General features: G+C 35.7%; 10 protein-coding genes and 1 pseudogene across 10 annotated transcripts; 6 read left to right on the top strand and 5 right to left on the bottom strand.

Annotated features, from left to right (window-relative positions):
- Positions 1 to 7,242: 7,242 nt before the first annotated feature.
- LOC133851595 (transcription factor MYB78-like) lies at positions 7,243 to 8,521 on the bottom strand. Its single transcript, XM_062288076.1, has 3 exons — positions 8,250 to 8,521; positions 8,012 to 8,141; positions 7,243 to 7,905 (listed from the first exon to the last, which is right to left on the bottom strand). Exons 1-3 carry the CDS (start codon positions 8,416 to 8,418, stop codon positions 7,344 to 7,346), a joined length of 861 nt encoding a protein of 286 aa, XP_062144060.1. The 5' UTR covers positions 8,419 to 8,521; the 3' UTR covers positions 7,243 to 7,343.
- Positions 8,522 to 20,743: 12,222 nt separating this feature from the next.
- Positions 20,744 to 31,553, bottom strand: LOC133851707 (Golgi apparatus membrane protein-like protein ECHIDNA). The gene is made up of 6 exons (XM_062288254.1): positions 31,395 to 31,553; positions 30,737 to 30,793; positions 30,045 to 30,248; positions 29,841 to 29,900; positions 22,733 to 22,859; positions 20,744 to 21,306 (listed from the first exon to the last, which is right to left on the bottom strand). Exons 1-6 carry the CDS (start codon positions 31,407 to 31,409, stop codon positions 21,218 to 21,220), a joined length of 552 nt encoding a protein of 183 aa, XP_062144238.1. The 5' UTR covers positions 31,410 to 31,553; the 3' UTR covers positions 20,744 to 21,217.
- Positions 31,554 to 34,284: 2,731 nt separating this feature from the next.
- LOC133851891 (DEAD-box ATP-dependent RNA helicase 36) lies at positions 34,285 to 51,217 on the bottom strand. The gene is made up of 6 exons (XM_062288515.1): positions 49,801 to 51,217; positions 48,545 to 48,867; positions 44,767 to 44,970; positions 44,601 to 44,682; positions 36,415 to 36,513; positions 34,285 to 34,758 (listed from the first exon to the last, which is right to left on the bottom strand). Exons 1-6 carry the CDS (start codon positions 50,404 to 50,406, stop codon positions 34,600 to 34,602), a joined length of 1,473 nt encoding a protein of 490 aa, XP_062144499.1. The 5' UTR covers positions 50,407 to 51,217; the 3' UTR covers positions 34,285 to 34,599.
- Positions 51,218 to 53,125: 1,908 nt separating this feature from the next.
- LOC133851473 (monolignol oxidoreductase AtBBE-like 15) lies at positions 53,126 to 53,708 on the top strand (annotated as a pseudogene).
- A 12,760-nt stretch (positions 53,709 to 66,468) lies between these two features.
- Positions 66,469 to 68,739, top strand: LOC133851852 (galactinol synthase 1). Its single transcript, XM_062288446.1, has 4 exons — positions 66,469 to 66,878; positions 67,409 to 67,729; positions 67,998 to 68,132; positions 68,239 to 68,739. Exons 1-4 carry the CDS (start codon positions 66,555 to 66,557, stop codon positions 68,464 to 68,466), a joined length of 1,008 nt encoding a protein of 335 aa, XP_062144430.1. The 5' UTR covers positions 66,469 to 66,554; the 3' UTR covers positions 68,467 to 68,739.
- A 6,344-nt stretch (positions 68,740 to 75,083) lies between these two features.
- On the bottom strand, positions 75,084 to 76,253 carry LOC133851472 (uncharacterized mitochondrial protein AtMg00810-like). The gene has a single exon (XM_062287908.1). The coding sequence runs from the start codon at positions 76,251 to 76,253 to the stop codon at positions 75,084 to 75,086; it is 1,170 nt and encodes a 389-aa protein (XP_062143892.1).
- A 13,018-nt stretch (positions 76,254 to 89,271) lies between these two features.
- LOC133851391 (NAC domain-containing protein 2-like) lies at positions 89,272 to 91,070 on the top strand. Its single transcript, XM_062287796.1, has 3 exons — positions 89,272 to 89,552; positions 89,943 to 90,217; positions 90,314 to 91,070. The coding sequence occupies exons 1-3, from the start codon at positions 89,393 to 89,395 to the stop codon at positions 90,725 to 90,727; spliced, it is 849 nt and encodes a 282-aa protein (XP_062143780.1). The 5' UTR covers positions 89,272 to 89,392; the 3' UTR covers positions 90,728 to 91,070.
- Positions 89,393 to 90,727, top strand: LOC133851470 (NAC domain-containing protein 2-like). Its single transcript, XM_062287907.1, has 3 exons — positions 89,393 to 89,552; positions 89,943 to 90,217; positions 90,314 to 90,727. Exons 1-3 carry the CDS (start codon positions 89,393 to 89,395, stop codon positions 90,725 to 90,727), a joined length of 849 nt encoding a protein of 282 aa, XP_062143891.1.
- LOC133851392 (paired amphipathic helix protein Sin3-like 3) lies at positions 90,853 to 94,548 on the bottom strand. The gene is made up of 4 exons (XM_062287797.1): positions 94,258 to 94,548; positions 92,294 to 92,526; positions 91,970 to 92,097; positions 90,853 to 91,867 (listed from the first exon to the last, which is right to left on the bottom strand). The coding sequence occupies exons 2-4, from the start codon at positions 92,518 to 92,520 to the stop codon at positions 91,734 to 91,736; spliced, it is 489 nt and encodes a 162-aa protein (XP_062143781.1). The 5' UTR covers positions 92,521 to 92,526; positions 94,258 to 94,548; the 3' UTR covers positions 90,853 to 91,733.
- Positions 94,549 to 95,545: 997 nt separating this feature from the next.
- LOC133883132 (putative pentatricopeptide repeat-containing protein At1g02420) lies at positions 95,546 to 98,046 on the top strand. Its single transcript, XM_062322351.1, has one exon. It carries the CDS (start codon positions 95,786 to 95,788, stop codon positions 97,331 to 97,333), a length of 1,548 nt encoding a protein of 515 aa, XP_062178335.1. The 5' UTR covers positions 95,546 to 95,785; the 3' UTR covers positions 97,334 to 98,046.
- A 1,630-nt stretch (positions 98,047 to 99,676) lies between these two features.
- LOC133851469 (heavy metal-associated isoprenylated plant protein 42-like) lies at positions 99,677 to 100,522 on the top strand. The gene is made up of 3 exons (XM_062287906.1): positions 99,677 to 99,706; positions 99,802 to 99,880; positions 100,002 to 100,522. The coding sequence occupies exons 1-3, from the start codon at positions 99,677 to 99,679 to the stop codon at positions 100,520 to 100,522; spliced, it is 630 nt and encodes a 209-aa protein (XP_062143890.1).
- Positions 100,523 to 101,699: the final 1,177 nt, after the last annotated feature.

The following is a 101,699-nucleotide window of genomic DNA, read 5'->3' as shown; positions in this document are numbered from 1 at the left end:
TTCAATCTATTAAATTGACATCTGTTCTTAGAACATGTGATTCTCACGTATATTTTTAGTAGACGTATGTCAATATAAATTCTTTCAACTCAATTTAGAGGACAACTTTTTTTTTTAATATTTATTTTATTTTTTTGTTTGCGGGGGGGAGGCTTGGTGTGTTAATAACATAAAATTAACAATCTTCAAGCCTTGTCTCAAGATATTATCAACTTCGTACTTGTTCATAGAGGGTCTATTTGGGGTTGCGATATTTAAAAACGTAGTTAAGCGTTTGATAAAATTGTAGCTTGGCATTTAAATTGTATATTTTTAAAAACGTACTTCCTTATATGCAATTTGAAAATATAGATTTGTCCACATTTTCAAACCTCCATCTTTTTAAAAAAAAAAATAAAAATAAAAAATAAAAATGTACTCCCAAATCCTTTTATAAATTTGACTTACTCTATTGGCATTATACTCATACTCGACAAATCCTGGTGCAGATAGTGAGATAACAATATGCTGCATGGGGGGTGGTTAGTGGTAGGCCTTAGACCCCGGTCTAGTGCGTTGCAAATGCAACAATATGAAATGCAAGTTGCAATTCTGAACAGAACACATGAAGATGCTTTGGCTCTTTTTTTTTTCTCTTGTCTTTTGTTCTTTTCTAAAGATACATATATATTTTTTTTTCTCTTACAGCCGGCCCTAGAGAGAGCAACGCTTGAGAGGTTTGTTTCCTCTTGGGGGAAGGGGGGGGAGGTTTTCACGCCTCCCTCCCCTAGTGGTGTTTCCTCCCTCGCCTTATTAGAGTGGGGGATGGTTTTTTTTCTCATCCCTGGCTATTGCTAGTAGAGTTTTTTTGTGTCCCAAAGCCATTAGAGCTTTGGATTTTTTGTTCTCCCGGATTAGATCCGTTGGTGGTCGATGTCCCCCGACAGAAGACTTCACGGGATTTGGGTTGGGGAGCTACTTTCTGGTGTGTTTTCCGGCAGAGTTTCTAACCTGGTTTTTCTTTGTTTGGTTTTCTTTCTGTGGAGTCAGATCTGCTCACTTCGGTTGGTTTTCTTAAGACATGCGCCTCTCCACGGTAGTCGTCGGTTTCTTCCGGTTCAACAGCCTCCAGCCATGGCTGTGCCGGTTCTTCACGCTAGGTGCGTGGCCTACACGCGCCAAGGGAGTCTCTCCCTGAACCGACGCGTGTGGGTCACGGCTTGTCTTTTAGGGTATGGTTGAGGGTTTTTCAATGATTCCGAGATCTTCTGACGAGTTTCTGCTGCAAAGGAGGTCTCCGGTGGCGATGCGTGGTCTACACGGCGACGGCGCCACCCAACGCCGGTCTCGATGTTGGCTTTTGTTTTAGGGTGTAAATTTTTATTTTTATTTTTATTTTTATTTTTTATTTTTTATTTTTTTCTCTCTAGTGTGTTCACAGTTTGCCTCTGTAATGCTTAAATGTTATTGGATTATTTGTTGGCTTAAGTACTAGATCTGCCTTATTTTATTTATTGAGTGTGCTTTATTGTAAATAGGGGCTCATTGTTTATCCCGTAATAATTATGTATTGTTTAGGTTGCTGTACAAGTCAGATTTATTTCGCTTAGGGTATGGGGCTTTTCGATTCAATGAAGAAGGTCTATTCTATTTAAAAAAAAAAAAATTATGATAAACTTCACTTAATCTAAATAAATTTTCATCATATTTGTAATTACATTTCTAAACTTTTAAAACTCTCAATTTAGTGTATCCATCTTTTTATTTTATTTTATTATTTTTTTAATTTCACCTTCAGTTAGGATGAGTGTCAATTCTCAAAATACCCCTATTTTTTTCGAAGAAAAAAAATACAAGGATTTAGGCGTTGGTTATTATTTAACAGAATTTGCAAAAATATCCAAGCATAAATATTTGAATTTTATATATATATATATATTTTAAAATGGGTATTTTAGAAATTTTGACAGAATTTAATAAAAAATTCTAACAGATAGGTGAAATTGAAAAAGTAAATTGAAATATGGATACACCAACTTAAGAGTTTTTTAAGTTTGAGAAAATAATTGTAAAAGCGGCACTAATTGATGAGAGCTAAGTGAAGGAGACTCCCTGACTGTTGTTTCTGCTTTGCGCAAGGAAATTCCTTGTTGGAGTAGCTTCGGCCAATTGATTGAAAATACCAAGATACGGCTCCATAGTTTACAATTTCATGTTGTTAGGCGTATTCAAAGGGATGCTAGCTAACAAAGTAGCCCATCGAATGGCCAAGTTAGCCTTGTTGTAGTTGTTAGGCCAAGTTTGGCCGGAGGAATGCCCTTCCTCTATTCAGACTATTATGCTTGCACAGCATAAGGTTTAACCTTGATTTTTGATATTATTATCATTTCTTAAAAAAAAAAAAAAAAAAAAAAAAAAAAAAAAAAAAAAGGTGAAGTTTCCCTTAAATATTAACAAAAAACCAATATGCAAAACACTACTAAAAAAGTAAATTAATTAATTACTATTATTAAAAAAAAAAAAAAACCATTTTGACATTTATTTTGCACCGAAATACTTTTTCAAAAAACAAAAACACTCCAAAATACGTTAACAAATAGAGAATCTTTTTTATTTTTATTTTGTTGGTCAAATGATTATGCTTATTTTCTTCGACCTTTTTTTTAACTCGTACACTTGAAAAGTCTTCAACGAGGGAAACGTTAATGTTGACAGCAATTATATCTAGGCAAAAAGTCTCTCTTTTTCTTTCGTCTCGGCTGCTCTGGCTTGAAAATTAGTGTAAAAGGGCTCTCAAAGAGTCAGACCCAGGGTCCTCTGGCTGCTATACATTTTCTAATCTTTTGTTCGCATTCAAGAATTTTGTAATCAAAAAAAGTGTCCAATTTCAATGCTTCCATCCCCTCTCTTCCATCTCTTTTTTCCTCCCTCTTTGATACCAATTCACACTCTTAATCATTTTACTAGGGACCACCCGTGAACATGACTCAAATTCAATTCAAAATTAGCGAGTTAGAGTTAATGGGTCCGACTTGTTTAATTAAATGGTTCGGATTAAAGTTGACATACAAAACCTTATATTCACGCTTCGACCCGAATCCCGACGGGCAACATTTAGGACTAATAATTTTTAACACGACCTGCAAACTCAATATAGACGGCCACATCAATTTATAAAAGAATAATAATAAAAACTGAAATACTCTAAATATTTTTCAATAATTAATGTCGAAGCGTTAACCTTTTCGTCAAGATTATAGGCTTTCCTGTGCAAGAATATATTGTATATACAAATGAAATGAATGTGATGGGACATTTGAGAAATTTTTTAGCAAAGAAACGTGGGTCATGTAGATTTGAATGAAGAGATGAGGTTGATGTCCATATCTTTCATTTCATATATATATTATTATTATATAGTGAATTCCTCATTAATTAATTTAGAATTGAAAGAAGAGAGAGAAGAGGTTCATGTATGTCATTACTTGCTAAGCATGCATACAAAAAAATAGGATTAATTTAAGTAAATATGGTTTAATTAACTTGCCGAATCATGAATTAGGACCATTATTATATTAGTCCTAGATTGTTCAAATTGGGTTGACTGCCCAATTAGTCAACGGCAAATTGCCCCATGGTATGCTTAGAAGAGTTGTTTCAAGGATTGCGGCAGCTAGTGCTTCAATAGTGAAGTTGAGGAACCCGTTGAATGCCCTGTATTTTTTTATTTTTTTTTCTTGTTTAATTAATAATGTCAAAGCTCCGATCCATCACGTTTAACATTTTTCTGAAGCCCTTGTTTAGACGAGAGAATCCAAAGGAGAATAAACTGTGAGCCATTTGGATCTCTCAATGTCAATCAATTAAAAATAAATAAAAGTTTAAGCCACTTAAATTGTAGACTGATATGGCTGTGGCGAAACACGTTGATATTTGAGGGTACATTTCTACACCCAAATACCCTTATGATTGAAGCTATTAATGCCCAAGATGAGTATAGAAGATGCATGTCAACTGAGTGTAGAACTGAAGAAGGCCGAACCTCTTGTTGTGATCGACGAAGTAGGTGGACCTATCCTCCGGAAGGGATTTTTAAATGTAATTGGGATGCGTCTGTTAATGTCACAAAAGGTTGGGTTTGTTTGGGCATAGTGGTCAGAGACTGCTATGGTTTGATTTTGGGAGCAAAATGTATTACGATGGAGATGGTGGCAGATTCCAGTATGGCGAAGGCAGTGAGTGCGTTATATGAGGTGCAATTTTGCAAAGAGAATGATTTTTTTTTTTTTTGTGTTTTGTTTGAAGGGGATGCCAATATAGTAGTAAAAGAAATTAATTCGGCTCCCCCCTTTTTATTTAAAATCGGCCAATTCATTGAAAATATTCATGATGAGTTGCAAAGCTTCAGATTGGCGAAATTCTCTTTTACATCTACAGAATGTAATATGACGGCGCACACTTTAGCAAACGAGGCAACCCGTAATAAGTTCGAGCAGATTTGGTTAGAAGATTTTCCTTTGAATATTTTATCTATTGTAACTAGGGAATAGGGATGTAAATAAACCAGTCTGTTTGACAACCTGCTCGGTTTAGCCCGATCCGAACTCGAGCTCGATACTGTAGAAAGTCGATCGTTACTATAGAAAGTTAGAAACCCGCTCGATTAATAAGTAATATATACCCGACTCGCTCGACAAAACTCGATAGGGGCTCGCGAGCTCAGTTCGTTTAAAGCTTGATTGAATCGCTCGCCCGGCTTGTTAGTCCGACTCGTTAGCTCGTTCATATCTTACATATATATTAGTAAATATAGTATAATATATATATAGTATTACATATTAATTATAATACTTTGATAACAATATTTAGTATGTTAAATTAACATATTAAGTTATTAATAGTTAGTATATAATAATATAACAAGATTATATATATATTACATCACACATGGTTAACAATAGTTATATATTATAATGACTTAGTTTTATAGAATATATTAGACTTCCAATTTGTTCACATTATACATGTACCATAGTTTATACTCTCTACTTATATATAATAACATATTGTTAATTTGTTACTTATAAACTATAGTTATGTACTATATTTTATAATATACATTATATAGTTACATATCATATATTTATATTATTAATAAATGCATAGAGGTTGTTCATAAACTTGGGTTTGAATTCTGCTTTGATCACTTATTGAAAAATTTAATAGTCTACCTGGAGCTCTAGTTGAGCCGAGCTTGTCGAGTAATCCGACTCGGCTCGAATGTCATTTTCAACAAACTCAAACTTACCCGAATTTTAAACGAGTCGAGCTTGAACATGCAATTTATAACTCGGCTCGAATTCAAGCTCGACTATTTAGGCTCGACTCATAAACGAGCCAGTCTTGAAATTTTCAAACTCGACTCAGCTCGGCTCAATTACTCCCTACTAGGGAACAACACTGTCCTTAGATCCTCTTTGTGGGATCAATTGTTTTTTCTGAGTATTGATTTATGTGATATTAGAATTTTCGTTCAAAAAAAAAAAAATCATATCAACCGATGTGACACGGGTATAATAAATGGTTGTGAAGTACAACATTACTCGAAAAAACCCTTAGTTGCGAAGAGCACTTACGTGAAGTTTGGTTTGCCCGACAAGTGGCATTCACAACTCCAGCAATGTGATACCTGAAAATCTAGATTGATATGTTGGTTCTAGTCTAACGCTAATGAAGAATATCATTGGTTCGACCATCAATGGAATTGGTGCTAAGCCCTATAGGCAATAGACAGAATGTTTTTTTCTTCAAAAAAAAAAAAAAAAGAAATATTGATCGGATGAGGATTTACTTAAATTCAAGCCGCCTAAGAGAGAGGACTATAGGACTACTCTAGACTGTCCGAGGCAAGTGGCCGAGCTCCACCGTCTCCTTTTTTGGGTGCTCAAATTTCTTTAAGATTCAGACAATCTAATATGAGAGGATCCCAATTCGGATGGATAAAGTTTTTATTTCTTCCCAGTATTTTATAAACTCTCTCAAACACACTAGTAGTCTTGTATGTCATCTACTATTGTTTTCTTGAGAATTTCCAATTCGTTTTCTATGTTTTTTAATGGACTTCTAGAGAACTTAATTTTAATCCACAGACTGCAGACACAATTAAGAACAATGTGGAAGAACAACCTAATATTAATAGAAGTCGATCGTCCACATGGGCTAGCTGTTTTCTTTTCGCAATCTCCATCTTCTTCATGTGCTGTATATCTAAATATATATATAGAAATATAGAATCATAGATTATTATTGTTAAATGTTAATGCCCCAAAAGAAGCTCACACCTTTTTGGTCTCCCTCATTGTACTGTACATCGTACAACAACAATAGCCTGCTTCTCCAATAAGAACATATGAAAAAGATATGTCAGTAATTACGTACAAGCAACGGCAACCACCCATGCCTATTGCCGACTGATAATGGGAGCAGCACTACTAAAATTCAATCTCAAAGAAATGCCCCCTTTTGCTTAAAAGGCAAAGGAAAGAGACGGGATTATTATATAAGTTTGGCTCACCTCCCGTCAAAAATAATTGATCGAGAAACTGTTAGAGTGTGTTTGGTAAATGATTGTGTTGTGTTTGAATAGTAATAAGAAGTGATTGATGTGATATAAAGTATTAAAAAATTTGAAATTATTTTATTAAAAAGTAAAAAAAAGAAATATTGTTTTCTATTAGGGTTTTTTTTTATTTGAATAATAATAAAAAAAAAATTATTGATAAATGTTAGAATGTTTTGAATTTTTTGACTTTTTTGAAAAAAGTGAAAAAAAAAAAAAAGAAAGAAAGTGCGAGATGAGACATGGTTGCCAAACAAGCCCTTAGACTATAGTCAAACTTCACTGTTAAATTTTTATTTTTATATTTTTGGTGACTATCTCTAATGATTTTTTTACTAGAGGTTAGCCAAACCCTACAATATCTTGGTTTTTTTTCTTTTCCCGTTTGTTATATAGATATATAGAGATACAATTGAATGTCATACCAGCATTGTAAAATAGTTAAGCGATAAAAGTGTAGTTTATAACATTACTCATATGAGAAATGATACATATTACACTCTCCCCCATCACACACGGTTGCTAGCTCATCAGCTCTTGATTTTTTTTTTTTTTTAATAATGATTGGTCTTTAAGACTATTCGACCCTGTCATATCAGCTTAATAAGATGAAGATGAAAGGTTGGTGTAGTATGTAAGATTAGTTGGTCCACAATTTGTCTCATTAATGCTACTAATTGTGTCTCATGGAATAAATAACAAATGGTTGAATGCCTGAATGCGTGACGGAAGAGAATTCTATTATTTAGACTACATCACAAAGCTGCTGTTGCAAAAACCACATATTTTCGTCGCTCCACAAGCCATCCCACGATGAGTCCCCACCATCAAACCATCCATTACTATGCTCAAATGCTTGGATATCCAAGCCCGGCTGGCATGAAAACGACCTGTTTTGTGGATTATCCGGGTAATTGCCACCCGACAAATCGCAACATTCGGTTAGATCCGAAACTGCTTGGGCCTCCGATGAATCCGATGAAGTAACCGATATTGCGGGCATTAAATGCGGGTCAACCGGGTCTGTCCCAAAGGCGTGGGCTTGACTTGGGGTGACCCCAGCCGTGCGGTTATTGGGGCAGTGATCAGCGCTATATGCGGCAGCGGGTTGATCTGAGTAGGGGTCGGATGCAGCCCGGATTCGCTCCATCATCCGGGGGATCCATACGTAACGCATGGCGTCTCTAAACTGTTTGCTATTGACGTCACATTTGAGCTGCTTAGCCTGCTTTTGGACCCTTGTTCTCCAATAGTTTTTTATCTCATTGTCTGTTCTTCCAGGCAAAAATTGTGCTATTTTGGACCACCTATAATGTTTCAAAACAATAACCCAATTAGATTTGACCCATTAATTAATTATGTATATGATCAAGATATGAACAATGATGACCAAAAGTATATATATATATATACCTATTTCCCCAGCGAGAATGGAGCTCAAGAATCAATAGCTGTTCTTTGAGGCTGATATTTCCACGCCTAACATCAGGCCGCAAGTAGTTCAACCATCTTAATCTGCAGCTTTTTCCGGTTCGCTTCAGACCTGCAAAAATCAGTGACAGTTTTTGGTTATGGGTTCTAAACTGGCAATAAAATTGAACTCTTTCTTCGTTTTTCGATAACCGGAGCATAATTCGCCGTCGTTAATTACCTGCGCAGCGAGCGACGGAATTCCAGCGACCCTCGCCGTGGATGGTGACATAAGTGTTGAGCATGGAGTCCTCTTCAGCTGTCCACGGACCTCTCCGGATCATGTCCGTGCCGTCGTCATGAGTCAGCTGCTCGGCAGACCCACAACCTGTTTTCACGTGACCCGCCATGGATGGTGAGAGAAGATGTCTGGATTTTGGACTATGGATATAGAGAGATCGAAGATAGATATGGGTTTATTTGGATTAAAAGTTGAGAGATAAGAAGGGATTATATATAGAAGTATAGAAAGACTAAATCACTAATAAAGAAGAAAAAGTGGCACATATACGTGAAAGAACACGCCACACAAAGTTGATTAATATTATATATTGCTAAGTGAATATTAGCAAAGACTGGCTTACTTCTTTGGGTTTGACCCTTTGAATTTTGGATTTGTCCCTCACACACGCGCAGACACGAATGGAGACCATCTCCATTTTTATTTTTTTTTTTGTTTTTTTTTTTTTTTTATTATTATTATATTGTTAGAGCTTATATATATATATATATATATATATAGATGTTTTGGTCTTACTATGTTTTATATACCATGTGAAGTTGATGGGAGACTAAGGTTTCAATGAGGAGGATTATATAATTCTCGACCGACCACTACTAATTAAGCTTAATTCTCGTGGTCTAAACTCTAAACTAATGTGCTAGGTTTGGCTAGGCTCCACATATAGATAGCCATGAACATTTTAGCTAGCCCATAGTTTGTTGCCACTTGTGAGAATTAGGGCATGTATTGACTATATGGAATTAGAAGAAAATTTGTTCTCGATCTTGGGCTATTAGTATTAGATTTCTGAGTGTTCATTAATTTCTTTGAATTTTAGGCTTTTGACATGTTATATAGTAATTATAAAGTTTTTCTATGAATTAAGTAGGAGGAAATTCCTCTAATTCAGTCTGTTAAACCGATATATGTTCTTAGAGCGTGTGAGTGATTATCACATATTTTTTTTTAATAGAATTAACAAAGCATGTATGTGATTTTCATATGTATTATTAAAAATGTATGTGAGAATCATGTGTTAGAATATTAATTAAGTGATAAAAATTTACTATTTATTAATTTAAGCTTTTGGGACAAATATTGATGATCATTTAATATAGTATCAAAGCAAAGGTCATCAGTTCGAACCTTGCTTTCATAATTCATCTCATATTTTAAGCGGAGAGTTTGACCTATTTTCAGGAGTAGACTTACCTTAAGCTTTGTGAAGTCATTGGCAATCCCGAGAAATTTTAAAGTCCTTACAAAAATATGAGTTATAACAAACTAGAAAAATTTTCTAGAACCGTAACTTTCATATAATGTTATGACTTATGATTTGCTATGAAATTAAATTTAAGATAATTATTTTATATAAACGTGTGTACGCACACACATAGACGGATTGTATCTATATATTTATTTATTTGCATACGTTCGGACCCAAGCAAAATATTCTGATTCCGCTCGTGTCTATCACTTTAATTTCTATCAACTTAAGTTTTGTAATATAATAACAATTAATGTTAATTTTAAACAGTGAGTCAACGCAATTTATAGAAAAAATTTATTCTTACTTAGAATAACTCTTTTTTCTTCCCCACAATTCCATACATGCGTTAGGTGATGAAAGGAGACTCCAAAGAAATTTTATCCATATAACAAGGAAAGTCAATTTATGTATATCAAGTGGTACCCTACAACTTCTCCCCTTTTTTTCTTTTTTCTTTTTTTCTTTTTTTTTCATTTTTTTTTTTTCTATTTTTTTGAAGTGGCCTGTAGACTTTCAAGTAAACTTTTGAGTGATTAATGGGGGGCTGAAATAGAGGAACCCAATTTATTCTCCCACCTGTCGACAAAAAAGAATAGATTTTCGTCAACTTAATTAGAAAATCTATCTGGATACAGTGATGCTGATGAGGCACTATGAAATTAACAAAATATATATATATATATATATATATATATATATAACTTTTTTAAACTATTATCTCATTATTAATGTCTCTTCAAATTATTAATTGTGTTATTGTCTTTCCCTAAACTACCAAAACATATAAATGTTCTCTAATAATAAAAATACCTTCATAAAATTATTAAATTTAAAAAAAAAAAAAAAACGAAAAAATTAAAAAAAAAATAAATCTAAAATGACAAAAAGTTATACAAAAAAACAAAAAACTGGTTTTTCTTCTTTTTTTAATTTTTTTTTTTTTTTATAATTTTCAGTTTTGTTTTTTTGGTTAATTTTTTTTCCCTTTTTTTATTTATCTTTTTCGTTTTTTTTTAAAAAAATTTATAAGGACAATTTTGTCTTATTGAAAAAAAAATTATGATGATTTTTGTTTTTTTATTAGTTTTAGGAAAAATATTGATATTTTTTGATAGTTTGAGAGGAGACATAAACATAATTGGCAGTTTGAGGAGAACATTAACAATTGAGTGGTAATCGAGGAGGATATGGGTATTTTTCCAAAAAATAAAAAGAAAAAAACAAATTATTTCAAATATCTCCAAAATTTTAAATTATATGCCTACTTGTTTTTCTAAAGGAAAACAATACTTTATGTTAGATTACGTCTCGCAAGTCACATGCCATGCCACTTGCCAGAATGACTTCCTCATATTATTTTATGTTAGATATTTTCTCTAAAAATAATAAATAAATAAATAAATAAATTAGGTTAGATATTTTCCCCATATTATTACGTGGCATATTAAGAAATTTTAGTGAGATGGGGGCAAAGCTTGAAAAAACAATTTGAGGGGGAAAATTAATTTATGAGGATCTACCTCATATGAAATATATAGTTTTAAGAGATTTTTAAAAATTTTAGAAAATTAGTTTTCGGCTGGGGCTGCCCTTGCCTATTATACATATATGCCACTTAAAATAAAAATAAAAATCCCTCTCGTAGTTAAATTCAATCATTTTAAATTTAGAGTATTGTCAAAGGGTATTATGGTTTTTATTATAATTTTTTTTATAAATTGACGTGATAATTCTATAATTTGTAAAATAATTGAGCAAATCATCTTATTTGTTAATTTAATTAGTTAATTAATGATTGACTTGTTAATTATATAAACCGTCACGTCAATAAATTAGGGTCACAAAATTGTACTTGCCGTGTGCCACAATTTTTTTTTTGAGGCTGGGTCAATTGAGCATCTAATGACGAAAAGTGAATTAACCACATAAATAGTGTCTGGCCTCTTAATTTATGCTACAATTAGACCCTCTAGGCTGCTTAAATCAGGAGATTCTGGTTGATCTGATTTAGCCCTAGGGGTCCTCCATCTCTATTTTAGACCAACAAAAGTTCAAAGAGGATCAATTTACTTTAGACTTGATCGATGAATTTCCTTCCCTTTTCTATTGAGACTTGAAAACCAAGATAATTTTGAAACTTTAGAAAAATACAGTTAAATAATATTAATTAAGGAATTAATTAAGTCCATCAAGAATGATCCTATTATTATGCAAAGTTTGATTCCTTATGGCTCCCTTAAGGGGGGCTAGAACTAGAAGGAAAGGAAGAAAGACCAACAAAGTCTCTCCTTCTAGACACTATCTTTTCTTTAGTGTTTCCAAGCACTAATTCCCACCAAAAGAAAATTCCTTCCATATGTATATATAATCAACAAGAGATAGAATTATTCCCTATATATATAATTATAATTAATTCCCTCTTTGGAAATTAAAGTTCTTATTGATCGAGTTTATGCTTCAATATATATTAGCCCCTAAGTTTTTATCTATTTGAATTTAGTTATTGGGTTTCTTGTTTCAAGAATATAGTTCTAGGTTTTGCTCAAATTTTAAATAGGTCGTTCTATCATTTTTCCGTCAAAATGAACAGGTTGTCATACATCACGTGTATTTCAATTGATATACTAGTGTTCATATCAACACCTAATATCAATGTCATATCATTAACCACCAAATCATAAAAAAAGAAGAAAAAAAAAAAAAAAAAAAAAAAAAAAAAAAGAACACAACTCCAAAATATATATATATATATCTTCTTTGTCATTTTAATCTTCTAGATTTGTAGTGTTAAAAAAAGAAAAAATACTATTAATTTTGACGCTGAGATAGACCATAACGTGTCAAATGAAACACACAAAACAAATAAAAAATTGTTAACTTTGATTGTAAAGTGATAAAGTGACCGATTTAAAACTTGAGTAAAATTTAAGGACCTTATTCTTAAAATTTAAAACTCAATAACTAAATTCAAATAAGAAGAAAACTTAAGGGTTAAATATGATTTTTTTTTTTTCCCTATATATTGCATGCGCATAAGTGATGGAAGAAATTTCAGATTGTATCTGTGATACTGTTTTGTTAGAAACTTAGAGCAATTTGCTCTATTTTATTGATTGAGTAATAAGAGTATTACAACTTCATTAAAAATAATAATAATAAAATTAAATTAAAAAAAAAAAAAAAAAGAAAAAAAAAAAGAAAAGAAAGAGAATTTAATTATTCAACAAAATACAAAAGATCAGTCAAAAGTTTATAGTAAATAGATGATCATTTACCTCTTTAAAGATAAGGTATAAGTTCCCTTATAAAGAATAGTGGACGTACGGTGTGGGAATTAAAGTCAGGAATAAATCCACACTAATTAGTGGGTTGGTTAGTAGTAATCTTCTATTTCCTTTTGGTCAAAAAGGGGATGGTCCAAAGTAGGGCTTAATTCAGATTCGTGACATTGCTAGCATCCTTGCCAACAAAATCAATTAATTAGTTGAAGTGGCAAATTAAAGGAGTCCATACAAGCAATACGGATGAAGCCAATCCAAATCTTATTTTTCGATTGAGGATAAAATATAAGAGTAAAGCTTGCCTTATGAGTAATTGCGTGTTAGAATATTAATTAAAAGGAAAAATTTCACTAATATTTCTCTTGATGTTTCATCGCTTTTATAATCACGCTCCTAAAGTCTAAAAACTTTAGAACGGCGGATATCCAAATTTAAAAAATTTGCAATGACACTTTTTTGTTAGGATTTTCTATTAATTCTAAAAGGGGTGTGAAAATTCTCAAAATACCTGATTTTTTTATTTTTTATTTTTTAAAAAAAATTTGACCATATGCTCGACGGAGGAGTAAGAGTGACATTGCAAATTTCTAAGCTTTGTCATGGGTCTAGTTTTTTTTAAAACAAAATAATTTTTAATCATTTAATTCGGGTAATCTTGTAATTTTAAAATTTTTATAGTAGTATAAGTGACATTTCACCTCTTTATCGTCTGATTTAACCCAAAACTCGATATGGATGACATTAATTGCAAAGTTTTTAAACTTTTGGAGTGTGATTGCAAAAACGATTAAACATTAGAGCGTAAATAAATTCTACCTTAATTAAAATGATTACGATTATCCATTCGTATCAGTTTAAGCTTTTAGGTTAAGTAATGATTTAATATGGTATCATAGCAAAAATTATGAGTTTGAACATTGCCTCTGTTATTCGATTACTTCTCATTTCAATTAAATATTCCACGTGTTAGTCATTACTTATTAAAGTAAAATTTGAGACCACACGTGAGAGGGTGTCAGAATATTAATTAAATTTTTAATTTTCTATTGGCTAAAACTTTAAAATCAAGTGATGATTTAATAATGTGCACACAGGAGATGAACCAAAGCCAAAATACCATAACCTATCATATATAAGGTTCATAGATACCCCTAAGGATGTCTCTTCTTATTTGGGATATTACAATAACCTCCCTTAGTTTTCCATAATAAATGAATTAAACAGGAGGAGGGACTGTACGTTCATTGCTGAAGCCAAGTCCAGTTCTATATATTGCACTTCATATTCTATTTTAGGGCATGATTATGAGTAATTTTAAATGTCTCTTTAAAATTAATGTGGTTTTTAGAAGCATCATTGGATCAAATGGTGATTTATTACAAATTTAATGGTGATTTTAAAAGCCACGAAAAATTTTTAGAGAATACAAATGAGATATGGGATGGCATGCAGCATTAGTCCATAATTATATAATGAAGACCTCATGAGGCTTAATGCAAAATATTAGAAAAGCATTTCTTATTTGAGATATTACAACAATTTCCGCTATTAAAAACATCGCTCCTGTGGTTGATGAAGCTTTAGCAGTTTTTCATTATGTGAAGCTATGTAATGAGATAGGCTTTGTTGATATCATTTTGGAAGGAGACGCTCAACATATCGTAAATGTAGTTAAAACAATTAGGCAACAACTGGAGTAAGTTTGGACACATTGTAACTGTGTTGAGCCAAATAAGATCTTAGAGAATCGAACATGCCAAGCAGAATGCGAATTTAACCGCTAATACCATAACCAAATAAGCTATTTTGTGTGTCATAGATAGAGTTTGGGTCAAAAAAACTTCAAATTATATCTGTGGTATTATTTATAAGGAGCTCTATGCCTCTAGGTGATTGATGTTTATTCAATAAAGATTGATTTACCTTAGAGGGTGGAAATTTATGAGGAAAATAAAGAAAAAAAAAAAAAGTCAAAGAATTAACTGCAGAATTTGTTTTTCGAACTTTAGCATCATCATCTCAAGTAATTTCAAGGTTTAAAAATCACAAGATCTTGATGATATATAATATATATATATATTAATTGCCAAATAGTTGAGGTACTTCGTAATCACTCAAAGCACAACCGTACGCGAATTAATTATATATATATATCTTCGAATCACAATACAAAATTCCTATGCAAAGGAGCTTTCTTGAATTCCGTTGAAAACTAAAAGGAAGTAAATTATTTTTGGGGTAATTACCTTTTTCCCCCATTAACTATTAGCCATTGTCAACATGCCCCCATGAATTGACACATCGACCAAAAGAGAGCATCCAACTACCATCATTACCCACTTTGCCCCCATCCGTCAGTCTAATTCACACAAAGACCAAAATGCCCTCTACAGTAATTAATAAAAAAAATATTAAAATTAATATTTAAAAAAAAAAACTGAAAAAGGGCGCCACCCTTAGATTAATTTTTATTTTTGTTTTTTTTTTTTAAAACAAAAAAATATATTAATTTTAATTTTTTTTATTAATTACTGTAGAGGGCATTTTGGTCTTTAAACAAAAATTAACATCCAAAAATGGAATATTCCATCTAAGTTAACAGAATCTTCTGACGGATGGGGGCAAAGTGGGTAACGATGGTAGTTGGTTGCTCTCTTTTGGTCGAGGTGTCAGTTCATGGGGGCATGTTGACAATGGCTGGTAGTTGATGGGGGGAAAAGGTAATTACCCCATTATTTTTCTTAGACATTGTTATCATGCCCCATTAATCATAAAAAGCAATTTTAATATTTCCATATATTCTTAGCTAGGGCCTAGCTAGTAGGTGAAGAGTGTTAAATCACTATTTGTTTAAAAAGTTTAATTTAATAAGAAGATGTAAATTTAATCATTTAATCAATACTCTAATACACTCTCTTTCACGTGTGGGTTCAAACTTCCTTTCAATATGTGAGGCCCAATACGTGCAATATTTAGTTAAAATATAAGCTAAATAAAGATGACAGAGTTCGAATTTAGGATTTCTGCTCTGATACCATTACTTGTCTCAAAAAGTTAAGCTAATAGAAAGTTATAAATTTGATCGTTTAATTAATACTCTAACAAAAATACACTAATGGTAGCATCTATTAATTCTCCGATGCTACTTCTAGAACGTCAAGAACACTTTATGCAAAAATCATGTCATGATATAATACAAATATTCCACCTTTCAGACAAAAGCAATATTCTTGTATATAGACGGCATTAATGCAACACATTCGTAAACAAATAAATAGGGTTGAAATTCGTACACGTGTGTCGAGATATAAGTTAATTCTAACATGACCTATTTAATTAAACAAATTAAATCTCTTAATCCTAACACACTATAACTTTATGTTGCGCGTTCATGTTGAATTTGCAGTTCGTATAAAAAATTAACAACCTTAAATACCTCTGCCTAACTTGTTTTTTACAAGGGCTAACAAGTCTTGTTGGTTATGTGATTGCCATTCTTTTGCATGAATTCTTTTCCTAAAATAAGGCAAGAAAAATAAATAATATATTTGTCGAATATCTTGTTTGTTGGTTTTTTTTTTTTTTTCTTCTCTAATTAATATCTTGTTGGTTTGAATGCTGTATACATATGCTGGTGGTGTCGCACCCATTTCAGTTTCCTTTTCAATTAAAAACTCTTCATCACAAAGGGCCCGACCATATGGTACAACTGCTGCCATTTGGTGGGTTGCCGACATGGATTTGCCCACGTGTTAAACAACTAATTGAGAATTTAGAAGTTGATCCTCTTATTGTCAGACCGAGATTGTAGCGTTTAAAGTATTAATTTAATAATTAAAATTTTAAAATAAATGATAATTCAATATGATATCAGAGTATATGTTATGAGTTCGAACCTTAATCATATAATTTACTCTATTTTAATTAAATATTTCACGTATTAAACCTCACTTGTTAAGAATAATAAATAATAATTTGACGGAAACTTCTTCAAAAAATTAAGAATTCTCTAATTGTTTGGCTCTTACAATCAAGGTAGGCAATTACAAGAGACCTTTGATTATAATTGTTTGGCTCTTGCAATTAAGTAGGCAATTACGAAAGACTTTTAATAAAGTTTACTTGCCATGTTCAAATAACTGAACACTTATTTGGACAAATAAACTCATTTGGATAAACTTTACCTGTCATGTTCGAATAACCCGAACACTCATTTGGACAAATAAACCCATTGATTAGATAATCTTTTCATCGGACCACCTGATTAGACATGTAAATCTTATCGAAAACTCATTACAATCCAAACGATAGTCAATAAGATCCCTTAGATAGAGGGTTTGTTTGTTAAGCTCAGGGACAATACAGAATAGTGCTGGTCGCGATTCACATTTTTTTAATTTTATTTTTACATATTTTAATAATAATCAACATCAAAACATTTCAAAACTACAATACAAAACTTTTTCACTTTTTTATACAAATTCTTTTTATTTTATATCATATCATCACTTTTTACTAATTTCAAAACTAACAACTCACTACTTTGTTCTGTTCTGTTCTTTGCCGAACAAGTCCGGAGAAGTGTCATTATATTATTACCGGCTTAAAGTGGAGCATCAGAAAAGGACTCAAATTCGTTATCACCGGTGATTGATGAATAATGAAAAGAGGTAGGGATTAATGGGGTAGCGTTAGGTCTAGGAGTTAGGGTTATGAAGGGAGATGTCAAATCGGATTAAGAGGAGGAAGTATATGGACAGAATGGAAATCTCAACAGTAGTTAACCAAATCTCTTTACAAAACTGACAAGAATTGCACATGCTTGTTGGCTGTTAATGCTAAATGCCACTTGGAACTGTCTAATTCAACATCACGTTCCAATCACATCCTGAGAAGACTTCTCATTCACAAAACGTGAAGGAAAAAACATCTGACTATGGATAATAAAATAATGCAACATTTCTTGTCCTACATGTACTCTCCTTCTTCTTCTTTTTCTTCTTTCCTTTTTTTCTTTCTTTTTTTTTTTTAATTTTTTATTGAGTCCAAATCTCAAGTAATTTGTTATCTAAATTCAAATAATAACTATAAAAACACTTATAAAATTCATTTGTTCGAACAAATGAATGGATTATCTAAACAAGTGGATCCGAATCTCAAACAATTTGATGTACAAATTCAAACACTAAATACCAAAAAAACACTTACAAAATTCACTTATCCAAACAAGTAAATGGACTGTCCAAAATTTAGTTGAACGAATAGGTCCATAAAAATTGAGTAATTTTATTAATAAATTAAGTATCCATAAAAAAATGAGGTGACTTTTAAAATCATAATTTGATTAATCCGACACTCAATGATGATTTTAAAAGCCGCCTCATTTTTTTATGGACACTTAATAGAATTACTTGTAAAAACTCTCTTATATTCTAACAATTTAAACAGCGGAATAATTGATAATTATTTTTTTATTTTTTGTCATTAAATATATATCCAACTAATATAAGAGACTTATGTTGTTCCTTTCTTCACCCTTCTTTCCATTGGCATTGGGCACCTACGGGATTATTAGTTTATTACCAAAATAAATTCAATAAGTCTTACTTCCAAGTGATTCTTGTCCATTACATGATTTTTTTTTTCTCACCCATTGTGTACGTAATATTGTGAGGAATAAAGAGTCAATGTTTAAAACTCATGACTTTTTCTAACCCATTAACCAAGTTAAATAATTATTTATTTCAAAAGTTTAAGCTAATAAAAAAATATAAATGTATTATTTAATCAATTCATTGTTAATCAACAACTATTTTAAAAAACTTCTACTCTTATTCTTGAGATTGGTAAGAAATAAGACTTGAAAAGAAAAAAAAAATCATATATATTTTGTGATTTTTATGGTGTCATTGGTGGATTTCGTTTTATTTTTTTAAAATTAAAATAAAATAAAAAATGAGCTTGCCTAGAATATGGAAGATAGAAAATAAAATAAATAGGAAAATGTTAAAAAAAAATTGGTTCATTGAGAAAAAGGAGATGGGTGGGGCCCGAATCCGGCCCTTTTTTGCATGCTTGAGAAATAGTTTTATTATATCATGTATTGACCCGCCCCATGACGAAGATGTTGATGATAACGATGACGACGACGACGACAAGGCGGCTGAGCTGACATAGTCGACGGGACTGTTGACACAGTGGCTGTGAAAAAGAAGAGCAAATGTTTGTTTCAACGCTTTGAAAGGATGAGGACCCCAAAATGGAATTAAAGAAATGAGAAATTTGTGGCAAACAATCTACATTCAGTGTCACCTCTTCTACTCATGGAGACCCACATCCATCTCCTTTCTTCTGTCGTTTCTTTCATCGTCAAATTTAGGGGTCAATTGAGCTTAATCAATGCAGACTATTAACTTAGCAACCCTAGACTATCACTCCAACAGACATATTTGGCTGTTTTCTTTTCTTCTTTTCACTTGAAAATGATCAATCTAGATAAACGCAACAACATATAAAACAGATAAGAAATGACTTGCATTGCATGCAAGCTACTGGAGTGGTCGAACCACCTTTTGGTTGAAAGGATGGTTTGGCCACTCCGAACGCGGGTTGAGGGTGATCGAACTGTTCTATAGGCCAACATGGGTGGTTCAGTCACTCCTGTGGCTTGAACACAATACAAGCCACCCTAAACGGATTAGACTAAAATATAAACGGTTCAAATTTAAGCTATTGCACCCCGTACAATATCTTAGATATTGCATGAAATCTCAATCCTAGCTTAAAAGTTCTTTTTCGAGCAATTATTAACCTAGCAACCCTCATGTCAATCAGGTTTACTGAATTTAGTTTTCATATTATTTTCGAATTTGCAAAAAAGACCATAAACAATTTTTGTATTGACATTTAGTTGAATACAACATTATGCCTTGTGTACGCACTATAATCATGTAATTAAGTGTACATTTAGGTGTGTAACAACTCGAGTGCTTAGGGTTTACTCATTTGTTAGTACGGTATAATCCAGTAATTAATAGTGTATACAAAGTTTCTCCTCTTTAAAAAAAAAATAAAAAAAACAAAAATTAATTCTAGTTTTTGTATTTAGTGTAGCTAGGAAGGCTAGAATTGAAAAGGGGGAAACAGACAAGCAAGAACGAGGGACCCTCATGAATGTGTATAAAAAAGTTAGTTTAACCCCATTTGCTAAACCAGTAATCCCACTGAGCTTGCTTTTGGCTTTCTTTTTCCATCTAAAGAGAGATTTAAAACGTAATTGTCTAAGCAAGTTTCTTTCATGCGCTTCTTCAACTGATGGTGAAGGAGTTTTCTAGTCAAAATGGAAGCTTCTCGCACTAAAATATTATATATGAAACTCTTGTAACGAGTCTTTTAAGTCACAAAATCAATAGTGGACATTCATCATGATTGGTAGTATTATAATGCAGATGTATCCCACTTTTGACATTAGAGAGATCAACTTAGAAAATTTCTTTAAAGATTTTACCCTATAGCAGCAGCATCTTATATTGCAGACAACTCAACCCAAGGATATGCTAAACCGGACGAGAATCCACTACAATTAAGCTATCCGAATTACACACAAATTCATACAAATTGTGAGAGCAGGCTGTGCGGCCCACCTACCCCGAGCAATCTAGGGTGTTGAGAGTCCGATAACCCCTCTCTCTTAAGCTGTCCGAATTTCTATGAAATTTGTGCTGATACCATGATACCCCCCTAAAAGGAGCTATTTTATGCTAAAGGTGAAACTAACAAACTGTAGTAAACAGGAGTCAATTTGCAAGCAAGATATTAAAACTTGGTACACAATGCAGGTGTAGACTGTCAAAGGGAATTTCCAGGCCACATTCTCACATTCCAAAAACACAAAAAGGGAGTTAACATAAGGTGCAAAATGGATTAAATATAGAACAAGCAATGCTGATTCTTTTTCCTGCTCACAGTGCACACAACCCAGACCTCTAAATTACATCTCTATGAAGAGAAGCAAGCTGATTTTTTCAATAACTGATGACAGTCACAGAAATTTCAACTTGGTTTTCCTACCCCACATGCACAAACAAAAGTACAAAGTACAGTATTAAAAACTTATTATGGGTATTATCTTGAATACAATTCGATGAAACAAGAAGTTGGAAGAAATTTTAGCTTTATATATTCTTCATTCTTTTTTGGGGCAAGGGAGCTCTTTACATTCACGTTTAGAAAAGGCATTTCTGCATAAGCCTATTGAAAAGCAAAGAAGTCCAGTTCATGATAAGTAGGATATGGGATCAACTCATTCACTTCTTAAATCTTGGTTAAGCAGTCTAAGGGATATGTCATCATAAGCTCCTTTCTCTTCGAACAACTTATACCACACTAAATGCTGACTGTATTGTAGATGAGAAGTGAGATGTAATAGTCTGGGAGGCAAATGTTTGAATCTGCTTCTTGGCATCTGAAATAGAAAAGGCACTCGTCAAAATAAAAAGAACAGAATAAAGAGGCATAGTGAAGCTTGGAAGTGACAGTCGAAAATGTTAGCACCTTTATCCCACAATACATAACTACGTAAAATAAAGGATATATGAAAGGAATTAGTTCCCGTAATTCATTACTAAAGATAAAAGAGATAAAGTAGCAATCTATTTCTAAACAGGAGGCTGAATCTTTCGAAATGATGTAAAGCATTGTCATAGTAACACATAACATGGTATTTCAGACCAAGATGAATATAGCGAGCCTACTTTCCAACCAACAGCCCATAGGAAAAGGCTGATCACCTTCCATGGTTGGAGAATAATAGAATTTTTTTTTACGAAAGTATCTACTTGTGTTTCATAAGACAAATTAGTGAGTTCCTAACTACTTTTCATGAAGACAGATACAAGGTTTGTCCCACCAATTGGGGTGCTGGGCTATGGGCTAGATTGCCACATAACCCTTAGCTAGAATATTATACTAGATGAGATTCAGCTTTACGCATGCACCTGTCTACCATGCTCTAAGTGCAGATTGAATGACACCTGATTTGAATTTTTTGATTCTGAACCCACCAACAACTTTTGGGGGATTCAGTTTTCATCAAGCCCACCGTTTGATTAGATATCCTTCCTATGCTCCCTATGCTTCCATATTACGTTGATTAGACATTGAAAGCGGTTCCATCCTTATAGTGTGCTTGAAAGTCAAAGTTTACATATTTTCCATAAAAATTAATGTGAAGTCGCAAATTGGAAGGTACATCTAATACACTTTATGATTGGTATGCATGGTAGGAATCAAAAGGTTATTAGCTCCAATGAGCAGTTTTGGCAAAACAGAGTCATGTTCTTGGAGGATGTAAGATAAACAATTTTAGTCTAGAAACATAAAAATGCTACCAATTTCACGAGGATTTTGGCTGAATTTAATTTATACTAAGATATACTGATTACAGAAACATACTGAATTTTGTCCATGAAAAAGTAATGTATTGAACTTTTGAACCCTCCAAAATCATACAAAAAGTCGAGACCCAATAATTTAGAAAACTAAAAAGCTTATATTGCACTGAAAGCAAACTATTGACCAGTTCAACAACCCAAACACAGATTCCAAAAAGAAGATTAATCTTCTAAAAGGATGCTCTACCTATTTAAACCCATTTGACGGGTATCCAACTGAAAATCCATGGGAAGAGTTTGTTTACTACATTCACATGGTCGATCCAACAATGGGCAAACTAACTTAAGGGGTCCGTTTACTAGATGGAGACATTGTGAATCATTACTTATGAGCCCCTCGAAAGATTGATGCAAATAAATGAACTTTTGAATCACACTTTGGGTGTTTATGTCAAAGCATTAAATTATAATGTGCATTAAAAGGAGGGACTCTAATACCTTTGCGGCATTTAGTGAAGCCAACAATGTTTGCAATACTGAGGCTCAAACAAACCCCTACAACCAGGAGGTAATCAGGTTCAAACCTGATGACTGAAAATATTCCAAGGATGATCCAAGCAACAGCCTGCATGATGAGGGGGGAAAAAAAAGACACATTGATAATTACCTTATCTACATTGTTTTATAAAACAAAAGGCACATAAGACAAATAAAATTAACAGTAAACCAAACTTTGACAGAAAGTTATCAATATTTCAACTATACATGGCATTCATTACCAGTACTCAAAAGTAAGACTTTATGCAATAAAGGTGCAGTGCCGACAGCATGATATCACGTTTTAAATCCAGTAAATCAAGAATAAATCATCCACAAGCCTTTCGCCCACTTTCCTATCTTTTAACTATCTATTCCAAATAGTATGGTAGCTTCCAAATACTCTCCTCCCCCACCCGGCACTCATCTGCTAAGCACGCAATTTAACCAAGCCATAATCCTTAGCTTAAACCCAAAAATGGGACCATTATTCATATTCGTGTTTCTATTTATCTCAACCTTAGGCCAACATGATCATTTATTTTGTTCATGCAACAATCCAAGTTATTTTCATGGCCCTCCCTTTGCACTGACATTGTCCTAAACTTAAACCATAGGGCTCCATGTTAACATATTCGCTTGTCTTTCTTATAAATGATCAAGCCTTTTCAACCAACTTGAACTGTCACCTGTTGGAACAAATTCAAAATTTCCATCCCGTCATTGTACATACATCTTTACTTGCTTTGCAACTCATCCTCCTCAACATCGTCATATAAACTATTCCTACACATATATGTTTTCTTCGTTGAGGACGCAGCATGAGGTACAATTGACCGCTGATAGTTTAGCAACTGTCCTGTAGTTTCTATCCTTTAGTAGGATATGTAGGGCCAATACAAAAAAAGTTAAGTATCTCAGACATATCCATCCTCCTCAAATTATCTTTTTCTTTTAGACAAGTAAATTCATTAGATGAACAAGGGGAACTGCCCAAGTACACAACAAGAATAAAAGAGAAATCCAACCTGCTCTAAACCTGCTTTGGTGCTTTTTAATGAATTTTACTTACTAAACAATTCCAAAAATGACCAATTGATGGGCAGTGCTTACTCTCTCTCTCTCTGTCTCTCTCTATGAGGGGTAGCGCGTGAGTGCAGGGGTGGCACATGAGGGTCATTGCGGAGGAGTAGCACCAGAATTCTGTTTCAACTAGGAGTGAGTTTTTTATGGGCAGCATCTTAGGGACAGTATGGGTTATCTAGGCTATTGTTATGTGGACTCAAAGTCATTTGAATTCAAGTCTGAGGTTAGTGGCGGGTTCAGCTGGCCGAAAGGAGTAGACATTTGTTCCGGGCAGTTATCTTAGGATGGACCAGTCTAGTTTGGTTGATGCAAGCAGTGGAGAGGCTGTCCAAGGGAGAAGAAGATAACGATAAGTGGAGAACTTTTTGGCTTGGTAGTACTGTCTATGTGGTGCTGCATAGAAAGAATAAGCATGGACAGTTCACTGAACTGTCAGAATATGGTGGAGGAGGACAGCGTAGTTACGTAGTGATTCCGAAAGGAAGCAATGGGAAGGGTTGGGTGGATGTTTGGGTGCAACTACAAAAACTGACCGCTTATCATGCAAAGCAACAAGCCGGCGGGATTGCTGCTGGAAGGAAATATGATGTAGCACCGAAAGCTACAGGTCTATGTCGGGAAGGACAGTCATATGCGGCGGTACTAGGAGGAAAGTTGACGTCCGAAGTAAGGGTTCCAACTGAAGGCAGGGGCAGAATGGACACTCAGATGGAGTCAGAAAAGGAAGTCCCATTAATTGTGGCCGGCGATCACGCTGAAGAAGGGGGAACTACGATTTCAAACCGGTCAGCCATTTCCATTATGGGAAATGTGAAGCACAATCTAGAGGAGGCAAAAAATATGGAGGAATTGAAGTTTTTCTTTCGTCATTTCAAGGCAGAAGTTGAAAGGTGATTGGGCTTTTTGGAGTTGGGTTGTGTGACTGAAAATATTGAGTCAAGTGGGCTACATGATGGGGGGAAGGGGAATAAGGCCCACATTGATCGATTAAAACTCAAGGCCATTATGACCACCGACAAGCGTGAAGGTGAGTGAGCCCACGTGTGTCTACTCTCAGTGCTCTCCACGCAAGGCGACGACACAGTGGCAGCAAGTGACCCGGCAACCTCTGGCGCCAACTCTTCAGCTGGATAAGGCGGTACTGATAGAGCAGAATGTCCTTTCACCTGGCGGTGGGAAGGTCAGGCTTGCTGGCAAGGTGTTATTGGCAGGGTCGTGTTCCACGGGTTTGCCGGAAACTTGCACCGAAACAGGGACAGAGCAAGTGACCCGGCAACCTTTGGCGCCAACTCTCTAGCCGAACAGGGCAGTGCTGACAGAGCAGGATGTTCTTTCACCTGGCGGTGGGAAGGTTGGACTTGCTGGCAAAGAGCAATTGGCAGGATCGTGTTCCTCGGGTTTGTCGGAATCTTGCACTGAAACAGGGACAGAGCAGGCCGATGAGAGGAAAGAGGAAGTTTGTGGTGGAGGAGCTCGAAATGGCGAAACCTAGAAGTGAGGGGGATCCGTCGACTGGTATTGAGGCTGAAAACTGTGGGCCGAGAATGCTCAATCTAGGCACAGGGGAGGAACATAACCGGGTGGTTTTGGAAAAGGTTATAGGAGAGCTGGGGATTATTGGAGGTGTTACAGAAGAACCCGAGGGGGAGAAGGACAAATTTTTTCGAAAGTCTTCGACCCAGTGAATCGGTGATCCAGCTAGAGCCCTGTCAGAGGGTTGAGCTTCCGTTAGGAAGAAGGGAGTTGGATGTATTGGGGGGAGGGATTTTCTTCTGCGGGCACTCCTAGAGAGTCGGAGGGCTCAAAGGAGCTGTCCTCTTTTGTTGTCCAATCTGAATTCAGTTCTGAAATTGTGGAGGGTGGAGTAGGCAATGAGTTGGAGGGTTTTGGCCCATTATCGGTTATGCCTTTGGCAGTGGAGATGGACAAGGATTTAAGTTCGAGTGTGTCTCCTAGATGGGTGATGGAGAGCGTGAAGGGTTACTACAAATTAGTAGGAGTGACCATTATGAAGATAAATTGTTGGCATTGTTTGAAGAAATTGAAGCCAGGCGGGTCCAATCTTTGGCTGATTCTTTGGCTATAGTTACCACAGTTTCAAGAGTGAAAGGCCAGAGGGAGATTAAGCGGCTGGATTGCTCCATTAACTATGACAAAAAGGAGGAGCAATCTAATAGAAGGAGAGGAAAGGGTAGGGGCGTGTCTTGTGCTCATTAGAGATTGGAAGGTTGATTTGGTGTATTTGATGGAAACAAAAATGGAAGTCATTACTAGAGGGGGCTAGTGGGGCGTCAGGTGTAATTCTGATTATGTGGGATAGGAGGACTGTGGAGAAGGTGGATGAATGTGTGGGATGATATACTTTAGCTGTTTTGTTGCGTAACGCTGATGACAATTTTATGTGGGCGTTTGGGACTGTGTATGGGCCTAATGATGATGGGGAGAGGAGGGTGTTGTGGGATGAGATGGCTGGATTGATGAGTTGGTGGGATAGACCGTGGTGCTTTGGGGGAGACTTCAATGTGGTGCGGTTTCTGAGTGAGCGATCGGGAGCAGGTGCTTTTTCTATTGCTATAGAAGATTTTTCAGAGTTCATACATGGGCAGAGTTTGGTGGATATTCCTCTCCAAGGAGGGCAGTTCTCTTGGTCCAATAACCAGGTATGTTCTAAAATTGATAGGTTTTTGCTATCTCCGGAGTGGGAAGAACATTACCCTGATGTGTTACAACGATGATTGCCAAGACTTTTATCGGACCATTTGCCAAGACACTTTAAATTTGAAAACATGTGGCTCAAATCTGATGGTTTTGTGGAACAAATGCAACGTTGGTGGGAGTCTTATGATTTTCAAGGTCTGCCAAGTTATGTGCTAGCTAACAAGTTGAAAGCTTTAAAGGTGGACTTGACGGAGGTCTTCGGTGATGTGGGGAAGAAGAAGAAAGAATTATTGAAAGATATTAAAGAGTTGGAGTGTTTTGAAAAAGCTCGGGGGCTAGTGGTGGAAGAGTGGGTACGGAAGTCAAACATGATCAAGGAGCTGGAAAAAACACTCTTGTTTGAGGAGGTTAATTGGAGGCAAAAATCTCGGGCTCTGTGACTGAAGGAAGGGGATAATAACACTAAATTCTTTCACAGGGTGGCTAATTCGCATCGGAGGTACAATCATGTGGGAGTTCTGAGGATAAATGGAGCTATGTCTACTGATCCAGTGGAAATTAAGGATCATATTGTGAATTATTATGACACACTGTACACCGAGTAGAGTTCGTGGCAGCCTAGGATGGATTGGATTTCTTTCTCTTCCGTTGAGGCGGATGAGTGTCTCTGGTTAGAACGTGTCTTTGAGGAGCAAGACGTGCGGGAGATAAACGGGGATAAGGCACCGGGTCCAGATGGCTTTTCTATGGCTTTCTTTCAAAAATGTTGGGAGGTTCTCAAACAATATATTATGGTTGTATTTTCAGAATTTCATAATAGTTGCCAGTTTTAGAGGAGGTTGGATGCAACTTTTGTTTCCCTAATTCCTAAGAAGGCAAACGCGGTGGAGATTAAGGACTTTAGGCCTATCAGTTTGGTGGGAGGGGTCTATAAAATCATTTCTAAGGTCCTTGCTAACACGCTCAAATCAGTGTTGGGAAAAATTATTTCGAGCTCTCAGAATGATTTCATTGGTGACAGCAAATCTTGGATTCAGTTCTTATAACCAATGAATGCCTGGATAGCCAAATGCAGTCGGGGGAGGCCGGGTTATTGTGCAAGCTAGATTTGGAGAAAGCATATGATCATATGAATTGGGATTCTTACTCTACATGCTTCAGAGGTGTGGATTTGGGGAGAGGTGGAGGAATTGGATTCAATTTTGCGTTTCTACAGTAAAATTTTCCATATTGGTAAATGGTGCCCTAACAGGTTTCTTTCAGAGCTCACAGAGGATTAGGCAAGGTGATCTTCTTTCTCCTTTGCTATTTGTGGTGGTTATGGAAGTGCTTAGCAGGATGTTGAGTGCATCTATGCTCCAAGGCTTGTTGTCAGGTTTCTTGGTGGGCATCAGGGATAATGAAGCTTTAGTGGTGAATCATTTGCTGTTTGCGGATGATACCTTAATTTTGTATGGAGCAAAGGAAGAGCATGTTCGAAATTTGAGGTGTACCTTCTTATGTTTCGAAGCGGTGTCAAGGTTGAGGATCAATTTAGGCAAATCTGAATTGGTTCCTATTGGCGAGGTGGAAAATGTGAAGTCTTTGGCACATATTCTGGGTTGTAGAATTGGGTCTCTGCCGATGACTTATTTGGGTATGCCGTTGGGGGCGTCGTTTAAATCTATTTCTATTTGGAATGGGGTTATTGAAAAGGTGGATCGAAGGTTGGCTAGTTGGAAGAAACTTTATTTATCCAAAGGTGGTACGGTGACGTTGATTCATAGTGTACTCTTTCCAGCATTCCTACTTATTATTTATCTCTGTTCCCTATTCCTGTGAGTGTAGCTAAGAAACTGGAGCGGCTTCAAAGGGAGTTTCTGTGGAGTGGTATGGGGGATGAGACTAAATTTCATTTAGTTAATTGGCATTGAGTTTGTACTCCAATCAAGGCTGGTGGACTGGGAGTTAGTAATGTTATTAATTTTAATCAAGTCTTATTGGGGAAGAGGATGTGGAGGTTTTCTTAGGAGCGCGATGCTTTGTAGAGATCGGTGATTGAGGTGAAGTATGGGAGTGTGAGGGGAGGTTGGTGTTCATTACCGGTGACGGGGTCTTATGGTGTGAGTGTTTGGAAGTTTATTCAAAGGGGGTGGGATACTATTGCCAAGTACTTGCGTTTTGAGGTGGGTGATGGGTCTCATATTCGCTTTTGGCATGATTTATGGTGTGGGGACAAGCCTTTCAAGCTCTGTTATCCATCGTTGTACACTATTACTCGTTCTCCTGATGCTTGAGTGGTGGATAATTTGTCTGTGGTAAGAGCCATGGGTCATTGGAATGTTCTCTTTACGCGCTATGCTCCGGATTGGGAGGTGGAGGTGGAGATGGTGATGTTCTTCTATGAACAGTTATACTCTATTCGGATTCGGCATGGGGAGGTTGATAGGGTGGTATGAACTCTTTCTAAGAGGAGGAATTTTGAAGTGAAGACTTTCTATAAAGCATTAGTTTGTCACGAGGCGGTTTCTTTTCCTTGGAAGGGTATTTGGCGTGTTAAAGCTCCAAAGCGGGTGGCGTTCTTTGTTTGGACAGCGGCTTTAAGAAAGATTTTAACACATGACAATTTACGTAGGCGTGGTATTGTGGTGTTGTGGTGGTAGAGTGGTGTGTTATGTGGAAGAAGCATGGGGAATCCGTTGATCACCTTCTTCTTCATTGTGACGTGGCACGGGTTGTTTGGAGTTCTTTTTATAGCTTGTTCGGGGTGGAGTAGGTTGTGCCTAGTAGTGTCTTGGATTTATTGAGTGGTTGGGGCACTTTGCTTGGTCGTGGTCCTGTTAACCGTATTTGGAAGCAGGTTTCTTTATGTGTTTTGTGGGGCTTGTGACGTGAGAGCAATTTTAGGCTTTTTGAGGATGTGGAGGTACCGGTTGGGCTTCGTAGAAATGTGCTTAATATGTTATACCTTTGGGTGTCGGCACATAGCTTGGATAGTATGTCATTCGCTGATTTTTTACTTTCTTGTTCGTTTCTTTCTTTTGATTAGGGGTACTTTTGTATACTTCACGTGTACTAAGGTTGCGCCCCTTTGCGCTTTTTATTGAATTCTTACTTATCAAAAAAAAAAAACAATTCCAACTTGCTCTAGTTGTTTTATCAACACAATCTTCAATAGGGCATGCAAAACACGGTTCCAAAAGGCAAATCTTGCAGTCAATGTCTTTCAAGCTCATTGAATCCTTATTTCATAAGGTGGCCTTCTATTCTATAATCTCTAAGAAAACTCAAGCACCAAAAAGTAATATGAGACAATCAATGCAAAACGCAACCTATATATACTTACACTAAGGTATGATGTCCACCAAAATAGCCATGAATCCTTTTTGTTCATCCGAGCCAATGACTGCATGGGAGAACAACATTATAAACTGTAAACACAACAGTGCATGAAAATATGGTATAACCAAATATGAAGATATATTGGGGTGAAGAGCAATATAATTGATAAGGAAATCATAAGGCAAGCACGGCGTTGATACTTTCTAACCTGTTGGTCAAGGCACTCAAATTTCCACACACTCTCACCCTGCTCATTTATCTCATTCCACCACCGAAGCCCAACTAAGATCCGGCCGCTAATATTCTTGACTACCCAAAAATCAAGAGCGGCAAGAATTACAGTGACCACAAAGATGATAACAAAGCTATCAACGAAGAGTGTCGAAAGAATGTAGAAAGCCAACGCCGCAGCCTTTCACAAATTTACAATAGCAAAGTTAGAAACTGGAGTTGATTTGTTGGAATTTCACATGTGATCGAAAATGCCATGTCAAGATAAATCAACAAGCCTAAATGGTTGATATAACACACTTGGGCCCAAACCAGAAAGATTTAAGCTTTAGCTAATAGACTTAAGCCTTTTGGGTTAACATGGTGTCCTAACATTTTATATCAAGGTCTAACTTGGAGACTTCTAATATGTTTATCACCCCCAACATGATTGTTTGAACAAAAAAGACTATAACTGAGAAGAAGAAAAAAATGGTTACCTTGAAAAGCACATGAAAGCCATAAAGATTTAAGCTTTAGTTAATAGACTTAAGCTCTTTGGGTTAACATGGTGTCCTAACATTTTATATCAAGGTCTAACTTGGAGACTTCTAATGTGTTTATCACCCCCAACATGATTGTTTGAACAAAAAAGACTATAACAGAGAGATAAAAAAAAAAATTGGTAACCTTGAAAAGCACATGAAAGAAGCATGTCTTTGGGTTGGCATAGTTTTCCCCTGCAGGCTGCACAAAATAAGAAGAAGAAGATAAATCATAGGTTACCAGACAGAAATGTTTAATGTAATTTTGTTCACTAAAAAAAATTAAAAATTAAAAAATTAAAAAAGAGAGAGGGAGAGAAAGAGAGAGAGAAAGAAAAAGAAGAAGAAGAAGAAGAAGAAGAAAAGTAACTTCTATATGTATCAAATAGATTAAGAGCTTCTTTCAAATAATTGAATCAAATTGCAGGTCACAATGCATTGATTTCTGTATAAACGGAACCCCATTTCCACCCATTTCCACTCATTTCCAAATCAAAATACCCACTACAATACCGACCAAGAATCCTCTAATTAGCAATGCATATACAATGAAGCATCACAAAACTGCACTTCCATTCATATTCTATATATACCCACAGATCCGAATTCTTAACATGCAAAATTTTGGGGACCAAAACATTACGCTTGGAATCTCAACATGATCACCATGTAGCCAATAAGTGAGGGCAAAATATTACACTTGGAATCTCAGATCTAAGATCTATCTTAGACTGACGGTTTTCAAGAACTTAAAGCGCCATAAAAATGTGGCTGGGAAAAGTAAAGTATACACTATACAGTACCTGGCTTAGATCCATTTTTGGCAAAGTTCAAAGATCTTTGAGCCGATGTGATCCTCGGCCTCACTACTCTTTATAGGTTATGGGAGCATAAGAATTATTGTAGGAGTTTAAGAGAAAAATTTGCCCGGCGGTGTTGCAGTTTTGGTTCCTTCACCTTTTCTTTTCAAAATTCATTTTAGCCTCTTTTTTTTTTTCTTTTTTTTTTTTTTTGAAATCATTTTAGCCTTTCTTTTTTGACACAAGTTAATGCTATAGTCGACTGCTATTTAATTTGATAATGAATTAATAAAAATTAGTCTCGAAATTTTTAGAAGTGCTGATTAGGTTGATTTTTACTGCCTCTTCGTTAAGTTGTATGACAGTCATATAAAAGTCTACTAAATCACATTACACTTTAGACAATTTTCTTTGAAATCAAGTTGAAAGAAATTTTTTAAATTCGATCTATTAAATTGGAGTATTGTTATTTAGTAATTGTTATACGACTGTCATACAATTGGAATGATGTGATTATGAGAAACATATGTTTTTTCTTCTTTTTTTTAAGTGCTGATTCAATAGTTAATTTTCACATCTGCATTATCAAATTATATGACAGTCATATAACAATCTACCAAATAACATATATTTCACTGCAACATCATTTCAATTGTATAACAGTGTATAACAGCATCTGCATCAAGCTGGCTATTTCAAACTTTTCTCCAAAATTTGGAGAATTCCGTCAGAAAGTGTGGTGCATCAAGCTCTTTATTCTTTCTCTAATTTATCTCTGGTCAGAGTTCAACTACAAATCTAGCTCACAAATACCTCTTCGCTACTGAGTTTTTAAACATTTTTTTTTTTTTTTTTTTCCGTTCGCGCCTTCCCCTTCAGTTCCTCCCGCTCTCTCTCTCTCTCTCTCTCTCTCTCTCTTTGGATCGATCATACACCCTGGAAATGGACTCCGATGCGTGGACCACTCGCCTCTCCATTGCTTTGCGGCACTACCAGAGTCGATCGGGTTGGTTTTATTTTCTCTATTTCCCATTATGCCCCTCTCTTGCTGTTTGTTTCCCAAGAAAGTGTTGGAAACTTTTTTCTTTTTAAAATTTTTTCTTTTTGATGATGTAGATCTGTACCTGTGAGGGGGCCACAAGGAAATTGACGGGGACAAGGAGCATCCTGTGGAGGCCAAGAATGGGGTATTCATTTTTTCTATTTGCTTTTGGTTTCTGGTTTGTTGTTCTCTCTGTTAGAGTAATAGAGAAGAGAGAGGTTTTGCCGTTGTGGAAAGGAACAAGCAAGGTTGTGGGTTAGTGAATTTATGTTGACTGTGTTTGATTTGGTGCTGATTGGGGCTCTGTTGCTGCTTTGGCTTTTCTCTACTAGGAACTTCTCTGTGTTTTTTGCTCTCTGCTCTTGCTACTGCATGTTTGAGGTCAAAGAGATATAGGCTTTTTGCGATTTTGTCAAATCTCGTTTAAACCCTTGTTTGAGTTGTGGGATTTTTTGTGCTTTTCTGGGCCGAATCTGAGATGGGTTTGTGTGATTTTGGTGCAGGAAATTTGAACTTCATGACAATTAAAGTGGTTTCTTCCGAAACTAATAAAAAACAATATATAGATGAAATAGAGTAATATTTAGAGAGTTTGATGTAGGTGGTGTTTTAAAAGTGAGAGATAAAATCAAAAAAGTAGATTGTTTAAGTTAAATTTAGAGAAAATTTTGGAGAGCTTGATGTGGATGCTCTAACAAATTCTAAAATAGCATTCCTCATTTTTTTTAAAATATATGATTTTGACATTATTTTTATAGGAATGTAACATATTAAAGCATGTGATTCTTGCACTAATTTTAAAAATATTCTTTTAAGGAGATATCTCAATTTAGTGGATGGAAGAAAACTTTTCCTCCTTGTTTCTTGATAGTATTTCTTTATTTTTTATTCTTTTTCATTTTCCTAGAACTTAAGATCAATTAATCTCCAAACACGTATAACTCATTTCTCGACCATTTTACCTCTCATAAGTACACTAACCAGTTGTTCTCCATTTCAAATGAAATGGAGAGAATCCTTTTCCGGGATAGGAGGCTTGTGTATAACATTTTTCAAAACCGACATATTATTATTATTATTATACTTAATATATAGGGTAGACAGTTAACGATTATTAATTACTTCTGCCTACTCCTAAATCGCTAACCACAACCGCCCTAAACGGCTACAGTTATTAGCAGTTAATAACTGACACACTTGTACATCCTTACTAAATAGCATTACGCTTAAATAAATGTGAACGACAAATAATTACCAACTCGTTATTTAAAAAATAGTAACGTTATATACTGAATTTTTATCTCATAATGTTAATGTGATAGTCTCAACCAACATATTTCTTTTTTTCTTTTCTTTTTTTAGCAAGAACTGGTCCAAGAATTGATTGAAACTTCCCCGTCAACATTGTAAGATAGTCGTGGAATAAAAATATGATTTATACAATTACTCTTTAAAAAATAAGAAAAAATGCCCTCAAGATTTAATTTTGAATAGGACAGCCGTGAGGGGAAATTCGTGAGATTGAGAGCAATTGAAGGCAGGAATATGACAATTTCTCTCCAAACTGACTTGCAATAATTTCCTCACATCGGAATATTAAATTCACATATTTTTAGAGCACATAATTTTTACATGCATTTTTAAAAATGCATATGAGTCATAATTTCATATGAATTATTTATCATATTAAAAATACATATAAGAATCACATACTCCAAATATATGCCAATTTAATACGTTGGATTGAAAGAAATTTCCTCCAATCTAATTTGGAGAAAAACTATGTTCTAATGAGTGATGTTCAGTAAGTTATCAATTATATGCACACCCTAAATTAAAGATACACCATACTTGACTGGATTTGATCTATTTTTCATTATCACAAACTTTAAACACCTTTGCCATTTATATGGGTTAGAATCAAATATCTGAAAATAGATAACCACTAGCTATATGAGATCCATAAACATTCATAGGCCTAACAGTGTGATGCATAATTAAAACTTCCACCATTTGATTCTTTTCTTTTTTTTAAGAGCACTTCCATCATTTGATTCACATCCGAATAAGTTGTCACTCAGTGATATAAGAGAATGAGAATTTTTTTTTTTTTTTGATAAGTATATAAGAGAATGAGAAATACAAAGATGAACCACAATTATCAACCTATTTAGCAGATCTATCTCCTTTTCTCTTTTTACTCCTTTTCTTCAATAATCCTTTCTCTGCTAGGGTTCTCAATTTCTGTTTTTTGCGTTCTTTTGCTTTCTCCTCAAAGCCATCATCCATCATGTTCATATTTGCCACACATCCGGCATTCGAAACCTGTATATTAAGGTTGAAATGCATAAGCACAATGAAATATTATCTATACTTTGATATTGATAAACAAAGAAACTTCCCATCCATGAATAAGATGTCAAAGTAACAAAGCTATAATAGCTTAGACATACTGGATACATGCCACTAATCTGAAATAATATAGCCGTGCGTGTGTATATATACATACATGTGTTTTCAGACTTGGCAGAAATAAAAGACAAACCAGATTTGTTTCTCATTTCAGCAGTGAAAATGTTCACATTTCGGGATTTGTTCAGACATGTCAGAAAAAAAATTGCCAGATTGGGTGTGTTAAGAGCAAGAGAAAAGCAATCTATGTGCTCGTCATTGAAAATAAAAGATAAACCAGATTAGTATAAATAGAATAAAATCAATTAATACAAATGCTGTGTACAACAACATCACTGGCAAACAAAGTATCTCGAAAGATTGCAAGCACTTTGCAGAAGCCTGGTAACCAAATGGGATTCAATTTCCTAATTGTTGAAAATTTGCAAGTGAGTGAAAGTATCTTTACAAGACGAGTAAGGTTTTATATTTTACAAGACCAATAAGGAATATTTTCATATTTCTTTCTAAACTAGTTCAATCATCCTCGAATAAATCTTTTGTACCATGAATTGAGAATTGGCTTGTTAAGAAACATTAAGGCATAAGTAATATATTTTTTTCTCCTTTCTTTTCTGCATGCTTTGATATTGCACATGCATATTCAGTATATGTCATTTATTCCATCAGAGTACACATAATTATTACTTCCAAAATGCAATTAATATCTTTCGGTGTACTTAACTTATAACGGTGTTGGTGATATCAAGTCGGTCAATATGTTGTTTTTTATACCTTTTTTTTTTTTTTTTTTTTTTTTTTTTTTAAGTAATTGACTTATTAGGAATTTGTACATGGTTAAAGCATTGAATGAATATGGGAATTATTATAAATGGAATAAAAAAACGATTTAAGAGTATAGTATGTGTAAAAGAAGGATAATTTTGGCACAAAATATTTTATTATTGATCGACTTATTTGGATAGAAAATTTAGACATAGGCCTTATTGGTCTTTTTCAGCAAATGGTAGGTCTTATCTTTACTTTAATACTGTTATTTCTATTTTAAATAGATAGCAATACCATACCTCACTAAGCCTTTGAATGCTACTTTTGAATCCTACATCTAGCCATTTGACTATCCGCTCTAATGCACTTCGGAGACTGATCATGCATAACCCTCAAACAAGTTTCTAGGTATTATATGACTAAATGACAGTCATGAAGTTATAAAATGACATCTATCTGATTGACCACAAGTCCAACGCTTTCAGTGAAGTTGAATACTGATATAAACAAAATGAAACAATCTTTGGCATCCATCATCTATTTATTTGTAACTGAACGGATGTGAATTGGAGATGTGAGATAGTCACAAATTGGAAGAACTAATACTTCTCAGATCTTGCAAGCTCTTCTTCAATTTTCAAATCGTATTGCCAACGAAAAGTAATATAAGCAAATCATCATGTAAATGTCACTTACTAAAAGCTCCAAAAAATTAACTGAAAGAGGAGCAATCTATTTCTAATGTGAGAATGCCATTATTAATCTAGTAGTTTCACCAAAAAATGTTCCAGTAGACCTTACCTTTGTAATATTAGAAAGCACTTCATTCTCTTTACACTCAAACTTTTCCAACTGTTTTCCAAGAACAGCTTCTATTTCATGAACGAGAACAACTTCATTCTGCAAATCCCAAACATTAACGGTAAGCAAAACAAGAGAACTGAGTATATACCTATTAGGTTCTACACTAGCTGAGAGAGGGAGGGAGGGAGAGGGAGAGAGAGAGAGAGAGAGAGAAGAAGAATTATTTTCAAATGGCTACATACCTAGTTTTATCATTCTCAATTTTTATAATTTTTTTTTTTTTTTTTTTATAAGTAATCGAGTTTTATAATACTCAATTTTTGAAAGAACATTCATATGATTTTATGGCAGCAGTGAGAAACACCATTAAGATTTAAGGAACAAGATAATAGTACAGAGTCACTATATACTTCAAAAGAACTGTCAGTCAAAGACAAATAAGATGTATGCGTATGTGCACAAAGGCAGTTTTAAAACCAGTTCTATTTTGAGTCAGGAATTAAGGCTACTCCATAATTTGCATATTTTTTTTTACTGGTAAGTTACACACTTGGTGGGGTATGAACCTACGACCTCAACCTCCACCTTGCTACAAAGGGAGGAAGTACCAATTGAGCTAAAGCTCATTGGTTATTTTCTGGACATGGTTTGTACTTTTCATCACTTAAGGTCCTATTTTGGTTCAGTATTATTTGTCTGTTTTAATAATTATTTAGTTTTTGATAAGTAAGAGAAATATCATTAAAAAGCGTAGAGCGCAATCAAGTACACAGGAAGTATACAAGAAGGGCATCAAGAGGAAGAAGAAAACATAACAAGGAAATCATTAAAACTAAACACTAAAGGTGCGAGGTACGCAGCCGACCAAAAGTACAAAGAATGAAAGAAAAAGGAAATGAGTTCCTCAATAGTTCTTTCTTTGTCCTCGAACTGTCTATCATTACGTTCCCTCCACAAACACCACAAAAGGCAACAAGGGACCATCTTCCACACGATCGCACTCCTAAAGCGACCACCCGTCCACCAGCAAGCGAATAAATCTACCACCCGAAGAGGCATAACCCAAGACAAACTGAAGCGACTAAATATGGCATTCCATAGAGCACATGCAACCTCGCAATGAAGAAGAAGGTGGTCCACCGACTCCCCATTCAATTTGCACATACAACATCTATCAATCACAACAACACCCTTCTTTCTGAGATTGTCCAAGGTGAGGATCTTCCCTTGCGCTGCCGTCCAAGCAAAGAAAGCCACTTTCAAAGGAACCTTGGTCCGCTAAATACTTTTCCAAGGAAAATGAATAGCCTCTTTGCAAGCAAGAGCCTTATAGAAAGATCTAACATCAAATATCCCTTTATGGGAAGGAGACCACCAGAGCTGGTCATCCCCATCACAATCCACTCTAGTAGAGTACAACAAAGAGAAAAAAGAGGCCAATACATCCACCTCCCAGTCGTGGGCCGCTCGAAAGAAGCTAACATCCCATTGATAGGACCCGCTCACCACAACCAAATGGTCTGCAACATGTGCATCCTTATCACGCGCTATGTCATACAAAACAGGAAAAGCTTCCTTAAGGAGCACCTCACCACACCACATATCGTCCCAAAAGCGAATCCTAGATCCATTTCCCAGAATAACTCTGGTATGGCTGCAAAGCAAACTCCATCCCTTCCTAATATTCTTCCAAAGCCCCACTCCGTGTGACCCAAGGGGGTGTAAAGAACACCAACCAGCCCAAGTAGAACCGTACTTTGCATCCACAACAGATTTCCACCAAGCTCCTCTCTCATGGGCATAACGCCACAACCACTTCCCTAAAAAAGCCTTATTGAAAATCCTTAGATTTCGGATGCCCAAACTGCCATTTGAAATAGGAGAACAAACCTTCGACCAATTAACCAGATGAAATTTAAATTCTTCACCTATGCCACTCCACAAGAAATCTCGATGCAACTTCTCTATACGATTAGCAACACTGGAGGGAATAGGAAATAGAGAAAGAAAGTACGTAGGAAGGTTAGAGAGAGTGCTTTTTATAAGGGTAACCCTACCACCCTTTGACAAATACAACCGCTTCCAGCTAGCCAGCCGCCTCTCAATCTTATCAACTACCTCATCCCAGCTGGACTTAGCCTTAAAAGGGGCCTCCAACGGAAGTCCAAGGTACTTTAAAGGAAGAGAAGAAACTCCACAGCCCAAGATGCCAGCCAAATCATCCATATTATCCACATGACCCACAGGAACCAATACTGACTTATCCAAGTTAATCTTCAAACCTGAAATAGCTTCAAAGGACAGTAATAACATACGAAGATAGAGGAGATGGTCAGAATTAGCCCGCAGAACACTAAATTATCGTCTGCGAATAACATATGAGAAATGTTAATCACTCCATTGCTGCCAGAGCCCACAGAGAAGCCAGAGAGGAAGCCCCTTTGAACATTAATATAGAATAACTTACTGAGGGCCTCCATCACAATGACAAACAATAGAGGCAACAGAGGATCACCCTGTCTAAGACCACGAGAGCTGCTGAAGAAACCAGAAGGGGTGCCATTCACCAAGACCGAGAAACGCACCGAAGAGATACAATGCGCTATCCAGTTTACAGAGTAACCCTGGTACACCTAACTTGATGCAAAATCTCTCCCAAGTGCCATAGGGAAAATTAGGTGTTATGCCTAGATCTATCTTCTTCTTCTTCAAATACAAGTCAAGATTAAATCCGATTTTGCTCCTCCATTTCATGAACTACTCACAAAAACCCAAAACCCCTAAGCATTAAAACCCCTAAACCTCTCATCCCTCAAATAGGTTCTAAATACCCAAGAATTAAATTATATTGTTCTCTTCTTCTTCTTTTTGAATTTTTTGAAAGATTGTGCCCCTTTGTCCTATTTCTTTTCAGTGGGGCTACCATTTTTTAAAGGGGCAACTAAGCAAAAATTATATTTAAATCACTAACTGGATTATATGTATCTAGTTCTGTCTTTTACATGGGACTCAAACTTTAGTTGGAAGCTTATCCAATATCTACACAAAAATTCTCGCCTTTGTCCAGTATATACTTCAGATTTAGTATCACACCTTTGTCCTACATCAGTACTACTTATAAAAAAAAAATAATAATAATAATTACAAAAAATGTATGTATTTATCTGGCCCTCAATGTTGATGGTTCTATAACTAGGTTGAGATTGCTTTTAACCAACCATTGGGGAAAATCTGTTATTTAATTATTCTTGGGCCACTTCTCCTGCAACAATACTCATTACTCAAACAGGAGTTGGAAGCCATAAAGACAGGAATGCAGGTGGCAAAACAGAGACACATCGCCAAATTAATGGTCACATAGACTCTATTGCATCTAATGAGAGTCTTGTGCATTTCAGTGTCCTGTGCATCTTAACTGTGGTGAGTGAGACCTTGTTAGAAAATGTAATAGAAGTCCTTAAATGTAAATTCTATTTAGGAGAATAATCATAAGTGAGATTCAAGGTTAGCTACCATGTTTTAAGTGGCAGCTAATCATAAGTAAGATACAATCACTGCCTGGAAATTGGAATACATGCATCCGGTTATGTCCTTTACAATGAGGACTCAAGCTTCAGTTGGAAGCTTACCCATTATATATACCTTCAAACACCCTCATCTCCTGTCTAGGTAACCAAAAAATCTCTTTGGTATTTTTATCATTGAAAATATGTTAATATTAAATAGAAGGAAAGAGTACATTCACCCCCTCTAACTACCACATTACAAAAAATATGTCTTCGTAGCCCCTAAGGCGGCTGACCAAGCGAAGAAAGTCACTCTCAAGGGAGCCTTGTTCCACCAAATACTTCTCCAATGAAAGGGAGTATTATCATGGGCAACAAGAACATTATAATAGGATCTAACGTCAAACAGCCCTCTCCTGGAAGGAGTCTAACAAAGTCTGTCATCATCACCCCGTCTCACTCTAATGGAATACAACAAAATGAAGAGAGAGGTAATGAGATCTATCTTCCAATGATGTGCCGTTTTGAGAAAAATAACATTCCACTTATGGGAGGCAAAGTTCCAAATGGTCCGCCATAACAGCATCCTTTAAGCGGGCAATAATTATAAACAAGTCTGGAAAAGATGTCTTGAGAGCTTGATCCCCACGCCAAACATCATGCCAGAATCGAATTTTGGAGCCAGCCCCTATCTCAAATTTAGCGTGGCTAGAAAGCTACCATCCAGACCCTCCTAATATTCTTCTAGAGCCCCACCCCATACGAGCCATGAACCTCATTGGAACACCACCCACCCCAAGCACTATCATATTTGGAATTCACAACCACCCTCCATAAGGCCTTTCTCTCATGAACGTAACGCCACAACTTCCCATAAGAGCCCAGTTGAACACAAGTAAATTACAAACCCCTAGCCCTTCTTTAGATATCAGAGTGCATACCTTAATCAAGCTAACCAAGCTAAATTTGAACTCTTCACCCATTTCACCCCACAAAAAACTATGCTGCAACTTTTCAAGGTAATTGGCCAAACTTACTGGAAGGGGAAAAAGGGACATGAAATAGGCAGACAGATTAGATAAAGTGCTTTTTATCAAAGTTACTCTCCCACCCTTTATTAAGTACATCTTATCATTACCAACAATCGAAGCAAGCGCAAGAGAGAGAAATGCAGAGAGATGGAGAGGTTGAGAATGAGATGGATAGGCATTGTGGTGAGCATATGGATACAACGCAGCTGTAGCGCATCCTACACCTTTAGTGTCTACTCCTCGGTGCAGAAGTCAAGCCAAGGTAAAAGACCAAAAAACCTTTAAAAGATCCAGTGCTTAGGTCATGGACAAAGAAGATGGAGGCAGCAACCAGCAAAGGGGAGAAGAGCGGAGAGAAGAAACACGTGATGAAAGGGTAAACGAAATGAAATGGTGTTTATTGAGTTAGGTTAGGTTAGGTTAAAAGACCCAAAAAAAAAAAAAAAAACTTTAAAAACCTTATTATAAGAAATTATATATAATATTGTGTCGAGTCGGTTATGTCGGGCTTTTCAACACCATACCCCCAACCCAACAGGATCGGAATTGGCCCTGCCCAACCTGGCCGACTAACGGGGTATGGGAAAAACCCAACCGAACCCCATTGGTTTGGGTTAGTCGGTTGGGCCAACCCAATTCTTAGCCCTACTTTAAAATAGTAGTGACAGAACCTTCTGAAGATGTCAAATTAAGCTCTATCCTCAATTGAATTAAAATATCTTCTCTTTTTTTCCCAGAAAAATGCAAAGTGTACCATCTGCTGAAGTTTATATATAATAAATTTATAAAGAAGCACTGAAGGGGGTTCAACCCAAGTACTCAAGGTATACACAAAAGGCCACACACTTAATAGAGGGAAAAAGAAAGGGAAAAAAGAGGATATTAGCTAATTGCGTATTAGTGATACTTTTATTATTGCACGCATGTAAGTTGTAGCAGCACAGGTTCCATATATGGTAAGACAAACAAGAAAACATGCCGAATACAAAGTGACATATTGGATAATAAGCATTCATTGGAAAAAAGAAAAATCCTTCACAACATAAATTTTGCTATTTAGATTTTACATAAGATCCTCTCCAGCATTTATGCAGGATCAAATGGTGATCCAAGAGACATAGAATTCCATATACATTCAATGCTCACCTGAAATCAGCTCTCCATGAGATAAGGAGGACCACGGCTGAGATCTAGTGGGACGCGCCTACACGGGCCACTGCTAGCGCAAAGAGAGAGGGGGCTCTTATTCTAAGGAGACGAGAGCTTTTGGAAGAGAGAGAGTGAACATAAAACGGCTTTTTTTAGTAGAGTCGAAATCTTTTGTGCTCTCGTTCTTGGATGGGGCGTCGATGCTGCGGGTGGAAGAAAAGAGGAAAGGCTTCTTCAGTGAGGTCCTCCTGAGCAACCAATGCACCGTTTGGCTAGCGTCGACGGTGGAGAGGTTCTTTTAGGTTTCCCTGGAGATAAAGAGTTTGTCAAATCTTTCAGGGAGGGGACGAAGGTTCTGATCGTGCGTAGATGTGGGAACAAAGACGGCCGGTTTTTAGAGGCGGCAGCTTATGGGATGGCGGGCGGACGGAGAGGGATTCTTTTGATCCCTCAGGGTCGTGGAGGGTGGGGATGGCACAAATTTGCCGGTGAAATAAGAAAGGCAAAAGACTTCCTTTTTACTACAGTGGGTGTGGGAGTGGGTCTTCGTTTTCGGCGAAGAAGGGTGGGAAGGAGGAGGGGCCAAGGCTGGGAATGGTTTTGAATAGGACAGGGCCTTCGTTTGCGGAGGTGGTGAGGTCGGACTCGTGCCCTAATGTGACGGTGATGCCCATCATGGGTGGTTTTCCATCATCGTATGCGGAAGTGGTGCGGTCAAAGCCATTATGCCATTCCAGGTTGTGGGCTTCGTTGGCAAAGTCCTGTGCTATTGATATCTTCTCAGTGGTGAGGTCAGTAGATTGTGAGATTTTGAGATCGGCGATGGATTGCTCTGTGTTGGAGATACCTCCACTTGATTTGATGGTCAAGGAGAAGCTGTTACGTCCGTTGGGTAAGAAGAATCTCAAAGTTGGTCCCTCTGTTGGCTTGGCAGGCCCTGCAAGGATGACAAATTCACGTTTGAATTTGCGTACGTGGAGTAAGTTGCTTCGTCAGGCTCAACTTAGTTGTGGACCGGGTTGTTGGGTCGATTTGTTGGGTTCGGTCTGGGCCATAAGATTAAAGGGTTTCATTTGGGCCAGTTCAAGCCTAAACCCAATTCAAAGAGATGAATCAGACAGTGGAAGTCTCTAAGGTTACGAGTCCTATGTCGGACCCTAAAGCAAGTCTTGTTTATGCGAAGTGTTTTCTACGTCCAACGGTGGCCCATGGGAGTTCTTATCAGCCAGAGACGACTCCAACGGCTGTTTTTGGGGTGGATTTGGCTTTGTTGACTTCCGGGGATGGGTGTGTTTCTGATCCAGCGGTTGTCTGCATCTTCACGGTTCGCCTTTCCCCCCTTGCCGACACCTAAGATGTTGTCTTCGATGTCACTGGATGCTCCTCTAGCTCCGGTAAGCTCTGTTGTTGGGTTTGGTTCTTTTGGTACCTCTGCCCCTTTGCCAAGCACCTCTGGTGGTGCCTGTTTGACCCCTCAGCTCAAACCCGAGGGATCTTCTCAGCCCATCTTCGCCCCTTCACAGGCTTCTTTTTCAGGGGAGGCTGAGTTGGGTAAGAAGCTTCGTTCTTATTTTTCTGTGTCACCAATATCAAAGCCATTTCAAAAATACAACCGGAAGGCAAGGGAAGGTCGATCAGTGTAGTTGGATGAGGATTTATTAGCAAAATCTGTGGCAATAATGAGGTTGCATGTCAGTTTTACAGTTGAGGAAGCAACTGCAATGCTTCTAGTGAAGGATTTTGTGAGAGTGACAGATTCCGTGAAGGATATTGTTAAGCCGTATATTTCGAAGAAAGGCTTCCTTCGGAGGGGGTTTCTCAACCCAAGCCTGGCTGTGAAAGTTTCTACTCATTCCTCGCTTTTAGAGTCGGTCATGTTGTCATCGACTCTGGATGTCAAGGAAGATGGGGCGATAGGGCTTCCCTCCCCCTTGAGTGGTTGCGTCATTCCTATCTTTGAAAAGGGCAATGAATTCAGGGTGAATGGTTTGTCCCAATCTCAGCAGTAAGTTTTGATCCGTCTGGGAAGGTAGTTGTGTGGGAACAGGGTAATGAGATTTGGGATGGGGAGGCTGGAGATTCCCTTTACCTTTTGGGTGTTCTTCCTCCCAGCATGGCATTGAATTGTAAGGTGGATAGTGCTGAGGATGAGGATCCATCATTGGTGATTCTGGATGCCTTTGAAGAGGACTTTCTTCGGGAAATTAAGGTTGTGCTCCCGAAGTCCAAAGGCAGGAGGGAGATTTTGAATTTGGTAAGCTTCATCAACTACGGTGATGCAAGTGCGTCCACTCAACATAGGAAAGGGAAGGTTCACATGCGGTAGCGGGGAATGCTTCTTGAGGGTTCGGGTTTGAGGGTGTTTGGTTTTTGAGGGTTCGTTTTGGGTTTTTTTCCTTTTCTTTTCTTTTTCTTTTTGTGGGCTGCTTTGGCTGTTCCTTACGCTTTTTTAATAAAACTTTCTTATAAAAAAAATAAAAAATTGTTCAGCACGTACCGGATAGACAAAGCTCAGAGCCAGCCCTCCTCTGCCTGCTCTTGCAGTACGCCCTACACGATGAATATAGTCTCTTGCAGACCTGCAGTTAGCTGGCAGTTAAATCCATTGCACATATGTCCTTATAGGAAACTGATAAAAACTAAAATTGGTCAAGAGATGTAACCTTGGAATATCGTAGTTAACGACAAGATCAACAATAGGGATATCCAAACCACGACCGGCAACATCAGTCGCAAGCAATACAGGAACTTGTCCAGATTTGAATTGATGAAGGGCAGAAAGCCTTAGAGACTGAGATTTAAAAGAATGCAGTGCTGCTGCTTCCTGATCAAGCTCTTCCATTAATAAACTCAAACGGTGACAAGTTCTGCACACAATTTTTACGATGAAGAACAAAATTTCACATTATGGATGAGCGATCAATGCAGATTTTGGAATCTTAAATACGTTATTAAGAATAAAACACTCATGATAAAGCCAAAAAGACCAAGGGAAGTATCTATAGCCAATGGGATAGTAGAATGACTATGGACTTTAAATCTCCACAGGCATGATATAAAATGACATGACTCATAAAAACTCCAATATTTAAGAGAGGTATTTGATGGTGGATATACCAATCAAATTTTATTACTATTCACAAACTTTGATAATGGAAGCTATATTGGAAGCGCACAAAAAAAATTGCATTCTAAAATTTGGCTGTGGACAACTTTGCATCGCGAAGACACATTGAGGCAACAAGCATATCATAATCCGAAAAAGATATGGCTATGATGTTTTGAATGATTTCCTGGTTGACAATAGGTAAAAAAATTCAAGTGCACACTATGATGAGTGAATAAAAGTCATGGAAAAAGAATAAACAAAAGAAGTTGTAATGAAGGCCACAAGTGTGAAAACAGCTAAAAAATTCCAGAGCTGAATATCAAAATTAGCCAATAACAAATTGCAATATAGAGCAACAGGCCTCTAAGTTTGGCACAATGCTTTGTCAATCAAACTTGATCTAGCCGGAAGTTCGAGCAATAGGTGACTGGCTAACACTTCTATCTAACAAACAGGTAAGGAATTATTGCTTGCAGAAACATCGTAGTTCTTAATGGACAAGGTGAACCAGAGAAAAATAGGATGACTAGGAAAACCTTCATGTATGTCCACCCAATTATACTCAATTATTCAAAGTGTAAATGGTATATATCATATAAAGACATGTACGTTAAGAAAGGATAGTTAAACAAGCAGTGAAACTGAATGTCGAATAGTATTTTGCTAAATATCTGCCGCCATAGGATGCATAAATTTCCTTTTTTCTTTTCTTTTCTTTTTTTTTTAAAAAAATAATAATAATAATAATCTTTCTTTCTTCTAATATTCTGTTTGCCATGGGGGAGGGAGGTAAGGAGGCCTTATCTTGTCTTAGCAGACAACTAGACTGCGGAAGTGTATATCATTTACATTCAGATCAGGGTTCAATGTCAAACACTATTTCAGTACAAAGCAGAGTCTAAAACAAAGTGGCCAATTACCTATTGTATACGAAATTACTGGTATAATTGGTTCTCTAACCTATTTACAGCAGGAGCTGATTTTTAAATGTATATAGTGCAGAGGCACAAACATAAAGCTTTACTTATTTAGCGATTGTTGTTGAATAGTCTTCTTAAATAGTGCACTATTATATGGAAAGTGGAAACGGTTCACTTCATTGCATTTTTGAAAGACTACAGATGCAACTCATGGGATCAGATTGCATTTCTGGGAAATTAAAATGTCACCACCTCCCCAGGAAAATTGCTTCATGGAAATGGTTGCAGATCATTGCATATAGAACGACTGCACCAGACTGAATTTTCCGGATGTGTCAAAGCTGCTACCTCTCAAGAAAATTGCTTCAAATATAAACCACAACCACTTGCAAACTTTTAGGGTAGGTTCAACATGACTTGAAAGTACAGCTCATATCAGACCATAAAAATCAGGGCATGAATCTGCATGAGAAGGCTTCAACTTCTATGAAGCCACGTCATCCACAAGTCGACTATATAGAATACACCGTGCAACTCAAACAATCAGTGCTTTAATACAAGGGGTTAACAACTTCAAAGCCTGAAGCTTTTGACAACTAGGGAAAAATGAACCAGGAAACCTACTTTCGCTTTCGTCAAAGTAGGAATGTATTATTAAAGTCTCATTTATTTGGACCATATACCTGAAGATTTTTTATGAACATACATGCAGATATACATACACATAATGCAAATCATAATCTTTACTCTTCTTCTTTTTTCTTTTTTTTTTTCTTTCTCTATTGGCTGCTACAGAAAGCAAGTTTTGATCAAGGATACATTATAAGTATTAGAATACCGTAAAAGTGAGGTGGGCTAGATGAAGAGTTCAAATATCACCTAGTAAGCTAATCCAAGGTTTGTTCACCGATCTTTGATGGAGAGTTGGGGATTCGGAACTTGCTCATGTTCATGCTCTCTTAGGAAAATGGATTTGGCGCTGTGGACTTAAGAGAGAGGCTTGGTGAAGAGTGATAGTGGACTCTAAATTTGGTAGTTCGTGGTGTGGGTGGTGTTCTAATGAGCCTTTAAGGGCGTAGAGTGGGGTTATGGAAGAATATTAAGCAGGATTGGGAAAAGTTTTCAAGTCATAACAGATTTGAAGTGAGAGATGGTTCCAAAGTTTGATTCTCGCATGATTTGTGGTGTGGAAATATGGTCCTTTAGGAAGCCTTTCTAGTTATATATGATACTGCCTATGCAAAGGATGCTTCTATTGCGGCTCACTTAGAGCTTTCAGATGGTTCCATTTAGTGGAACATGAGCTTTGCTAAAGCGGTTCATAATTGAGAGGTGGATGTCTTTACCTCGTTCTTTCGGGTGTTGTATTTAGTTAGAGTGAAACGGAAAAGTGAATACAAACTGTGGTGGGTCCCCTCCAAAAGAGGTTGTTTGTTGTTAAAATCCTTCTACAATGTCGTGGGTTGTAATGTTGGCTTTCGTTTTCCTTAGAAGAGTGTTTGGCGGACTAAGGTTCTTTTGAGAGCGACCTTTTTTGCTTAGTTAGTGGCCCTAGGGAAAATCCTTACCATGGACAACCTCAAGAAGTAGCACGTCATTGTGGTCAATAGGTGTTGTATGTGTAAAATAAATGCGGAGTCCGTGAACCATCTTCTTCTCCATTGTGAGGTTGCTTTTGCCATATGGAATGTTTTCTTAAATTGGTTTTGGTTGTCTTGGGCTATGCTTAGACAAGTAGTCGACATGTATGTTTGTTGATGGACTGTCGGTAGCACTCGGAATGTTGTTGTGTGGAAGATAGTGCCTTCAATACTCTGAGAAAATTAACAACAAAAGTTTTGAAGACTATAAGAGAACTTTTGAGAAAATTAAATCTTTATTATTCAATACTCTGTATCTTTGGACAACTACTATTGTTTCTCCTTTAGTTTTTTTTATAAGTAAGAGAAATATCTCCTTTGGTTATTAGTTATCGTGATTTCCTTGTTTCTTTTTGCTCCTACTAGTTCGGTGTTTTCTCTTGCATACTTCCTTTGTACCAGGATGCGCCTTACACTTTTAATGATATTTTTCGATTACTTATTAAAAAAAAAAACACCTTAAAAGTATACTGGGAGATTCAGTAAATATGCATATATTCATATTGAAGGTTCAAGACATTGCGCTTATATATACAAATAGGGAAAGATTTAGAGAGAGAGAGAGAGAGAGAGAGTGGCAATGCCAATAGCACCAAGGATTGCAAACAAAATATGTCAATGGGTGAGTCATCAAAAATAATAGCTCAAAAGAGCATGTAGCACATACCAAGGAACAACATATGATATGATCCAAATTAAAATTAAGAAACTACATTCAAATCTCAAACCACAGTTCCAAGAAGTCAGACTTTATTGTTCAAGGAAATAATACCTGCAGGTGGAGACAAATATGATGGCAGACCGAACACCAAAATCCTCCAGTTTAGACAAAATGTGATATAGATAAAGCTCCTTCTTATATTTGGGGATGGGTATATACTGCTGCTTAAGAGTGTCAACAGTCTTAAAGCCTTCATATTCCTCATAGAAGTATGCCTTATTAGAAGAAAGCTCAAGCAATGTTTCTAGCTCACTCGTCATTGTTGCGGAAAATAATAGAGTTTGTCGATTTTTTGGCAAACACTGGAACACCACTCTCAATTCCTCTTCAAAGCCAACATCCAAAACTCTATCTGCTTCATCCAAAACCAAGAACTGAAATGAAACAAAAAGAACATAAATGTCAGTAGTTCATGAAATAAATGAAGGAAGGAGAAGTTCATGCTCTAGCCTAAATGCACATGGAATCCAGTAAATTCTGCGAGTAGAGCTTTTATACCTTAGGAAAAAAGAATGAATGAAGCTAATAAGTCTTTTTTTTCTACGGAAAGCTAGCCCGAAAAATCTATAAATCCGTCCTCCAATTCTCCTGACTCCACCCCAACTCAGAGTATAGTAGGCAGTATCACCGCAAATAAATATTTTTAACTTTTATTCCCATCCTCTTTGCATTAACTCTCTTTTACCTGTGATTTAAGCAGAATTTGCGAAGAACAGCAGCCCATTTTGGTGGACCAAGCAACTCAATGATGTTACAACTGATATTACTGTTTTCTTTTGTGTCCATGGTTTCACCACTTCATTCTTACTAAAGATACTTAGTACATCTGCTTACCCTTTCTTTCATAGTCAACATGAGAAAAATAACAATTATCATCTCTAAATCAAATGTTCTAAAAGAAGTTCAAAGACAAATCCTGGTTTTCAACACAAATGAATGAACGCTTGAGTTTCAAGATGCCCCAATGCCCAAATACAAGGACAATTCCCCAATAATTCCACATAATTACAAAATACTATACATCTTGATCTTTTTATCTTTTAACACGCATCAGTGTCCTAACCTCCTAACCCGTCAAATTTAGCAAATTCTTCCAAACACAACAATAAGAAATTTTCTGTTATTGGATAGAATCATGCTGCTTTTTCACCATAAAACAAATTAGAGTAATTAATACAGTTATTTGGCCAATCCCAATTACTTAAAAAAGATCCATGGAGTTTATTTAGGATTAGGATTTCGAGTTGAGAATAACCGAACCAAAAAATAAGAAAAATTTAGAAGAAAAAAGAAAAACACATGAATACCTTAGTATTGGAGAACAAAGGAGGAATATCAAGATTATCTTCCAGCAAGACCTTGATCCTCCCCGGTGTTGCAATAACCACATGTGGCCTCCTTGTCAAACTCTGCTTCTGGCTCAACATGTCCATTCCTCCAACCACCACTGCACACCGCAAATTCAAGCACGAGCCAAGCGCCCTAAATTGCTCGGCCATCTGGAACGCCAGCTCCCGAGTTGGAGTCACCACAAGTGCAAAGATCCCAAAAGGGTATTCAGCAAGTCGGTGAAGCATAGGCAACGCAAAAGCGGCAGTCTTTCCACTCCCTGTCTGTGCAACGCCGAGCACATTACGGCCTGCAAGGATCTTTGGTATGCAGTGGGATTGCACTGGTGTGGGTTTGTGCATTGCTAGCTCTTTGCAGGTCCGCACTACCCACTCAGCAAGGCCAAGAGCAGCGAATGTGGTGGTAGTTGTAGTATCATGGTCAAGGTTTGTTGCTTTTTCGACATGCGGGGTTTTCGCCTCAAAGTTTTGGGCGACGGTCGTGGTTGCAGCAGTCGGTTTGAAGCGTTTGGGAGGTCTGGAAAACAAGGGGAAGTCTTTATCAACTAAAACATCTTGATCCATCGGCGCTGTTGTTGACGTTGTTGTTGGCGGCGGGCTCCCTTGCCAAACAAGCCCACAGAGGCGGTGGTTCGAAGGGGTTTATGATGTTGTGAAGTTTCTCTCTCAAAGGGCTTTACGGTGAGGTGGCACAAGCGTGTGAGGGGAAAGAAATAAGGGTGTAGAGTCTGTAGAATAGCCTCTTCCAACAGTTACGCAAATGTTGCCTATTCACTGTTCACCTCTTAACGAATAAAATAATGAAACAAATACTCTCTCTCCCTCATCACACTTTTCACAAATTCTAGAAGAAACGCATTCCCGAACGAAATGCCTTGAGCTTCACAGGGAGAGAGGGGAGCGGGAGAGAGATGACGGAGCAAGAGAGCCAAGCGAGACAGAGCGACGGGACTGAGCGAGACAACCAACCAAAATCATCACCCATTATCAAATCAACACCGCAACCGGCTAAGAACAGCCGGCCATGAACAACCAACCAAAATCATCATAAATCAACAATAATTAAAAGTAGAATCTCAAGAATCACTGGAAATTGCTCTTGATTCCACAATTCTCCTTCTCTCTCTAATTTTTTTTTTCTTTCTTTTACATATAATTATATAAATTGAATTGAAAGGCGATTCTTTGCTTCTTCGTTTCTCTACCGCCGTGTCTGTCTAGGAGTCTCTGCAACTACTTCGTCGTCTAACCCCTTTTTTTGTTCTTTGTATTTGAGAGTAGGCTACTTCGTCTAAAACCTAGGGTGCGCTCAAACGAGGACCATCGTCTAATGGGCGGGCCCACGGGAAGACCTCCGTTCGGAATACGGCCGCGTATTCGCTACTCCGGATTTAGTTATACGCCCCTCATTTACAGATTTACTTGTTAGAGTTAGAGCATCCTTATTATTCAAATTCGGGTTCGATTTATTCAAATTTAACTCGTGTGTGATTCGATTACTATTGGATTGTCCGTAACATAAAATTAGGCTCGATTGTTAACCGATACAAGCTCTTATAAATTCAGTTTGACTCAGTTAATATTAACAAATATATTAGTATAAAGCTCAACTCGCTTGTTAAAGTTTGACTCGTATATATTTATAAGGGAAAATTTTACTTATCACCCTTAATCTATCATCATTTTTATAATCGTACTCTTAAATTTTAAAAAGTGTCAATTTAGTGTATCATTTTTTTCAATTTCGACTTTCAGTTCGAATTTTTCATTAAATCCTAATAGAGGCGTGTCAAAATTCTTAAAATACTCCTCATTTTATTTAAGGAATAAAAATATTGTAAGGATTTAGGCATTGGTTGGGATTTAATGAAATTTACAAAAATATCATTGCTTAAATCTTTGAAATTTTTATTAAAAAAGAAAATTTTAGGTAGCATTACTCCAGTTGGCCGAGGGTGGCCAAGCCACCCCTAAAGTTTTTTTTTTTTAAAAAAAAAAAAATCAAATATTTTTAAAAAATTGTAATTTACCCCCACAAAGTTTCTAAAATTGTTAATTCACCCCTAAAAGGGAAAAATAACATCGTTTTGGAGTGGTCAAAATTCTGTATGGTTTGACGGTCAAACCAGACGGAGTGCCTTAATTGAAATTTTTGGAGGGTACATTGCAATTTTTTAAACTTTGGTAGCCAAATTGAAAATGACTGATAACTTCAGGGGGGTGAATTGTATTTAACCAAAAAATAAATAAAACAATTTTTTTAGGGAAAAATACAAAAAAGCCCCCCAAACTACCATCGATTCTCCGGATGGCACCCCAAACTACCAAAGCTTGGATTCCGGCCCATCAAATTACCAGACACTTGTATTTTGGCCCCATCCGTTAGTTTGTGCTGTTTATATGGATGTAAATTAGTCATGTGCCGTGCACGTGACTCTTAAGTACAAAAAAAATTCGAAAATGCCCTTCATTTTAACATTGAAATTACTGGATTGCCCATACTTCAAAAAAACACGTGTGAGAGTGATTTAGGGGCAGAAATTACGGAAATGTCATTCATCTTCTTCGATGGCACGCATGCTCTGTTTTACTACAAAACCGTAACAAACAAAGAGAGGGAGAGTGAGTGACTTTTTCTGGCTTCCTTCTATGTCCTGATGGGTGAAGAGATAAGAGAAAGTGGAGCTTTTATGCACTAAAACGCGTTTGACGTCCCAACTTCGGCAACTCCCAACTCTGGCAAGAAGACCGTGAAAGCCTCCCCGACTTTCTCGCTCTTTCTCCTTCTTATGGCTTGCTTTTCCTCCTGCTTTTTTCAGCCTTTTGTATTTTGTGCTTACTGCTATTTTTGCAAAAATGTGAGGAACCTGAGTGCCACATCCTTGTGGTGCTCGGCTTTGCCGTCGAGTTTGCAGAGGAGGACGAGGATCAACCACACGATCTGTACGGAAATCAGACTATCGTCTGACTCGGGGCTCCCGAAGTAGGATTCCGGTAATGGAGCTTGCACCAGATTCAAGAGGAACAATAGTGATGTGCAAGCCAAGGCAATGGCAAGAGAGAGAGACCAGTCCTGAGAGAAACAAAATATGGTTTGAACCAAAGTGAGCAAAAAGTTCCCGTCGTTTACTACCTCTCTCGGAATGGCCAGCTTAAGCATCCTCATTTCATAGAGGATGGAGTGAAACTGGGATCCAGATCCTCTCTATCTCTCTCTCTTTTGTGCCGGTGTTCCAGATGGCCGGCCATCATTACCCTGGGTTTTTCTGGAGCTGCAGATCTCATGGGTGGTGGAAGAACAGTAACAACTTCTTATAATGCTCTGTTTCTTGGCGGTGCTGACAGTCTCCTCCAAGTTATGCAAAAAAGCTTTCCAGAATTGGGTTTGACGCGAAAAGATTGTAAAGAAACGAGCTGGATTAAATCCGTGCTCTACATTGCCGGATACACAAGTGGAACAGCCCCTGAAGTTCTTCTCCAACAGAAATCCCTGTTCAAGAACTATTTCAAAGAAACGGAACGTTGTTCAAAATCCAGTGGCTAAGCTTGTGGCAAGATCCGAAGGAGAATGCAGAGCCGCATATGAACTGGATCAGGAGCCTTTACCGTTACATGGGTCCTTATGTTTCGGGGCATTCGAGGGAAGCGTACGTGAATTACAGGGATCTTGATCTGGGGATGAACAAGAACAAGAACGCCAGCTTCGTAAAGGCAAGCTTTTGGGGCAGCAAGTACTTCAAGAATAACTTCAACAGACTGGTGAGAGTGAAGACTAAAGTTGATCCAGATAACTTCTTCAGGCATGAACAGAGCATCCCACCTCTTCCACACGTACAGTGAAAGTCTTCACTACAACACACCTCTCTATTTCTATCTCATGTTTTTTTTTTTTGTTGTGTGTTTTTGGTGGAAGATAAATCTATAACAAATATTATCCTATTTGTAGAGTTTGTCACCAAGCTAGAGCTGAAATGGTCTGCCTAACGTGCACTATTAAGTCACGTATATGAAGCCACGTATCTGAAGGGAAGGGCATTTTGGAGAGTTTGTGTAATGTTAAGTCACGTGCACGGCATGTGATTCATTTTCATCCATTTAGACGGCTCAAGCTGACGGATGGGGTCAAAATACAAGCGTCAGGTAATTTGGGGGGCCGGAATCCAAGCTTTGGTAGTTTAGGGTGCCATCCGGAGAATCGATGGTAGTTTGGGGAGCTTTTTTGTATTTTTCCCATTTTTTTATTTTATTTTGGGTTAAATACAATTCACCCCCCTGAAAGTTATCAGTCATTTTCAATTTGGTTACCAAAGTTTAAAAAATTGCAATGTACCCCCCAAAAATTTCAAAAAATTTCAATTAAGGCACTCCATCTAGTTTGACAGTCAAACCATACAGAATTTTGACCACTCCAAAACGACGTTGTTTTTCCCTTTTAGGGGTGAATTAACAATTTTAGAAACTTTGTGGAGGTAAATTACAAATTTTTAAAAATATTTGAATTTTTTTTTTTTTTTTTAAAAAAAAACTTTAGGGGTGGCTTGGCCACCCCCGACTACCACTGGGGGTAGCCGCGGTTGCCGGGGGTGGTGCGCGGCCATCCGCAGCCCCTGGGGGAGGCCGCGGCCACCCCCAGAGGTTGTCGGGGGGGTGGTGTGCTGCCACCCCCTTAGTATTTTCTTTCCCTTTTTTTTTTAAAAAAATAAATAAAAAATAAAATTGTTTTATTTTTATTAAATTTTTTAATTTTTTATTTTTAATGAACACGTGTCGGCTTTTTATTGGGTGTCCCTAAAAAGGCAAAACGACGTCGTTTTGAAGTGGTCAAAATTATGTCTGGTTTGACAGTCAGACCAGATAAAGTGCTTAAATTGAAAATTTTTAAAACCTTGAGGGGGTACATTGTAATTTTTTAAATTTTGATAATCAAATTGAAAATGGCCGATAATTTCAAGGGATGAATCGTATTTAACCTTTTTATTTTTGGAAACAAATTTCAAACACAAAAACAAAAACCAGTTTGCCAAACGAGCCCTTGTTCTTCAAATTCAAGCAAAGTGAGAGCGGTTGAAATGGACAAGGAAGGTGGAATTGTTTGAATGGGCTTCCATATTCTGTTAACTTTCCAAAACTCATAAACAAGACCTATGGGAAGACTGGGATACTTCCTGAAAACCCATTAAGGTTATATATATCCAAACTAACGAGGCTAGTAAGAGCTCGTTTGGTAAACCGGTTTCTGTTTTTGTGTTTGAGAATTGTTTTCGAGAACAAAAACAAAAAATTGTTTTCTGTTGTTTTTTCTTTAAAAAAGTGTTTGGTAAACTCTTTTCAAAAATAGTTTTGAAAACAGAAAACAGTACCTAAGGCGTTTGGACAATTGTTTTCAAAACAGTTTTCATTTAAGAAGAAAATAGAAAACTGTTTGGCCTTTCTATATATTTTTTGTTTTCAATTTTTTGTTTTTCCATTTATTGAGTGATTTCCAAACAGAATTTTGTTAAATTTAGTCATTAGATTTGTCTTCTTTTTATAGAAGTAATATGCTAGGGACCATTTTTTTTCTTCTTCTTGTGATCCTCTTAAAGTTGATGTTACTTTCAAAATCACCATTGACTTTGGGATGAATCACTTTTGAATTTTAATCCAATTATAATTTTAAAAGCTACATAAACTTTAGGAGGATAAAAAAAGACAAAAAATAAATAAAAATGATTCTTTGTATTACACCAACATACATACAGTAGTACACAAATTGAGATAGTAGTAATCAATAAATTGAATTAGATTTTGGCAGAATGAATTTTCTATTGCATTTTTACCTAGTATAAATAGATAATTACAGAGTATTTGATAAGTGTTAACAATAGAATCGAGAGAGCTTTGATATATACAATTACTGCAATTGCAGAGATAAAATGACATCTTATGCTATCTTCCTCTTTATCTTTATCTTCAGTGCTTGTGTTGATAAGTCTTGAGGAGATAACTTTTGAAGAGTTTGAATTAATGTGATGACGTACACAAGCCACATGTGTAGTTGTTGTGGAAAATTCTTCTGCATAATAATATGAAATTGGTGTATGCCTTCTCCAATATAAAGACCCAGAGCTCATTGCCCTTCCTGCTGGTGGCAAATGCGGGTTTACCAGGCGCTTCACATGGAATCCAATCATCCACAACAACCAGGACCCACTCACCCTAGAAAGAGAACAAGAAAACCACAATATGCAGTTATATAAATGCTTATCATATCAATAGCTAAAAGAAACTATTTTAACAAACTTCATATATATCTCATGCCAAGACATAACACGACAATGAATTTCATGATTCACAATTATAAGTTGCATCAGTCAAGGAAGTCGGAATCACAACCTAGCGAAAATTCATCCATCTGGAAAGAAATATAGCAAGGCCATTCTTAAAAGTCAAGCACGTCCATCCAAATGGATCTCAACTGACTAGTAGAGAATCAAGCCAGATGAAATTAAGCCTGAGTAGAGAATGGCAAAGACCTTGAATAAATTTTCCACAATAAATTTTAACTTTTGAACTTCTTCTTAACTGAAACCCTAGGAGCTCTAAGAAGAAAAGTTTCCACGTAAATTTTTCAAGGACTTTGATAAGGACATTTGTTGCTTTCAGCTAACTAAGTTAAATGTCTCTCCTCCAGCTGCAGAAGGCCTGGTATCAGCCATCTTGTGCCAGAGGTAGTGCATGCCTGCAAGTAATACCATCCTTAACTGAGGGCAAGAATAGATGGACTAGAAAGATGAGTTTGTCTAACACATTGTTTTGCAATGGTGCAATATTCCATCCAAGCAAAGGGCTAAAATGACTAAAAAGATACTCGTAACTGAACATAATGTTCCCAAAACTAATCATAGTTTTACTACCTATCATCATTCTCGCCAACATTGTATGCTAAAAATAAAAAATGAAAACTAATTCTGATGCTTCAGTACCTCATAAGACAGTACATTGAATCTATGTATAGAAACAGTACACACTAAACTGCCTACTCCTCAAGTGTCACGGTACAATCAAATACAACTTAAAACAACCAAGTAAATAGCCCTTCCCCCCCACTCAACCGGTCAACCCAACCAAATTCTAACGAAGTTTCCTTTGTTCCGATCCTTAGCCTCATTCAGCCACAACACAATCAAGCTACCAAAATATACAACACCCAGCAACTATGCACACCCATTCGGCCATCCAGAAAATCTGAACAGGAAGCTCATCAACCCTCACTACTTCTGCTACATAACCAACCAAGAAACCCAAAATCTCAAACAGCAAAACAACAATCGATCAAGCCATAACCGGCCCTTACCATCGAAAATCAACACCCAAAAATCCCCAAATCAAACGCTTAATTCAATTACGTCCCCTCCAACTGAAACAGGGGACAAATAAAAATCATAGACAAACCACAACATTTTCCTTTAAACACCCATTCGGTTAGAGCTTCTTCAACCAACTAGTCAAACCTAAATCTCACAAGGTGTTGAGGAGGAACCGGAATCCACCTCAACCCAATCGGCCAAATCACAATAAATCCCCAAAATAACTTTATTAACTATAAATCAATTGGGTATATACCAAAATCATAGAGAAGAAAGAAAACAGAATCTCACCTAGCTTTGGTCTCTCCCAGCCGTGAGCCCACCGTAGAGCCTTCTAGTTGAAATGCACCAGCTCTCCTCCACCGTGCGTCACCCACTCCTCTTGGTCTGGTTCTTGGCCTGACTGTGCGACGAAGATGAAGAATAGGGAGGTGGGTTTTGTGACTTCTGTCAAACAAAAGAGAAGGTGCGTTCTGTGACTTCGTTAAAACGAAAGAAAATGAAAGCGGAGCTGAAAAGAGTCGAACGGCCGACCTTGAAGACTATAGGAGTACTGTGCACTTAAAAGAAAACGGTTTCTCACAAAGTTTCCGCGTGTTTTGTTCGGTTCCGATAAAAAATATGAAACCTGTTTCTGAAAACAGATTGAACTTGTTTCCAGTTTTCGTGTTTCTTCTGATTTTTGTTTTCTGTGATTTTGTTTTTAAAACAAGTAGCCAAACGCCTCATTATGGTTATAAAACATGTTTTGTTGTTTTGGAAACAGAAAACTGTTTCCAAAACAGGTTGCCAAACAGGCTCTAAGGTTTTACCGATTCCTCTGCTCAGCGGCCCATAAAGCTTGTTTAAATTTTTAGTTTTCATTTTTCTTTTTTCTTTTTTTCATTTTTTTTTTTCAAATTTATAAAATTATTTTTGTGTTGTTATTAAAAAAACATTAATATCATTTTTATCTTTTTACTGACTTGGATTAATAGGTAAACCCCAATTATCTCAACTTCTAAAATTTATCCCCACTCGGTCTAATATCAAATCTAAAGCACTAGAAGCAGATATTCAACAATTTTTCCTAAATTTAAGGAACAAAATTATTTTTTACTTCCCTATAAAAAAAATTTCCTATAAAAAAAATGTTTAATAATAAATTTTCTTATATCAATTAAATATTATTTATTTATTCTTTTTCTTACTTTCCTATTTTTTGTTATTTTTATCATTATATAATTCATTAAGTAGCACTGTAGCTACCAAAGGGTTTAGGCAAAATATAGGAAAATTGATGTAGGTAATTTTTTGTGACTTTTTTCAAAATTTTCCTATATTTAAGAAAGGGAATTACTTATAGAATATCTGCTACTAGTGCTTTAACAACTTAATAAGCTTAGACCAAGATTAAAAATTCATTTTAGCTCATTTATCATAAATTTATAAAGTAATTCCAAAAATTAACTTAATACTTTTATTGAGTAGATGGGGTATCAAATCATTCCCACGTAATAATTAAAAACCTTTATTTATTATTTTTTTTTTACATGTCCACACAAGAGGGGGAGGGAGAATTTGAACTAGCTAGTGACCTCCGCTTCATAAGACGTGATCTCTAGCCAATTGAGCTACCCCTTAGGGACATTAAAAACCTTTCGCCTAAGCATAAATTCATCTTAGTAATTTCTTGCTTGCAGACAGACGCCATTTTTAATAACATAAATCTCCCTCTTGACCTTTCAATAATCAAAATCATATTTATTAAGGGTGCGTTTGGGATTGCGATTTCGTAAACAATAAGTGCGATTTTAAACCAAATCGCAAAGCATAAATCGTTTGGAACTGCGTTTTTAAAAATTGCTATTTGAAAAAGCAAAAAATCCGTCTTTTCAAATCATAGATAAGATGGTGCTTTTTTGAAAACGCAGAATTTTAAAGTTAAATTCGCGATTTTAAAGGTTAAACTGCGATTTTGTCAAACGCTTAACTGCATTTTTAAAAATCATTTTTTTCAAATCGCACATTTTAAAATCGTTATTTACAATCTCACTTTTTAAAATCGCAAACCCAAACAGACCCTAAATATATTAATGCCCAAATTAACGTTTTCAACTTTGCAAATTCTATTAAAATTGACAAAATCTCTAAATTCAAACTCCAAACATCTCCACCCAAAGTCAACTTTGAAAATAATTTTATCAACATGCTAATAATTAATGTACCCGTAGCACCTTATTGTCGGATTATCTGCCAAAATTTCTTGGAACATATCAATTAATATTATGAACCCAAAATCTTGAATGCCGTTCTAAATGTCCTTAATCTTGTGGTGTTGTCAGAAAATACATTAACATAATTGCTACATTTTGGCCCGACCAAGCACTGTATTTGTTAATTAATGAAAGAAAATATAATGCAATATTGGACAAATAAATATAAAGCAGAAAAAATAAAGACATAAAGAATTATGTAGTTCGATCTATGACATATGTCTATAAAATAAAGCTCAAAGGATTACATTTTACAATCATACCCTTCAAATTTACAATATAACATACTCCTATTTATATTTATAGAAAAATTAAGATAGATGAGAATAATACAAATAAGCTTCAACTACAACTAGGTAATAGTTTTTAACTGTAACTAATTGATAGGCTTCAATTGTAATTTGAATTCTTAAACTCTACAATATATTGAAGGTCTCGTTTGATACGCGGAATGTGTATTCTATTATGAAAATGAATAGTTATTACTGGGAATGAAGAATAATTGAATGGATTAATTATTTCAATTCTTTCGTTTGGTGACAACACATATATTACAATTGGAATTGAACTAAAATTATTAAAAAAACCCACATAATTTATTATTTTTCTAAAAAACTTGATTTTATTATTATTTTTTTTTAAAAAAAATAATAATAACAAAATGTTCAATCTATGGGTGACCAACCACCCAAAGTGAACCTCGGGGTGGTGTGGTCACCCCCGACAAGTATGGGGGTGGCCTAGACCACTCTTGACAAGCATTGCGGGTTGTTGCAACCACCTCCAGAGGGATTCGAGGATGGCCTGATCTATATTGAGGGTGGTGCAACCACCCCTGGGGTTTGCTGTGGGTGGCCGGCCACCGATTGGGGTGGTTAGCCACCCACAAATCTAACCAATTTTTAATTTATTTTCTATTTTTTGTTTTTAAAAGTTTAGTTGTAAAGAATTAAAGAAAAATAAATATTTTAAAAGGTTGTCTATTCCCTTAGAAATAACGATTCTTCCTATTTTTTAGAGGAATAGTTATTCCTCCCATTTTTAACAGCTATTCATAAAAACAGTTATTCATATGAATAGCTATTGTAATGGAATAGCTATTCAATTCCATTTCAATAACTTATTCCGCAAATTAAACGGACCAACAGTTACGAAGAAGCGGAGAATGGAGTTTGCTTCATAGGCTGTAGCCCTTACAAAGACCATAATGTCCTTAGCAAATTGGCATCATAGTTCTATTCCAATTTGTGTATGCATATTATTTCCTTCTGTTGGATAAGAATTCGAAGAGCTTCTGCTTATCTCTTGTACCTTCCATCCTGACCAAATGTGAACTGATATGGCTTACTTTAAGCAAGAGTAGAAAACACAGGCACCAATAAGTGGTCTTAAATTAGTCAAAAAAAAAAGAAGCCTTAACGAACGTGAGTGGAATTTAAGAGCCAATTAAGAAATGCATTAACAAGAGAATTAATGGACAAATAATAACAAAAAAATCTCAATCCACAATTAATATCCTCATGGCTCATGCAATGAATAGTCCTTAACAGCAAAAAGTGAGCCAACCTTTTTCAATTATTCGTAGATTTTAAGTCGAGCATGGGAAAGTTCAAGAATGAAGGCGATGAGCTACGAGTTCTTTGCTTTGCGGTGAGGCCCAATCTTGATATGACAAGTGTCATCATTTTACACTTTGAAGTCCAGATGCTGACACCCACGAGAGATTCCATGACGTGGCAAAAACTCGGCCACGAATTTGACGCTGTGCGTTCATCGTGGCTTGGCCCCCATGTACACGTGTCGAATTGAATCAGTTGGATTTTAATTGACTTTAATTATTCTAAGAACGCATGACGGTGTAATAAATTGAATTGGAGAAAAAATTTCAAATCCAATTTGGAAATTTTGATTTATACCCCAAGTTTAACGAACGGTTTAGAAAATTCTAAATTTTATCACACATTTCAGAGCATCAAGATTATTAATTTCAATCCAAACACTACGTATATTAATACCAAGATCAAAGCAAACATAAAAGAAAATTCACACAAATATTTTGATAATTATGTATAAATCTTTTGAATAACTTTTTTTTTTATCCCAAAAGTATTCATTATAGGAGATTTGTACTATATATTAATCTTACTTACAAAATTTTTGTAACTCTCAAGACCCAATTAATAACCATGACAAATGATGTGTTCACCTCCTTACACAGTGTCTCTGAATCTTTTGTACTTCTTTTTTATAAATCATTTTTACGAACAAACCTCGTTCGCTTTAACCCCTAACTCTAGTTGATGTAGGCTTTTTCTTATTTGAATGGTGAAGAAACTTTGAGGAGGTTTGTATCCGTTTATGCTCAAGATCAATGAAAACCCTCTTAAAAAACAAATAAAATATTGTTTTTTTTTCCTAAGACTCTGGAAATTGAGGTATGTGATGGTAGTGGTGCTTATATAGAGAGGAAGAAAACAAAGTTTTTAGGTCAAAGTCGGTTAAAATTTAAACACTCAGCTGTGGGATTTGACCGACCAAATCTTAAGTTCAATCGTTCAAGAAATTAGGGTCTCAATGATTGAGCACTAATTAGACATTTTCTGCTAAACAAAATTTAATCGAGCCATTGATCGAGTCTCTCGAGTTTCACTATTGAACAACTCTACTTTACCTGGGTCGATCGACCTTTGGTAGAGTATGTTGACACAGTTTTCAGTATGATGATGTGGGAGGTAATGAGCCCCAAATATTAGAGCAACAAGACTAAATTCACCGAGGTTGGGTTGTTCTTCTTGAATTACAAAATGGCTTCCAACACCTGCAAAATGACAAGGGCACACCGGAATTCTCCTGTGATTTTCCTCCGATACTTAAGTTAGTCCAGTAGAATGTGAGAACTCGATGTACATAACTTTTTTTTTTTTTGTTCAGCCCGCTGAAATACCTCATGACTTATTATTTATAGATCTCATGAAATAATTGCAAAGTAAAGTGATTCCGGATTTCTTTGGATTCTTGTCACCTCAGTATGAATAGCGTTCGGGTACACTTCAAATAGTGACTTCCAGTATGATTTGACATTGGCAATATATATATGGGAATTAGATCCTGAATTTCACGAAATTTGGTCATCTAACCGCAAGTTGTTCTGACAGCCCCATAATCCTTGTCTACCGAGGATGCTTAATTCCCTACTAATGGTGGGTTCAGACGATCCTTAATTGTACTTTTACCCGACTCTTCTAAAATTTTGAGTGCTCCTTCGGACACTGCCTTAAATATCGGGTACGGTAGTTTTCCAACAACCTTCGACCAATAGTCTCGATTTTTAGTGCTAGAGTTGTTGCACTGCCTCAATCCATAGAGCGTAGAACGAGGCAGCAACTGAAATCTTTCAAACTTCAATTATTGATGTTGCTTTGTACCGCATTTTGAACTCAACTCACCTCCACGCCTAAACCTTTTAATATGTCATATTTCGGCATTAATTGCGTTTATTAACACTAAAATCCTAACACAATTTGGAAAAAAATAAAAAATAAATATCCTTATTTGAATTGGAACAGATAATCTCAAAAAAAAAAAAAAAACTAATTGTAATTTTAGTAATATCAAAGCATATTATTACTTTTTAATCAAGTAGGTACGTATTCTCATCATAAACTATTTTTAAATCTGATTTTTTCACAAGAAAATTGATATCATCATAAATTAATTAATTTTCTTCTATTTTCCCCTGTCAGAATTTTTGAGTTTTTTTTTTTTTTTTTTTTTTTTTTTTTTTTTTTTAAATCTTCTAAATATTTGTATTTAAACAAACGGGAATACAAATTAAGAAAAGTTTGAGATGAAATTTATGTATTTAAAGTAAAACGAATTCAACCAATTATGTGGTTTATTTTGAAGTTCACGTCGTCCTTTAAGCCAACGTCTAGTCGCAAGTGGCTTTGCTATCTTTCTCCGAGTAGCTTCCGTGAGCTCACTTACTCGACCATTTGTCCGTTTCTTCGTTTGTCATGTATATCAGAAGTAGGCCGACTCGAGACATTTTGAAATCTTATGCGAGAAGTTTAAGTGATGTTTTTAATTTATTTAAAATTTATTGTTTATTATTTATTAAATTTTTATACTCAAATATTTTTAACATTTCCTTTTAAATTGATAATATAGCTAATTCATTTAGTATTTCTTGTGACATTATTGATATTAGGTAGGGTTTTATCAATTTTAATTTTGATCTGAAGAAGCAACTGTAACAGATATTGTCAATAAAATTCTATAAGCAAGTATTGCATTAGGAAAAAAAATCAAGTCCTTTTATATAATTTTAATGTGTCAATTGGAGCACTTTCTTCTATTTGTGAAATATGTGTTAAAACTTTTAGTTTTAAAAATAAATATAAACCATCAATATCATAATAGATATCACATTTTAGAAAACCTTCAAGATTAAGACACTTTTTTTTGTTTTTTGTATTTTTTTGCAAACTATCATTGTCTACTGATTTTAATTTCTTAAAATTAAATAATAAAAAAAATAGTATATATGAAATTGTTCAAACTACTCTCAATTGAAGAAATAGCTTGATCAATTATATTTAAGAAATAATCAATTCGAAAAGATTCTTTAATAGATTGTGTTGTCTCGTCATTGACAATCTCATCAAATCGTTTCTCTCTACGAATTATACGTTTTTCATGAAATACATGTTCTATTTCCATGTTAGTCGCAATCTCGTTAGATGAAATCGTAGTAGACGTAAATCCATTTCTCTATAGTTTTTAAAATAAGAAATAAGATATTTTAATTGATCTACAACAACATCAATATGCATGTCTTTTGATTGTAAATTTAACAGCAAATAATATATCATACCAAATAGCTAACCATGCTTAATAAGAATTCAAAACTTTCAATCACATAGGTTGCTAAACAATTAGCTTCGCTTCTTGTTATAGGATCCTCACTTGTTTTTGCTACTTGCAATAAAGCATCTCTAAACTTTCCATCTTCTCAACATTTTTTTTTTTCCATTCTATTTTGAACGTTGGATTCAATTATAAATGCATTATTTTTTAACGTTGTATGTGTACTGAAGCAACACTGAGAGAGAGAGAGAGAGAGAGAGAGAGAGAGAGAGAGAAACCCATATCTCATGTAATAATATTAATACATTTTGTTAATTATTATTTTTTACCACAATTTAAGGTCTTAATTAAAGAATATTGACGGTAATTAAATAAAATATTTAGATATTTTCCATCTTCTTAACATTTTTTTTTTCATTATATTTTGAACATTGGACTCAATCATAATTAAAATACATTATTTTTTTGACGTTGTGTGTATATTAAAGCAACACATGTAAGAGAGAGAGAGAGAAAAAAAAAAAACTCATATCTCATGCAATTATATTACTTCTTTTCTTAATATATTTTACCATAATTTAGGGCATTAATTAAATAATATCGATGGTAATTAAGGCCTTCAATTTTTATTTTTTGGAAAATAAATCTCCATTAATATTAAGTAATTGATGCCTTACTAAATTGGGTCCCTAGCCTGCATGATATTAGTGCCTTTCTTATTTTTATTTTTACTATAATTTGGGGTCTTATTAAAAGAATATTGATTACAATAAAGGTCTTAATTTTTATTTTATTTTTTTAAAATAAATCTCCATTAATATTTTTTAATTGGTGCCTTGCCCCGACACAGTTGTTTGCCATCCATCAATAAGATCTGAGGTGCATAGAGCATTATTGTAGGGCTTTTTATGGGGTCTTTTTATCCTTAATTCAGTTTATTAATATGATTAACAGAACATGTGATTTTTATATTCTTTAAAAATATCAATTTAATAGAATTTATTCTATCTAATCCGAAAGAAAATTTGGCCCACCAAATTAATTATAGTCCCACATTTAAGGTATATATACAAGCTGTAAGTCAGTAACGAGAGAGAGAGAGAGAGAGAAAAAAGAAAAAAGTAAAATCAGGTATATGATCCAAAATTATTAGTTACAAAAATATGAATACCCAGCTGTTTTATATGCCTTATTATACATAGGACAAAAATCAATTGCATTTGGAGAATCTTAGCATTAGCATTATCCCCGAGTTTTTATATTCATATTTTGGACTACTCGGGCATCATTAATTGGCACAACTATTTTTTTTTTTTTTTTTTTTTTGTTTCACGCAGGGTTCCACTTTTTTCTTTTTCTTTTTCCTTTTCTTATGGGATAAATATAAAATTAATTTCAGTGGCTATAATCGACTTAAATTACAATTTTTTATTTTTATTTTTTATTTTTTTACAGTATAAAAATAGTTCAGAGTCATTGGAATAGGCTAAAATAACAATTTAATCACTGCAGTTAAATTTTGTCAAAACATTTTGACGAATTTCATATTGTGTTTAGCTTCCAATCACCTCCTTTTCTTTTCTTTTTTTTTTTTATTAAAAAAAATAAGTTTTATATATTTATATTTTTATTATTTTTGTTAAGAGTAACCCATGTCATCGTTTTTTTTGGCGATGACGTGACACTAACAGGATTTTTGAGGTGTTTGACCGAATTTGATTGTAAATATTAAATTGTTATTTTGGTATATTTTAAGAATTTTTGAATTATTTTTTATATTGCACGAAACAATTTACAAAAGACTGATTTGGCATTTATGTATTTTCTTATTTCTGGCCTGAAATTTCCCAAGAAGAAAAAAATATTATCATTTTAACTCACGTAAGCAGCACGCTATCACTGAGTCGTACTCGCACGCGATCACCGTTCATCACCACCGATCACAATCTTTAGCAAATTAAAAAGACCTTCTAGTCTCTTCCATCTCCAGAACCTTCCCGCAAGCCGCCACCTACCGTTGGATCTCCTCACAGGTACACCTGGCGAGCACACATCCCAACATCATCCCAAGTTGTATAATGAATACACCAGAAATTTCGCTTACATTTCATTTCATTTCACCTCTATATATACACAAACACCTCCCACATTAACTCTCACCTCTCTCTCTTTCTCTCTCACACACTACAACATACAGGCTCTCATATCCGACTCCACGAGCGACTCACCTGACCTCGACATGGCTCCTGAGCTCGTTCCAGCTTCTGTAGAACCGCCTACCAAAACCGTGACCATGCCAAGCCGGGCCTTCGTGACTTTCTTGGCCGGAAACGGAGACTACGTGAAAGGCGTCGTTGGCCTGGCCAAGGGGCTGAGGAAGGCCAAAACGGCGTACCCTTTGGTCGTCGCTGTGCTACCCGACGTTCCTGAGGAGCACCGTCGGATCCTGGTGTCCCAGGGCTGCATAGTGCGTGAGATTGTACCCGTTTACCCGCCCAACAACCAGACCCCGTTCGCCATGGCCTATTACGTCATCAACTACTCCAAGCTCCGCATATGGGAGGTACGTGAAAGATATTATTAACGTTACGTGGTCTTTGTTTAAGCTCTGGCCTGGATTCTCTGTTACACGTGGCGGTTCTCCGGATCTCCCGTGCTTACACATGGCGATCTAGCATGGGAGACTCGTGTGGAACCTCGTTTGCCTGTTTTTATGTCGGACATGTCGGACTCCAGTTTTCTCTTATTGGCGAGAATACCCCTCTCGTTTTGACAGATTTTTTGACATGTTTTTTACATCTTTCATATATATATATATATATATATTGGATTTATAGAGCCAACGAAACTTACACATGGGCTACATATTCAATACGTGGACCTACATATTTAATGATCAATTTAAAAAAAAATATTTATATACCGTATGTATATAAAAAATTGTATATATGATATATCTCTCTGCCTTTTTTTAAAAGGCTATTTTTGTCATCTTGAAATTACAGTTTTTTTTTTTTTTTTTTTTTTGAAGTTCTTGAAATTACAGTTTAATTTCGAGGTAATTAATGCTAATTATTTTGACATTGGATGTAGTTTGTCGAGTACAGTAAAATGATCTACTTGGACGGAGACATCCAGGTGTTTGATAACATCGACCACCTCTTTGATCTGCCCGATGGGTATTTCTACGCAGTGATGGACTGCTTCTGTGAGAAAACATGGAGTCACACGCCGCAGTACGAGGTCGGGTACTGCCAGCAGTGCCCTGACAAGGTGACGTGGCCGGCGGAGATGGGCCAGCGGCCATCCCTTTACTTCAACGCCGGCATGTTTGTGTACGAGCCCAGTTTGTCCACCTACGAGGACCTCTTGAAGAAGCTACAAGTCACACCACCAACCCCATTTGCTGAGCAGGTGTAAAACTACTTATAGCTGAATTTAATTATTTGATTTATATTTTAATACAACTCACTCTTTAAAAGGTTTAATAAGGAAGGTTGAGTACTTAAAATAAAAAATAAATGACGAAAACATGATTTGAACTCACGTTTAACTATTATACCACCTAAAATCAAGTTCTCTGCAATTAATCTGTTTTTTGGTGCTCGTTTGGTGCTCGTTTTTAATGGGTTATTCCTGGATTGTGCTGAAAATATATGTTGTATTATGTTTGTTTTGGCAGGATTTCTTGAACATGTACTTCAGGAGTGTTTACAAGCCCATCCCTCTTGTTTACAATCTGGTGCTTGCTATGTTGTGGCGTCACCCAGAAAATGTGGAGCTGGAGAAAGTGAAAGTTGTTCACTACTGTGCAGCGGTGAGTACTTTAGTGACTTTTTTTTTGTGTCGTTTAGTAGCTAAATTTTAAACTTCTAGCGTTTAGTACGTAGCTTAACACGTTTGATTTGTGGCCACGACTGCAGGGATCAAAGCCATGGAGGTTTACAGGGAAAGAAGAGAACATGCAGAGGGAGGACATAAAAATGCTTGTAAAGAAATGGTGGGATGTATACAGTGATGAGTCGTTGGACTACAAGAAGGGATCGGGGGCGGCAGATGGTGAAGCGGAGCCGGTGAACATGAAGCCATTCTTGGCTGCTCTTTCCGAGGCTTGTACGATTCAGTATGTGACGGCGCCATCAGCGGCATAACGACAAGCCACTTTGTTGGGATGAAATGAACGCCAAATTAACTCAAGAGTTAAAAGAGAGATTGAAGCGAGAGTCAAGATTTTCCTTTTATTTATGCTAAGGATGTGAACATGGGTTGGGAATAGGCTGTCGATTTTTGCTTTTGCTCTTTTTATCTTTTTGTTGGTGCTAAAGTCATTTCCAAACTTTTAGGGTCGACGTTGGCTGTTGGGTCGATCTGTGTAAATGTAATGTGTGCTTAGACCGATGAATACATGTTTTGACTTTTTAAAATTCTGTCTCTCTCTCTCTCTCGACTTTTTAAAATTCTGTCTCTCTCTCTCTCTCTCTCTCTCTCTCTCTGCGTCTCTCTCTATACAGGTTTATTAATTTATCCTCCTTGATTGTTCTACCTCTAGCTAGAAGGATAATTATCAAAGTATAACTTTGAGGCCTAGATATCACACAACTCAAATGAATTTGACCCTAATCGCTCACACTTTTAAGAGCATGCATTAATAACGGTTTCTTTTTAATTTAAAGAACTAAATTACTTTTTACTCTTTTTTTTTTTTTTTTTATGTAAATGCAATCCATAATAATTTTTCTTATACTATTTTTATATCATCTAAATATTTTTTAAATTAAATGATAGAATGATAGGAGAAAAAAAGATGAAAGAGAAACTATTTAAATATTGTTTTCGTAAAATGCTATAAGAATAAGAGAAAGAGTTTTTTTTTTTTTTTTTTTTTTTTTTTTTTTTAAAAAAAAAAAAAATTTAAATAATGTTAAGGAACCACTTTTGTTTCCTTAGATCGATGTATAACTTTCTTGATTTTTTCTTAGTTTATGGGACAACAAGAGAATCTGATTCAAATATTTTTTTAAAAGTTTTTATATAAATTTTTCTTACATTTACGGAAGAGAATGGGATATAGGAAAATTGTTTCTCATGCTCTTATATCTTTTCAATGTGAGATTCAATCATTTTTTCACTTAGACATGTATCCTAAACAATATTTTTTTAATGTGTGAGTTTATCACCACATTACTACATTCCTTATCAAACATAAGTGGTTGTTGTTGTTTTTATTATTATTATTATTATTATTATTTTTTATTTTCTTTTAAAAATCAATCTTATGCCACTCTTCAATATCAGTTGTGGGCAATGTGGGTTTGCTAGCGTCGTATATCTTTGTCTCTATTCCATGAACTCTCCTTTGTGTCTGTGCTCATGTCACGAACTTTTTTGCACCTTACTCTAGGGATCCTCGTTCACAAGAATCCTTGTACAAGTCCATGTCATGAAACCTTTGCCCTTACTCCAAGGATGTTCATCCATACTCGTACATTTCACTTTTTTTTTGTTTGGTTTATACTCTAGGGACCTTTGTATGTGCCTGCGCCACTCCATCATACAACACACTATCGTTGGCTTTGATATCACTTCTTAGGGAGATTAACACCTTGAGTCTTTTAGTAAGTCCATTATATAACATATTGAGACACTACACAACCCAAAAGTTTAAGCCTATGAGTTTAATCAACTATACTATATTAATTACTTACACTTCTTACGTATTTTTAATATGGGACTCAAATTATTTTTACAGTAACACATGTATACTCAACACAAACCATATTTGCTTAATGTCATATTTTTCTCTCTTAATGTTTAGTCTTTTATCCTTATTTGACGCCTAAATGTACTCATTATTCTTTTATTTTGATTTATGATGCAAATGGATGCATTAAATGCAAAACAAAGCTACTTGGGTGATTTTGGACAGTTTCGATATCGCTTTGTAATCTGGGCATAACTCTCTCATCCAAGCTCCGATTGAAATGATTCAAAATGCTATAGAACACCAAGAAAAAGGTCTACAACTTTCATGTTTTGAGTTTTGAGAGATACTAATTGAATCAAGGTCGAAATCGGGCTTGAAGTTGACGTTCTAATAAGCGGTCTATTTGCAGAAGTTTTCAGATCTTGTGCACGAAAGTCCAGCTAAAAATACCACATTTCTAGTTATATTAGGACTTTATTTTATTTTTAATATTTTCCTTAATTAGTCAGATTTGGATATTGTTATTTTAGGATAAGCTTTAAAATATCTTTAGAAGATAAGAGATAAGCTTTATAATATCTTTAAAAAATAAGGGATAAGCTTTAGCATATTTTTATGAGATTTTGTAGGCTTCTAATATGGGGGATGAATGTGTATAAAGTGGGAGAATCATCAGACTAGAAGATAATAATTCTCTTCCCTCTTCTCTAACTTTTCCTTTTAGTTTTAATCATGGCCCTGCGCGGCTAAACTTTTATAATTGGTCGAAGGAAACAGAAGCCTCGGAATCAATAAAACTGTGAGATTTAATTTGTTTTTATTGTTTAATTTATGCTTTAAGTATCGGGTATTCTTCTGTGTCTATTTTCATGATTGTCTCATTTAATTACTATGAGGCCTACTAATTTATTATCCGTTGCAATCTACTGTTGAGTTAGATATCAAATCCGTAATTGTTTGACCCCTCTAATTTATGAAGCAACTAAGATTTAATAATTTGCTGCGTCATAAATTATTAAATAATCTTAGTAAGAACGCCTGACGGAATTAAATGCAACCGCTTGTGCTTGTGTTATTTCGCTTCATCGATCTCTCTAATTCCTAAGGCTGCTATTAAATTAAACCTTTAGCGCTTGTCTTCTAATTAATTACGACTAAGGAGAGATTGAAAAATAGTTCCAATGGTGAATATTCAAAACATGAATTGATATATACTTGCATCGATAATCAGTTGTAAAATTTCGATGGTGGATGTTGACTTAGATCAATGTTTGTTCTTTTGATTTATACTTTAATTTATGTTCCTTAGTTGTTATTTTTAAAATTATTTTCGTTATACTCAAATCCCCCATCCTTATTCACGTAGCATAAAACTAGGCTAAATACTCTATGTGGGATCGACAATTATTTGCACCACTACATATATTTTCAGAAGTAAATATTTTATTTTTGGTTGTCTGCGACAGCAAACCAAGTCCGTACTCTAGGGACCTTTGTCTGTGCCTGCGCCACTCCACCATACAACATACTATCGTTGGCTTTGATATCACTTGTTAAGGAGATTGAGACCTTGAGTCTTTTAGTAAGTCCATTATATAGCATATTGAGACACCACACAACCCAAAAGTTTAAGCCTATGAATTTAATCAACTATACTATATTAATTACTTACACTTCTTACGTATTTTTAATATGAGACTCAAATTATTTTTGCAGTAACACATGTTTACTCAACACAGACCATATTTGCTTTTGTGCATCTGGAAAATGACTAGGTAGTAAGATACAATTTGTTGTTACACTTGACATCACCTGCATAGGTATATAAAATTATTAACTCTTTTCGAGTAGGTAAGAAAAATTACAAGTGAATCCGATTAGGGCCAGAGACAAACCACAAATGAGCATTTGCTTAATAATTATTTGATAATATGTTAATGTTACATTGGTCCCCTTATTTATAATACTACTTGACTACTAAAGCCATACATAAAGGAGATACTACAACTAGAATTAGACTATGAAAACAACATATAAAGAAGCCTATCATATAGACTATACCATATAAGTAAAGACTAAAGACTAATTAAGGACTAAAAAGAAGATAAATAATACTAACAAAAAAATAAAAATAAAAATAAAAATAAAAATAAAAATAATAGGACTTGTACTTCAAATATGACTTGACTTTCACTCCTGCACGACAAATAGAGCTTGTAGGCTTGTGGGCTTGTAGTTGTAGTTGTGGTGGAGGGCGTGGATCTCCCGAATGGTCACAGAGCTTTGGGCCGTGGTCTAAGGGCCCTGAAGATTTGGGTTGGACCCAAAGCAGAAAATGATTTACTGGTTGGCGCGTGGCTATCGATTGGGGTGGGTTCGGCCTGAGGGCCAACCAGATCAGTGACAACTTGTTGACCGACGACGAACCTTTAGGTTGGTTGGGCTTGGTTCGATTGCCAGTTGGCCCATTGCCAGATTCATGAGATATAATATGGGTAGAAAAATTGACCAATTAAATTTAGTTGGTAAATTTAATAAATTAATAGTATACTTATCACGTGTTTATTAAAAATTTGTAGTAAAAGTATATTATTTTAACTAATAGAACATTTTTTTTATTATTATTTTTTATTTTTTATTTTATAACCATCCCCCCTGAGCCTCCCATTGGGGACAATTTTTAATGATCAAATAAACTCTAAAAAATGGGTAAACTATGATTAAATTTCAATAAGAAAATTTGGTCATTCCTGTGCGCCGTCGCCAAACAAATAAATATAAATGGTCATTTCATTACAGTTCTTGTATTCATAATTTCATAGTAATACCCATTCATTGTTTTTTTTAAAAAAAAAATATTTTGAAACTTCATTAATAAAATTAAGAACTTCATTAATAATTTTTTTTTTGAAGGATTAATTCATTAATAAAATTAAGGGAGAGCATTTAGCTCTAGTAATACATACTTGTTTTCTAGCCTCTATTCATACGTACTTGTTTTCAAATTAGGTACATTTTTGTTATAGGTATAACTTGCCAATAAATCAAGAGTCAAGAGATTAACAAACGTAGTACTCTATGATATATATTGATATAAAATTAAGTAATGCAATGTCATTATTACGTTTAATCTTCGGTCCAAGCTAGCTTTGTCTGGGTTATTAAAATGGTAAGTCCAAGTGGTTGTCCTCTATAGGGTATAGCTGTATAAATATTTATAGGTAAAAGTTATATATATTTATTGAATTTCTGTTAATAGCTGAAATAAAAAAAAAAATAGAAAAGAAAAAGAAAAAACAAGACAAACAAACGGGTGATGGGTTATCTCCCTATATACTATATATATAGCCCACAGTCCAGAATCCACGTAAATTAAAGATGGAGCGTGTCAAACAGTCCAGACCCTCCTGAAGTCTTCCCGTTGTTTGCTCACATTTGGAACGACAATTAGGCGCCATTACAGCTACGCCACCGCTCAAACATATATCAACCCCACCTCCACTCAACAGCCACCTCCTCAATCCATTTCCCGAGCGACCCCCCCCCCCCCCCCTCTTTCTCACTCTCTCTCTCTCTCTCTCTCTCTCTCTCTCTCTCTCTATATATATATATATATATATATATATATCATTCTACATGGCTTTTTTTTCTTTTCTTTTCTTTTCTTTTTTTTTAATTTTTTGTTTTGTTCATTCTGGTTCCCACAAAATGAAAAATAAAAAAAGGCTACATAAAATAAAGTGTGAAAAAATGTATGAGAATAATTTCGCATAGTCTCTTTTTTCTTTTTGAGATAGCAACAATTATCAAAAGCGATCCATTTCTCAAGTCCTTAAACACACTACGAAAAAAACAATGATTTTCAGTGTCGTTTCATTTAGTGGTACGCTGTTTATTATTTAAAATGTAGCGCTGTTTGAATAATAAATAGCTCTATATTTAACGATGTTTACTGTTCAAACGACTATAAATTTTGAGCCATAAATGAACGACACTATTTAAGCAACGTTAAAATGTTTGTTTTTTTTTTTTTTTTGGTAGTATTGGCACAAATTATATGATGATCGATCGTATTTTGGATAACTCAAACACGTACAGTTGAACATAGCTTTCTTTCTTTCTCTCTCTCTTTCACGAGAAGTATACGAGATATGATATATGGCTCAGGAGCTAGTTCTTGCTACTGTGAAGGATGTGCCAGGTCGAGCATTCGTGACGTTCTTGGCTGGTGACGGAGACTATGTCAAAGGCGTTGTTGGGTTAGCCGAAGGTCTGGCGAAGGCGAAAACGGCGTACCCATTAGTGGTGGCTGTCTTGCCGGACGTGCCATAAGAGCACTGCCAGATCCTCGAGTCTTTAGGCTGTATAATCCGGGAGATCGAACCCATTTACCTGTCGAAAAACCCGACCCAGTTCGCCATACCTTATTATGGCATCAACTATTCCAAGCTCCGTATATGGAAGGTATACAATAATACGTTATCTGTATATGTGTACATATATTTGGGTACTATATATATAGATTTTAAATAACAATTTGATTTTATTATTATTATTTTTTCTCTGAGATGCAGTTTGTGGAGTACAGTAGGATGATATACTTTGACAGAGACATCCAAGTGTATGAGAACATAGATGACCTCTTTTACAAGTACTTGCCGGACGGCCACTTCTATGCAGTGATGGACTGCCTCTCCCAACAGTCGGGCTACTGGAAATAGTGCCCTGAGAAGGTGAAGTGGCCGCCGGAGTTGGGGCAGCCACCATCTGTTTACTTCAACGCCGACATGTTTGTGTTCGAACCCAGTTTGTATTACAATTTGCAGATTGACAAGAAAGGAAAGAGAAAAGCAGAGAAGAAAGCTTGAAATGTGAAAAATTCTTGTATTGCGAGTTATGAGATAAAGCTACTGTAACACTGTATTTATACAAGTGAGATTACATAGAAAATGAAATTAACTCTAAACTAATCTGAAACTAATTCAGTTATGTATATAGCTGTCAATAACTATTCAGATACAAGTTGAACTACTTCTAGTTAAAAACTAACTGTAATACCCCTCTTCAAGATGGATGTTCGGAGTTGTAAATATTCACAACATTCATCTTGGATAGCAAAGAGGTAAACAATTGAAAACCAAGAGCCTTAGTGAATAAATCAGCTAGATTGAGCTGAGTATTAACATGCATAGTGCAAAGAACCCCATTAAGAATTTGATCATGAACAAGATGACAATCCAATTCAATGTGTTTTGTTCTTTCATGAAACACTGGATTAGCTGCAATGTATAAGGCTGTCTTGCTGTCATAGTAAAGAAGAGAAGCTTGAGGATGACTAATAGTAAGATCAGTGAGAAGTGATCTAATCCATGTAAGCTCACAACTGGTTGATGCCATAGCACGGTATTCAGCTTCTGCAGAAGACCGAAAAATAGTTTGTTGCTTCTTTGATTTCCAAGAAATAAGTGAATCTCCAAGAAACACACAAAAACCAGTAGTGGAACGCCTGGAATTTGGATAACCTGCCCAATCACTGTCACAAAAAGCCTTAAGCTGACAGTTGGAAGAATAAGAAAAGAAAATGCCTTGTATAGGAGCATTTTTAATATATCTTAAAACTCGGTATCCTACATCTAAATGGGGTTGACGCAGCTTTTCCATAAATTGATTCAAAATCTGTACAGAATATGCTAGATCAGGTCTAGTAAGAGTAAGATAAATCAATCTCCTAATTAACCTTCTGTACATAGTAGGATCATCTATAAGATTACCATTATCCCGAGAAAGTTTCACATGTGGCTCCATAGGGAACTTTGCAGGTTTAGAACCAAGTAAACCAGAATCTTCAAGGATTTCTAAGGCATATTTCTGTTGACAAAGGGAAATGCCTTTAGAGCTCTTAGCAATCTCGAGACCAAGAAAGTACTTGGCAAAACCAAGATCTTTAAGTTTAAACTTCTTGTCGAGAAATAAGATGAAATCTGAAATGACTCGAGCATCATTACTAACCAAAATCACATCATCTACATACACCAAGAGAGCAAGGAAATTGGAACCCGTAACCTTAGTGGAAAGGGAGTAATCGGCCTTGGATTGACGAAAACCATTATGAATAAGGGTGGATGAGAACTTGGAAAACCATTGGCGGGAGGCCTGTTTAAGACCATACAATGATTTAAGAAACCTGCAGACTTGTTGATCTCCTTTTGAAATGTAGCCATGTGGAGGAGTCATATACACATCTTCATGTAAATCACCATGAAGGAAGGCATTATTCACGTCCAATTGGTGAAGATGCCATTGTTTGGCAGCAGCAAGAGCTAAGAGACATCTCACTGTGGTCAGCTTTGCAACAGGAGAGAATGTCTCGTGATAGTTGATCCCTTCACACTGAGTTTATCCTTTTGCCACGAGCCAGGCTTTGTACCTTTCAACAGTCTCATCAGACTTGTATTTGACCTTAAAAACCCACTTGCAGCCAATGGGTTTTTTATGAGAAGGATGATCAACCAAGGACCAAGTCTGATTAGCCTCAAGAGCAGTAAGTTCAGCTTGCATTGCTTCACACCATTGAGGATATGCAATTGCTTGATGATAGTATTTAGGCTCAAAAATAGATGAAACAGAAAGACTAAATTGTTTGTGAGGAATAGACAATTTATCATAAGAAAGAAAAGATGATAAGGAGTAAGGAAATACCTGAAATGTTGCTGACAGACATGTCCATGGAGTTGGGAACCATCTGGGAACAAGAAGATGCTAATTGACAATGATAATCTTGCAAATAACTCGGTTGTTTACGAATTCTAGATGAAAGTATAGCAGGAATATTATGTTCTGTAACTGTTGGAATAAAAGTTGAAGAAGGTGAAATAGAAGGAATATTAGGTTCTGTAACTTCTGGAATAGAAGTTGAAGAGTCAATGATAGAGTTATGTTGTGAAGAAGAACCAGAATTATGTAATGGATCAATATCTTGGATAGCATGAGGAATTACTAAATTGTCATGCGAAACAGGAAGAGGTAAAGACAAAGAAGATTTATATGGAAAAATGGATTCATGGAAAATAACATCGATCTCTAGAAATAAAAGAAGAATGTGTATGAAGATCTAATAACTTGTAACCCTTCATACCAACATGATATCCAATGAAAACACAAGAATGGGCTTGAGGATCAAATTTTGAACGGGATTTAGTAAGAGTGGATGCAAAACAAAGACATCCAAAAACTCTAAGATGCTGATAAGATGGTGGACATTTAAAAAGTGCTTCATAAGGTGATTTATTGGACAAAATAGGAGTAGGTAATCGATTTATAAGATGAGTGGCAGTAAGCAAGCAATCACCCCAAAAAGATAAAGGTAGGTGTGATTAAAACCTTAAGGCCCTAGCTATGTTAAGAAGATGTTGATGCTTTCTTTCAACTATAGCATTTTGTTGTTGAGTGGCTACGCAACTATGTTGGTGTATGATCCCATTGGACAGAAAAAAAAAAAAAAAAAAAAAATCAGCCATATCGAATTCAGATCCATTATCAGACCTTAAACACTTAATTTTAAGGCTGAATTGAGTATTAACATAGTTAAAGAAAGATTGAATGATAGATTTTGTTTGAGACTTATGATGCATTAAGTACACCCAAGTAAAACGAGAAAAGTCATCAACAATTGTAAGGAAAAAACGAGATCCATTTATTGTATTTACAGATAATGGTCCCCAAATGTCACAATGAATGATATCAAATTGAGACTTTGTACAAGTATGACTTACAGGGAAAGGTAACTTGTGCTGTTTTGCTAGAGGACATACAACACACATGTTATTTGAATTTGAACAAACATTAGGAATCAAAGTATTTAACAAAGCTAGCCTAGACTGAGATGGATGCCCAAGTCGGTAATGCCATACATCAGTAGAGGTAGCCTTTTATTGAAAGTGCAGAAAATGCAGAATTGAAAGGAAATTGAGAATCTGAATTAAGTTGCAAGTAGAATAATCCAGCTTTCTCCTTACCCAGACCAATCGTCAACCAAGTGGACATGCTCTGTATAAAGCAAAATTTTTCAAGAAATATAAGGCAACAATGAAGAGATTTAGCAAGTTTGATGGCGAAAATTAAATTGAAGGTAAAAGAAGAAATGCAAAGAATATTCGTAAGAATAAAATGAACTGATATTTTAATAGTTCCGATGTGAGTGACCTTAGCAAGTTGGCCATTTGGCAATTTGACAAGTGAATAAAAAATAGCTGTAATAGAAGTAAAATAAGATATGGAGCAAATCATATGGTCAGTTGCACCAGTATCTATGATCCAAGGGTGAGAATTTTTATTGGAAGCTGCTTGAAAGGCTTTAAAATGTGTAGCAGAAAAAACAGAATGTGAAGAATTGAAAAATTATTGGATTGACAATTAAGTATACCTGACATGGGTGAGAAAAGATGGTCTTGGTTGGCAGAAGTGCTACCAACTTGATTTACTGAAGCAGAAATCTCAGAATTGGACGGTTTCAAGATAGCAAGAAGTTGTTGACACTGCTCTTGATTGATGGACAAAGCAGGTGTGTTGACATGATGAGACTCAGGATCAGACTGAAATTCCTGAACGTGATTTGCAGATGGAAATTGTGCCTTTGGTCGATTAGGCTTATAGCCTGGAGGATAGCCATGCAGTTTGTAGCATTTATCCACCAAATGCCCTAGCAAACCACAATACGTACAAAGAGGCCTCTCCTTTCGAAAATTCTGAGGAAAATTTGGCTTACCAAATCTGGTCTATTGTGGCTGTAACTGATTTGATCTTGTGAACATCGCAATTGTCTCTTGACTAGGAGAGACAATGGAGATATCACGTTGTCTTTCTTCTTGTAAAATAAGAGAAAAGACCTTGTTAATGGCAAGCATAGGATCAATTAACAAAATCTGTCATTTGATATGGGAAAATGAGTCATTTAGACCCATAAGAAACTGAAAAACATGATCTTGATGCTGATATTCCAGATTAGACTTGGATGAACCACAAGAACATTATGGAATTGGCCTATAGTTCATCAATTCATCTAATAGACCTTTGAGTTTGGTATAATACAAACTCATTGATTCACTTCCTTGAGAGTGTGCATATATAGCTTTTTGCAACTAAAAAATGCGAGGTCCATTCCTTTGCGAAAATCGTTCTTTTAGATCTAACCACATCTCATATAAAGTGTTGATGTAGAGAACACTAGCAGCAATATCCTTGGAGATGGAGTTCAACAGCCAAGATAGCACCATGTTATTGCTTCTTATCCAGGGACGATAAAGAGCATTAGTTGAAGAAGGCTTGGTTATGGAACCATCGATGAAGCCTACTGTGAGCGCCATGATCATTGACCCGCTCCAGGTATGATAATTCTCACCAAGGAGAATCTGAGATATGAGGACGGAACCTGGACTATCTTCGTGATGAAGATAGTACGGACTCGACGAATCGTCAATGGAGATTACAGCAGAGTATGAAGCGTCAGACGCCATTGGTTCTTGCTCTGATACCATATTACAATTTACAGATTGACAAGAAAGGAAAGAGAAAAGCAGAGAAGAAACAGAGAGAAGAAAGCTTGAAATGTGAACTGAAATTCTTGTATTGCGAGTTATGAGATAAAGCTACTGTAACACAGTATTTATACAAGCGAGATTACATAGAAAATGAAATCAACTCTAAGCTAATCTGAAACTAATTCAATTATGTATATAGTTGTCAATAACTAATTAGATACAAGTTGAACTACTTCTAGTTAAAAACTAATTGGTAGTTAATAACCTACCAGGACCTCTTGAAGACCCTAAAAGTAACACCACCAACCCCATTTGCCGAGCAGGTTCGTTTGGCACTCGTAAGCCTGTTTGTTTAATTAATGGGTTATTCTTGGATTGTGCTGAAAACATGTTGTTTTGGCAGGACTTCTTGAACATGTACTTCAGGGATAATTATCAGCCCATTCCTGCACGTTATAATCTTCTTGTTCATATGTTATGGCGCCACCCAGAGGAAGTGGATCAAGACAAAGTCAAAGTTGTTCACTTTCGATTTGTGCTACGGTGAGTATTTCTTCTTGTTGAATTGAACCTATAAATATCATAAAAATATGCAAATTCATCTCATTTTCAAATTCATTATTGAAATCAAAAGGAAATAGACTTTACCTCATTGATTAATATCGCATTTTTATTAATTTATACTTCTAAACTTTAAAAAGTGACATCAGGCCTCTTATATTATCGCTAGCTGTATGTACCGATGTATGTCAAATTAGACAATTTTGCGTTTTTTTGTCCAAAATACCTTCGAAGTTTTTTAAAAAATAAAAAATAACCATTTAAAAAAATTGAGGTGCTTATATGAAAAGGGTCACTATTTTTTAGTATTTTCAGTTTTCTTTTTTCTTTTTTCTTTTTTTTTTTTTAATAATTTTTTTTTTCAAATAGTATTTTAATTTTATTTTATGTATATAAAGCACATTTCATTACTTTTTGAGAAATATTACTTTGTATTTTCTTGTCATTCTTCTATCATTCTTCGTTGATGTGTAATTGTCAATTTACCATTAGTTTTTCTTTTTTAAACTATAATTGATACATCAGCAGAAAATGATATAAAAAGAACAAGAAAATGATGTATAACACGTATATAAAAATGCGATGTTAGTTTAGAGAGATAAAATATATTTTCCCTGGATGTTATGGTACTGTCTTGATTTGTTTGGATTGAGCATCTTGTACTGTACATTGTTAATATGTTCCATTTGTACGTTAATATATACAAATTAAGGGTTCAAAGCCATGGAAATATGATGGGAGAGGAGAGAACGTGTAAAGAGAAGACATAAAGATGCTAGTAAAGAAGTGGTGGGACATTTACAATGATGAATCATTGGACTATGTACAAAAAGCGTAAGGCGGCGGCAGCAGCAGCCGATGATGAGTTCGAACCAGTGAACATTCAGCAATTCTTGAAGGCTTTTTTCGGTTCTAGGTTCAACATGTGATGGCTCCATTAGTCGCCATTCTCCGCCTCCGGCCCCCACTTTTCGACCGGCAGCCTTCTCCAGCGACTTTTTGGCCTTTCTTTTTCCCAAACACAAGGTTACACCTTGAGTTTGAGGGGGAATGTTAGAATAAAATTGTTATGTTCGTTATTAGGTTTATCACCTTTCTAGTATTATATTAGAATAATTTCGTTATGTACCTTTCTAGTATTTTCCTTCCTAATGTATTCTAGGGTTTAATCTAGGGTTTCTTGTCTACTACTCATGGCCTCTCTATATATAGAGATATCTTGTAATACAATAAGATCAAGACTCAATACAATGTAGTCCAGTATTCTCTTCCGCTCCTTCTCTCTTCCATGTATTTCTCCAATATATTTCACATAGTATCAAAGCTATTTAATAAGTGAAAAAGAAAAGACATGCGTTTGAACCCTAATTTTTAGGGGTGTAAATCTGGACTGGATATAACCGGCCGGAAAACTGGATCCGGGCATTAACCGGTTCCGGGAAACTAGAAAATCCGGTTGGTACCCGGAGCCAGGTATTTATTTCAAAAAAACCCGGTTATACCCGGGGTACCCGGCTCCGGGTGGTTAATTAATTAAAAAAATAAAAATTACTCTTTGCCCTTTTATCCTAATACTACACAGCTTAGGTCCTTAGGAAGGGGGAGGAGCATATGGTCATTTTCATAAAAGCTTTGTTGCCCTAAAATTCAAGTATCAAAACTCAAAAAGTCAAAGACCCTTCAAGTTTGCTCTCACTGCCGCCGCTGCTCAAGAGCCTCAAGTTCACCTTCAGGCTTCAGACAAAAATCCATTCAAAATTTTCAAAAATCAAAACTCTGCCGCCGCTCAACTTCTCCGAATCATCTCTTTCTCCATTTCACTCTCCATCACCTTCACCGATTCACCACATCACGTTGAAACTGAAAAATTCTACCCTTTCACTTGTTCAGCCGCTCGCCACTCCTCACCGACTCCTCGCCGCTCGTCGCCGACTCGCTGCCTACCAGGTAACCAACCGGTCCAGCCTTCTTCTTCTTCTTCTTCTTCTTTTTCTTCTTCTTATTTCTTCTTCTAACTCATCGCTCACTGATCTTCACGTTCATTCTGTTTCTATTCATATTTGGTATTTTTGAAGCAGAACGAGCAAATCTTTGAAGGATATTTGTCTATTTGAAGGAGATCCTCAAATCAGGTTTTTTTCTCTAATTTTATTTTTTAAGTATGATATTTCATCTACTTATAATCTGTTTGATATTAATAATCGACTTTTTTTTTTTAAAAAAATTGCATCATTTTAAGGTAAAACATAAATAAAAAAAAAATAAAAAATAAAATAAACATTCATTGTACCATTAATATTAATAAAATAAAATAATTATAATGATTATTCATCAAGAGTTAGGATGAAAGTGATGGTATCTACGGCTAGAAATTGGTCTTAATTTGCCATGATATATATATTTTTTCCCCTGTTGATTGTGTCCCTTTCTTGCTCATGTTGCCATTTTCCTATTTGCCGGCGAATATTGTGATGGTGCTGTCACCTTATTGGGGAATTTGGGGTTCATGTTGGTAGCGGGTGACAAAATAAGTTGTATTTCTCAAAAAAAAAAAATAATAATAAAAAAAAAACACAAAGGAGTTCACATACAATCATTAGGATGAAACTGAAGCAGAAAGGAGGGGAATAAGAAAAGGGTAGAAAAGAAAAAAAGAGTAAACCTGCAAAGATCTATTGCTAGTAATTGTTGGTAATTGTTGTTGGAGTCATCTCCAAGTAATATAATTCATCTTTGAATTTCTAAGATATGGATAGACAGATCTTTGGTTGCCTAGTGAAATTCTTGATGAAGTTAAAATGATAGAATCCAATAAGCTGTATTTATATGGCACCTTTAATAGAACAATGAAAATTATCATTACATATTTAAAAGAATAATGCTATAGAAGTCTTGCATATATACATATATGAGCGAATATTCATTATTTATGGGGCATTTGATGAAACAAAGTAACAAACATATACCTCGAGAATCAAATAATTTTTTGATATGGGTCTTCTACGACAATAAATAAACTGATCTATTGCGTGATGGATTATGATTCATACACTACATTAAATTGTTTAGGTTTTGTGGGTAAACGGTATTGAAAAAATGCTAGTTCAATTATTATTTTTTTTTTAACAATTAAATTTATGCATGTTCTTCATATTATTAATGAATATGACTGCAAGAAACTTTGTATTATTATGTTATTAATGTTGTTTTATATTATTATGGTTCTTAATTGTATGGTCAGTACTATTAAGTGTAATATTGTTTTTATGCTCTAACTAGGCCTATTATGAAAAATGTCAATGAGTCACATGACAAGTCTCCAACTATAAATGTTGAAACCTCCCCGTCTTCCTTACAAACCGAATTGGATCCCTCCAAAGACAAACCACAAGCTATGAATCGGTCAAAAGTATGGTTGTACTTTACAAAAGTGACACCAATTGACAAGGAAAAGCCTAAGGCAGCATGCAATTATTGCAATAGGATGTTAGGGTGTCACTGGAGACATGACACTTCGGCTTTGAAGAACCACCTGACCTATAACTGTCCAACCTCTCCACTTAGAGATTTGGAAAAATCCAATGTACCCAAAGGTCAAACTCTCTTGCAACAGTTATTTAAAAAAATGTCAGAGAGCAGTAGTTGCAATACCACCCAACTAGGATTTGTGAAGTACGATCCGATTAAAATAAGGAAGTTGGTTGTTCAATATTTCACCATGGAGGAATTGCCTTTTAGGCATGTGGAGAGTCGTGGGTTTAGAGAATTGATGAATGGAATTGAACCAAGGTTCAATTTACCATATCACATTACTCTACAAAAAGATTGCATGAAACTTTATGAGGAAGAAAAACTTAAATTGAAGGCTTCTTTGAGGGGTAAAAGAATTTGCATCACCACTGATATATGGACATCTCTTCAAAATTTGAACTACATGGTTGTTACCGCTAGCTACATAGATTCTAGTTGGAGAATGCATAAAAAAATAATCAAGTTTAACTTGATTTCAAGTCATAAGGGTGAAAATATTGGAAGAATGTTGGAAAATACATTGATAGAATGGGAGATTGAATCTGTGTTCACTGTTACAGCTGATAATGCGACAGTCAATGATGTGGCGATTGATTATATGAAAAGGAAGTTGAAGGGCAAGAGAGGTTCTATTTTGGGAGGTGAATTCCTTCACATGAGGTGCGCCGCTCATATATTAAATCTTATTGTAAATGAAGGCTTGAAAGGATTGGGTGATTGTGTTTCTAATATTAGGAACGCAGTGAAATTTGTGAGGTCTTCACCGCAGAGAATGGCAAGGTTTAAAGAATGCATAAAGTGTGAAAAAATTCAATGTACGAAAACAGTGTGTGTAGATGTTCAAACAAGATGGAATTTTACGTACTTAATGATGAGTGCGGCTGAGAAGTACGAAAAAGCTTTTATTCAACTTGGGGAGGAAGATGGTAATCCTTTTGTTGTTCCTAGCTATGATGAGTGGAAAAATGCTAGGGAATTTGTGAAGTTTTTGAAACCTTTTTATGAAGCTACATTGAAGTTTTCTAGTTCAACTCATGTCACCTCTAACTCATATTTCATTCAACTTTGTATTATTATAAAGACATTGTCCGATGGGTGTATGAGTTGTAATCCTATCCTTAGTGCAGTAAGTTGGGATATGAAAAAAAAATATGAAAAGTATTGGGGAACTATGGAAAGGATTAACTTATTGTTGTATATTGCTCATGTTATTGACCCGCGTACCAAGTTGAAGGCGTTAAAATATTACTTGGTAAAATGCAATGGCCCTGATTGGGCGAAACAAATCGAGACAAATGTGAAAGACCTCTTGAACCGTTTGTGGGAGCAATACGATAAGTTATATGGGAGGCGTTTGTCTAACCTTGATGCGGGTGTGGAAAGTTCAAGTGTTGCTTCTATAGATGTTAGTGTTGATGATGATGATGATGATGCACTTACAGAGACGAAATATATGAAGTTTTTCATCAAACACCTTGAGGAAGAGAACAACTCGGAGTGTATGTCGGAGGTGGATCGTTATTTTTTTGGATGAGTGTGAAGCATCAACAAATGAATTTGACATCTTACTTTGGTGGAAGGTTAATGCACCTAAATATCTTATCCTCGCAGAGATAGCCCGTGATATATTGGCCATTCCTATTTCTACAGTTGCATCTGAGTCTGCATTCAGCAACGGAGGACGCATATTTGATCCCTTTAGGAGTTCATTGTTTCCATTGACAGTTGAGGTCTTGGTTTGCACACAAGATCGGTTAAAGAGCAATGAAGACTTGGAGTATGAGAATTTTATTGAAATATTTGATGAGCATGGTAAATGTTTATAAATTCATTTTAGTTTTCATTTTATTAATTCATTTTAGTTATTTATTCATTTAACTAATTTTTTTTTTTTTTTCCTTCTATTGTAGTTATAGATGATTGAGAGCAGAGCTACAAAAAGCCAGAAACCGGACCATGCTGGGATATGTTTAATATATGTTTATGATTCTATGAACTTTTGGTTATGAACTTTTTTAATATGTTTATGGACTTTTGGTTATGAGCTTTTTTAATATGTTTATGGACTTTTGGGTTTGAACTTTTTTAATATGTTTATGGACTTTTGGTTATAAACTTTTTTAGTATGTTTATTGTTTATGGACTTTTGGGTTTGAACTTTTTTAATATGTTTATTGTTTATGGACTTTTGGGTTTGAACAAATTATGCCTCTCAATTTGCAATTATTTGAGGATGCTGAGAGAAGTGCAGTAGATTACTTTGTACAATATTTTGGTTGTAGTGGTCAAGTTCAAGGCTTCTTTGTACAATATATTATAGATGTAGATTACTTTGATGTGTTTTCTTGTTGTAAATTACATGAAGTAGAATTAATGAAGTAGAATTAATATATGTAGATTTTTAACATGAAAGTCGTGGGAATTTTTGGAGGACAAAAGAAGGTTGAAAACCAAGATAGATATGATGCTGTAGTTTTGAAAATTTCAGTCTCAATTTAGTAGATCTGACTCTTTAATCATTAAAAGATTTTCTTTGATTTTGATAAAGGAATGATTTTTACCCATAATGAATGAGTCTTTAAGGGATTAAACCTTGGAAAAAGAAGGTTGAAAACCAGGGATTAAAACTGGGCATTACTAGTATAAAAAAGTTTAAATGAGGTTTAAAAAAGTAGGCAAAAAATTATTTTTTTTTAAAAAAATGCACCACCCAGACCGGATAACTGGGGTACCCGGGTCCGGGGCCGGGTGTTTAAAACAAAAAATCCGAGGAGGTTCCCGGTTTTTACCCAATACTCGGGAACCCGCTCCAGGTTTACACCCCTACTAATTTTTAAGAGGTGGTTGGATTTACAAAGGGACCACGGTAAATCATGGGGTGGCTCCTCCTACAACATAGGGTTTGTCTGTGCAACCACCTCTCCCACATATTGCGTTTCAATTAATACTTCGTTTTTCTTTTTCCTCAATTATAGGTAGAGTAGTTTTTTCAGTGTGTAGATGACGACGGGGGCTTAATCTGGCAAATTTGTCGACGTAGTGTAAATATATACCGTGCACATAATATGGCACACGTTGCAGATGCATTTTAACGCAATTAGCAATTTGAGGGGTATATTAACAATTGAATGACAGGTTAAGGTGAATATATGTATTTTTTTAAAAAAAATTTGATGAAGTTTTCCAGAGCTCAGATACTGAAATTGTAGACGTGCTTGGTCCTTTCCGCGTCGGATCCGGATTCTCTCCGCGTTGGATCCGGATCCTTTAGCGTTCAGGACCTTTGTCCAATATCAGTTGTATTTAATTTTTAATTTTTAAGAAAAATCTAGATATTTTCGTGATTGGCTCGCTTATATCAGGGGATCCTTGGGACCGAAGAAAGGTATAAAGTCAATGTTGACAGCTTGTATGAATTGCCGAGAACGAAGCTTCACGGAGAGCGGCTAAAGGGACAAGGACAACAATCATCACGTGTTCATTTCACTTGGACATGCAGTTGGACCGACCTACTGGCTCCTGCCATATAATCCACTGCTTTTATGCTCCTCACACTCACACTCACCTTTTCATTTTTATACTATTAAATTTTAGAACATTCAACAAAACGGCGGCTAGTGTGGACTTATTCAAAAGCCTGCTTGAATTTCAATTCATAAAAAGGGCCATCCAGAGTCCAGACATTAAATCCAATATCTAGCTAGCAGCTACAAATATATATATATATTTTGTACAGAGTCATATTTGATACGAGACTTCATCTCATATGCATAAATTTTACACTAAATATCAGTGTATGTAAAAAGTATATACAAATAACACATTTCATGTTGAAATAAGGACGTGTCGGGTCAAAAGTGATTGAAAAAAAACAGGAAATCCAAGTTGGACAAAAAGATTATCCATCATGTCTATTAATTATAATTAAGATGACCATGAAATTAGAAAGGTTTTGTCCTCAGAAAAATCCTACACAAGGGCATGCAATTTGGCAGATGGGGCAATCTCCAAGTAGCTTCCGCCAATTCCAACAACATCCTTATCTACTGTCTATATGTCATGCACCACGTCACAAGAGACAAGACTTCATCACGAGGAAACTCCAGCTCTTTCCTTCATCCTTCCCACACAATACAAGAATGTCCTGCCATCATGTCCTCCCTTTTATTTCAAAATCAACCAATATCTACCATTAATTCAAGGGAAATTTATAACTTTGTCTCTATCACGTACATTTTACTGCTTTGTATTAACTCTAGGAGAGGGAGGATGCCGTAATGATATTTACCCTAAACTAACAATATATAAGAAAAGACATAAATTACTATAATGAATTACCTAATTAATGAGATAAACCTTGTCCCAAATTGATCAAGATTGTAGTAAGAATAATAATAATTTTGATAAACGTGCTCTCTACGTAGCTTAAATACAAAAATGTTGTTTGTTAATTTAGGAAATTAATTATATTCTAAATTAAAAGAAAAGAGTGGAAGACAAGTGGGGGACAAGAAGAGGTTTATATAAAACTTGCATTCGACATGGTCCATGACCACACATATGACATGACCAAATCTGTCATCTGGATATGATGTCATGTTGCATAATGGATTAGAGCTAATAATGATTAGAAGAAAAAAAAATAACTCTAAGGGGTGGCATGATGGTTAGGCTTGTGGCTTCGAGGGAATACCTCCCCTCGAGGTTTTGAGTTCAAATTCATCCATATGCAAACAATCTCTAGGGCCAACCACCCCAATTGTGGTGGGGTATTCGGACCTCGGACTATCTGCTGGTGATTCAAGGCCCAATGTCTGAAGTGGCGACGGATATGGGATTGGGAATTAATCATTGGTTCCGGGCAAGTAGTTATTGTGCTCGAAATGTTCAACTACCACTTCGGTGGGCCAGTCATTTAACTAACGAGATACATTGCAGCTAAAGGAACCGTGAATATCTTGCATAAAAAAATAAATAAATTAGAGCTATTATTCAAAATTTCATTTACTTGTCAGTTGCCGGAAGAAGAAAAGTCATGGGAAAAAAAAAAAAAATGCAAGGCCTGAGGAGGATTTTATTGGTAGAAAACAGAAAAACCCAGCGGAGACATGACGTTTAGATGTGATCGTGGGCACCAAGGAAGATGACGTCCAATTCAATTCCACCGTTGAAAAAAATTGAGATCGTCTACAACACCCTTATTTAAAGACACTACTGTGGCCACTCATAATTGAGTATTTGGATGGGAGTCAACCTTCTTCATGGTCAAAGTTACGAAAAAGGCCCTAGTCAGACACATGGCGGAGCATGATACGATGACATCGGAGGCACAAGATTATGGGGCTGACCGAGAGACTGAGGTAAAAAGACCCCGATTACAGTCAAACTCAAACCACACCGGTGAGGCCGTTGAGCCGACATTTCAAATGTGGACAATACAGATGACGGAAGCAGTGACAGAATCACCGTCTAGTGGAACTCTCACACGTGTCATGATTCGATTAGACCGTAGACTAGTGCTGCGCGACCCTGGCTGCGGTCAGCACGTTTGATAACACCAGATTGGACCCGCACGTTGTTAATTCTAACTCTTCTAGGTTTATATATAGAAGCCTCCGCTAGCTTCTTGGTTTGCTCTGAGTTTCCCAGTCCGACGAGGAACGAGAACAACATCGATCTGTCTTTGAAAAAACAGAGAGAGAGAAAGAGATAGAAAAAAGGAACAAAAAGAGAAGGTTGAGAAGAATGACGGGTGAGCTAGAGTTACCACCGGGGTTCAGATTTCATCCGACGGACGAGGAGTTGGTGAATCATTATTTGTGTAGGAAATGTTCATCGCTGCCTCTTGCTGTTCCAATTATTAGGGAGATTGATCTGTATAAGTATGATCCATGGCAGCTCCCAGGTAATTTATTTATTTTTAATTTCTTTTCTTCTGTTACCCATCAAGGAAAAGAGCTTCTGTTACTTAGATTTGGATTCTTTGGTTCTGTTTTGAGACGTGGGTCACCTAAATCTCACTTCAATTCGCTTGGAATTGTTCAGTTTCTTCCTAAAAACAAAAAAAAAATATATGGGATTATGGTTTTTCTTTTTTCAGTTTCAGAAACAGAGCAGCCTTCTTTGTTTTTGGTAAATTTTGTAATCCAATCACGGAAAATTTTCAGTTTTGGTGTATGGGTTGGGTGAATCTGCTTGACTTGGTTCATTTCTTGGTTTCTCGGCATGAATATATCAGAAATTATTTCCTGTTTTACTCAATTAAGTTGGTTTATTTTGGTTGATTTTTGCGCAGACATGGCTCTTCACGGTGAAAAGGAATGGTATTTCTTTACCCCAAGGGACAGAAAATATCCAAACGGTTCGCGGCCGAACCGGGCAGCTGGAACCGGATACTGGAAGGCGACCGGAGCGGACAAGCCGATTGGGAAGCCCAAGCCTCTGGGAATAAAGAAAGCACTTGTTTTCTATGCTGGAAAAGCCCCTAGAGGAGTCAAAACAAATTGGATCATGCACGAATACCGTCTGGCTAATGTGGATAGGTCTGCTGGCAAGAAAAACAACTTGAGGGTACAGCCTTCTTCCCCCTTCGATCCCCATATTTTTCCATATATATATATATATAACCTCCTTAGATAAGCTAATTTTTTTTTTTTTTAATTGCAGCTTGATGACTGGGTCTTATGTCGAATTTACAACAAGAGAGGTTCAGTGGAGAAATATTACGCTGCAGACCAAAACATGAGAAACTTGACAGAAATCGACGAGAGAAAACCAAAAATTATGGTACCAACAAAAACAATGATCACCGACGACCAAATACACATGGACACGTCGGACTCCGTGCCAAAATTGCACACCGACTCGAGCTGCTCGGAGCACGTGGTGTCCCCCGAGTTCACGTGCGAGAGGGAGGTCCAAAGTGAAGCCAAATGGAGTGAGGTAGACAATTATTTTGGGTTCAATTACAACATGGATGATGGCTTTTCGGATGACCCTTTTGGCCGTCAGCTTCAGTTTCAAATGGACCAGCTCTCCCCTCTTCAGGACATGTTCACGTACCTACAGCAGCCCCTTTAATCAGACCCGTTTAAAATATTTTAATTCTTTAATTTGTGGGTCATGGACACCTCTGGCCTGCTGGTGATACTCCTCTCCTACCTAGTCTCCTACAAAATTAGAAAGCATTCGTTAGATTATTTATGGGCCCCCTAAATGAGCCTTGGGCCAAAGAAAGAGATCAGCTGCACTGCAATTGGTTGGTGACTATTTGCATTTCAATATTTGATCCATTATCCTAGTGTTAATAATAATAATAATGTGTAATGACCCCTCTAGAGTCTACGCAGGCAGGATATTCTTTTATCTTTCAAATTGTAGCTGAATTCTTTCATACCTATATGTATTGCTACTCAGAAACTAATGCATGTCTGGAAACATTCTTCATAAACAAACAATTAAAGAATGTATGAGCTAATAAGAAGTTATGTGGTGCTAGCAAATGTCATAAAATTGACTAAACGTGAATCAATTAGGATTCAGCATCACTTCATTCGATTTAAAAAATCCAACAGACTCAATCAAACAAAAGAGACAAGCATCGAGTCATTTTGACAACCAACCACCACTTGATCACGACACAGGTTTTCCCTCTTTACATCCACCAAAATGCCAAAGGACATCCAAGCTCTTACTTCCAATGCTATGTCACAGTAATACTACATATGAAATGATCAGGGAATGATAAACTTTAACTACCACGATAGAGATAGACCCTGCGTGGATTAGAATCACCCACAACATTCCTTAACTCTTCACCAGTACTACTCTTGCTGGCAGCACGACCCAATATTCACCACTCCAAGCACCAGCATTGTCAAAGCATAACACATCTAACTCATTTCCATAGGCTGGAAGTGGAGCAAGCTTATTCCCACCATCTGCCCATGCACCACGGCCGGTGCCTCTGATATTCTGCTCAACATGTGAAACCATTTCCTTGAAATAGAAGCTACGATGGTCAAGTGATTTGTGATAGTTCTTGGAATAAATTTCAGCCCAGACTTTATTAAAATAAGAACGACACCTAGCCCACTCCTCTTGTTTCTGCTTCAAGCGCGTTAGTATAACTGGCAAAGCAAGAAGCATTCTTCCTCCACACATCCATCACATCAAGCCCATGGTCACCATATAAACGTTCAATGCACCTGAGATTCAGTGCTGCAAGAAACACACAAGGAATATCCTATCAGAAAAGCGTCTGAGGAATGAGCTACATAACATATGTCCTCGAATTTCGTTGGTTATTAATCAAGCTATAACCTGTGAAGTGTTCCTCGATACGAATTGGACCATCTGTTTTCAATGTATTATTGTTGATCTTTTCCAATAGTTTTTCTACACGCTTGGTTGTTACATTCACAGACTCTAACAACATGTCCAGTTCGAACCTGATAGCAGGATTACAAAAAAGGTCACTAACTGCGAAAGCAACAAAATGCTGGATACTACTGCAATTAATTCAAGCAAATTGATAGTGATGTGGGGAAAAAAGAGGTGAAAAACAGGGCATGTATTAACCCCTGATAAAGCTCCAACCCATATATGACAGCACTAATGTGAAATTAAAAGGAAAAAATTGCATACATTCTTTGGCAACAGACGGTAACTGGGAGAGCAGCGCTCACAATTAGATAAGTCAAGTTCATTAATAGGTTTTGACATGTACTTTTCCTTGCTGGGAAATAATGACACCTTATGACCCCCACCATCTTTATTGCTAAAGGAAAAACTTTTGTCAAGTTATCCCTTTCTCGGTTTTCACGGTCTCTATCTTTAACCCCATCATCCCTTTCAAGCAAACTCTTGACCATACATACCTGCCAGAACATGACCCAAGTTAAAGAGAACCAAAAACAAGGCAGGCAACAACAAGATTACCTGATAAACAAAACTTCAAAGGAAATAGTATTTCTGAAATAAGTTCACTAAAAAAAATGTCATGTGATATGTGAGTAAGAATACTCAAAGCTAAAAGGACAATACTAACACAATAAGGCAAGTATGTTTAACATGCTAAGAAGTAATGTAGATTCAGAAAAGGAAAATGATGTAATATAAGAATACATCTTTTAATAAAAAGTTTCGATTACTTGTAAAAAAAAAATCATATGAAAACTTTTCAAAGTGTAAGTTTTATAACGACTTTTGAGGGTAAAACAAAAGGTTACTATGTATTAATGATACAGTGACAAATTATAAATTGTCCAAATGCAATTGACCTTAGTCTTGACATCTGAAGTTGATTATAATGAGTCACGTCTTTTTGACTCGGTCACTTGTTCCCATATACTTGATATTTCCTCCATATTGTAAATAGCAGCACCAGCAACAGTAGTAGTAGTAACAACAACAATAACAATTAAACTAGTCATAATAATTTTTATCATAAATTATGACTAATGTACCCTTAGTCATAATTCTCCTACTCAAGCACAAACAGAAAAATCTCGTTCACCATGTTGGGAATGATGTAAGGTCTAGGTTTCTCAACACCGCCCTCCAAATTCTCCTACTCAAGCTACACCGAAAAAATAGATGATACCTTCTTTTTATGCACCCATTACAAAATAGTACTACAAAGTTATTTAAACTCTGCAGCCAAACTGTGCTTGTCCAATAATATTTCTAGCCTAAGTGACTAGAAAAATACTGACTCAAACAAATATAAGAGAGAAATTAAGGCCTGAAAATGTATACACACACAAATGTATTTTTGAGGATCATATTACATTACACTTCCAATTAGCACAGTAGCTGCATCTCTTCTGGCTCAGTATTGTTTAATTGGGTTTGAATCTGTTTCCAGTTAGCAAACTATAGATGCACGCTAGATGCATCAGTGAGACAGAATTTGAGCTCCTATGAGGTTGACAGCCAAGATTCAATTAGGTGTGTTAAGAATGATCCGATTCAGTGTGAAATCAATTGCAAGATAATAAGTGAAAGAGTTGGGTTTCTGATACAAAGATTCTGACATCTAGGACATATTACATGATTTACTGTGTGATTCCCTCAAGCACTGAAGAAATCTGCACTGTTACATTTTCTGTCTGCTGTTCTAGTAAAATGGCCTTTCTGTTCAACTCTTTGTGTGGCATCAAAGTGAATGACTTACTCACAGAGCAATCCAAAAGAACAGGGAAAAGACCAAAATCGACTTAAACAGAAAAAGAAAAGACACACACACACACAAATGTTAATAAATTACACAATTTCAATGGGAAAGCTCTTAGCCTTTCGTGTGTTAAACAGAACGCCCAAGAAAAAACACAAACAAACAAACCCAAAATAACAAAAACCCAAATTTTCCAACAAATATTGAACCTTTAACTAATTTCCCAACAAATATTGAACCTTTAACGAACCCAATCCAAACGAAAATTTAGGGTTTTTCACATATGAGCCTCCAACAATTATTTTAAATAATCGAAATCCACCACATTCACTCAACAAATTGAAACCATAAATTGAAATCGACCACATTCACTAAAAGAAAAAAAAAAACATGAATACATGGACCAGGAAGAGTGAAAATATAAAAAACACACCGAATGATTAGAGGGAGGCGAGCTGGTGGGCTGAGCGGGTTGTCGGCGTCGATCAACGGCGGTGGAGTGGCGGTTTCCCGGAGGAGATTTGTGAGAGAGAGCGATAGAGCAACGTGAAACTGATTGTGAGAGGCAGATAGATTTTGAGAAGAGAACTGACCGAGAGTACTGATCTATTTGAGAGAGAGAGGCGTAACTTGAAAAAGAAGCAATTTTTTTTCACAATCCCGCGCGCGCTTTTATATCTGGGGATTTTTCACCTTCCAGAAATATATCATTTCCTGGCATACGCACATCTCATCACTTTTTGAAAAATGCTAGCTACTTTATATATATATATATATATATATATATATATATATATATATATATATATATATATATATATATGTATTTTTTATAATTCTTCTATTTTTTTTTTTGTTGACGTGGAATTGTCAATTTACCATCTTTTAAGAGCGAGAGATATAAATTTTAAATCTTTTCGATACACCAAAATTCAATTCACTAACGTACGATGCAAAACATAAGTGTGAATTGGATCGGAAGAAACCTTGAACATACAACTGTTATATATCAACAATTTTTTTGTGCCAAATGAAACAGAATCAGTACACTCAGGGTGTTTCTAATCTTTTAAGAGCGAGATATTTGAATTTTAAATATTTTCGGCACACGAAAATTCAATTTACTATTTTTTTTTTAATTTTTTAACTATAATTGATACATCAACCAAAAAAAAAAAAATGATATAAGAACGATAAGAGAAGGATGCATAACAAGCACACCTCTTAATTTTTAAAGCTCAGAGACATGAATAAAAATGCATGTGGTGTTTGTTCATAGAGATAAAACATATTTTCCTTTGGATGTTATATATGGTACTGTCTTGATTTGTTTGGATCGAACATCTTTGTACAGTTGTTAATTAATCCGTTTCATTTGTACACTAATAATTTAATATATATACACACAAAGGGTTCAAAGCCATGGAAATATGATGGGAGAGGAGAGAACATGCAAAGAGAAGACATAAAGATGCTAGTAAAGAAGTGGGGGGACATTTACAACGATGAATCATTGGACTACAAAAAGAGTAAGGCGGAGGCTTCAAAGGCTCAGTCCTTTCCCTATTTTTTTTTTTTGAAAAAAGGATCTTCGTAACCCATTCCTTTTCCTTGTATGCTAAAGAAAACATAATAATAATTAATTAATTAATTTTTTTTTCAAATTTTTATTTACGGCAACGTTGTGGGTCAAAACGTTGTCGTTAGAAAGAGGTACCAATTCCCAAACCTAGCTCCAACGGTTCATTTCCAGTGCGAGCGAGCAAGCCCTGCGTCTTTTATCAGTTGTAATTTGTGAAATCGGGGTTCTGGGTCTTGCTGAGTTCCGAAATTAACTTCTGGGTCTCTCTTATTTCCACCAAAACCCTCGTATTTCTCACCCAAAATCAAAGAATAACACATAGAAAACCAAAGCAAAGCAAATAATCAAAGTTGTATATCAGCATTTCAGCACGCTGACGATGACTGCTAAGCGCCTCGCATTTCTACCACAATTCAGGTACGTTCCCTCGGTCCCATTTCTCTTTAGGCCATTTTGCTCCGGAAACCCGTCTCTAAACGACGACGTTGAGATGGTTTTTCGCATAATCAATAGCTCTACCTCTTCGAACAACTTGAAGCAATCGTTGAAATCTAGTGGGGTTTTCCTCTCAAATGATTTGATTAATAAGGTTCTGAAAAGAGTCAGATTCAGCCATGGAAACCCTTTACATGCCTTGGAGTTTTTCAATTACACTGGTTATAGAAAAGGGTTTTATCACACTGCTTTTTCGTTGGATACGATGCTTTATATACTTGGTAGGAGCCGGGTGTTTGATAAAATTTGGGAGCTTTTGATTGAAATGAGGCGAAAAGATCCGTCCCTGATATCGCCGCGAACTGTTATGGTCGTTTTAGGTAGAATTGCTAAGGTTTGTTCGGTTAGGCAGACTGTAGAGTCGTTTAGAAAGTTTAAGAAGCTCGTGCCAGAGTTTGATACTGGTTGTTTTAATGCATTGTTAAGGACTTTGTGTCAAGAGAAGAGTATGGTAGATGCGAGGAATGTTTATCATAGTTTGAAGCATCAGTTTAGGCCGAATTTGCAAACTTTTAATATATTGTTGTCGGGGTGGAAGTCCACGGAGGAGGCCAAGGAGTTCTTTGAGGAGATGAGGGAATTGGGTGTGAAACCGGATATTGTTTCATATAATTGTTTGGTTGATGTGTATTGCAAGGGGAGAGAAGTGGACAGGGCATATAAGGTGGTTGAGAAGATGCGAGGTGAGGATATAACACCGGATGTGATCACGTATACTAGTCTTATTGGAGGCCTGGGGTTGATTGGTCAGCCGGATAAGGCTAGAGATGTTTTGATGGAAATGAAGGAATTTGGGTGTTACCCGGATGCTGCTGCATATAATGCTGCTATAAGGAATTTCTGTATTGCAAAGAGGCTTGGTGAAGCTTATAAATTGATGGATGAGATGGTGAACAAGGGTTTAAATCCAAATGCAACTACGTACAATTTGTTCTTCAGGGTTTTCTTCTGGTCGAATGATTTGCCAAGTTCCTGGAATTTGTACCGGAGGATGATGGATACTGGATGCCTGCCAAATACACAGTCTTGTATGTTCCTAATTAGGTTGTTTAAGAGGCAGGAAAAGATGGAGATGGCTCTACAGTTGTGGGATGACATGGTGGAGAAGGGTTTTGGGTCTTATTCCTTGGTATCTGATGTGTTGTTTGATTTTCTGTGTGATATGGGAAAGTTGGTGGAAGCAGAGAAGTGTTTTTTGCAGATGGTAGAGAAGGGGCATAAGCCAAGCCATGTTTCTTTTAGAAGGATCAAGGTGCTCATGGAACTTGCAAACAAGCATGAAGCCCTGAAGAACTTGTCTGAGAAAATGGCCAGTTTTGGGCGTTTGGTCCATGTTCCTAAACGTGTAGATAGCCCAACAGAGACATTAGATATGGACTCTCTTCCAGTAAATCACACTTTTGTGACCAATCGTGGTCCTAGGAGGTGCTAAGAGATGCAACAGAAGTTGTCGGACTGAGCCACTTGAACCACTGACTTCTAACTTAAGCAAAACTGAATTTATAAAGATTCAGAAATTGATTGGTTTACCACCTGTTGGCATGTGTTTAATTTCTTCTGTTGAAAGTGAAAGTTTCTCTCTCAGATGAACAGCATCCCAAGGCTGTTGCAGACAGCCATAACAAGTTCTTGTCTGGAAGAAGTAAACCTGGTTCACTTCATGCTGTCATCTAGCTTTGGGAAAACTATGAATCAGAAGTGAAAGGAAAACCTTATGTAGCATCACTCAGGGATGGGAAGTTCTTTCTGTTGTTGGCAGTGGCACACTTCCTCTTAGCTTCTCAGCTTGGAAATGGGGACACTTCTGTCACTTCACGCAAGGGAATTTCATCCGGAGATCATGGTTGGGGAGTTTGGCTACAACATCCAATCTGTCAAGGAAGTGCAGCTTTTTGACCTTCAGGGTGAACCTGATTCAATGGGATCACAAATGATTATTTCCATGATCTACTGGCTAGGATCTTGCAGTGCAGCTCTTTCGCCAGCCATAATATTTTAGTCTTCTGGCGAGATTTAGAGGGAATGTACTATTGAATACGGTTTTGCTTAGACTATAATCTACAAGAGTATTAAGAAAGCTCTACTATACAGATGTTCTTTCATCTTATCTAAGGTAGTGTTGGAATAAAGTTTAACTTTTTTCTTTGTGTGTTTATCAGATTTTGTAAAACATAAAACTAGTTCTTAATTTGTTATATTCTTTTATGAAATAAATATACTTATAAAAAGACTAAAATGTACATATAAATGATTTAGACAAACTTAGTTTCAATGGTCTTAAAATTTAATAAAAAGAAAAAAAATTCCGTAAGCCGCATGACAAAAGACGTGTAACTTCATTTTCTCTTTCTTTTTTATAAAACACATAAAACTAGATCTTGATCATCGAAAAACTACATCATCTATGCTCAGTTCTTTTTATAGCGCATAAGCCAAATTCTTATATTATTACATATGATTTGAAGTAGTTTATTATTGAATTGGTTTAGAACCAGACTGAGTCAAATTTGTAATTTGTTACACTCCCTAATACTACTATGCTAAAGATTATAACATAACTTTGGTTTTTCATAGCAAAATATCAATGAGCAAATACAAGCCTACTTGTAGTCCTATGCGTTTGAAGTAGAAGCAATTTGCTTAATTTAACATCCATTCCAAAATGCACCCTAAATAGATATACCATATTCTATCTGCCCTAGCCATATAATCTATATTTCTCTCCTCTTTTTGTTGTCTTTGCAAACACGAAATTGAAATACCATATCCAAAAAGCTCCGTTTATTTTGACACAAAATATTCTTCGTTGGAAAATATTTTTCAGAAAAAATAATTTATTTAAAAATATTTTTTAACGTTTGTCTTGTACGGAAAAATGAGCAACAACGGAGAGCCAAAAACTTTTGTAAATGGTTTGGCAACTTTTGGTGGTGGGCCAGCGGAGGTCCGACATATTCCAGCGGCAATCTGACAAAGTCTGATGATTTGAGAATAAGAAGTTTAAACTTAAAAAATGATTTACGATTTTAGAAAACGGAAATCATTATATGAAAATAAATAAGGCTTTCACGGTCAACAGAAAATATTTTTGGTTTGATCAGAATTATCAATTGTACAAACACCGAAAAATAGGAAAAATGATTTCTAAAAAACATTTTAGGTCAAAACAAAGATCATTATTTTGGGTTCTTTTTGTTCTTTTCTATATTATGATTAGCAAAGTTTCCTTCTAAAGTATAGATTGACCTTGGAAGCAAAAACTAATTAGATATCTTAACACGACAAGTTGATCCGATTTCTTCTCTTAGCCCAAAATAGATTTCAAATATATAACTCGTAGTGGAATATATATATATATATATATATATATATATATATATATATATACTTTCAATTATTCGAAAATTTCAAGAAACATAGCTAGACAAATTTTTTTTTTTTTTTTTAATTTTTTAAATACGGTTGCTATCCTTAATTAATAATTATCTCTCAAAAGATTATAATATAATATTGTCACAATAATTAGAAATTGAGGGAAAAATCTTCATATTCATTTCCCTATTATTATTAACACGCATCCAGGCGAGTGTAAAGAGATTATGATTTTCCTTGATATTCTTGCATAAATATATATATTTATGGAAGTTTTAGATTTCTTATTAATTCAACGGCCAATTAAGCTCCCGTATTCAACACATTTTCCCTATAAAATCTTTCTTCCTCTCCAAAGACAAGCGTTTTCTTCTTATTTGCTGCTTTGTTTGAAGCTATTTCAATGGAGGACCATCATGCCTCATCATCTCCGGTACTTATAATATATATATATACACATTCATCTTTTTTTTTTTTTTTTTTAATTATTTAATTATTTAAATTTGCACCATGCTCCTCTCCTTACAGATTTGTACCTTGAAAGTAGACATCAAGTGTTGTGATAAGTGCCCGATTAAATTGAAGAAAAAGTTATTGAAAACCAATGGTACGTTATTCGAACCGAAACTGAACCTAAGCCGAATCTTTATTTTCTTTTTCGTGTGAACAATCTCGCACTGTGTGTATATGTGATTGATTTTAATTTTTGTATACATATTTTGGTGTAGGAGTAACTTCGGTCGACATTGATTCAAAGAAAGGGACAGTCACGGTTGTAGGCGACATAGACCCTATGATACTCATGCAAATGTTTGAGAAGATGGGCAAACCGGCAGAGCTTTGGTCGTTTCAGAAGGTCCCCTCTCAATGCAAACCTAGTGGCTGTAACAACAACAAAAAAGAAGCTCAGTCTGCATGTGATGATGATGTTTCTGATCATGATCATGGTAACGAGTACGAATCCAAAAGGAGCGGCGCCACTCGCACTTCGATGGAAGGTCGCGGCGGGTTTGGCTGGAGAGATGTTTTCCCTCCCTCTAGCAGTACAAGGTTCTCAGGGGCATTACCCAATCCATTGTATTATCCTGGTCTTACTCCTTCAGGTTATTATCGACCACCACCACCGCCATTACAACCAAGGTCGACACACGGATATGGGTATGGGTACTTTCCATCGAGGTCAACACATAAATTCAACCCTATGACCCATTATACTAGTTATTGGGATAATTATCGCCTCTCACCGTAACGAGATTTATTATAATTGGCTGCTCGAATTGCAAAGGTAAGTGGACTCTGTACTTTAAACTGTTCGGGACAGGTTGAGGTGGGCCTTGCAACCCCCTTTTTGTCGGTATTACAGAGGATCCTCATTCTATATAAGCTTTATCATGAATTGCTCACCTTATTAGGGTTGCCAATTAAAAGAGGGTAAATTAAATAAAAGATGTTATCTCCCTTGGTTTGTAGGATTTGGATAATGAGACATTACTCACAAATGATTGGTTTTTTTAAATCATTTGTAATTCAGGCATGATGGTTAAGTAAATTTGGTTTAGAGTTTTTTTTATTGATTGTGGTTGACTAATTTGATTGTGATTTTTTGTGGTTATTGTGTTTACATTGTGCATTTGTGATTAAAGATAGTGATCCATCCTTTATTGCTAGGTTGTAAATAATGATATCACCACTTCTATCCGAACATTTTTGTGTTTGATGAAGACAATACAAAAGTGAACAAGTGATTAATACGATGTGTTATTTAGAAAATGATGGTTTAATTAATAGACAGATTGTGACTAGTATGAACAAAAGGTATGCATGAAAGTGTAAAAGTTCATTAGGAAATAATATTATTTGCTTTTTTGTTGTTTTTTTTTTTTTTAAAAAAAAAAAAAATCTCTCCATTATTTAAAATTGAGATGAATCATTTTATAATCTAAATTGAATTTTATTGAACTAAATTAACTAATGACTTGCAACATGGTAAATATGTGCCGCATTATTCTATTCTTTCTCTCATTTTTGTGAATGTCATGCCCAAATAAGCGCATTTCCTTAGAGATAACAAGTTTGATTAAAAATGCACATAAAAATTACATGATTTAAGGACAAATGCTAGTTTAATAAACTAAATTGAAAAAAATTCCACCAATCTAGTTTAGAGAAAAACTTTGATCTGAGACTATAATTTCTCAATTCACAATTGAAAAATAAACAACTAAAGCTAATCGGCATGAATAGATAGCTTAAGGTGCGTTTGGAATTATGATTTCATAGATAATAAATGCGATTTATACCAAATCGCCCAACATAAATTGTTTGGAAACCGCATTTTTAAAAATTGTGATTCGAAAACACAGAAAATCTGTTTTTTCAAATCGCAAGTAAGGTATTTTTTTGAAAACGTAGAATTTTAAAGGTTA

Source organism: Alnus glutinosa, chromosome 12 (assembly GCF_958979055.1).
Source record: "Alnus glutinosa chromosome 12, dhAlnGlut1.1, whole genome shotgun sequence".
Classification (NCBI taxonomy): domain Eukaryota; kingdom Viridiplantae; phylum Streptophyta; class Magnoliopsida; order Fagales; family Betulaceae; genus Alnus; species Alnus glutinosa.
This window is presented reverse-complemented; position numbering and strand designations above follow the sequence as displayed.

Excerpts from the sequence above, each read along its gene's own strand:
- LOC133851470 (XM_062287907.1), top strand. The coding sequence starts at position 89,393 with ATGACGGGTGAGCTAGAGTTACCACCGGGGTTCAGATTTCATCCGACG. Across the intron at positions 89,553-89,942 it reads TGATCCATGGCAGCTCCCAG|ACATGGCTCTTCACGGTGAA; the intron begins GTAATTTATTTA and ends ATTTTTGCGCAG. Across the intron at positions 90,218-90,313 it reads GCAAGAAAAACAACTTGAGG|CTTGATGACTGGGTCTTATG; the intron begins GTACAGCCTTCT and ends TTTTAATTGCAG.
- LOC133851472 (XM_062287908.1), bottom strand. The coding sequence starts at position 76,253 with ATGACTCCTCCACATGGCTACATTTCAAAAGGAGATCAACAAGTCTGC.
- LOC133851392 (XM_062287797.1), bottom strand. The coding sequence starts at position 92,520 with ATGGTCAAGAGTTTGCTTGAAAGGGATGATGGGGTTAAAGATAGAGAC. Across the intron at positions 92,098-92,293 it reads ACCGTCTGTTGCCAAAGAAT|GTTCGAACTGGACATGTTGT; the intron begins GTATGCAATTTT and ends TCCTGCTATCAG. Across the intron at positions 91,868-91,969 it reads TATCGAGGAACACTTCACAG|CACTGAATCTCAGGTGCATT; the intron begins GTTATAGCTTGA and ends TGTTTCTTGCAG.
- LOC133883132 (XM_062322351.1), top strand. The coding sequence starts at position 95,786 with ATGACTGCTAAGCGCCTCGCATTTCTACCACAATTCAGGTACGTTCCC.
- LOC133851852 (XM_062288446.1), top strand. The coding sequence starts at position 66,555 with ATGGCTCCTGAGCTCGTTCCAGCTTCTGTAGAACCGCCTACCAAAACC. Across the intron at positions 66,879-67,408 it reads CCAAGCTCCGCATATGGGAG|TTTGTCGAGTACAGTAAAAT; the intron begins GTACGTGAAAGA and ends CATTGGATGTAG. Across the intron at positions 68,133-68,238 it reads TTGTTCACTACTGTGCAGCG|GGATCAAAGCCATGGAGGTT; the intron begins GTGAGTACTTTA and ends CCACGACTGCAG.
- LOC133851469 (XM_062287906.1), top strand. The coding sequence starts at position 99,677 with ATGGAGGACCATCATGCCTCATCATCTCCG. Across the intron at positions 99,707-99,801 it reads ATCATGCCTCATCATCTCCG|ATTTGTACCTTGAAAGTAGA; the intron begins GTACTTATAATA and ends CTCTCCTTACAG. Across the intron at positions 99,881-100,001 it reads AAAGTTATTGAAAACCAATG|GAGTAACTTCGGTCGACATT; the intron begins GTACGTTATTCG and ends ATTTTGGTGTAG.
- LOC133851707 (XM_062288254.1), bottom strand. Across the intron at positions 30,249-30,736 it reads TCTTTCATGTGCTTTTCAAG|GCTGCGGCGTTGGCTTTCTA; the intron begins GTTACCAATTTT and ends AATTTGTGAAAG. Across the intron at positions 29,901-30,044 it reads TTGAGTGCCTTGACCAACAG|TCATTGGCTCGGATGAACAA; the intron begins GTTAGAAAGTAT and ends TCTCCCATGCAG.
- LOC133851391 (XM_062287796.1), top strand. The coding sequence starts at position 89,393 with ATGACGGGTGAGCTAGAGTTACCACCGGGGTTCAGATTTCATCCGACG. Across the intron at positions 89,553-89,942 it reads TGATCCATGGCAGCTCCCAG|ACATGGCTCTTCACGGTGAA; the intron begins GTAATTTATTTA and ends ATTTTTGCGCAG. Across the intron at positions 90,218-90,313 it reads GCAAGAAAAACAACTTGAGG|CTTGATGACTGGGTCTTATG; the intron begins GTACAGCCTTCT and ends TTTTAATTGCAG.
- LOC133851595 (XM_062288076.1), bottom strand. The coding sequence starts at position 8,418 with ATGGCGGGTCACGTGAAAACAGGTTGTGGGTCTGCCGAGCAGCTGACT. Across the intron at positions 8,142-8,249 it reads TTCCGTCGCTCGCTGCGCAG|GTCTGAAGCGAACCGGAAAA; the intron begins GTAATTAACGAC and ends TGATTTTTGCAG. Across the intron at positions 7,906-8,011 it reads CATTCTCGCTGGGGAAATAG|GTGGTCCAAAATAGCACAAT; the intron begins GTATATATATAT and ends GAAACATTATAG.
- LOC133851891 (XM_062288515.1), bottom strand. The coding sequence starts at position 50,406 with ATGGATCAAGATGTTTTAGTTGATAAAGACTTCCCCTTGTTTTCCAGA. Across the intron at positions 36,514-44,600 it reads CTCTGAGCTTTGTCTATCCG|AATGAAGTTGTTCTCGTTCA; the intron begins GTACGTGCTGAA and ends TGGGATTTGCAG. Across the intron at positions 34,759-36,414 it reads TGCTTTCTAATATTACAAAG|GTTTCGAATGCCGGATGTGT; the intron begins GTAAGGTCTACT and ends CTTAATATACAG.